The 144,179-nt window shown below is 40.3% G+C and overlaps 3 protein-coding genes across 4 annotated transcripts; 1 reads left to right on the forward strand and 2 right to left on the reverse strand.

Moving 5' to 3' along the window:
* Positions 1-1,008: 1,008 nt before the first annotated feature.
* Positions 1,009-50,049, reverse strand: mtus2a (microtubule associated tumor suppressor candidate 2a). Of its 2 annotated transcripts, none has more exons than XM_088320946.1 (16): positions 49,941-50,049; positions 32,112-34,176; positions 31,805-32,042; positions 30,303-30,488; positions 17,570-17,734; positions 16,045-16,143; positions 13,975-14,120; positions 12,474-12,599; positions 12,253-12,319; positions 10,655-10,869; positions 10,356-10,461; positions 7,944-8,017; positions 7,765-7,863; positions 5,343-5,462; positions 5,161-5,258; positions 1,009-3,812 (listed from the first exon to the last, which is right to left on the reverse strand). In XM_088320946.1, the coding sequence occupies exons 2-16, from the start codon at positions 33,966-33,968 to the stop codon at positions 3,503-3,505; spliced, it is 3,906 nt and encodes a 1,301-aa protein (XP_088177072.1). In that variant the 5' UTR covers positions 33,969-34,176; positions 49,941-50,049; the 3' UTR covers positions 1,009-3,502. The 2 variants fall into 2 exon arrangements, with proteins under 2 accessions (XP_088177072.1, XP_088177071.1); XM_088320945.1 differs by having other exon boundaries at positions 5,161-5,261.
* Positions 50,050-58,129: 8,080 nt separating this feature from the next.
* slc7a1a (solute carrier family 7 member 1a) lies at positions 58,130-76,918 on the reverse strand. The gene is made up of 14 exons (XM_088321052.1): positions 76,791-76,918; positions 69,536-69,730; positions 69,286-69,468; positions 69,062-69,220; positions 68,821-68,998; positions 68,233-68,366; positions 64,957-65,114; positions 63,930-63,994; positions 61,364-61,500; positions 61,109-61,211; positions 60,850-61,043; positions 59,310-59,461; positions 59,118-59,226; positions 58,130-59,041 (listed from the first exon to the last, which is right to left on the reverse strand). Exons 2-14 carry the CDS (start codon positions 69,720-69,722, stop codon positions 58,851-58,853), a joined length of 1,950 nt encoding a protein of 649 aa, XP_088177178.1. The 5' UTR covers positions 69,723-69,730; positions 76,791-76,918; the 3' UTR covers positions 58,130-58,850.
* Positions 76,919-78,384: 1,466 nt separating this feature from the next.
* paxbp1 (PAX3 and PAX7 binding protein 1) lies at positions 78,385-94,106 on the forward strand. Its single transcript, XM_088321153.1, has 18 exons — positions 78,385-78,797; positions 80,264-80,371; positions 80,453-80,650; positions 80,722-80,940; positions 81,010-81,110; positions 84,166-84,374; positions 86,099-86,288; positions 87,538-87,661; positions 88,498-88,600; positions 88,673-88,788; positions 88,856-89,055; positions 89,127-89,274; positions 91,297-91,418; positions 92,155-92,231; positions 92,296-92,362; positions 92,438-92,584; positions 93,498-93,652; positions 93,717-94,106. The coding sequence occupies exons 1-18, from the start codon at positions 78,494-78,496 to the stop codon at positions 93,835-93,837; spliced, it is 2,709 nt and encodes a 902-aa protein (XP_088177279.1). The 5' UTR covers positions 78,385-78,493; the 3' UTR covers positions 93,838-94,106.
* Positions 94,107-144,179: the final 50,073 nt, after the last annotated feature.

Consider the following 144,179-nt stretch of genomic DNA (forward strand, 5'->3'; position numbering starts at 1 on the left):
CTATCGGATTGTGGTCTGGACTCTAGCTTGTTAGTTTGAAACCATTCCAATCATTCCATTGTAGGTTTTGCTTTATGTTGAGTGTCATTGTTTGGTTGGAAGGTGAACGTGCGTCCCATTCTCAGATCTTCTGCAGACGCCAGCATAATTTCTGACCGAATCGCCCTGTATTTGGCTCCATCCTGCCATAAACTCTAATCTACACAGTCCCTGCTGAAGAAAAGCAACCCCGGAGGATGATATTACCACCACCATGTTTGACAGTGAGGATGGTGTTTTTAGGGTGATGCCCAGTGTTACGTAACTCTTTGCATTCAGCCCAAAATGTTTATTTTTGGTCTCATCTGACGAGAACACGTGCTATTTGTGGCTTCTTGCTAACACCAAACTGGCCTTTTTATGGGATTCTTTTCAAAAGGGTATTCTTCTTGCCACTCCTCTATGAAGGGAAGATTTATGTACGACTAATAGTTGTCTATATCCCTGGTCTTCCAATGTGATCATGGACCTCTTGGTTGCTTTTTTGACAAGTTTTCTTTTTGTTTTGGCAGAAGGTTTGGAGGAACGGTCAGGTCTCTGTAGGTTTGCAGTGGTTCTATGCACTCTCCGTTTTGATATTATTGCTCACACAGTAGTCCAGGAGACGTGTAAATTTTGCAAAATCTTCTTATATCATATTACTGCTTTGAACTTTTTGTGTTCTTCGGTCTTCATAATGCTTTCTCTTCTCCAGTGTCTCCTTTCACACACTTCTGAATCCATCACAGAGCAGGTGCATTGAAATTCAGACGTTGGATTTTTCAGAAGTCATGAGGGAACTTGAGAAAGCAGTGTTAATATTTTTGCAACGCCCACTTTTCAGTTTTATTGTTGTAAATATAATATAAAACGTTGAAATAATTTGGTTCTACTTCACAATTAAGTCTCACATGTTGTTGATTCGGAGAAAATATTTGCCGTATTTTCAGCTTTGAGTTTTAAGCCTGAAATGTGGCTATAGGACAATACTTTCGCTAGCTACTGTAAGCTAACAAATCCTCATCATGAATAAAAAGACATTTTCAATCCCTTCTAAAATTCATCCGTAATCTTAAGCAGCAAAATGGAAACCAGTGGAGAACCGTTCATGGACTCATTGACTGCCATTGAGGTGAATAATCGTCAAAGACGTCTATAGCTATCAATGGCAGCCAATTATATTACATTTCTATCAATACTGTCAAAGGCAATATACTGTACATACATGATGAAGGAGTTGATATCTCTTTAAATAATGTTGACATTGTCCTATTTATATATTTCTCACGGTGAATATGATGTATTTTGACTACCCTTCAAAATAAAACTCAAGGAAATATGAATCTGGGGTGGAATTTCCACCATCTACAGCTTATACATTTCAAGACCGTAACTTTCTTTAAAAAAAGTGTAATAACAAACAAAAATAGAAAGACTGGAAGACATTCACAGTGCATGGATGCAAGAAGAAGGAAGTGGGAGTAAGATCCGGATTTCAAAATAAATTGTACACAAAATGTTGAGAAATCCGCTATAAGAACAACCCCACAATACTATTTGAATTCTAAATGTTTTGTTTTTGTAGAAAATCCGACTGAATTCGCAAGAAATTTGTCGGAAAAGGTAGTTTTTGTTTTTATTACTTCGGGGAAAGTAACACGCTTCAAAATTTTGACGATATTTTTTTGAATTTTTATATTATTTCCTTTCATATAAAAGTGTTGCTGTTATCATTATTACAGCTGTTACATGTTAAACTCTGAAGTGTGTATAACCTGAATTATTTATTTTCGGAAATGATTTTTGACTCGTTTCAAAATAAGTTCGCTGGCTAGCTAACTCGTTATCATAGCATGCTAACATTTTGTTCAACGTTTGCGATTTCGGACTAAGTACAATCTTGGTGAGGGGTACTAACATCCCCAAACCAATTTTCTAGAATAAAAAATATTGAAAATAAATGCTGGTTTAGAAAGTAACTTGAAAGCTAGCTCACCAGTTATCCTTAGCATGCTAGCATTTCGTTCAACGTTTGTGATTCCAGACTAAGTACAATCTTGGTGAGGGGTAATAACATCCCCAAACCAATTTTCTAGAATAAAAAATATTGAAAATAAATGCTGGTTTCAAAAGTAACTTGAAAGCTAGCTAACCAGTTACATTAGCATGCTAGCATTTCGTTCAACATTTGCGATTCCAGACTAAGTAAAATCTTGGTGAGGGGTACTAACATCCCCAAACCAATTTTATAGAATAAAAAATATTGAAACTAAATGCTGGTTTCAAAATGAGTTAGCTAATTTCTTAGCGTAGCGTGCTAACATTCTGTTCAACGTTAGCGATCCCACACAAAGTAAAATCTTGGCAAGAGATTAATATTAATAATAATATCCCCAAAAGATTTTCCAGGATAAGAAATCTGGAAAATAAATGCTGGTTTGAAATTAGTTAGCTAGTTAGCTAACTATTTAGCTTAGTATGCTAACATTTTGTTCAACATTTGTGATTCCGCACACAGTATAATATTGAGGAAATAATGCCTCCAAAATCACATTTCCATAATACAAATTGTGAAAAAAAAGTGCTGTTAAAAAATAGTTAGCTAGTTCGCTACCTAGTTAGCTTAGCATGTTAATATTTTGTTTGATGTTGCTGTCACACACAAAGTAGAATCTTGGTGAGGGATAGTAATGCCCCAAAATCCATTTTTCATATCATGAAATCTTGAAAAAAAAATAATGCTGGTTTCAAAATTAGCTAGTTAGTCGACTAACTTGTGAGCAGGCTAACATTTTGTTCAACGTTAGCAATCCCACATAGGTTGTGTTACTATCACAATTAGATGGTAAACTTAGTCGTATTTGTGTGTCTTTAAGTTTCTTTAATTTACGTTTTTCTGAAATAATTTGGGATTGACTTGAATTTCAGTTAGGTTAGCATGTTATCAGTTTGTTCAACGTTTTGGAAAATCCCTGTTAGCTAAGCGTGCTAACATTTTGTTCAACGTTTAGCGAACCCAAACAAAGTAAAATCTCGAGGAGGGATAGTAAGATCCCAAAATTAGAGTTTCCAGAATAAGAAATATTAAAAGTAAACGCTGGTTTCAAAATTAGTTTGCTATCTAGCTAACTAGTTAGTTTAGCACGATTACATTTTGTTCAACGTTTTCAATATCTCGGTTGGCTTTGCATGCTAGCATTTTTTTTCAACATTTCAAAAGAATCCCAGTTAGCTTAGCATGCTAACATTTTTTTCAACGCTTGATCTCTCAGTGATAAAATTTTCCAAACCGATTTCAAAAACTAGAAAAAAAAAGAAAATAAATGCTGGTAAAATGGCGGAAGTAAGGCGCTTTGTTGGGATGATTTTTGTTTGGGGTATTGAAATTGAAACTCTCTTAAATTCTGCCCTACGTAGAAAACAATTGTATCACCATCGTACGGCTATCGAACCGAAAACACATTAAAATTAGAGATGGTTTTGATCACTGCAAAGAGAGGCAAGGTACCGAATTGCGATTGGCGCTCGCCCTGTGAGGGGGCGTGCAACGGCCCGGCGAGTGATTCTGATTGGCGGCTGGCCTGTGGGTGGGCGTGGCCGGGCCGGGGGAGTAGTGGCAGTGGGTGCGGCATCCGGGGGAGGCGGAGCCATGAAGAGGGGAGGAGCAAGGGGACGACAGGGGGCTGCTCTGAAGACGCCATAGGAGCTCCTCGTTGTTTTGACTCAAACGTTTTTTCTCGACCGTTTCCTTCTCCACCGATTCCTGAAGGTTGGCGTTGTCCTCCGATAGTTGCCTGAAAGATACTCCAGAAATTAATTTCTGTTTTTTCGTTAATTCGTCACAGCACGTGTCGTGTTCCTTGCCACAATTATGCAAATACGCAAAATATTCCACACACCAAGGAATTCAAGAAATTTAGCGTCAAAGTTGACCCATCTGGCTTGTTCGTGGTCGAGCTGTGACGTCATTGAAGGAACACAACTCTTTCAAAATGGCCAATCCCATTAACACAACATGTGAGGCCGGCTCCAAAACAGACAATGATTGTAGTGAACAGTGATTGCATACTGCTCATTTCTGCTTGGAGCTAGTGAAGGATTTTATACATTTGACCATAAAGGATTTTATACGGTTGAATACAAGTTACATTTATTGGGTGCAATGAAGATTTTCACCAAGTAGGGTTAAGTTCAATAAGCAGTGAAACTTCAGGGCACCCTGGTCTGGTAGGAAATATTGTTTACAGGAATGGCGGGAACGGGACGTGAGGCTGATAAGATAATTAGCGCATCCAGACGCGGAGGGGCCCTGATGATGGAGGACGGCTGGCAATGTTTTCAGAAACGCTCTGCTGTTTTGAGTTTTCCACACATCGCGGCGAGGGGGTGTAGCTCACGTTGGGCTTCATTGGCACGCCCATGGGAGGAGCCGGGACACCATCTTGCGGAAAGACGTGGGCCGAGAGAAAAAAGGCTGGAGAACTTCAGAGAGGGGTCCCCGCAGACTCCGACGACACTAATTCGACTAATTCGGCCATATTCGATGGAGTTCACTCAGTTAAATTGCTAATGAAATTAAATCTGCCCCTGTGTGAAAATGTCGGCTGTTCTTGTTCATCTTTTCCATCAAGAAACAAACGCGCATTGTTGAGTGAATGTAGGTTGTGTTTGGTTAATGGAGTCAGATAACTAATTCGAACAATTTGGTAAACGATAAATTTTAATATTGAATTCCCAACAGTAGGCAATTGTGAAATTCTGCTTGGGTTTTATGTCATGGTAGGTATAATTTTTCCAGCTCGCTCCTCGTTAGTGTCGGGACTGCCAAGAGCTTTCCTGTTTTGTATGCTCCTGGTTGGCACTCCTGGGTTAGCGCCAGTTAGCATTTACTGACCACTACCAAGTTTTCTATTCATTTCCTTTAGTATTCCTGAATTCCGGGCACTTTTGAAAAACGTCATTAATTTTTCACGCTTTTTTTTCTACGGAATAAATTGTCGGAGTGAGAACTTGTCCAAGACTGATGATTCCATACTTTTTGCTATGGGTTGTAGTGGAGAACATACCATACTACTGTAAATTGATTTTGAAGTCATTTGTAAACCCTCATCCCCAGTCATAAACATCACGGGTCGGCTTTACCGAGACAAGGTGAGGTTTCTTTCGATGCGGTCTTCCAAATCTTCGTTTTGCTGCTGCAGAACTTTGAGCTTCTCCTCCAGGAAGACGTTCTTCTGGGCCTGCTCCAAATTCACAACACAACCTTAAAGAATTTTCTCTTGCATTTTGATACTTTTTTGTTTGGTTTTTGATTTTGGGCCTACCACTTTTTCCAGGTCTGCGATCTTCTGCTCTTGCTGGTGTATTTGCTGGTTTTTCATTTCCAAAACCTCCTTCAAGCTCCTGAGATCTTTCTCAATATGCTGGTATGGAGCTAAGGCCTCCTGAAATCAAATTAAGAAACACATTCTAGAAAATATCATTTTAAAATATTTGATTGTAAAATTTTCAGTATCTTTGGGGATGCACCATATTTTCAGCACCAGATACTTATGTGCTGAAATTGTTATTTCAGGTTTTTCCGAAAAAAAAAAAAAAAAAAAAACCAGAAAAGAACGATGTTTTTTTGACTTCAATTTTAAGGTGAGGCGAACCACGTGAAGCTGGCTTTCACTCGGGGGGAAGTCTATTGACCACACAATAATTTTATTTTTTGATGGAGCCCTTTTTTTCACTGAAAACAAATTTTCTCAAAAGTTTGTGCGCCCCTCTGCTTCCACATTTCGGTTAGCTGCTAGCCAGCTTCTGGCTAAAATTAATATGCAAACACCACAGAGCTAATCATTTACAATTGAAACGTTTTAATTCATAAACAAGGACTTTGTGTATCACATTCAGTTTGTCCCTGAAGTTTTTGTTAGCTGCTAGCCAGACTTCAGCTAATGTTAACATGCTAGCACTCTGAAGCTAACTACCTACAATTGAGCTCTTTTACTTCATAAACACGGACCAAGTGTCTGACATTCAGTCAGTTCATCCCGGTAGTTTACACTAGCCGGTAGACGGACTTTGAGTAATACGAACATGCTAACGCTATAGAGCTAATTGTCTACAGTTGAGCTGTTTTATTTTGTAAACACAGACTTTGTGTGTCATATTTAATCCGTTTATCCTGAGAGTTTTTGGTACCTGCCAGCCAAACTTTGTCTCATGTTTACTTGCTAACATTTATAACAGTCAATTAGAATTTGAACGCAGCATGACTAATTTTTTACTTAAACCAAACAACTAAGTCTGGGAAATAAAATTGAATTATCACCAACTCGTATAGAAAGTACATAAAACCCTGATTTTATTCATTTTTATTTATTTTTTATCAGGCAATTACAATGTAATATGCAAACATACAACAATGAAACAATGAACGCCCCCCCCCCCCACCTTATTAAACTCCTTTTTAACCCAATAATTAAATCACGTTCACTATCTACTAAGGCAGTGTATCTAACCTCGTGGGTCAGGACCCAAATGTGGTTCGCGGACCTAGTAAAATAATGCTAAGAAGAAGAAAAAAGGGAAGGTTAACGGCACAGGAGATGGCAATAATGCCCTGCTTTAAATTTTATTCACTCAATTGGCGCCATCCAAATTGTGTTTGCGAGGGATTACATCTCATTTTATTGTGATTCTGTGAGCTTTATTTCACTTTTCTTCTCATAATAGCGTGTCCCAAGAAAGTTAGCGATAAGAAGAAGTAAAAGTGGAAAACGATCAAGTCGAAGAAGGCGTCACAGACCAGAAACGGACACAGGACCCTATAGCGCTTGTTTTCTCAGAGGGAGAGCAGGGCTGCTTTCACGATCCCATGGCTAACGAACAAAGGGAGCCGAGGAGGATCGGAGATAGGCGGGAATTACAAGTCAATGGACTGGAAAGCAAAGGCGGTGTTGAGTTCGGAAACGAGGTCGGCAACAGGAGGCAAGCAGGTAACGGGGCGAAACAGATCAGGTAACAGGCAGGCAGAACGGGGCAAAGTCAGGTCCGGAAACAGGTTGGCAACGAAGATCAGGCAGAGAAAAGCAGGGCAGGAACAGAGTCGGCCGTAAGGGCTTACTGAGCTTGTGGCAACAGTTCGCATAACGATCTGACGGCTTCCTCCTGGAAGCCGGGGGTTTGAAAAGAGAGCATCAGCCAATCAGCTGTCCAGGCTGTTGGTGCCAATTAAACAGTCGCAGGTGCTCTCAATTGGTAATCATGACAGAAGGATATGATTGAGAAATACAAAAATATTGTACGAGTGTCTACGATTGAAGTACAGTAAATGGTTTTAAAAATATTATATTTCATTTTTTTTTACCATTATATTGATCTTTTCTACACAACTAAGTATTATTGTTGTTTTTGGTACACTTCGGGTACAATCTTCTTCTAGTATGTGGCTAATTAAAAGCAGTTGTAGGCGTATATGTAAAAGTTGTTTAGGTTTAGTGGGTCATTTTGTTTTTTGAAGTAAAAAGGTGAATAATTCATCTCTGTTTTTAACCACACAATCCTTTTATTCAATAAATTTGAGAAGTTCATTTTTTATTCCTGATTTGGGTTGCAGCTTGTCATTAGGGTGAAATGGTGGGTCCTGAAGTCAGACCAGTTAAGAAAAACTGTCCTAGGCTATGTTCAAATGGAGCAAGAGCAGAATATTAATAGAAAATTATGTTTCACATGATTAAATACGCCAGATCGACTCACAAGCATGTGTTGGTCGGTGGTCTTCTTTAAGGCGTCTTCGAAGCGTTTGGCTTTGTCCCTCAAGCTGCTGTTCTGAAAGCTCAGCGTGTCCACTTGATCCTGAATGAAACAAACGGGAACGTTTCAGGAACAAGACCGTTTCATTCCGGCGTGAAAAGGAACGTATGCTCAAGGCAAACCTGAAGAGAAAGCCTGAATTTCTCAAAATCTTCCTCCAGCAGGATCTTCTGCTGCTCGTGAGCTTTCCTTAAGTCTGAAACAGTCGGGCAGAAGGACTTTAAGGGGGGAAATGATTTACAGTAGACCCTCGGGTTATGCTGACCTCGCTTTACGACGTTTTCAATTCGTGGTGTTGAATTATATGTTTTTTGACCCCTCTTTACAGTATTTTCCTGACAATACCACATCAACAACATACAATTTTGTGTTCCCCAAAATGGTTTAAAGGTAATTTGATAAGTAATGTCTCAAAGATGCCTCACTTAAAAAACACTGGTCTGCTAATGGTCATGAAAATTCCGATATGCTATTGGCTGAACTACCTCCCACAATGCATTTCTAGTCAAGTCATGTTTATTTGTATAGCCCTTAATCACAAAGAGTCTCAAAGGGCTGCACAGACCACAGACTATATCAAACTATAGACTATTATGACACCATCCCCTGATCTAAAACCTACATGAGGGCAAGGAAAAACCCCAAAACCTCAACATGAGGAAAAGAAGAAACCTTGAGAAGGGACCGCACATGAGGTAATCCCCCTTCCAGGATGACTGGTCTGCTAATGGTCATGAAGATTCCGATATGCTATTGGCTGAACTACCTCCCACAATGCATTTCTGCCTCTTTGCTCGGTTCAGAATGTTGTGTGCTTCAAAAAGATTTCATAGACCTGTCAGGTTTTATGACCCCACAATTCATGGTGTGGAATTAGATGTTTTTTTTACCCCTCTTTAGGGTACCCCCCTCATACTACATGAACAACAAATTCTCAGAATATAGCTGTACAGCAGACACTGGGTCACAGTGATCCCATTTTACGACATTTTCACTTTATGGTATTAGATGTATTTGACCCCTCTTTACGGCATTTTTCCCCACAATACCACATCAACAACAGATAATTTTGTGTTCCCCAAAATTAATAAAGGTAATTTGACAAGTAATGTCTCAAATATGCCTCACCTAAAAATGCTGGTCTGTTAATTCTCATGAAGATTCCGATATGCTATTGGCTGAACTACCTCCCACAATGCATTTCTGCTTCTTTGCTCGGTTCAGAATGTTGTGTAATCAAAAAGATTTCATAAACCGGTCAGGTTTTATGGCCCCAATGGATTCATTTATGACTTATGATATATGACTCATTATGTAGTTGTGATGTATGCTTGTCATATGCATTATTGGCATGATTATCATTCCTTTATGAATCATGAGTATTTTATGAGCCGTCACATCTATGAAAATGAATTAGAAAATTGTGACGTATGGCGGTCATTATATTCATTCTTTGCATTCCCTAATTAATTAGGAGTTATTTATGACCAGCTCAGAATCACTTGTCATATATCGTTCATAATTCATGAAGGAATGTCACGAATGTGAGGTCGTTAAACAATAAAACTTGACCGGTTTATGCCACTTTTGACAAAAGCTAAGAATGTTGTGAGCAGGGTTGGGTAGGGTTACTTTAACTTGATTACTTTCAATTACTTTTGGATTACTCCAATACCAAATATGCCAATACAAGACAAACGAAACTAAATATGAATAAAATTACTAAATTTTGTGCAGGCTTGGGGAGTAACGGAATACACGGAACAGCAAAAATTATGTTGGCAAGCTGTTTGGATTTATTTTCTCTTTGTTTCTGTCGCATTTTATGTTAGTTTTGCCGGAGATCAAAGAGATCAAAGCCAGGAGAGAAAGCTTACCACGTGTTGTGAGTCATCATTTTATTCATAATTAGTTTCTTTTTTCTTTTATTAGCATATTTGGTATTGGAGTAATCCAAAATTAATTAAAAGTAATCAAGTTAAAGTAACCCTACCCAACCCTGGTTGTGAGTAAGTGTCATGCAATACTGTATTTTTTCCACTGTATTTATTGACAATGGTTCCCAAGGCTTGCCGTGATGCTAAAGGTAAAATCAAAAACACTATAGCCATGGAAACTAAGCTTGTGATGACCAATAAATATAAAGAAGCCACCAAGTTTCCAGTTAAATGGTTGTAACCACTCAACTATCAGGAATATTAAAGCAAGAGCATTACAATCCTCACAAGTGGAAATCAGTTTCATTTATAATCCGCCTCTGCGTTCACCTGCTACTCCATCGTACCAGCTCAAGTAACTTTTCCTATAACACATTGTTTTTATAATGTTGTTAAACCATAAGTAATACTTTAGTATACACTATTTTGCTAATATGTTTCTTTGGAGTATTGGGCGTTGAGAGTTAAGTAGCAACAGTTTGTATTCCTCTCTATACGTCAATCTCACTTTGCAATCCTCACATTTGAATGGATTCATATGTTATCCCAGGGGGGAGGACTGTCTTTAATTTTTTTTCAGGTCAGCTTAAGTCATACCTCGCATGGTTCGGGCATGTTCTTCATGTAGCGTTGCCAAAGTGATGTTATGCATGTCTCTGAGCTCTTGAACAGCTGCCAGGTGCTGAGCACTCATCTCCTCCACCTGCAAGACAAACACCAGGGACCACAGACCACTTTTTGTATATTTTTTTAATTTTTCAGAATGATTTTTAAGAAGCGGAAGCGCTTTACACTTTCAGTATTTGTTTGAAGCTCTTTGTTTCAAGAATTCAAGAGCAAATAGTTGCCCGCCCCTGCTTTAGTCTGTACGTGGTGAAGCTGTGCCACATTCTGACCTGCTCCTGCTGCTGGGTCCTAAGTTCCTCCACCTCGGAGCGATGTTCCTCTTTCAGGTGTTGCGTTTCTTCCGAGTGTTTCCTTTGTAAGTTCTCCTCCACGACGGCCAGTTCCGACTCCTGCTGCCTTCGCAGTTCCCGCATCTCTCGTTCCACCACCGATTCCATCGCCGATTTCTCCAGCTGAATCCGTTCCCGGTCTGCGATGTTTGACGCTGAGATAGAAGGAACAGATTTTGACATAATTGAAATTGCTCTATTTTTTTTTTAATATTGTAAAATATTCTCCAGAGATCTTGGTACCTGATTTACTCCATTTAAGATGTTTGATCAATGTCTGCAGATTCCTTTTGTGTGCACTCACTTCCCTCTACATTCCTAATATTCCATTTTGGATAAAATGCCACTTTTGGAGGAGTTTTTCAGACTTTTTGAACAATTTGATTTTTAACGCTAAATAAACATAACAGCAATGATATCATACTCAATGATCATTTCAGCCTTTCAACTTAAAAGTGCAGAAAAATATTCTTTGTTATTAAAAAGATGATTATTCTTATTGGGTTTCATTCTTTTTTTAGAAAAAATTGATCTCTTTGAAGTACATGTTCATGGTCTCCGTTTTTTTTTTTGCTTGATGAACATAAAGCGATAAGTTTATTCTTTATTTGATATTGGACATGAATGCAAAGGATGTTTTGTAGGATGTGTCACGGTTGCCATGGCGCCCAATTGGCCCCGCCTGTGTGGCGCCAGCTGCGGCTCATTGACAGTTTGGTTTTCCGTCTGTTTAAGCTCAGTGCTCTCATTCTTCCTTTGTCAGTCCGTCAATGAACCTCTGCCTCGCAAGATGTGGGTAAAGACCTGGTCCTTTTTCCTGTTAGTATATCCTGTCTGGTATTGTTCCCGTTTATTTTTGTCTGTTTAATATCGGTTTCCAGTTTCGATCCCGTCTATTTTTGTCCTGTTTATTATTCTCTCCAGTTTTCATTCCCGTCTAGTTTGTACTGTTTATTTTCAATATCCTGTTTCATTATCAATCCTGTTTGTCCCGTCCTGTCCGGTAATGACCCCATCTGTTCGATATCTACTCTGGCAATTGGTATCGATCTTGTCGGCCTCTGGCTTCCTATCATCTCTTGCCCGACTGCTACCTCAAGTGCATGACTCCCCATTTCCCGTAAAATAAAAGGCTTGTGTGAGAGACATCACGCGTTTGGGTCCTGATCCTGTTCCGGTTCTTGACAGGATGCCATTTCCTTTTTTTTTTCACCAAATATTGTGCACAGGTATTTGTCGTTTTAACTATTATATCAATGTCACAATTGGCCATTCTTGTTGCTGGTCTTAGAGTTCCACATCCTCTAGGACTGATTTGTTTTTTGTAACCTTGAAAGTTTAATAAAAAGAGAGGCCTCAGGGGAGAGCTGCAGAACAGGTATGGAATTCTCTTATCTGAAGGCTTTTTTCCCTGTCCTCCTTGCAAGTTCAAAAATCCATTCATGTCTTCTCTCCTTATTTTGAGCGTTTAATTGTTTAGGTTTACCAGTAAGAAGCTGAGAAAATGTAATTTTGTTTTTGGAGACGTAGCAACTCACCTAATTGCCTTTTCATCTTTTGTGCTTCCAGGAATAAGTTGCATTCTTTCTCTTCCGTGCTTTTATTCTGAAGGGAAAAAGTCGCAACTCATTATAAAATCATTTTGATTGAGGAACTTACCGACATCAGCATGGGATTCCTTTTTTTTTATCAAAATGGTCAATGGTCCTGTTTGGATGAGGCTAACAATGCTAATCAACGGGACACTCTATTGCATCACCTTGAGGACGTAATGTCGAGTGGTGACGATGAAGGCTTCCAAACCCAAGGTGGTTTTCTTCAGTTCTTCCTGAAGACTCCTCAGCTGCTTGTCTTGCTTCTGGCAACGTTCTCGAAGCATTTCCAGCTAAATACAGAACACGAGTGTCAGTGTCCCGTATGTTCCGGACTATAAGGCCTGATTTGTTGCCATTTCCTTGCCACTTTCCTCATGTCTTCTGTTACCATGTCAGTTTTTTTTGTTATGGCCACTTTGTTAGCTTTAATAATAATAATAATAATCATGAAGCATTGTACTTGGAAGCCAGGGTTGGGTAGGGTTACTTGAACTTGATTACTTTCAATTACTTTTGGATTACTCCAATACCAAATATGCTAATAAAAGACAAAATAAACTAAATATGTACACAATTATGACTCACAACACGTGGTAAGCTTTCTCTCCTGGCTTTGATCTCTTTGATCTCTGGCAAAACTAACATAAAATGCGACAGAAACAAAATGAAAATAAATCCAAACAGCTTGCCAACATCATTTTTGCCGTTCCATGTGTTCCGTTACTCCCCAAGCCTGCACAAAATGTAGTAATTGTATTCATATTTCGTTTCTTTTGTCTCTTATTAGCATATTTGGTATTGGAGTAATCCAAAAGTAATTGAAAGTAATCAAGTTAAAGTAACCCTACCCAACCCTGTTGGAAGCGCCTTTTAGGACACTCAAGGCCACTGCATATATAGTAGGACACAATAATAAAGCAAGAATAAAACAAGAGTAAAATAATCAAGTAATAAATAGCAAATAAAACACAGTAGAGTGAAAAAGGGGCGGCATGTGAGGTAGATGGTTAACAAAAGGCAAGTCTGAAGAGGTGAGATTTGAGTCCGGATTTGAAGGTGGACAGGGTTGCAGAATTTCGGAGGTCAGACTATAAGACCTGGTTTGTTTTTGTTTGCTCTCGTTTTTTGGTTAATAAATCCAATCCTCTGTTGAGTACCGCTTCCCTGCATTTGGGTCCAACTGCAAAATGCGACACATGGTGCCAGAATGGAGAAAACAAAAAGTCGTCCTGAAAGATGTAAATAAACTCAAAGTCTGATTTATCATCAGATCCATCAAAGAGTTCAACACCTCATTGTGTATTATTGGGATTATTCATATTTTTCAGGAAGAGCCATTGTCTAACATTCGTTTCTGGCACCGTAGTAATAGTGTGATGATGAGATAAAATCAAATGCCTTTTTGTTTTTGTTATGTTTTTGTTTTTGTTCTCACTGGTACTACTGATCAATCCTTGCACTGAAATATACCAAAAGTCTATGAAACGCACATTGGTAAAACACGATAGCTCTTGCTTTAATTATTGTCCAGTGTGCCTTTATATATATAAACAAAATATAACAAAAGGTTATTTTTGGTAAGTACGTCTTTTAATCAATTACGCCTCATAATGCAGAAAATGCATTTTTTGATCCCAGCAAAGACTCGTGGGTCTCGGATTTCACCTCCTGATGTTGTTCCTCCTCCTCTTTCTGTTTTGCTTTTGTTTCTTCTTCTCGCCGCTTCGCTTCTTCTTTCTTTTGTGGAGATTGGACGGAAAAGGGGATCTGACCACCAGCCGGACCTCCCGTGGGTCGATGGTCGGAATGGACTATAGACAAGAGAAACTGGCAATGACATATTTCATTGAACAATTGGCTAGATACATATTTGTCTGGACTTGCTCGATAGCTAGCTAAATAAAAGGTCCACCAGTCTTCATATAGCAGTACTATTTCCACTACAGTACTATAATTCATACCTAAAGAACGTGAATAACCGTCCATGGCAAGGAACAAGTTTGTGTCATTGAAGTGCATAATCGTCAATAGCAGTCAATGTGTTGATCAGAGGTTCTACATAATGTATTAAAAATTTTAATAGTTGTTAAAAGGAATAATAAATAATGGATGAAATGATCAACAAAAAATATTTAATAAATGAATGAGTATACCGGTAAATAGAAATATAATTAAAATAAATAAAAAATGTAGCTGGAAAACAAATGATAAATATTTGAAAAAGCCAAATCAATAAAAATAATATAGAATGATAGACATGTTTTAAAAAGGGAAACCAAGGCTAAAAATAAAATGATACAAATAATAATAGTAAAATACAATGTGAAATACAATGAAAATGATAAAAAAAGATACTTAATGTTGCAGAAAGCATATAAAACATTTTTGGAAATGTAAAGGGGAATAATTTCAAACGAAAACTAAAATAAATGTATAAAATAAAATAAAGTGAGAAATAAAAAAAGGTAAAATAGAAATCAAACATTATCACCATTTAAAATCAACAATAATAATTATGCATAAATTATGTAAATTTATGTATAAAAGTATGGGACAAGAATATAATGAAAACATTAAAAAACAAATATAATGAAAAGAAAAACAAAGATACATTGGCAAATTGAAATTGATAATATTGATTTGAATGAAGGTAAAGTTGGAGGGAAATAAAAAACAAAATGAGAAAAATAATAAAAACCAGAAATTCATTAAAAGATAAAATAATAAATACAAATAAATTAAAATCGATAATTGTAACAATAATATTAATAATAATGATACAGTTAAAGTATGGGGGAAAAAATAAAAGAATGAAGAAAAAACAGAAAACCTGAAGCAAAGAAAGAATATTAAAAAAAAAGGGAATGTGCGGAATGATATTATCCAAATGTCATGTGTGCAATCACATTTCTCAAAAAGTCTTGCGAATAAAAACATGTTTAAAAAAAACCTATTAAAGAGGCTCAGTATTGTCCTTCTGGTCGTTCTGTACACAACCTCAATTAATGAGCTCCCGTTTTGTATTCATTAGCGGACAACGATTGCAAAATACTTGCTGCCACCATTAATTTTCTTGAGCGACAAGCGCTGCATTGGAAGTGTCATGTCCGGATGAGCAAAAATCCCTTTGACACATCTCCTTTCTTTCAAAGACAGATAACCACATCATCATCGTTTCAATTTCAAATTCCGAGTTAATGCAAACAGACTGTCTGCCTCCATCTTATCGTTAGCCGGTGGTTTCCGTGACAACCGGTGCTAGCCTCCTGCATTATGAGGAAAAAATCCCTTTGAGGGCTGTGGGGCGTGAAAAGGGGCTGGACGGGGCACATGGGACCCCATTATTGAAGGCCAGAATAAGGGATGGAGCAAGCCGAAAATGGGACAAAACACATCCTAGGATAGGGGTTGGCAACACAAAATGTTTAAAGAGCCATATTGTACCAAAAAAAAAAAACCTTTGGAGCTGCAATAAATTTAAAGCTTTATATAAGCCTCATGAGGAAAGCAACACATAATTTAAATAAATACTGTATATATATATCAATATTCATTGGAAAACGTAATAACAAAATAATGAGAGAAAGCTTCCTAATCTGACTCCTTCAACTCAATTTTGCCAGGGTTGTGAATTTTCTGCTTTGTCTTAAAAAAATTGGTTACCAGGCAGAAAAAAATGAAAATGGCTTCCCCAAGTTGTAAAAGGGAAACAAAAAGATAACAGAGACAACTGACCTGGCGACTGAGGTTTGGGCGGCACAACTGCCAGCCTCTTCGGGGAGGAAGGGAGGGAACGTGGAACTTCTGAACTCCGTGGGAAATCTTTTCTCACAACTGATGAAAAAAATACACGAATAAACGTTATTGTATGAATGTTGTCGCACTCCTGTTAACATACAATAGTGAAACGAGATTGGAGGGCTTCTTTCAATGCAAAACAAGGCAAACTAAAAAGATACAAGTGTGTAACAAAATAAAAATATTAAAAAAAGACTATTAATATTATCTATGTACAGTAGAACCCCGGAATACTGTGCCCCCCACCTTATAGCATTTTTACTTTTAAGTGTGGAACAGGATTGTCAAAATCAAACGGACGGAAGGCCAAATAAAAAATTTGGCTGCAAGCCGATGTTGGCTGATCGACTGTTGACAGTTTTTCAAAATGGTGCCTAAATAAACCTCCTCAAATCCTTACAACTATGTCCCAATATAAAACGTATCTGTTCCGATGTGTAAAAATGATTTCCACTTAAATCAAATAGCAAGTTGGTCCACCGAGTTGGTGGCAGCCATAACAGAAATCAAACGTTTATGGTAATTGGTCATGAGTCTTTCATAAGGCTGTTAAGGAATTTGGGCCTTTTCTTCTTTGCCAAAATGTTTCGAATCTGCCACATTGGAGGACTGAAAAGAGACACACAAGAACACACAATGTCATCTCACATATACCAAAAAGCATCTTGATTATCCTCGAGTTTTGGAGAAGCATTCTGTGGACAAATCAGTCAAAAATAGAACTTTTTGGAAGGTGTGCAGCCCGTTATATCTGGCGTAAAAATGGCACATCATTTGACAAAAGGAACATGATGCCAACAGTAAAGCATGGTGGAGGCAGTGTGATGGTCTAGGGCTGATTTTCTGTCTCAGGATCAGGACAACTTGCTGTAGTTGACGGAATAATAAATTCTGGTGTTTACCATGAGATCCTGAAGAACATAGGTTTGTGCCCTCAAACTCAAGCACTCTTGAATCATGCAGCAGGACAATGATCTCAGACACACAAGCAAGTCCACCTCTGAATGGGTATTCAAAACCAAAATGAAGGTTCTGGAGTGGCTATGTCAGAGTCCGGAATTAAATTCGGTTAAGATACTGTGGTGTGACCTTAAACGACAGTTCATGCTACAAAACCCTCCAGTACGGCAGATTTGAAATCATTTTGCAAAGAAGAGTGGGCCAAAATTCCTCCACATCATTGTGAAAGACACATTACCAGTTAGCGAAAACATTTTATTTCTGTTATCGCAGCCAAAGGTGGCCTAAGTGGTTATTAGGTTCAAGGGGCAATTACCTTTTCACATCGGACCAGATAAGTTTTGTTTTTTTGTGCCTTAATAAATGGAATCAACATTTCCTTGTATTGACTTTGTGTGATATTAAAATTGGTGATCTCAAACATTTGTGAATGATAAATATGCAAAATACCCAATATTCTCAAAGGGGGCGAATACTTTTTTCACAGCAGTGTTTTACTGACCCCCAGGCGAGCTTCTGGGTTGAGGGGGCAGGAATCTGCGCGGCAGTGCCGGGGTGGACGGCGGCTGAAGGCTGTTGGCCCGACAAGGCGCTCCTCTCTGGTACTCGGTGGACGGAAGAACCCCCGTCACTCTGTGAAACGGGGGATCCTCGCTCACGCTCAGACCTGGAATAGACAAATCAATACATGAGCTTTTCCCTTGGTTTGGGGGTATTTGTATGGCTATTTACTGGTATCATGACAAACCGCTGTTGACGTGATAGGTCTTAGGACTACTGTATTACAAAGGAATGCATTGCAGATTGCAATACTTTTGGTTATTAATTCATTCAGTGATTTAATAACCAACGCTGGCATGTCCAAAGTCTGAGCTGGGGGCCATTCAAGGCCCGTGGTCAAATTTTTATTGGCCCAGAGCCTCCCTTCAAACATTAATAACAAGAGGCCCCCCAGTAATGTTGACCCTAGTATAAAATACATTTTGTGCATTAAAAAATAATAACAATTACCATTTCACCAGAATATGGTAGAAGCCCTTTGGTCACTTTGTGGTTTTCTGTAATTCTGCTATTTACAACATGAAAAAAGGAAAGTTGACTGTGAGGGCCGAATGTATGCACTGAAATCCGAAACAACTGCACAGCAGCACTTTTTGTGAGACCCTGCGACTCAAATGAAAATCCTACAAAGGCAATTAATGAGGTTGCAACGCTGACAATGCAAACCTTTCACAAAAGCAGGTTCTCACACATTTCCAGCTTACCAAATCTGGACCGCTTTCTGGAAAGTTTGGACACCCCTGCCCTAAATAAATAATAATAAACACATTTTTAAAAAACTTTTTCAAAGGTTTGGCGTAGCTCATCAGTAAGTATCAAGCTTCTGGGAATTATTTCAGTATGAGTAATCACCACTTCTTAGTTTTGCTAAATGTAGGCGAGTGAGTAGATGTAGTAAGGCAATGTGGTGAGAAAAGTGATTATATGGATAAGGAGAGACGCTTCAACAGAGCTTTTTAAAAAAAAAAATATGACAGTCCATTGCCATTATCAGTGGAGAGAGGGATGACGACTTGTGTACATCTCTAGGAATGTGATCGCCATGGTGACCAAAATCGTGGGAACGTGTCACCGAAAAGATCGGGCACTGAAAAGCTCTTGCGGAGTTCATGCATCGGTTATGCATACGTTCAGTGTTCTTGCAATAACATGGTGTGTTGCCTGATAAGTGCCATTGTGTTTATGGAAAGCATTCTTCACATATTGGAGGTATCACAAATGCAAAAAAAGTTCTGCTTAAAAAGCTTCCTTCCAGAAAAAGCCGTTTTCCAAGAGGTTTTCTTGGAAATTATTTATATTAAGAACTTTGGCAATAATAATAATAATAATAATTTCCTTGTATTGTCATTCTGTGTAACAATGTACACAGAACGAAATGTCGATTGCACCTGACCCGTTGTAGCGAGCCGATGCAGCCGCAGCAAAATGTTCACTGTTTGGAATTGGCCGGTTCCAAACAGGGCGTGTTGCCCCAAAAAAACTGAATGTGTCACGGGACCGGACCAGATCGGAGGCAGGAGGCAGGAAGGGTGAACGCATTCGCGTTAACGATCAGTTACTTTTATTAAGGAAATAAAAGTCGTCCAACACTCAGGGACAAAATCAAAAACAGGCTTACAGGCAAACAGGAACTCAGACTAGGAAAACTTTACAAAACAGGCTTTTACTCAGAACGGGCAAGTACAGGTTTCCTCAAGTCAAACAGAACAGAATAATGCAAAGTAATGCAATGAACCCGCAACCGGCAACCGGCAATCCCCAAAACCCGCCCTTAAGAAGCACACACGCAAATTAGAAAATCTGCTACAGCTGGTGCCAAGGGGGCGGGGCCAGCCGGTCGCCACGGCGACCATGCTGGACATGACAGAATGCAGTAATGATGGCACCGAGTGTGAGAATTCTGAATTCCTCCTCACGAAGATATTCTCCCTATGGTGTATATACTAGCTTGTAAACCGAATTTACAATGATAATACTAAAATCAATGGGGTCAGCGCATATTTGATTAAACATACACAATAGAAAAATACAAATATTCAATGAAAAGATCTCAAATAATTGACAAGCACCCTTAATAAAAAAAAAATACTGTTCTTGCATTCTGCTAATCAGAAGAAGCCCTTTCATCATTAGATGAAATGTTAGAAGCATGTTGCACGATTAATATGTGAACCACAAGAGGACACTCGAAGACCACTCTATATTTTTCAAAGGCAGTACGATAACCATATGGAGTATCATCTAATTTTACAACGCAGTTCAAATTTCTGGCCGCTTTGGGGTTTGTAGGTGCTCCTTATAGTCCGTAAAATACAGTGTTGTATATCAGTTTTGCGCCCGACGCTGGTCGTGACTGAAATTCCTAGTTGGTGGAGCAACAAGGGGATTGACGGGCCTGAAAACTGGATAGCAATACCACTGTCTAGCACCGTTATCACATCTCTGCTGGAGACGCTGAAAAATGTGTGTTAGATGGGGGTGTTACCGGGTGGGGGAGGCCAAGGTTAAAGCTGCATAAATATATCATAAATAACGACCTGGAAAGATGGATCCGACTGCAAGTTTAAGGAAAAATAAGCACAACTTGCTTTTCTAAAGATGAAAACACGTTTAGGTCTCAGAAGTTGGATTAAAAATACTTACAATTTGATGTTTACCGCCAAGGACGTAGTTTGTCCCATTTTGGACATTTTTTTAAATTGGTTCTTGGGGACAATGCAATATATAGAAATACCAAAATAATGTTGTTTAAAACTTGTTATTTATGTCACGATGACTGATAACCTGTGCGGGCTCCTTTGGCGCCAACTGCTTCGGACTCTGATTGGCTCCCTGTCCCTATTTAAACCCACTCCTTTCTGTCACCTGTTGTCAGTCCGTCTGCGAACCTCAGTTTACTCTAGGCAAGCTTTTCGACCCTGACTCACTCCTGTTTTGCTCCCGTCTGTTTCCCGGCTTCGACCCGTTTTTTGATCTTGACCACGTCTACTCTCCTCTCCTGGCTTTCAACTCGTTGCTGATCCCGACCACGTATTTTTTCTGTTCCTGACACCGCCATCGCTCGCCACGGAAGCGACCTGCTTTCCGTGACCATCAATCACCGGATTGTGTGTGCAATCCTTTCCTTTCTTCCCAATAAAACAGAAACGTAACTCAAGTGGGTCCTGTCTACAATTAAGGACTGTACAAATAAACTTGACGTGACTTGAATAAAAATAATAAAATTCCAGGTCAAAGAAACGCAAAAGAAACTTAAAAATGGGATTAAAAACAGGTAGATGTTGCAGTTTAACAACTAAGTATTTTGGCCCATTTTGGGCCTTTTTTATTTATACATGGCAACAACACAATTCAGCATAATATTGAATTTAAAAATAACCAGGTGAAGTTCAGCTCAATGAAACTTAAAAGATAAATCTTGAGGTATTAACAGTTGGATTAAAACAGGTAGATTTTGTTTATCACCGATGACAAATTTTGTCCCATTTTGGGCCATTTTTATTGATAAAAGGGATGATACAATTTAGCAAAGTACTTAAAAAAAGGCTATTTTCTGTATCTAACTGTAGTTGCTTGGCATTGATGTAAAAGGAGTATAAAAAAGAGACAACAAAACAGTCAAAAGCAAAAAGAACCAATGTAAAATATAACCAAAATATTGGATAAATCTTTCACAAATATCAAAACAAATAAAAAAAAAACAAAGAATTGGATCAAGTGGAAATTAAGAGACATATTTTAGTTTTAATCCACCCGCTTCTTCCTCCTCTGCATTAACCTGCTCCTCCACTGTACCAGCTCAAGTCGCATGCAATGTAAATCCAATTTAATTTTTTCTTGTACATGCATATGATTTACAATGTTATTTAATAATTTCTATTATTTCTAATAATTTATATTGTGCAGAAGTCTTGGGCAATAATTACAAAAGTTCACTACAGCCCCTTTTTATCCTCCAAAAGCGTGCAATTAGAACCATACACAGGGTAGGATATCGAGATCATACTGATATTTTATTTCTGCAGTCCAAATTATTATAATTGGATGATTTAGTAAAATTTTTCATTGCACAACTGCTATTTAAGGTCAACAAAAACATAGTGCCAGAAAACATCCATAAATTATTCATTCGTATATGGGGAAATTATAATTTAAGGGGCTGTGGTAAATTCATAATCCCAAAGGTGAGAACCACCAGGAAAAGTATGTGTGTGTCTGTGTGTGGAGTCAAACTTTGGAACAATTTACAAGACAAGATCAAACAATGTCCAACTATTCACTTGTTCAAATTTAAATACAAAAAACATTAACTGGCGGAATACAGAGATGAAGACAATGGGGTATGAGTGATACGAGAGATTGTGAATAGTGCGTCTAGAACTATGGTTAACTTTGTGTTATTGTTGCTATTGTTATATCATTATTAATAATTTCTCACACATAAATAGTACTGACTATTATAATAAGTTGCTATTGTAATGTTTATTTGGTATTGCGGGGGTGTACAGCTAGTTAGCAACGGTTTGAATCTCCCGCACTTTACATACCCCTCTTCTGAACAGATTTATGTTCTATCCCAGGGGTTTGACTGTGTTTGTTTTTCTCTATTGAATGTAAATCGTGTGAACCCCTAGCTCTATTTCTAGTCAATCGTTGAGTGATTTGACATGCACAGACACACACTTTCCCTGACATAGGATTACGATAATTACTAATCAATTCCTTATCATAACACAGATGATGGACTTTAATTCACACACATAACTTCATTTGTCAACTGTCCTGGATTGCTTTTCCCTGCCTGTGATCTATAATGCATGTTTGCCACTACGCTTTGTAGCGCCCGAGGGGAGAGCGGGGCCTGGTGTTCGACATGTCCGGCAAAACGATTTTCTGACAACTTGAGTGAGCCACGACAATAACGTGAAAAGACATCCGTGGACGCCAGCTCTGTGATTGTTATTCGATCCATTGAGTCATGAAAACTGTAGGAATAATTATCAGAGAGTTATCACATATCTGCTGTTATTAACTTCCATTGAACGTGTACTATGTTACATTAAGGCAGTCGTTCTTAACCTTGTTGATGGTACCGAAGTCCACCAGTTTCAAATGTGCATTCACTGAACCCTACTTTCATCTCATCTCCTCTCATCAGCTGCACCGCTTATCCTCAGTAGGGTCGCGGGAGTGTGGGAGCCCATCCCAGCAATCATCGGGCAGTGAGTAGGGGACACCCTGAACAATCGCAGGACACACAGGGACAGACAACTCGCTCGCTCATTCACACCTAGGGACAATTTGGACCGGCCAATCATCCTGAAATGCATGTCTTTGGAATGTGGGAGGAAACCGGAGTGCCCGGAGGAAACCCACGCAAGCACGGGGAGAACATACATTTTTCAGTCTTCCTCTCCTCCTGCCCCTTTGGACTGTTCCCTGGAGAATCATCTTGATCAGTCCTGCTGATCTTGTGATGTGACCATACCACTGGCGTTTCCGTCTGCGCACAGTTGACAACAGTTCTTCATAGGGTCCAATGTGCCCTCGGATGGTGGTTCGCACTGTTTCGTTCTTCACATGGGCTAAGTAGCTGATGCTTAGAAGTTTCCTGTTGCATGGCTTCTCCAAGGCCCGGCTTTTCTTTTCCAGTTTTTGTCATAATTGCAAATTCAGGACGCCTGTGACTGCCCAATTGGCACCAACAGTCCTGAGAGCTGATTGGCTCAGAGACTCCTTTTAAACCCCCGGCTTTCAAGAGGACGCCGTCAGATCGTTGCGACCCTATGCTCCCAGCTAGGCAAGCTCATTCCGTCCGACATTTTTCCTGCCCTGTTTTCCTCTGCCTGATACCCGTTGCCGATCTGTTTCTGGACTCGATTCTGCCCTGTTCTGCCATCCCGACATCCGACCTGTTTTGCCCCGCTACCTGCCTGACACCTGTTGCCGACCTTGTTTCCGAACTCGATACCGCCCTTGCTCTCCCGTCCCGGCTAGTGACCAGTATGACAGTTTTGCTGTGAGAGTCCATGTCTCGCAAGCGTCGAGTAAGATTGAAGTAGTTTTTAAAATTCAAGACCTATAGTTTTCTTCTACTAGTGCTCAATATGAACTGAACAAATCAACATAGTAAGTTTTACTCATAAATAAATAAATAACCGAACTGCAAATCAGTGTGACTTCTGCTGTTGCCTTCAAGAGAACAGTTGATGTATGATTGGCTTCACCTTGGAATGAACTACTCTGTTATTTTCACAGCAAAGTCTGTTCTTTTTTGTTTTTATGTCCAGCATCTTCAAAGAATTGCTTGCAAAATTATTTAGTCACATATGGTGAAAAAATAACTCGAGGGCTTTCTCAGATATGTTTTCATTTGTTGACACAAAAGCGTTGAGTGTTGCTGGTCTGAAGAGTTTCTTTTGAACCTGGTTCTGCTGAATTTTAATGATTTCTTCAAGGTTTTCATCATTGACTTCTGCTGCCTCAAAATCATACAACCGTCTCACCCATGCTGGATATGGATATTGTGCAGGAAAGTATTTGTCAAAAGGCTTTGGAAGCTTATCTAAGTGTGTGGAAATTGATTGTTTCAGTCTCACTAATTCCAGACACATTGTGGATCTTACTTACACAGTTGTCAAGTTATATCGCACGATTTTACAGCAGAGGCTCCACCGAACCCCTGAGACTGACTAACTGCTCTTCAGGGTGCGATTGAACCCAGGTTAAGAACCACTGTATAAAGGTCAAATAGTAATGTTACATGTTTTGGAAACTGTAATCGTAGATAAGACAAGTTTCACATGTCCCTAAGTTGTTTGTGGTCCCACCCTCTTTTCTAGGAGACACGAGTGTAACCAGGGCCTCCCAAGTAAAATGAACTTGACATTTAATTAGTCCTTTGAGCCGGATTCCAGTACACATTTCCAGAGGCTCAGCTAACTTCCAGGAAAAGACCATGGACATGGAAACTAAGACCCTTTCTGGGACTGGATCTTGACTGGGATCTTCTTGGTGTTGCAAGTTGATAGAAATCCAAAAAGGCGGATGACTTTGGTGAATAGGGGAATTCACATAAAGTACACATTGGTTGAGTAATTTGTTTGTCTCGGCCCTAGACTCTAGGGTGACCGATGTTAAAACCTTGATGAATACTAGTCTCTGGTCAAGTAAAATATTGGGATCTGTCTTTGCGGAAATAGCCAGAGAAGCCTCTAAAACTAAAAGTTAGAACATTTTGCGAATTTTACAGTGGAGTCTATAAAACTGAGGGCAGAAGGTAGGGTGTGTCCCTTTGATAATAGGATGAGTAGGGCCTGTATAAAACGGTGTGTAAGCCCTGTATACGTGTCCTTTAAATGATATAGGGCAAGTTGGTCCTGTAGATTTGTACATGTGTAAAGGATGAGAAGGCTCTTAATACGTATACGTGTGTATGTGTGGGTTATATATAAATATCAAGGAATTCAAACTAGCAAACAACAATTTTTGAGGAAGAATTTCATGGCAAATGTTTCTGGGGCAGATTACAGCAATGTTGACGGCGAGGAGCGTAAACTCAGGGGATTTTTCCTCTAACCTACTTTAGGATGCTTGACAAGCCTCGCCGCTATATTCCTTAAAGTGACAGTGTGTAATGATTTACCCACTTAGGCAGTGGTTCTCAACTGGAGGGCTAGGACCCAAAAGTGGGTTATTTTCAATGGGTCGCAGGTCTTTGCAAAATTTTGCTCGGAAAAAAAAAACAAGAGTCCATGCCACTCCTTAACAGTAGATGGTGATAATGTCCTGGAAATGCAGTTGATAGACACTTTTTCACACCATAAAAATACTGTTTACGATTGATTACGCATGTTGAGTAAAACACAGATACAGTAGAGAAGGTATAAGCTACTAGCTATGATTTTTTTGAATGAAGTGAAGGGTTTAAATTTAATGAAAAATGTATCTGTGTGTTACTGTGTTTGACCAATATATGTTGCTATACTGCATGGTGCCACAGAAAACGAGTGTTAAAAGGCCCAATCAAGAATACAAACTACCGAGAATCAAAAGTGACCAAAAAGCTTCGTCTTTCTTCTCATTTTTGCTTAGCCTTTCGCAGTGAAAGGAAAGGAAAAGAAAAAGGAAAAGAAAAAATAAGAGTAGAAGAAGAAAAAAAAGTTAAAAAAAAAACACATACTCAAACCCGTGGCAGTGAGAGCGCTGATACTCAGGGATCAGATAACATGAGACGGCATTAGATTTGATCTTATTATAACACTTTTTTCATGGTGCCAGAAACACTGATTTGCATAGTTCATTCTGATATGTCAAACACTCTCTCCATTGTTTCCCCTGTGTGTCAATAATGTTGAAGTTTAAATATGTATATGTAAATAAAAGCGCTTGTACAGTAGTTTGTTGAAATACCTATCGTTTTTTTTCCTCCAATCTCAAATATTAATTTGTGGTACTGAGGTAAAATAGTGTAATAATAAGCTTGAATTCCTTTTCATATGTCATCTGCACCACTGATTGTCTATTGTTAAATTGCGGCACTGTCATTGCTACAATCTGGATTTAAATCCCATTGCATACAATGTTTTGCAACTTTGGTCAGTAGTATTTATGGACTGATCAATTGTTGCACAAATACAATAGTATACCGTCAAACCTCGTGTAGTAACTCTCACCTATGGATACTTTACGCATTTCCTATCCTAGCCACTGTATACTATGGTATATAAGACGCACCAGTTTATAAGGCATACTTTCGGATTTCTAACCAATTTGCTAAATAATTCATGATATATAACGGTTCAGACAAGTAAACCTCTTTTAACAGTTTCAACATTAAGGAAACCTTTTTCCCTCTATCCTTCCCTACATAAGCACAAATCTCCCTCTCATCATCGACCAATCGGATGACAGATGAGATTGCGTAACATTGAAGGTGACGTACGCCGGATTGCACGTCAGCTGTAACCGGGAGAGGAATCTCCGACTATCTAGGTCACATTCCACATGGAACTAACAAACCACGCTCTAATCTAAAACATGAGTAGGCAGATATCGTTGCTCACGATGTCATGACCACCAATGTTCCCTGTAATTTTCCACGGGTCTGAGCGTTCACACAAAGTCTGTGAGCAACGCTTGAAACAACAGTGAGCAACCATAATCCCAAGTGTGGCAAGATAATTCATTATCAAACATGTCCAAAACTTGACATCAAGTTACATTTTGCTGAGTTTCCGGCAATGCAAAATGATTTTTCTCTTTTGAATGAATTGACTCATGTACTATTGCAAAGGTTGTACGGCCTACAAACGTCGTTTGTTCTTACAATTCTTTCACAAGATATCCATTTCTTTTCATTTCCTGATATATTTTGTCGCATAATATTAACATTTTTGGGGGCTTATTTAGTCGGTTTAAGATACAGAACTGTACTTAATCACATTTTTTAGTGGAAGTACAATGTTGGCAACAAGATTTACTTGATATAATTGAAAATTATTTGACTGCAACACAAACTTTTTATTTTTTCCGTGGTTTTTTTCTACTTTTTTAAAAATTCCTGTGTTTATTTTTTCCGAGCTGTTACTTTTTTCTTTTTGTTCACTATTTACTTTTTTTCCTTCTTTTTTCAAAATGTTTCCTTCTTTTTTCCTCTTCCTATTGTTTCCTTTTTTCCCAGCTTTTTACTACTTTTTCATTTTGGTATTTTTTTCTTTTTTGTTCTATTCCCCCATTCTTTTAAGTCATTTTGTGCATAATTTTACACAATATTTGGTCATGTTGGGATTAAAGAAGCAAAAACAACCTGAAGAGCCGTTTAGGACCCGGAAGAGACGGTTCCTTTTAGTGAGCCGAGCCGAAGAAGCCGGTTCTCGACAAACTCTACTAACTTTACTCAACTTCGTTCTACTTCGACTCGACTTCAAAATACCGTATTTAGGACACAACGTCAGGGGAACCCATGTAGTTTTACCTTCATGCACTATGACTTTGACTTAAGTCGCTTCTTAATTAGTAATTTTGAGCCCTCATTTTGGTGCACTGGCTAGGATTTCTGAGAATGTGCGAGCAGTGTGCAATTGCGCACGCGCGCAGCTTAGAGGGTACACTGATGACCACCATAAAAAAAAAAGAAATCGGCACTCAGTCTGAATTGCTAAATCTGCTCGTTTTTGGCACACTTGGAGTCCTTAAATGGTTTCGAGTGTTTGGCCAAAGACTATGGAAGACGGATCCTGCCGTATGTATAAATAAGTAAATAGCTACAAATATGGTTGGTTGGTTGGTTGGTTGGATCCCTTAACCACTAGAGTCATAGGGGCACAATTTCCTGTGGTGTGTTTTGGGCAAGTACAGTCTGGTGGCGCCCATCCCTCTCCAGACAAAGCTCCGAATTTATACAATGGAAATAAATGAACACGTAAATAAATCCCTTACTACGAATATGACAAAAATGCAACTTATTTATTATATTTATGCATTTTGTTATTTATTTCGGTATTAATTTTGTTGCGTGCGTTGTCTTGTGTTTTGTCGTGTGTGTTGTCTTTTAATTTTCATGTGTTTTGTCTTTTATTTGAGCACAACAACATTTTATTCAAATGCGGGGGCGGGTCAAACTGGCTGAGCTTTACACCTATTGGTTGATCGACGAGCGCACTGATCTTTAGCCACTGATAAATCATTTGGTAAAAATCTGAGCTAGTTGGACCTGCCCCCTCATTTGAATAACCGTTTGTTGTGACAAAATACACAATAAAACACTCGAGAAAATACAAGAAATAATAAACACAGTAAAAAACAAATGCACAAGAAAATGAGTATATTGCATATATGTCATCTATTTAGATCAGGAGTGTCCAAACTTTTCATAAAGCTGGCCAGATTTGGTAAACTGAAAATGTAAGGGCAGATTATTCAGCCTAGCATTCTTTGAACAGTCTTTGATAGTGAAAGGTTTGCAGTGCATGGGAATCAGCATCGCGACCTCGTAACTTACTTTTGTATCTCGCCTTTGTAGCAGTTTCTTTTGACTTGCAGGGTCTCGTAAAAAGAGCATTGCTGTGCCAATTAAACAGCTTCTAGCAGCTTCACAGCATTTGTTTCCGGTTAGCTTTTTGTAGTCAACAGTCTGGCAGTTCCTTTTGATATTATATTATTTAAAAAAACAGCCAAGGTCTCTTGGTAAATAAGGAAAACACAGTTGTTTTTGTTTTCTGTCAAACTCAATATTCCACTTGTCCTGGACGCAGCGGCCCTCACAGTCAACTTTCCTTTTTTCATTTACAGTCACCATGTCGAAAATGGGATGAAATAAAAATCTCACCGAAAGCCAAGGGCAAGGTGGCCAAAGTGTGCTACTGCCATGATCTGGTGAAATGGTGAATATTTTTGGGGTGACAAATGTATTTTTTACTGCAGTCAACATTACTGGCGGGCCACATATTATAAGTTTTATTACAGAGGCTGTAGGACAGTAAAAATTCATCACGGGCTGTAACTTGCCCCCAGGCTGGACTTTGAGCATGACCGATTTAGGTACAGTATGATTTACTTACGGGCAGCACGGTGGCGCAGTGGTTAGCGCGTGTGCGCCACAGTTCTGAGGTCATGAGATCGAACTCCCTGTGTGGAGTTTGCATGTTCTCCCTGTGCTTGCGTGGGTTTCTTCCGGGCACTCCGGTTTCCTCCCACATTCCAAAAAACATGCATGTCAGGTTAATTGGCCGGTCCAAATTGTCCCTAGGTGTGAATGAGCAAGCGAATTGTCTGTCCCTGTGTGCCCTGCGACTGGCTGGCAACCAGTTCAGGGTGTCCCCTGCCCAATGCCCGAGGATAGCTGGGATGGGCTCCAGCACCCCCGCGACCCTACTGAGGATAAGCGATACAGATAATGGATGAATGGATGGATGATTTACTTACATGTTCATTTATATAGCGTATATTGGTAGCTATTTATTTATCTCTCCATATTGCAGGATCAATCTTCCATGGTTATTTACTGCTCACCTTGCACAATCTTTTTTTGCACTATGATGACTACTTTTGCACCAAATGCGTTTGTTGACCATTTTTTGCACTATGATGACTATTTTTGCACCAAATGCATATTGCACAAACCCTTACGATACCAAACTGTATATAACATCCTATATGCCGACATTTCTTGGGTGAATTTTGTGTAAATTATAACTATAACCTTATCCTCCTCGTTTTATAACCTTATCTTCTCTGCTCCTTTATCTTCTTGGGTTTTTTACCTCACTGTGAATGTGTGAAACTGGAGTGTCACGCCCAATTTCGTTGTCACAATATGTTAACCCATTTTGTAACAATGACAATAAAGGTATATTCTATTCTATTCTATTCTATTATTATTGCTAACGATGTCTAATATATGACAACCATAAAAAAAATAATCTTCACTAAGACACAATTGCTGAATGTGCTTGTTTCTTGCACACCCGGAGTGCCTGAAATTTGTCACGTTGTAGACCGAAGACCCCAAGCTCTCCAAAGAACGTGGCTTTGGTCGTAAACATCGCCTAATGAATGCGGACGGGGAGTCTTTATGCAAATGAGGCTTAAAAGCCCTCATAAAAACAAGACGATGGTGATAAAGACACTTGTGTAGCCATTAAGCTCACACGCCTGCCTTTTTCGTGACTTACGGTGCGCTGTCCTGCTAGATTCGTTCTGGGCGGAGGACGCGCTGCAACTCCTGACAAAGCCAAATCCCGCCAAGCGGCCTGACGGGGGGCGAGCGGAGCTAAAGCCGGGGGGGCGCAGGCCCGATGGGGTCGCTTTGGGAAGCGGGGTGCTGCAGGTCGTCGGGGGGACAAAAACCTCGTCGTCACCTGCAAAAACATGACATTTTATAGCTCTCAAACTCTTGTAATTACGAAATATTTTGTATAGTCATGATTATTTTAGGAGTTGTTTTACAGCTTTTCTATTATTTTCATTGTAATTTATTTTGTAGCCAGAAGTGGCTTTGGGTGTCATCACAGCAGTACTTGTTCTAACCAGGGTTGGGTAGGGTTACTTTAACTTGATTACTTTCAATTACTTTTGGATTACTCCAACCCCAAATATGCTAATAAAAGACAAAAGAAACTAAATATGAATAAAATTACTACATTTTGTGCAGGCTTGGGGAGTAACGGAATACATGGAACGGCAAAAATGATGTTGGCAATCTGTTTGGATTTATTTTCATTTTGTTTCTGTCGCATTTTATGTTAGTTTTGCCGGAGATCAAAGAGATCAAAGCCAGGAGAGAAAGCTTACCACGTGTTGTGAGTCATCATTTTATTCATATTTAGTTTCTTCTGTCTTTTATTAGCATATTTGGGGTTGGAGTAATCCAAAAGTAATTGAAAGTAATCCAGTTAAAGTAACCCTACCCAACCCTGGTTCTAACCAGTTTAGAACAAGAGTCGCTGTTCAGGTTCCCATCCCTGGTCCTTAAGTTTTATTTAGGTTATGTTTCAGCTTATGGACAACCCTTTTAGTAATCCATTATGTATTCGTACTTTGAACTGTCATCAGCCATTCTCTGTAAGTCATTTGTGCCCAGAATATTCTGCAAATAAAGATTAGAAGGAACTGATCATCGCTTTGGTTTTCTTGTCAACCAGCCCTGGAATTCTTGAACTTGACTATCCGTGAGTTGTCTATGGACTGTAGTTTTACTTGTATTTAGGGACCATACCATGCCAGCTGTGAGTTTTTGCTGGACTGTTTTTCGTTTTAGGTCCCCCTGTTAAGGAAGGACTTTCACTGTCACCGTTCGCCCACATAAAATCTTGTCATAAAAGTTGTGTCTGCGCTTGGGTCCGGATCAACCAAACGTATCAGCACAAGCTTAACAGAACCAGGTAGAACTGTTATTTGAACTCAAGAAGGAAAAGTAAATGGATGTATATTTATGAATTTCATTTTGTAGATACAACCTTGGAGCAGGGCGTTCCCCCTAGAAGCAGGGATCGTCTTAAAATCCTCCAAATTGATCAACCCAAATTTGAGTCGATGCATTTTAATGAGCTACTTTAATCTCAGGCAAAATCTGTCCAACATGTTCTCACTACTGCAGAGGAGTAAACAGAAAACAGCTTTTTGGTGACAGATTTCTGACAAATCAGTTAAAATTGGACTGTGTTTTTAAATTTACCTGTGGTGTTCTGGCTGGGTGCCGGGCTTCCTTGTTGGACCGGTTGACTGATAATTGACCTCTGATTCGGACCTTTAACCTTGAGTGAGCCGGAAGCCATCCTGGTCACAGCTCCCAGGCCCAATCGGAGACCTCGGCCCGAGCGCGACAGACTTGAGCTCCCTCCGGACTGAGCAGCTGTACGAAGCTGCGATGAATTCTCTGCAGAACTCTCTTTGAAACTGGCTGATCTCCCGACCTAAAAATCAAGTAATACGTTTTTCAATTGTACAATAGAAGTATCTTATTCTAAATCAGTATAAAGTACCTCGTTGAGGACTTCAGTTTTAGTGGCCTGCTTTAAGGGTGCATTTGTCGGAAGGACCATATTCGTATGTCCAGGACCTCGCGTACTCCTGCTCAACAATCCCGGCGTGACGATGTTGCTCGGTGTGTCGTTGTGGTATTTGTCATAAAGCAAGTTGGAGGCACTGAGTACGGGTGCTCCTCGGTTTTCTTTTTCAGTCTTGACGGAGCCTTTAGGGGTTTCTTTGATGGAACTGTGTGTGTATGTGGACAATCGTGCCGGTAAAGAAGATACCTGATAAGGTCCGTCCGCAGCCTGAAGCTTGAGTGTAGCATTTTTCGGAATGTAGGTGATGATTTTTGGGCGGACACCTTTTGGTTTTAGTTTTGGTGAAGGAATGTTGGCGGTATGGCTTGGGTTTGTGGTGCTTTGCTGGTTGTAGGCAGGTGCTCTTGGGATTCCGCTGGGATAGATGTTAGTTTTAACATGCGATCTCGCGCTATCAGGGCCCGGAGCTGACGTTTTCCTATCAGGGCTGCCTCCTGGTGGGGTGTGTTGAAGGTTTCCACGGGCATCCTTACATATGAGGTACACTGAGGCTTGCCTTCCAGGTGATCCCTGAGGTGTCTTGAGAGGGGACTGGGGGGGCGTGAAAGACCTTTTGGGACTGGAACAATTGCGTCTGTAGGTGAAGTGGGTCTGGGGTTGCTTTTCCAAGGTGGAAGAGTTTAGAGTAGACTTTGCAATTGATCCCAGCTGTTTTTCCTTTGAAATAAATTCTTTTTTGGCTGCCTGGCTGGATGGTCTGGATTGGAAGACTCCATATGTGCTGTAAAGGTGTGACAAATCTGACGGTTCACGTAATGATGATTTTGTAAGCTTTTTGTTGGAACCGTTGTGTGTGTGACTTGAGGAAAGTGTTGTAGTATTGCTGGAAGGGAGTTTCTCATCTGCAACCCCCTGACCACCAAGCTCTCTTGAGGTTTGACTTGTTTCTGACTGACAAAGGGGTCTAACAAGCTGCTGTCGCCTCAATGGTGCTTTCTCTTCTTCAAATCCAGGTCCTTTTCTTTGACCCAGTCCACTGTGGAATGAGGATCCATTTCTGTAGTGTTTTTTCTCATCCTGACTGCGACATTGATCACGCAGTTGGTTGTTATTGTCTTGGGATGTCCTTTGTACCGCTTGAGCTGAGGTAGTGTTGTTGGCATAAGAAATTTTTGTGTTAGAGCTGGGCAGATGGACAAAAGTGTCCCGACCAGAATCTACAGTGCTAGAAAGACTTCCACTAAGTTTCATCGTGGAGAGATTGGAGACAAAGACATTTGTTTCCGACTTGGACTGCTTGAGTCGTCCTTGTTCTGTTCTTGTGTTCTCCCCTTTGGTTCCGCCTTGCTCTGTACTCCAACTACAGTTTTTTCTCCATTGGTCTTTATCTCTCTGAGTCTTCTTCTGCACTTTGTTGTCGTCGTCGTTGTCATTTTTCCTCAGCTCGGTTGAAGCCGAGCTGGCGATGGAACTGGAGGATATCGACATTGGGCACTCATCTTTACCTATGCTCGCCCCATCTTCCTCATCTTCATTCGGGTTTCTCAAGAACGTATCCATAATCTCGATCTCTCTGAGCCCAGATTCGCAACATTCCTGCTCAGAGGCCCAGATGATCATCTTGTCTTGGGCTTCCTTTTGTGATACCAAAGGCGGGAGCATGGTCGTGTTGCCTCCAGTGTCCTCCAGCGATCCTATTTGATGGAGTGAAGAATCAAATTGATTGGCGTTGTCATCGCTGGAGTGATTGAATTGGATTGAAGCTCTGTTTGAGATCTTTTCGACTCTTTGGACTACCCGGTGCCCGTTGAAACTAGTCGGGAGGCTCATTTTGGATTGTTTAGTCAAAGATGGAAGGCGGATACCTGATTCATCGAGGAGCTTGAGGTCATTTGATAACTTCAGAACCACCGTTTTACTCAATTGTTTTGCTCAGTTTTGTTGTAATGCTCTGATACGGTGTTCCAAAAAAAAAAGTAAGAATTCCTTAGACATCAGTTCACCATCCATTGTGCATTCCCTTCATGGACTCTTCAATCTATGAGTAAAAAAAAGAGCAAAGTAAGACAAGAATCTTTCTTTTCCTAAATAACTTCAAGTGCAAGTTAGCAAAACTAGACTTGGGAAAGCTGAAAAAAGTGTTTCAACGTTTGTTAACGTACACCCATGCTGTGGATTCATAAATACCTTATGTTAAATCAGTAATAAGGGTATTAAAATAATTTGAAAGGTGAAAAAAATCAACATTGTACAGCTTTGATACATCAAATAAATGTAAACTTATAGGAAAGGTTGTTTTCAGACCTTAAAGAGAGCTGGCTAGCTGGCTTCTGGCTTTCTGTCGAGCCCTTTTTTTCCTTCTGTTTTGTCGATTATTCATCGAGGCTGTTGATTTTAAACTCATAACCTCGTATTTGATGATTGGTGGGGCAAAACGTAAAACAAAAAATACGCTATCGAATGCAATGAAATAGCTCTTAAATATAACTGAGATAGCTGTTTAGCTTGCTCATATGTTCTGATCAGGAAATGCAAGCAAGAAAGCTATCTAGCCTGCTGGATGTTCTTTTGAAGCCCTGGAAAGGGCTTTGGGTGCAAGTTTCCCTTTTATTTGATGTTTAAGAGCAATTTATGTTGATTTTGGTCCTTTTTAAAATGATTTTGATTTTCCTAATAAATTAACATTCCAATGCTAGTTGCTGGGTGTTGGCTAACATGTTAATCCTAATGTAGCTAAAAATGGACCTTGCATGTTTTCTGCTGCTAACAGTTGATTGGTTAAGCTCATCACACAGAAATATCCTATGAAAATAAAGGCAGTCAACAATGAGAAAAAAATAAATCAAAAATGCACTGACAGGTGCGCTACTTTTAGCAGACGCGTAAATGTCAACAAGTTGAAGCTAATGTGCTCTGAAGCAACGTTGACATTTCCCGATCCGACCAAAGCAAAATAAATCGCATTACTGCTGCGGGGTTCTTTTCTGACGCGTCTTGAGCATGCAGCTGACGTGGACATAAATCATCTGTTATTGCAGATAATGCAATTTCCGCTTTCTCCTCATTTATCAAGGTGCAAACACCCACTCTGACCACCAAATCCTGTTAGATAAGAAATGAATTCCCCTTGGGTGCAAAAGAAGCATCTCAATGCACGATGGTTCTTCATTGATGGATGAAAATGGGATTGATGATGTCAGCTTTTCTCATTAATTCTGAATTAGCTTACAGAGCGATAGAACCGAGGAAATATTTTATCTGCTTTTACTCACTGTTGGTTGGACCTTCACATGTACTCTTCCCACAAGCATTTTAAGTCATTTTTGACAAAATGTTTTGAAAAAAATGTTTTTATATAAGAAAAATGACAAGAAGTCACTTCTCAAGCGTTTGATGGAGCTCCTGTGAAAGTAGCTCACTAATTTAATGTAAATAAAATTGTTTAAATTGGCATTGATAATAACATAGTGAGCATTGTTTACAACAATGATTAGTTGCAGCACTCTAGGATAAGCATGTCATAAAAGAAAAAGAAAAAATAAGAGGAAAAAATAATATTAGGGGGTGGCTAGGCGGCTGGCTGGTTAGCGCGCAGCCCCACGGTTCAGAGGTTCAGGGTTCAAGTCCAGCTATTGCAGCCCAAAAACATGCAAGTCAGGTTAATTGGCCAGTCCAAATTGTCCCTAAGTGTGAATAAGCGAATGAGTGTCTCTGTGTGCCCTGCGACTGGCTGGCAACCAGTTCAGGGTGTCCCCTGCCCACTGCCCGAAGATGGCTGGTCCAGCACTCCTGCGACCCTACTGAGGATAAGTGGTGCAGATAATGGATGAAGACTATTAGGATGGATAGGCAAATATTTACAAGGTAGGGCTTGTACAAAAGAGTTTTAAGTGCTTTAGAACATAGTGCAACATCATTACCAACAATTACCACAGGGTAATGTTAGGACGTCTTGACGTCACAGCTTTAAAGTATGTGGTTGACAAAAAGTGTTAAGATAAGAAATGACTACTGTGAATAAACTACAGTGAGCACAGAGCCGGTTTCCAAGTGCCTTATTGAACATAACATTGGCGACAAGGAGCGACAACAGCAGGACCCTCTGTCCACGGCACGGTGGTAGAGACGCAACGTCGGATGCAGCCCTGCTACGCCAGGGCGCATCAGATGAAAGGACACACACTTAAAGGGTCGGAGTGGGTCTGTATCCATCGGCCCCATCAGCCAAACAAGCTGCTATCCTTCTGGTCCTCGACCCAACATCGAACAGCACAGTAGGGCCAAGCTATGTTACGCCTGGCCGACGGCTTCCGTTGGGATGCCGGGTGCCTAAGGTGCGTCAAGCAGCCATCAGCACAAGAACTGGCCGCCACGTCTGATCCATGCCACATAGCTGGGGACTAGGATTTCTCTCCAGTAGCTCCAGGAAACCCTCGCCGTATTCTGGCTCACCGGGAGCCCCTGTACCTCAGAGATCAAGTTCTCTATGTCGGTTCAGGTGAGTGGCAATCGACCCTCTTACCACGTTAGGTTGATCAAGTTCTGGCCTTAAAGTTGTGTTCTATATTAAATCGTTTGAATATGTTTAGAAATTAAAAGGAGGGGGGTCTATATGGCATGTAATCACAACCACAGGCTAAATAAATAACAATGACCACCGACCTGGTTTCTAAGTGCGCTATTGAACATAACATCTACATTTCTCTCTATTCATAGGCAAGATATCTGTATGTTTTTGTTTGCTTAGGGTCTTGGTGGTCCTGTGGAAAAATCTGTCTCTGAGCTTGTCAGTCTTTGTTTAAAGGGATCCATAGCATCTAACAGAGGGTTAAAAGTCATACATTTCGTCAAAGCGGAGTCCATTATATAGTCCTTTTACAATGTACTACAGACTGAGCAAAGAGCATCCACTGATTTTCTGGGCTGTGTTGATGAAAACTCCATATTGCGGTCTCATTTTTGGGCATTTGAGTCTTCATCTTCTTTTTACATTGTCTTTCACACGTTCTAATTGATATGAAATACCATCGTTGAGCCACTTTTGAGGTTACATTGTGCTTAGTTTACATCTCCAAAATGTACAATTTTGGCATTTTGTTTAACAGAACTGAAGAAGACTGAGGGAGAACAGTGGCAAAATGACGCCGGACTTATTCCTGAATAGACGGTCATGCAAAATTTGATCATCCTGCTGGATAGTAGGAACAATAATGTGTACGAGGTGGGGATTTGTATTTTTGATGACACGACAAGGGTGCTTTTTTGAAATCTATTGTCCAGTGCGCCATTAATAAGATGATCATTGTATGTTTATTGTACATTTGTCAGAATCGGTGCTACACTTTTTGCTGGCCATTAAATGTCTGTTCATTGAATGCAATGAAAAAGTGCTTTGCATTCCAAATAGTACATGAAATGCCAGCTTAGTTTTCCTTGCACCTGCAATGAAGACCACTTGTAATGCCAGTGTTGTTCTATTTGTAGTCACTGATTCATCATTATCACTGTTTATGTCATTGTGATTGGTCTCCTCCCATGATCCTGCAGGGAGTCTAATCATGTTGTCGTGCCTCAATTTTGACAACACGTTCTCCTTGCAAGCTAAATATTCATCACTGGTGTCTTATCTCCTTATTATGAGTGTCTAAACTTAACAGCAATCACAACAGCCTAAATGTAAGTAAAGATAAAGAGGGTGTCATTATGTATTATTTCAAGAATGCAAAAGTAGTCGTAAGAGCAATGGCAGAGGGATAACTGCTACACTGCACTTGAATGCAAGCACTCAGTTTACATTATCTTTTGCATCCTTCTGGCTCTGCCGGAATTCACGCCTCGAGAGTGTGACAAGAGCGCCAATGCCGAGCGGGGAATTTTGCCCCTCAGGGACTGAGCGCCGTCTGCTCTCTGGCAATAAAGAGAAGTGCCAAAGACAAATGGCTTCCATAATAGTCACATGTGTAGCAGCAGACCACAACAAAAGCAGTGATAGGAGGCGATAGTCCGTTAATGTGTTGAGAACAAAAGGTTTTTTTGATCATGTGCACCTTCGGTCAAACTTTCATCCTCAGATGTTTAATTTGCATTCACACATTGGGGTTTTGAGTTAGAGTTAACTCTTCTTTAGGTTTTGGGCTTGGGTTAGGGTTTAGGGTTAAGATTTCTTTAGGGTTAGGGTTTAGGATTAAGGGATTGGGGTTAGGGTAAATTATTTAGGGTAAGGGTTTAGGGTTAGGGTAAACTATTATTTAGGGTTAGGGCTTAGAGTTAACAATTAAGGGGTAAGGGTAAGTATTCAGGAAAATTACTATGTATTTTTCTCCCATATATGTATATATATAATATATATATATATATTATTTATAGCCTTTGAATACTTGAGAGGCACGCAACCAACTTTTTTTCTGTGCTTTTAAATGTGAGGAAAAACTTACTGGAACATGTTCACTGAAATAATTCTAATTTTTATATCACAATTAGCTAGCCTTTTATTGCTTCGAATAAACATTCTTTGCTCTCTGCCATAATTCCTTTTGTACTCCTATTTCTGCAGGATTTCTACCCCTTCATGTGGCATTTTAGACAGAGCATACAGACAAAAAAACGTTTTTTTCATGAAATAGATGCAGCGTACAAAGAATGAATTGAAATACATAGGAGCTGCATTCAGCTTTCTCCTTGCCTTGCCCATATTCCCACCTCCAATACACCATCTGCAAAAATCATCCCCTCCCCCTACCACCATTAAAGCCATACCTTAACAGCAACCTGAAAAAAGACACTCTAAGGCTAAGCGGTTAAGGGAGGGGAAGCACTGTAGATATTAAAATAGAACAGCTCCTTTAGTCCAGGCCGAGACAGAAATGGATAAAACAAAAGCTAAATAAACAGTTGTGTTTTCCTGATGTTGACACTGGAACCAATTCGTTAAATTTACCGGAAATCACAATAACTTGTACAATATTACATTAAAGAACGCTGTGCTCATTAGAAAATCAAACTAAACCACACCTTTATTCTTTCACGCTGCATTTGTGATAGCTTCACAGCTCTTACTATAGAGGAAATATGAATATCCATTACAAGCTGTGGCCATCAAATACTCTCTTCTATTTCTGGATTTACAGTACAGTCCTGGGATACCACATAAATCTGTTCGAAAGGTTGGAGTCGCAAGGCCAAATTGTCGTATAATGGGGGACAGAAACCTATGCTAATAAACTAATACGTTCTGAACCTGCTCTACCCCAGATAAAAGCACTAAAATGACAAATAGTATGTAGTAAGCACTACCTATTTTTACAATACATTTATAGCAGTAAGGAAAAATGAAATCTGATATTCGTTTGGTGTGACTAGAGCTGGTTGAATGGAGTTAGCAGGTGTATGCAAAGAGGTGGGGAGATGAAAAAAAAACTGATTTTGAATCTTCCACTTGCAAGGATTGTCATGCTTCTAGAAGTTTTTTTGCTTAAACTCACTCTTTGTTTTTTAAAGATAATCCCAATTGTTCATTGGTTACAGGTAGCCAGGGTAGTTGTTTGAGTGAATGGGATTGAGTGGATCGGTTTTCTTGATCATTGCTAGCTAAATTTCTGCGGTTATGATATTTACTCTTCTCCTTTTAGCTTCACTGCAAGCCTTGGCTCATGAATTTGGGTGGTGGGTGGATCCCTTAACCACCAGGGCCGTAGGGGCACTATTTCCTGTGCTGTGTCTTGGGCAAATACAGCCTGGTGGTGCCCATCCCTCTACAGGACAACAAATAGTAGGATAAATTCAGTACTCTATCGCATAGTATTTTAGAAGAATAGGAGATTCTGAACTGAATGAAGAAAGATGAATGCATTGTGGGAAATAGTTCAGCTAAAGTTTGGATGTCGCGTTAGTTGATGGTCGTGGTGTAACAGGGATTTCTAATGGCTACTCAGATTGTTCTGGTCAAAGGCCGGGGTCTTGAGGTACGCCCAATCCCTCTAAAGATCATCAAAGGTTTCAGAACCGGTGGCTTCACTTCTTTCAGTAAGTCTATAAAGTTTTTACAAGCCCATTCTGTGGATTTTGTGTCAGGCTTAAGGTTTTACCTTTACTAGGAATGAATTTGGGACCTTAACATCGCTCTTCTGCATGGCTTCTACATCAATTTTTACATTTTAGTTTTGGTGATCTCTGAGCTCCTATGATCACCCCTGGCAAACTGGCCAAATCAGCATTTTCACAATGCTGTGACACAAACACATAGAAGAGCAGCATCTTACATGAAGTGAACCAATAGCACAGAGACATCGCATCACAAACACTGCAAAGTTTGAATTGTTGACGTTTTTTGGGCACGTGAAATAGCTGATGTGGTACAGTGAGGAAAATGCTGTAAAGAGGGGTCAAAACACTGTATCCCGGTCCACTTTCTTTTATATCATTTGCTTTCGAATAAGCTTTTGGTTGAGGATTTCGTTGTACTCGTGATGTGGTTACAGACTGATGATAGGAACGTGACTACTCCCAGAAGGTCAACAATCTCTTTTTATTTTACAAGCTGGGCCTTCACTCTCTTGTTATTGAAAAGCAATGAGAGGTACGATTGATGCACAACAGCAAGTACAGTTCGCTTCAGAGGCATCGCGCACCTTCACAAGACACCCTCTCTTTCAGCCGCTGACCTTTCTCGCCTGCTAAAGATCAAGAGGGGGATTCTGTGAGTATCGCCATGACAACAGAAGCAGGGATGCTCATTTTTGTATTCTTTGCTTTTGTGTCAAACCTTTATATTGGAGGAGTTCAGCAAAGGAATTGTCTGCTTCATTGTTCATCTCATCATTGTTTTGTATATGCTTTCTTTCCGAGATAAGCTGAGTAACTGTAACATTCATCTATGTCAGTAGGTGGCAAAATTGTATTATTATTTTTCTATAAATTAAAAGTCTGCACAGGAAAATACTCTATATTTTATAAATTACATGGTTTAATGAAGCTAGTAAAGATTGCACTGAAAACTTTACAAAATTCATCTAATAAAGTAATAATCGTGTACATACTTTGCTGTAAAATTCATCCATGTCAATAGATGGCAGCATAATACCATTCTTTTTATTTTATAAGATTCTTATGTAAGGGAAAATACTGTATAGTTAATTACTTATTTAGTTTGATGAATCTGATATAGATTGCACTGCAAACATAGTAGAATACAGCAAATAAAGTAAAAACGATGTACTTATTTTTGCTGTAGCATTTATCGGTGTCAGTAGGTGGCAGCAGATTACCATTGTTTTTTAAACTAAAAGTCTGCTCATGAGGGTAAACCACGAAAATTCTGCATATTCAATAACTTCCTCTGTTGGCTGCGGCTGCATCGGCTCGCTACAACGGGTCAGGTGTATCGACATTTCGTTCTGTGTACATTGTTACAAAGAATGACAATACAAAGGAAATTATTATTATTATTGTTATTTTGATGAGGAAGCTGCAAAATATTGCATTGTAAACATAATAAACTACATCCAATAGAGTAAAAATTGTGTACATAATTCTGTTGTAACATTAATCCATGGCAGTAGGTGGCAGCAGACCACCATTGTTTTTTTTTCCCCAGACAACTAAATTTCTGCTCTAGAGGTAGTACAGAAAAAATACTATATATTTAATAAAAAAATATGAAGCTGATAAAGATTAGTATCTGACCAGAGTCATTTCTGCTCCAGGAGTCAAAAATCTGAAATGGAAAAAAAAACCTGAACACAACTGTGGCCAATTGACATGAGCCGCCATCTTGGCTACTCCAACCCTTTGGAATGTTTAATCTTGATCATCTTCACATTTAAATAACTATTGTTGTTTAGTTACGCTTTATATCATTGAGTAATAATGGTTGTTTAGGTTCAGGTTCTATTCATATTTTGGTTATTGTGCAGGGCATTGGAACACCTAAACAATATATTTTGACTTTGGTACTCGAGAATTCGCCAATCCCGAACCATTTATGCCGAGTACTTAGGTTTCACTGTATCTTATTTGGATACAAATAATATATAAAGGAAGAGCATAAATAGATGGACATCTTTGTATTACGTTTCCCTCTGCTGTGTGTTTACGCACAAAATGAAGGTAAAAACAACTACCGGTACTTGGATCTCATTTGCTGATTAACAGCATCCAATTGTGTTTCTCTGCATTTTTCTGAAGTTCCGTTGTTGAACACGAGAGACTCAAGTAGATTCTGCCATATGCGCACTCGACAAGAGTGTTAACACACCTGTCGACCAACACTATGGATTTATATCCACTGAGCCCGTGCTTGTTTCCCTTCCTCAATGCCTGACTAATTTTTTTCACTTATATGATTCAGAAACTGTTTCACAACATATCAGGTGTAGTGAATTTAGAGGTGAATAAATAATTTGAATTAATAATTCATTCTTTAATTAATTTGATAATATAAGTTTAATGATTTTGTTAAGAGCTTCTCACATTTCACAGAGCGTTTTATCAGTCATTAATCCGCGTTTTGGCTACCTGACAATTGACTTTGTTTAGTTATACGGTCATTTCTGGCTGCAATTCCTGTAGATTTATAACTTAGCCTAATTTTGAAGTGATGTCACCAAAAAGCATATATCTTAATTTAAAGGAGATATTACTCAAGTCATTAATATACAATAAAAACAATAAAGGTCCTAACACAGACCCCTGAGGGACTCCACAGCTCATAAGATTTGAATTGCTGCCACCAATAACACTACTGTACAGTAGTTAAGCACGGACCATCCATGTTTTCTTTTGCCAAAAGTTAATTGGTTTGTAGTGTTCACGCGACACATTTTTTTCAGAAAGTGCTAGCAACACAGCTTTCCAGCCAGTTTTCTGCTCTGTTAAAGCCCCGAAAACCACTTTGGTTCTAAATTTACATATCTATTTGATGTTTAAGAGCTGTGCAATATTATTTTTTACATCTTTTGAATGTTTTATTTCCTTAAAAATAACAAACTTTTAACAGTTGGATATTTGTGTTAGCTAACATGTTGATGCTAATTTAGCTAGAAAAAATCCAGACCATCCTGTTTTTCTATGTCAATCGTTGAGTGGTTTGGTATGGTCACGTTTAATTAGGAAGTGCTTTCAAGAAAGCTGGTTAGCCACTTTATTACGCTGTTAAAGCCGTAAAACGACTTTGGTTGTAAATGTAAATTTGTATCTGATGTTAAGCTGATGTACAATATAGATTTTATCATATTTTGAATTATTTTGTCTTCACTCCCCAACATTCACTAGTTAGTTGTTTTGTGTTAGCTAACATGTGGTTGCAAATGTATCTAAGGAAAACGAACAGTCCATGTATTAAGTTAACATTTTTATTTGATATTTAAGAGATGTACAATGTTGATTTTTTATCATATTTTGAATGAATTTTAATATCCTATAAAACTAACTTTTAACAGAGAGTAGTTTGATGTTAGCTTACGTATTTATGCTAGTGTAGCTAAAAAAAACAGACCCTCCTTTTTCCAGTTGCTTATAAAGGTACAATAATACTTTTGTCATATTTTAAAGGATTTAATTTCCTTAAAAGATAAACCTTGAAAATATTCTGGTAGCTAACGTGTTTATGGTAATGTATCTAAAAATCACTGACCTTATATTCACTTATTTATCAGTTTTACAAAGTTTTCTAGTTCACAGTTTAATTTGATGGCCAAGAAATGTAATATGTTGATTTTGTTTTTTTCCAACATTTTTTTTCCTCATAAAGAAGCAAAGTTTTTATTCAAATTATCTTTATTGTCATTAATAGTTTACAGGGTTAGGCATGGCACTTCATGATAAACCCATATTAATAGACCTTTTAAGTTCTAAGGTAGTTGCATTTTGTTAGCTAAAGTTTTGATGCTTCTGTAGCTAACAACCTACTTTATTTCCTTTTCTTTCCAGCTTTACAAAGACCACAATGATTGAAAGGGTGTGCGGAAGACACAAACTGTAGACTCTACTCTGCGGTTATAAAAGGATATTAGATAGCTGATGAAATCACGCTGCTACGTGTGGGGAGAAGAGAATAGCAATCAACACCTCCAATACGGTAAAGTAATGATGCAGACATTGATGGAATGATTGATTGAGAATTTTATTTTTTTCCTCTGTTTCTCAAATACAAGGTTAAAATAAGTTTCAAAATCAACACTTTTGTTAGACAATTGAAAAAACAGAGGGCAGCACGGCGGGGCAGTGGTTCGCGCATGTGCGGCACAGTTCATGTCTTGGGAACCTTCTGCGTGGGTTCAAATCCAGCTCCAGACTTCCTGAGTTTGTGTGTTCTCCTTGTGCTTGCGTGGGATTCCCCCGGGCACTCCGGTTTCCTCCCACATTCCAAAAACATGCATTTCAGGTGAATTGGCCGGTCTAAATTGTCCCTAGGTGTGAATGGGCTAGTGAGTTGTCTGTCCCCGTGTGCCCTGCGATTGGCTGGCAAACAGTTCAGGGTGTCCCCTGCCCACTGCCCGATGATTGCTGGGATCGGCTCCAGCACCCCGCGACCCTACTGAGGATAAGCGGTGTGGCTAATGAGATGAGATGAAAAAACAGAAGGGAAAACAAGGGAAGACAGGAAAAAGCTGGAGTTTATCTTGGTCCAGTCCCATTAACAGTCCAAACATTTTCACACTATTCATATCCTGTAACCAGTTATTATACCAATGTATTATATGTCAAATGAATCACATCCTATCATCAATTAAATAAAAGAAAATAATAATCAGCAAATGAAGCCAGATAATAAATGTGTGATTATAATTTATCATCACACCATTTCATTGAACGCAATCACACAAAAAAATACCAAAACATGTTTGCTAAATGGATATGTGTTTATTTTATTTTTCCATTTTATTATTTTGTCTCAATTCATTGTTAAATTTGAACATGTATATGAAGGGTCAAAATGACTTGCCATTTCTAGTACAATTCATGAATGCCACCTCTAATTTGCTATGTATTCTCTTTTGAAGGTGGGAAGGCTAATTGTGTTTCAATTGTATTCAAATTCTGCACACAGAATTCTATGAAATGTTGTTTGCGTGTCTGTGTAGCATCTCTGCAACAACAGGCAAATGTATTTAACACAATATGTGAGCTTCTGCCGGCTTTGTTATTTATGGATTTATTGAACACGAGGCAAACGCCTGACCGAGGTAATTGTGGAAGAATTTGTCAGTTCCTGCGCCCTTTCTCCGCATTGTCATTAGTTAGGCCCCCTCCACCCAGAGAAAGAAACATTAAGTCGCAGACAAAGACAAAGAAAAGATTGCTGGAAATTGTGGTTGGCTGAAAGCAGCAGACACAAAGCAGGAAATGTGCAGACAGTGTGGACGGAGGCGGCCCAACGGATGTTTCCCAGTTTGAGTCACGGCTGATTTAAAAAAAAAAAACTCTGAGAATTTTATCTCTGGCTTTGTCATGTGCAGCGTGGCAATGACGTGGGGGAGGGAAGGAAGGAAAAGTGCCAGCAAATGCTTCGCCAGAGATTTTGATGTAATGCTAATCAAAAAAAGATTCTAATAGTTAGGACCACTAAACAAAAGATGGATGGGAATATATGAAGCCAGATAGTCTCCTGACTCTTTCTAGGCATTATATTATTATCCTTTATTGATACAAAGGAGAACAGCTGATACCAGAATCGATAGGTGTCGCCAGTATCAATGCCTTTGGGTACTTGATCATCTCTACTTATAATACTTTGGGTCGCAAACCCATTGTCAGATGAAAGAAAGCGACTGTGGTATTTTTCTGATACAGATAAAAGTGTTACTTCTCTCTGTTCTATCACAATATTTTTGAATCAATGCCCAAGAGACAAACCAATTCAGTATTGTTAGCTGCTACATTGTATGTGAGGCAGAAAGTCAAAAAAGGCAAATCTGAAGAGGTGAGTTTTGAGTCCGAATTTGAAGATGGACAGGGTGGCAGAATTCCGGAGGTCAGGCGGCAATGAGTTCCAGAGCTGGGGGGCAGAGCGGCTGAAAGCTCTGCTCCCCATGGAGCTGAGACGGGCAGAGGGTATAGTGAGAAGGAAGGAGGAGGATGACATGGCAATGTGAAGGAGGTCGGAGAGGTAGGAAGGGGCAATGTAGGTGTAGAGGTGCATGCTTACCTCCACGTATAATATTTTGGGTCGTAAACCTAATGTCATAATAAAGATATTAGATGACACTGAAAACTATATTCTTTCCGTTCCTTCACAAATTTTTCCACCAACCAATAACAGTATCGATAGCTCCCACTTGTAATTATGCCCATAAATATGGTTCAACATATCATTACCTGCTCACCTTTATTTATAATACTTGGTTTCGTAAACCCAATGCCGTATCAAAGAAAAAGCTACTGTGATATTGGCCCCAAACTGATAACAGTATCACTTCTCTGTTGCATCACAATATTTTGTCATCGATACTCAAGAGACCAACCAATTTCGGTATTGTTGACTGGTAAAATGCATAAGGACCTGCTCACCTCTACTAAGAATACTTTGTGTTGTAAACCCAATATCATATCAAAGAAGGAGATACCATGATATGGGCCCGATACCGAAAACTATATCACTTCTTGCCCATTCTTTGATAATACTGTTGGTTCCAAAATGTCTGACCCTGTTTAGTAGGCCGATCATTTTGACACTTTTGTTAGAATTACCTCCAATTTTCACAGCTTGTGGAAAAATGTTTCGAGTTTTTATGTTTAGCGTTTGGCAAATTCTAATATTTCCAGTTAAGAAATATTGTTCATTTCAAAAGAAAGGGTATTTTGCCTGTTAGCTTCAGTCACCGTAGACCTGGGGTGTCAAACTCATTTTAACTCTGGGGCCACAGGATAGAACAAACATTCTGTCGGGGGCCGGACTAGTAGATTAAAGAGAAAGAAGGCGGGACAAAGAAAGAGAGAGAGGAGGGAGCATGAGAAACAAAAGAGATAAAAAGAGAAGTTGTGAGAGAGGGGGAAAGAAAGGGAGAGGAAGAAAGAAATCCAAAGAGAAATAGAAAGACAGAAGGAGAGAGAAAAGAGAAAAGAAAGCGCGAAGGGTAGGAAGAGAGAAAGAGAAGAGAGAGAAAAGGAAAAAATGAAGTTGGAGCAAAAGAAGTTAAAAAGACGCAGAGACAGAAAAAGACAAGGAGCAACAAAGGAAGAGAAAAAGAGAGACACAGAGAGTGAAAGAGACAGACAGAGAGCGGGAGAAAAGGTGTGGAGGTGAAAGAGAGAGAGAGAGAGAGAGAGAGAGAGAGAGAGAGAGAGAGAGAAAGAGAGAGAGAGACAGAGAGACAGAGAGAGAGAAATACATATAAGTACAGTGTCTTTGTGAGAGGCAACTGGCTTTGGCAACATCAAATGGACTTATTTCAACCTGCAGCTTGTTTTTTCTCTTGTGCTTCTCTGAGTGTTGTCTCGCGGGCCAGATTCAATCCCTTAGCGGGCCTGATCCGGCCCACGGGCCGCCTGTTTGACACCTCTGCCGTAGACAGTGCAACATTTGCCTTGTTCACAAATTTAAATCCAAACGTAAATCCAGCTTTACTGGAAACAGTGACCAAAGACCTTCTACAACAAGTTTGGCTTGAGTTCGAACACCGACTCGACGTGTACATAGTCACAGGAGGAGCTTATTTTGAACATTTATGAAAATCTGTTATAGAACCAACAAATATTGCTACTTTTCTCTGTAAATTTAACCCAAAAACGTATGGCCTACAACATGACATGCATTTAGTTTCGTTAGCATCTATCAAGAAGTTTTTGAGATATGTGCATTTAGAATGGGGTCAACCATTTTGGAATTTGTATTCATTTTCAAACTTTATATGGGCCGTGTGTCATCATTTCATAAAATATTGGTGCCTTATCCTCGTTCCTCTTCACCTCAACATATTAAGCCAGTATTTTTCTCCTCCATCCTATTCGCATCCTACAAAATGACCTTGAAGGTCACCCTAGGGTGACAGCATGTCACACCTGCAGAGATGCAAGATGGTCAACAAAGATGGCGTACTCAAAAGGCGGCAATTTACAAGCAGTGCTACCTGGTGCACTGGCAGCGCTTATCTGCTTTAATTAAATGGCTTTTTTTGTGTCTTTTTTGTCCCACAAATATATAACACAGAAATAAATGAAGACATTAAAAAAATCCTGCAATGCCTTAATATACAGCGGAACCCCGGTTTTCGAACGCCTCTCAGTTCGAACAAATCGGTTCTCGACCAAAAATTTCGAGAAATTCTTGCTTCGCTTTTCGTTCAAAAAATCGGAGTTTGAACGCCGGTACGCTAGGGTGCGATGCTAAGCGGCGTACGGGTGTAGATCGTGTAGATTGCCCCCACCCCTTGTGACCAACTGTTATCACCTGCGCACTTGCTTCTTTTCGCTTTCGCTTTTAATATCGGTGAACGGAGTGTTTTAGCCCCTTATTATGCATCCGAAGAAGGTCGGTGCAAGCAGCAAAGTTGCTACAGGTGAAAAAAGAAGAGTAGTGCGTACAACTATTGCATTTAAGAAAGAAATAATAGCAAAATATGAAGAAGGTGTGCGAGTTTCCCTTCTTTCGAGGGAATAGAGCATGGCTTCTGCAGACCACCACAAAGGTAAGAAATCCTATTCATAATTCTTTTCTTTATCCTTTACCCGCTCACCACTTTTTGTGGAGACCCGGGTGCTAAATGAAATGTAAACGACCTGATTTTTTATTTTTACACGTTCATGTTTGCCTAATTTTTCGTACGGAAGATTACGCTAACGCGAACGTACGATTAGCCTGGGTTAGCTTCATGTTTACGCTCATGGTAAACATTCAGGGTGTTGGAACGGATTAAAACGATTTTACATTACTTTTAATGGGAAAAACGATTTCCGTGATTTAACAAATCGGTTTTCGAACAGGGTTCTGGAACGGATTATGGTCGAGAACCGAGGTTTCACTGTATAGCCAAAATGCAATTTTTTCTTTAATTTAAGCCTTTTGCCATTCCTGTATTTTGTTTTGTATTTTATCATTATTTTTTTTATGTATTTTGTTGAGTATTTTGTCATTTATTGGTTCCTATTTTTGATTCTTTCCTCAGGCAACTGGACAACCTTCTCATTTAAATAACATGTTTTGGGGACAAAATACAAAATGTGTGAATAATTAACTAAATTATTACAATTATGTGATATATTTGGGTATTGTGTGATATTTTTTTTAGTTCATTTATTTATTTGGCATATATTTGTAAGTATTCATGTCTACATGTGGCAGGATCACTCCTCCATAACCTCGTGCCTTCCTTTGTGCACACTCAAGGACGCGGGTCTCAATTGTGCTTACCTTTCATTGACCTGGCCCCCTCCCCTTTTTCTCCACAGGCGTGCACTATCTGCAGTATCAACCCCCTAAAACGAGTAACACTCGTGCACCAAAAATAGAGAGGTGTTCCCAATAGACGGCTGAATTATTCACTTCCCACTCGACTTCATCTGGAAGTCAGTACCGCAACATTTTGGATTTTCTCCATTCGTGTCTCCCTCCTCAAGGATAACCGATCCCGTGGAGGTGCATCGGATCAAGCGATCATTAGCGACTTGACCCGCTGCCTCCCTCCATCTTTGCCGTCTGACCTGCCGTCGCTCTACTTTACAATCCCGCCCCCGCACCCGTCAAGTTTCACACATCAACACAGAGAACCCCCCAGAAATAACTGGAATACCACCTAGTGTGTGTTTATCAATTCAAATGAGTCTGATGCAAAGCTTGAAATCATAATTGCATGAATAATCACAGCTTACCGTCATATGTGGCGCCGCCAGAAATACTCTTGCCCTCTCTGGAGGAAATGCTGTGAAGAGAGAGGGAAAGCGAGAACGATGCTGCGGACAGGAGGAGGATGCTGATGATGAGGAGGAGGCGGAGCGGATGGTGCTGATGCTGCGACCAGCAGCTCTTGTCAGTGAGTCAGCCTGACAATTTTTTTTTCTCTGTGCGTTAGCGCCCTCTGCTGGATTCTGTCCTGGACACACGTCCAAAGCGTAAGATCTAAATTTGTTTCCTCAGCCTTACTCGTGATAGTGATGTAATTCGCGGTTATCCACTACAGCAAATTTGAAAAAATAAAATAAAATAAATAAATAGAACTCATACCTGTCAAGCTCCAGGGCTCCATGCCCTTACAAACTGTCGTATTTTCCCTTACAAAATACAAAATAATCTTACACCATATTTTTTTCCCAAACGTGTTTATTTATGTAGTTTAACATGTTATATTGTACATGTGTTTCGTTATATCATATATATATATATATATATATATATATATATATATATATATATATATTGATATAACGTGCATTTCAGGTGAATTGGCCGGTCCAAATTGTCCCTAGATGTGAATGAGCGAGTGAGTTGTCTGTCCCCGTGTGCCCTGCGATTGGCTGGCAAACAGTTCAGGGTGTCCCCTGCCCACTGCCCGATGATTGCTGGAATGGGCTCCAGCACCCCCGCGACCCTACTGAGGATAGGCGTTGCAGCTAATGAGATGAGATGAGATAATGCATCAAAGCAAGTGAGCCGTTTGAGAGCCGGCTCTCTTTAATGAGTTGAGCCGAAAAAGTCGGTTCTCTAAAAAGAGACGGACTTCCTTTCACTACACAACTACCACATGAAATCTGAAGTTTTTTAAGACCACATGTATTTCAAATTTACTCAATCAACCCCGCCTGTTGTTTTCTGATCAGAATGAATTACGGCGTTTGAATTCAGGTTCGGCACTTGCGACTCGATGATTGTATCCACAGAAAATTCAAAACTATGTTGTGATGTAGGCCTACTGCTCTGTTTTCGCTTTGTTCACGTGTGATCGGAATGATGCATGATGGGAAATCCCCGGGCGGCAGACGCATGCGCACTGTAGCATCAAACCGCTCGCTTCGTTTGCAACGAAAAAAAAACGATACCGAGATAGAGGCTACCGGTGAACTCGTTTGAACTGATTGATTTGCCGTTTCGTGATAGTCGGTGTACAACGGATGGTACCCATAATTGACAAATTTGTGTTTTTCCGTACAGATTTTCTTGTACATCGTACATGTCTTAAATGCATAATAAACGTACTTCGTACGGCAAAAACGTACAAGTTGACAGGTATAAGAACTACAGTACTTTTTGGACTGTGAGGCCAACTTAAAAACCCGAATCGGCCAAAAATTTGAAAGTGCGCCTTATATACCGCAAGATAAGGTGGATCTGATCCATGGAAATGCATACAGTGATTATAGGTGTGCGTTACTACTCAAGGTTTTAAGATATATTACCGTGTTTGTGCAATTTTTACCATAATCGCAAAACATTGCATGCAACAGGATTCAAACCTGGGTAGTGGCAGTGAAAGCACTTACCCTTTACCACCAGACAACCCTGGGTTTAAATAACATACAAAACGGCATTAGAGTTTATCTCGTTATCACTAAACCTAATCCAAACCCATTATCACGATTTTTACTCACGGTGCCAGAAACTCTGATTTGAATAGTTTTTGTTCTGCATTAAAACATTTTTTCCACTTCTTCACCAACAAATGTTAGGGATTGGAGAAAACAGAAAGTCTTTCAACAAGTCAAGTCAAGTCAAGTCAAGTCAAGTCAAATTTATTTATATAGCCCTTAATCACAAAAATGTCTCAAAGGACTGCACAGGATTACAGTTACAAAATTACACAATTACCTCATCTTAAACCAGCAAACCAGCATGCGGGCAAGGAAAAACTCAAAAACCTCAGTGTGAGGAGAAAACAAAATACTATACTAGCTCTTTCACGTATGTTAACATATTAAATACATACATACATATTAGGAGAGTAAGAGAACCTCAAGGACTGGACTTTGCAACAACCTAAACGCAGGCCAGGAACTGTCAACAGTGGAGAGAGGTGTCCAGAGTTGCGTCCTCAGTGGTGACCTGACGACCCAAAAGCTACCGTAATGCCTTTTCATATGTCATCTGTATTACTCGTGGTCTAGTCATCAAGCGTCAGTGCTCGTGCCACTGCGACCTGAGTTTGGTTCCCACCAATCATTGCACAAATATAAACCGGTAGCTGTACACAAATAACGACAGCATAGTCTCAAGTTCATGTGCCTTATAGTCTGGTGCGCCTTATGTGTGAATCATATTGGACAAAACTCTTGTTTTTTGGGGGGAGTGACTGATAATCTCGGGCAGGGACGTTACCAGGGATGGGTGGCAGGTCCGATCAACGGACACGCTCATCCCACCCAGAAAAAAGCGGATGAAGTACTGGCGGCAGTTTGGCCAGCGCGTTTGCTCTCCCATTTATATAATATTGTGTTTGGCAATGGACAGTAGTCTCCACTCTACAGTGTGTGCGTCAGTCCTCACAGAAGAGGCTACCCCGTTAATCCCTCATAGTCCAGGTTGCAAATGACACGCGCATGTGCCAAAACGCAACATGCAGCCACCGTCGGTAGTTCAGGCAGGACTTGACACGTTCGTCCTGCTCAGTGGCAGATATCGGGGGCAGGGGGGCGCATATCCAATGCACGTTGAGCACAACTATTATTACCCCCAACTTTTTTTACACAGCACTAATGCACGTTAAACATAACCAACAACACATCCAACAACAGCTTTCAACAGGTTTTAATATTTTAAACAAGAGACAGCCAGCTCACTTCTATACACGTTTCCCCCCTATTGATTGGTCAATATGCATTCCGTCCATGGATTCTGTGTTGTTGACTTTAAGTTTGTTTTTTAAATTCATCTCATCTCATTAGCTACACCGCTTATCCTCAGTAGGGTCACGGGGGTGCTGGAGCCTATCCCAGCAATCATTGGGCAGTGGGCAGGGGACACCCTGAACTGGTTGCCAGCCAATCGCAGGGCACACGGGGACAGACACCTGTTTTTTAAATTATCTTTAAATATTTTTCTTTGCTCATAGTGTTTAAGGGATGTGTTCTACGATTAGCTTTTTAAAAAACGGTTTCATTCATTCTTGTATTTTGTGGTTTAATTGTTGCTCCACTTAAAAGTCAATACGTATTTCAAATGGACATTTTGTTGTTTCAAGCAGGGCTTCCAGTAGTTTGACTTTAAAGTTGCTTAATACAAAAGCCTTGAAGTTTAAATGAGTCAAAACTTCCGTGCCATTATAGAATACTTGTTATTTTTTAATTAAAAAAGAAAAATCTGGAATTCATTTTGTGAATAATATTACATTATAATTGGTAATATACTGATCAAGGGACCCCACAAAATCGTGTCTTTTTTCTTTGTTCTACATTTTCCCTTTTCTTTTTCTCACATCCACTTTTCTCTGAGTGGGCAGAGCATATCTGTGGGTGGGCACTGCCCACCCCTGCCCACCTCAGTTGACGCTCCTGGTCCTACCACCGTCTCCCATCTTTGCCTCTCAAACTGGACTGGTATCATTCATTTCACTCATCTTTCTCTTTTTTCCTGTCATTGGTGTGTCCCCGTATGTATGTTTGCACAATTTAGCAGCTGGTTAGCTCCTCTCGATCATCTAAGCTCGTTGTGATGGGAATTTTTGTCTCTTCTCTGGGAGAGGCTTTTTTGGCTCGGCTCCAAAATGGTTCTTCAGATTGTCCTTGTTGCTTTAATCTATTTAATTTTCACCAATTATTATATAACATTATGCACAAAATGACTTTTGGGGGACAAATAACGCTTAAAAAAAGGCAATGGAAAAAAAACAACAGAAGAAAAAAATTTAAAAAAGGCAAAAAGAGAGCAAAAATAAGAACAATAATAGCGAGGGGTTAAGTATAAGGCTAGAAAAAAAGAAACAAATAAAAAGGAAAAATAGAAAAATGAAGCAAAATGAGGAATAATTAGGAAACAAAAGAAGAAAATATAAGAAAAAAAGAAATGAAAAAAAAAAAACAGGCAAAGGAAATGGTACTTTCAGTATCAGTCCCTTCAGAACAGTATATTACCAATAATAACGTAAAATTTTGCACAAAAATAATTCATATTTTTTTCAAATATGTATTATACTATCCATCCATCATCTGCACCGCTTATCTTCAGTAGGGTTGCAGGGGTGCTGGGGCCCATCCCAGCTATCTTCGGGCAGGGGACACCCACAACTGGTCGCTAGCCAGTCACAGGGCAGACCTAGGGACAATTTGGACCGGTCAATTAACCTAATATGCATGTTTTTGGAATGTGGGAAGAAACCGGAGTGCCCGGGGAAACCCACGCAAGCACTGGGAGAACATGCAAACTCCACAAAGGAGGTTCGATCTCATGACCTCAGAACTGTGCCACACACGCGCTAACCACTGCGCCGCCGTGTATTATACTAACTAATTATAATATCATTTTTTTTTTAATTCTCCAGGGAACCTCTAACTCATTTAAACATTGAACCTTTTACTGCTAAGCAACTTTAAAGGCAAGCAACTGGAATCCCTGCATAACGCAACAAAATGTCAATTTAAAGTAGTGCATTTTCAGTGCAAAAAAAAAAAGAAATATAAGAACAAACTAATCCTATCCCTGAAGAACACTGAAAAATATAGAATATATACAAATCTAAAAAAATACAAAACAATTATATAACAGTTATATACCAGACAAATTTAAAGTCAACAACACTAAATTGTCATGTCCTGCACGGTTGTCATGGCGCCCAGCTGGCACCGCCCCTTGACACCGGCTGACCTGCATTTCCTGATTACTCCTATGGGTACTTAAAAGCGCCTTTTGGAACTGCCCTTTGCCAGATCGGTTTTTACCCTTGTTGAAAACCTGTTCATGCATTTTTGATACCTGTTTATTCTTGTTGTGATTGTTGGACTTTGTTGCACTTCGGTGTAACATGAGAGATCCCTGCAAGTTCTGTTTGATCCCGTTAAATGCCTAGTCTAGTTTTGCCTGCATTTGAGCCTGCTTTGTTTTGTTTTTGGTCCGTTTGTGTGTTGGACAATTTTTCTTTCTCAATTAAAGTGACAGATCGTCTACGCAGATGAGTTCCAACTTCCTGCTTCCCGACCCGTTTCGTGACATAAATCCATGGGGAAAAAACTCTTATTAACCAATCACAAGGGAAATAAAGTGTCTGGAAGGGAGCCGACTGTCCATTTTGTTTTAAATAAAGCCGGCAAGCTGTTGCTGGATGTGCTGTTGGCTATGTTAACCATGCATCAGTGCTGTGCGAAAATGTTTGTGGGGTAATAATGGTTGTGCCCACCCATTTATTGATGCACGCCTCGAGACTCCTGTCTGGTGACGCATCTGAACCTTATACCATGGAAAATATGGTACTTAGACGTGAAACATTTGTATAAATGAGATACAAACAGAGCCCAAGGTTTTATTTACACACATCTTTTCCATTCCTGTGATCAATGAATTCAAAGATTTTGAATAATCCAGATGACGTGAGCTCCGGTAAATACTATTAAGAATTCTTGTAACTGTACAATTCCAAGAGATGTACACAACATACAAAAGCACCAAAAACACCAACATTTACAAATAACTTATTTGAATATCAACATTAAAGTATATACACATGTATTTGAATTATATTTGTTGGAGGTAAATAACAGGTCTCCAAAAAAGACCTAGAAATCGTAGTAGCTTTTGTAAATAGGCATTCCTTCTGTATACAGTTCATTTGTATTCAAAATCTGGATTGAAAGACTGGATAAGGGAGGTCAAGATCAATATTTTCTGTACAATATGCCCTATTTTTCTTTTATCCCTCTAAGGTGGCGGCCATTTTGACACTTGCTGTCTGTAAACATCTTGGGAGATTTTATTGCATGAATTTTTTGGTAGAGAATAAAAACAAAAACAATTGAAAGTAACAACTGGTGTACTGTGAAAATGTTCAAATAATCTAACTCAAATGTATGTATTTAAAGAAAAACTACTTGTTCCTTTTTTTCTGGAAACCTGACTGGCGACCAAACAGGTGGGAGCATATTTCCTGCCGCTGACAGACGGAAATAAAACATTGGACATGCGCTATTTGCGTCCGAGTGTCCTGCCAGTACATTTCACTTACATAACTTTTGGCAATTCTAGAATCAACTGCTGCATGGCAGGAACATCATTCCCATGACCATGGCGACGTTCATGCGTGTCATAACGGTCATAAACGTCCGGTGTGATGAGCTGTTTACCGGTCATTTCACGTTGTCTTTTTTCATCGCAAAGTTTAAATCCATCAAGAAATTGGTCGGCTTTTCAGTCGTCACCCGTGCTATCTTCAGAAAACATGTTTGGCAAGTTGATGGTAATTTTACTGAGCGCTACCAAATGCTAGGACTCTTCCATAGTTTACTGCGTTGGTTTATAGCAAATGACGAAATACACCTTTTATGTTAAAACTATGAAAAACAAATTAAGCAATGCTTATAACTGTATTGACAATGTTGTTTGTTCTTTAGTTATTTATGGTGCATTAGTCCCACCTATAGGAAATTTGCAGTAACTTCAGGTTTGGTGTCGTTTATTTTTGTCCAAGATGCACTTTCAACTTAAAGGGTCATTGTGTATTAATTATAGCTCGTAGTGGTGAAAAAACAAAGTTTGATTTGAATAAACAAAAAAAAAAATCTCCAACTAGCATGCTGTATAAACATGCATTGTTTGAAATACTCATAGGCAATGTTCCCTCTAGGCTGCGCAATTGCCCACACCCCAGATCTTCTCAAAACCAAGTTCCTACCAAATTTGGCCAAAACTTCAATGCATGCAGGTTAAAACAACACAGGTTCCCTCTGTGTGTTTTAGAAGTGGTATTTTGAAGTCAATATCAACTCTAGATTGAGTAAACGAAAGTAAGAGGGCATGTGTGCTGAAGCTGGAGAGAGGAGGGTGGGGGTAATAGAGATCGGTGGTTGCACCTTGTATGTAACTTTTAGTAAGTTTCTGCCTTTGCAAAGTGTGTTAAACTTGTTACTTTCAGCTTGACCATGGTTTAAAACAACTTGACTTGACTGTTTCTCTTGTGTTGTGAAACATCACAGGAGTCTAAATGTTCACATCTAAATGAAAAATATTATCTTGGGTTGCTAATAAATCTGGTGTTACATTCAAATAATTTGCTATTATATCAAGTCAATGTTTTTGCCAACAGTATTTTCACTAAAAAGTGTGATTAAATCCAAGTCTGTAATTTAAATACAGTTCTGTATTGCGCAATCAACTAAATAGTTCCACAAAAAACCCAACTTTTTAATGTAAAGGCGGTTTAAAAAAATTTGAATTTTTTTTTACTCTTGCCAGAAACTCAGCAAAATGTAACTTGTTTTGATCTCTGGTCTTGGAGATGTTTGATAATGATTTGGTTCCCACATGCAGGATTGCGCATTGCTGTTCCATGCAATGCTCACAGACTTTGTGTGCACGCCCAGAGCCGTGGAAGATTAGAGGGAACGTTCATCGTAGGTTAACAATTTTGGATTTTTTGGGACAAAACATAAGGTTCACCAAGAGGGAGTTGACATTATTGTCAGGCATCTTGCTGCTAAGGGTACCCCAAAGAGGGGGCAAAAATAGTGAGAAGAAAAATGGTCCCTTTGAGTCTTTGTATTTTGTATTCTTCCTTGTGCTTTGTAGCACTCGTTTTTGGTTGCAATGCGTAATACCACGACATCTAATGGTCAAAATAACACAGTGTCCATTATAAATGGTGGTCTTAAATGCTACTATGAAATGCTTTTTAATATTTGAAAATTCCCTTTATCTGTCCTGAAATATTATTTTCGACGTTTGGCAGTTTTCCTTATTTTCTTTCAGGCTCTTATAGTGAAACAGAGAAGAGAAATGGAAAATGTGTTGTAAAAGAATCAATAGAAAATAGTAAAAACAGGTCAATTTTTCCGAGGATTAAATTCTCAGTGATAGGATAAGAATTGATCCGGAAAATCAAGCCAGCGCTCACTGAGTAAGTGAACACCACACGAAAAACTGCTGACAACTGTTGTGTTGTTTTCAATCCGAACAAAATGCAAAATGGCTGCCCCTGATTGTATTTGGCTGCTCACTTCAAAATGCACAACCACAATTTTGAATTCGAGTGGTGGTCTTATATTTCAGTTTCTTAAGATTAACTCCTATTTCAAATCCTTCTTGAGCTGTCTCATCCAACATCGTCAACTGTTGACAGACATCATCAGGAACAAGTTTCATGTGGACCAAAAGCTCCACAAATCAGCGGAATCAGTTGTTCACAAGAATTGCGTTCCAATGGTGCACGATGCATGCATTTTGAGCCATTGTACCGGCATCCAGACCTGGTGTACGCCATCATCGAGAACCTGCTGCATTGGTTCAGATTTTGGGGCAGGAAGCTGTCAACGTGACATTCTGTTATTACCTATATTCAATGTTGATGATATCTGTGTATTGTCTTTCGATATCCGTGCTATCTATTGCAGGCCTGTCATCCTGGAAGGGGTATTACCTCATGTTTGACCGTTTCAAGGTTTCTTCCGTTTTTGAGTTCTTCCTTGCCCTCACGTAGCTTTCAGATCAGGGGATGGTGCAATGGCGGTCTGTGCAACCCTTTGAATTTTCTTGTTATTGGGGTTTTCAAATAAAAATGACTTAGCCTGACTCGAAAATGCGACAGTTCCAATGTTGGCCAATTACAATGGCCGGGAAAAGTACAAGGCAATGTCCTGGCACAGATGAGCTCCTCACAAGTCTCCGTCGTCGTCCTCTCTGACCTGTAAGCCGTTGTTCAGGAAGGCCTCCTTTTCAGGAGTGGTGGAGGATGAACGGCTATCTTGCTTAAAGCCTTCCATCTCCGTGTCGGGAGAGGAACGGATCGCTGTTGCTGCTGCCTCGGCACTGTGATGGATGCCGTAGCAAAAGTAGATGATCAAACCTGCAGGGAGACAGAAGCAGAAGCTCAACGGAAACCGGAACTTACAGATGATTTTCAGACAGGGGCTCCAGTTTACCTAAAGCCATCCAAATCGAAAAGCGTATCCAAGTTCCTCTGTCCAGCTGCATCATCAAGTAGACGTTGACAAACATGCTGACGATCGGAAGGAAAGGCAGCAGAGGAACCTAAAAAGGATTTTTTTTTAAATGTATAGGAAGAGCAAGTGGGCTTGCCTTTACAGAATGCTGGATTTTGGCATGACACCAACCTTGAAAGAAAGCTTAGTTTTGCTTTGAGGCTGTCTCCAGACGATAAAAGTTAGGAGGAGGCAAACCACAAAGATGAAACTGAGGAAGGCCACGTTCCACCTGGCTGAGCCTCCCTGTACTGCCAGTGCGCTGAAGACCAAGATCAGCAGGCCTGCACACCGCCAAAACAGACAGATCTCCTTACTTCAAATCTTTCGTGTTATGAAACATATTCCTAGATCCTGAAATTTGCTCCTTATTTCGTAGCGGTTTATATTCAATACTATCTAAGACTTCTTGACCCCTGTCCCCACATTGGACCCTTGACACTGATTAAACCACACTTCAGACTGTGCTGAGCCACCTTGAGTATCGATGGAGCTACCTCAGGATGCTCTTCCTGGATTTGACATTCAATACCTTGATCCTGGTGGAAACACTCCCACCTAGGACTCTCCTCTGCCAACTGCCACTACGGACTTTCTTTCTAAAGCCCAGTGCACACTTGATGCCAACCGCCTGGGGAATAATGCATCATCGGTTTTGGCTGCAGAATGCCAATGGCGGTGTGCTCCCGCACTCCTGAAGCCATTATCTGCCCCCCAGTGTGTTGTTTTTCTGCTCTGCTCAAAGTTGCTTCGGTCACGTGTTTTTGGCGCATGCGACCATTCAAAATAGTGACTATCAAAGAGTCATGTTGCTATCACGAAGAGCACATATTCACTAACAAGCCGAAAAAGGACGCGAATAAGTGCCCAATGTTTGAAAGCCCTTGTGATGTTGTCATTGGTGGGTGCCACAGTAATGGACCAAATTGCATTCGCTTGTCATCGTTCCGCAAGGATTAAAGGAGACTCGTCAAGGACATCACTGTGGTGTTTTGTATTGAGAGTTCATGCGTTGTGGAAATCGGCAGCTCACTGTTTTCTTAAGAAGAATTTTGTGACTGAGCGCCAAATTTATCAAACATGTTTGATAAGCGACGCCATTGGCCCCGCACCATTTTCCTCCAAACAGTGCCTTCCATTACCCCCACCCTCCTCTCTCCAGCTTCAGCACACATGCCAGAAGAATAATGCCAATTGCCAGTGGTTGTGCCAGCTGTTGGCGAGTCTCAACCGCCCACATTCCTGTTTACCCCAAAGGATGCATGCGGAACCCTCTTATATTCTCGTTCTACACCACCGACTGTTCACTGACCTGGAGTGCCACGTCTAATCTCACAGTAAATAATTTTTACCATGCTGTTATCAATGATAATGATTGGAGTTCATCATGTCTTCTCATGTTTCTCAGGATTTTTTTTTCGTAAGAATGAAATTGAATATGTTGGAAAATTTAGTTAACAAAACCCTGTAGTTTTGTACACAACCTCACCTATCATCAGTGGAAGTAGCACATGATAGTACCAGTGGTTAAATAATATCTGGATGGTCAACGTTTTTGGCATTGTTTCAAGATAGTTGAAGTGTCAGTACGCTATAGCCGCGGTTACTTCCTCATTTAGTGGATATGTTTGAAGATGAGTAGAATGTGAGTGGACCAAATGCTTTGGCGTACCCAAAACCGAGGCGCAGACGTTGACGGTGAATCCAGAAATGGAGGTGGGATCATGGTGGTCCGGCAAGACCACAGTCCGGAAGCTGAACCTCTCCTCTACGCCGGGCAAGATGCCCATACTGCCGTCGCTCTGCTCCATCTCCTCCTGCAAGTTGGCCATCTGGTACATGCCACCGGCCTGCTCGGGTTGGTACCTGCCCGTCAGAACGTTGGGCTTGAAAATGTCTGCTGGGACCAGTACCAGGACCGCTTGACTGACCTGAGGACTAGGACGCAGGCGGCTACCAATGTATAGGCCAGGAGTGTTCCTATGGACATCAGATCCACGAGGTCCTTCAGGTCGAACAGGAATGCCATGATCGCTTGAAAGGGAGAACAAGAACACAAATATTTTACATGGGATCAGTTTAAAATACAAAAACAGAATGAACCCAACCTATTACTATAGCTCATTGTTTTTAAACATTAGAAAACTCTGTTACCACATTTTTGCACCCACAGACATTAATCTTACCGGACAGAACACCAGCAGTCATTGTAGACGTTATGGGGGATTTCCTCTCGCTGACGTGGGCCAGAAAGGAGAATAGGAGGCCATCCCTAGCCATGGCGAAGATGATGCGAGGTAGAGGGAACATGGAACCCAAAAGACTGTGGGCGAGTTGAACACAACAATTTGGGGGAAGTCAGAACGGTTCATAGTGGGAGAAGGGAAATAATACAACTACAGTGTCCCCTCTACATACAAGCTACTCTAGTCAGGAAAATCTTAGACACGAGAATGTTTTTGGCAATAATCTTGCCCAACATATGAGGAAATAAAATCCAATTTACGAGAATTTCCAGGCGCTACCACTAGAGGGTTGAGTGCTCATGACTGCTCACCGTTAGCATTGATCACTCTGATCCTTGTCTCGTTTTTATAATCGCATTATCGTCTCTTGTGTTCCCGCACTCCTCCCCCATGTATGTATTTTAACGTTAAATTACTATGTAAATGTGTTTTTAGTGATCAGGAATACGTGTTTTATATCTATTTAGGGTAACTTGGATGATTTTGAGAGGCCGGGAACCAATTAATTTGTTTTCAGTTATTTCTTATGGGGAAACTTTGTTCGAGATATGATGATCTGCATTTATAAAGCGCTTTTCAAGTCAATGACTTCCCAAAGCAGTGTGCTTCACATTTCCCAAACCTAACCTGCTTATTGGGGGTATTAGGGGTTCAGTGTCTTACCCAAGGACACTTCGACATGTAACACGGACAAGCCGGGATTCGAACTGGGATCCCTTGATCCCAAGACGAGCGCTCTACCTCCTGAGCTACTGCCGCCCCTAATGACTAATTCTGGGCACTAACTGGCTCATACCTCACTGTGAATGTGTAAAACTGGAGTGTCATGCCCAATTTCGTTGTCACAATATGTTAACCCATTTTGTAACAATGACAATAAAGGTATATTTTATTCTATTTTAACTCTAGCAGGTAAACAATTGATCTTGTACAGCATGTAGAGGGGCCATTGTACTTCAAACACCAAGTTTGAAATCATGTATAAATCCTCTGTGTAGATTCAAGTCAACATTAGAAAGGATTAGTAAGATCCCTTTGCATGCTTTGGTACTTGTGAACCCATATTTCAGCCCAGCAGCATTAAAAGGAAAAGTCATGCGGGTTAGTATCTCACCTGCTGCCATGCTTGCGGTAAGCGAACTGGAAAAGTATCCCCGTCATCAGCCGTTGCCGGGGTGACGCGAGGCGTCAGAAACAATGGGTGGGGCCACCACCAAACATAGCAGTAGACGTGAGAAGCTATTCAAAGATACAGGTCATAAATTACTCCTTTCTTTTATTTTTTAGAAAAGATGCAGCAACATTTGAGGAGGTCCTATCCCGGGGCGGGCAAATATTTTGAGTGGCAGGTCACATTGGTTTCAAAATTTGTCAGTGGACCAGGAGAAAAAAAAAAGTCATTCTTGGATTTATTTGCATCTGGTTCCTCAGCGATACACGAGAAAAAAAAACGTTGTATAGATATTGTCTGTGCAATATTTCTTATGTTGTATATTTCAAATAGATGTATCTCTATTTTTGAAGGATTTTTCTTCCTGCTTTTTCAGAGTATACATTACTTTCTCTGAATTTTTTTAAATAGCAAAATAGAATAGCAGTGATAATATGCATACAGTATATGAATAAATATAAGTTCAGATATTTAGATGTGCATCTTATTTGCTTTTTTATTCATCTAGAAACCGAATGAGTTTTAAAATACTCCAAATTAAAGAGATTCAATATCAAATTTGATCATGTGCATTGAAAATTAACTGCCTCTTTTGCATGTAATTTAAAAAAAAATCTTGATAAAATAATAGCAAGTACAGAAAAATGTAGCCAACTACTTGAATATCCTTTGAATGTTATTGCAAGATTTTTACGGAGAGGGGATTGGGCAAAAAGGAGACAAGAGTGTCAGCCAAAAATATTTTATTTGCAATTAAATTAGACATGGCACTGCAGGATAAACATGTAATAAAGATATAAAAGAGAACATTGAGGAAAAAAAGAATGTCAGGATAAATTGGCAATAATATTTACCAGGCAGTGCGTGGAGAGTAGCTTAAGTTGTAACAATAATGCAATAAAAAATAATGCATTGTAAAAATAGTGCAATGAAAAGTGCAATAACAGTAGGCAGTTACAAAACAATGTCAAATACGTGTTCAATAAGATTTAATATCAACTTTTTAAGATATAAAATGTAGCCAACTATTTGACTATAATTACAGCGTACACATTAATTCTTCTAGAACATGAATACTGCATTTTTTTATGGGTGGTAAGATACACGAAAGGGACATTGGGGACAAGACCAACATAAAAAAGTAGTACTTTTTAAAAATGTTTATATGTACGATTATATTTTTAACATTTTCGTCTGGTAGGCTGGATCAAATTGCTTTTTCCCACCCCTGTCCTAACCTCTCATGCAGTAGGACGGCATCGAATTGTTAGCAAGCCAAGATTTTAAAAATACAAAGACACAAATAGACTTCTGGTGTTTGGGGGGCGTGCTTACCTTGTGGAGAGGGCGCAAAGGGAGCCGACGGCCACGGCGTACTTGGCTCCGTCCCAGCCCACGTACTTGAAAGGTATTACCAAACATAATTTTATTTTTTCAACTGGGCACAGTACGGTTAGTGTTCCTACCCACAGTTATGCGAACATGTTGCAAAATATTCCACCCGCTGCGCGGGCTCAACAAATTGAATAGAGATGTGATATCATTGAAGGAACACAACACTTTCAAAATGGTGAATCCCATTAACACAATATGTAAGGCCAGCTCCCAAAAAGAGAGTAATTGTTGTAAACCGTGATTGTATAGCGCTGATTTCTGCTTGATGGTAGGCCATTGTGTCTTTTCGATTTTGTTTTTCGCCCTATGTTGCTCTCATTTTGTCTGCCTAGCACCCGGTCAAGGGCTTCTCTGTTTCGTTTGCTCTAGTTGACGCTTGTAGGCTTCCCACCGTGTGTGGTTTAGACGGCTAACCTAGCACTAGGATCAGTTTTTGCCCTGTCCCTCTTTGGTTCATTCCCAGACGGTTTCGCATTCATCTCCATAGCTGTTGCTGCTATTCGTTGATGGGCTCTGGTCAGCCTGGCTGTTCACTACATGTTTTTTGGTCGGCCAGTTTCGCATTTTTACTGTTGAAAAGCCCTAGTTAGCCCCCCGTTGACGGTTCTACATGTATCATTTTTACCAGTCAGCCCCTTTTTGGCTACTCGCTCTTTGTTGTACCATTACTGCGTTCACCTGTGAAGCAACGCCAAGGCATTCTCCACAAAAAACACCAAACCTTGGCTCAAAACACTCATGACCTATTTGCCTAGTTAAAACCTAAAACAATATGGCGACTGCCTTGCTCGGGTGCCGGTGTTCCTCCGATGACAACACAGCTCAGGATGACGAAAAAAGACATGCTGTACTCAAAATGCATTATCTCAGAAAATAATTGGAATATAATGATGAAAGAGAAATAGATTTTCAGCAAAAAGTCTGTACTAATTCATCACATCTTGCATGTTTAAGAATTTGGGATTACCTTGAAGGCCACCGGCAGCGGGCTGTTGCTGTCCAGCAGGTAGTATGGCATCATTAGCGTTAGTGCGCCCGACACGCAGAAGTAGGCCACGAAGCAGATGAGCAGCGACGACACAATCCCGATGGGGATGGCCCGCTGGGGGTTCTTGGCCTCCTCGCCTGCCCCCAACATGGACAAAAATGTTTACAAACTTAGGTAAAAATATGTGTTCAACTAAAGCAGTGTTTCTAAACTTATTTTTTCCTAATTATAAAAAAATCCCTAAGCAAGCCTTTTGCTAAGGAAAAGAGAAAAAAGAGAAGAGGAACAAAAAGAGAAGATAAAGATGGAGAAAAAAGAGAATAAAATAACATTCTGAAGGACAGAAACAGGAAATATAGTATTCTGACAAAATACTATACCAGCTTTTTTACGTACGTATACATATTAAAACAAAATGTCAGTGACGCACAGTTGAAATGGAAATACTGAATGCACTTGGCAAATCAGTGTTTCTGGCACCCTTGTTAAAAATCGTTTGATAATAAGATAAGCTCTAATGCCTTTTCCCAAGTTATCTGTATCACTATATGCCAAGTGGTGAAAGGTTCAGCACACCCACTGCTGCAGTCCTGGTTCGAATCCTGTTCCAAACACTGTTTTTCGATTTTAATCAGCAATACTTATCGGCCAATTAAACATAATTTAGTTAACAGGGTTCCTACAGCTGAGGACAAGTAAATTAAAGACTTACCGTATTTTCCGCACTATAAGGCGCACCTAAAAGCCTTTATTTTTTTCAAAAACTGACCACGCGCGTTATAATACAGTGCGCCTTATATATGGATCAATATTAAGTCGCAAGGTCTCGCAACAAAGGCAAGCAGCCGCCGACTAGATTTTTCCTCGTAGGCGATGGTGGTCCGCGGTGTATGCTGGGATACATATGCCGGCGTTTCATTTCCCAGCCAATGTGTCAATCATCATTTGAATCGATCACTATTGGCTAAAGTTATTCGGAGGTAAAGGGGGCGGATCCTTTTTATCATCTACAGGCTCGCATAGGCTAAAGGGGCAAAACAAAGCCTGCAATTGGCCGAAAAAGATGAATGTGAATAGAAAGTTTGGTTGTCTACGGCATAGAGGAAACATGTTTTACCATTCTGTATTTGTAAATATTTTACTCTCCTGGATTTACTACACTCACGGATAAAAGAGGACCATGGTTGCACATTATTATTGAACGCAACGACTTCGGTGAGCTACTCCGGCTATATATTTTCCCAGTATCTTGTTTCAGAGTGATCTAGATGTTTCTGTGATGGGTCTTTTTTTAAATCAAACTCAATTCCAAGTGTTTATTGTCATATGCACAGTAAAGTTGCAAGCGAAAAAGAAAAAGAAACTAAGGAATGGTTGGCATTTCTTGAATCCCAAGACTTTAACCTTCTGAATGATATTTGGAACGATGCATTTGAGTCACATCGTACGGACACCGCATCCGCACGTGTCTACAACACGTATTTGCTTCTTTGCAAGCTTTCGGAATGTTAAGGGGGTAATAAGATTGACTGAACTATCTGACTGTTTTGTCGACGTTCCCATTGTAGCGCCTTATAATCCGGTGCGCCTTATGTATGGAAGATATAGGACCAAAAACTATTTTTTGGGGGTGCGCCCGATAACCTGGTGCGCCCTATAGTGCGGAAAATACGGTAAATATGTTCTAATGCCTTTGGAAATCAAATCTAAGACCAAGTCAACAAAAAAAACACAGTTAAAGCAAAAAAAAAAACCACAAATATTTCTTGCACAAAATAGATCGTGCCTCATACACATTAGCTGGCACAGCTTTAAGCCATTGCGAAAACATTCGCCGGACAACTACTGGTCATCGAACAGAGTCTTCCCCCAAAAGTAAAATGGTGAATTACTAAAAAAGAAAATTAATCTAAATCTTTTTATTTCAAACCAAAATTATATAACTGTGTTCACATATTTAAACATTCCCTTTAAGACATTTTAAATCATGAATTTAATGCCTTTTAAGACTTTTCAAGGATCTGCGGGAACCCTGGTTAAATTTACACTTAAGTAGACACAAAAAAGAGCAGAAGACATCAATGGAATTTGAACTTGCAAGGAGGGTTGAATATATTAGATAAAAGAATTCTATCCCATACGAAGCCCTCCTCCGAGCCCACTCGTTTTAATAAATCTTCAAGTTTACAACAAACGATAAAAGGGTGTAGAAATCAAAGGAAAGTATCATGATTGGACGATAGCGACAAAGATGTAATCGTCAAAACAACAGACTGGCATCCTATTAAATCACCTTTGCAATTGTTCAATATTATAAACAAAATAAAACTTATCATACTAGCTTTATTATATGCCGTGTGTAAAAAGCCCTACGGTTATACACGTGTGAGCAGCCCTTACTGTAGTCTCAATTTCAGGCGCCTCATATTCCAGTGCGCTTTCCAGTGTATGCATGAAATAAAAGACTATTTTTGGGGGGTTGCACCTTATAATCCAGTGGACCTTATAGTACGGAAAATATAGTACATGTGGAATAATGGATGCCCCTGAAATGCATTAAAGAAATATGTGTTTTGCTCATTACTTGTTTTCAGAAGCTCACATAACACAACTTTTTTTTCCCTTAGCCCACATGTGATTACTTGCTAGTAATTTGAATTACTTGCTGGATGTGCACAGAGTTCCAGTAAACATGTCAGAGGGACGGACGGCGATAACTGATTGACTCCATAATATTTCCTGCTGGAGTTTGCATCAGAATACAACAAGGAGCTTTTTCTCTACCAGCAACTGAAACAGCCCACCATTCAGCCACAGGTTATTGCGCAACCGCTTTCCTCTGACCAACACTCGGGACTTGTTGTGCTCTTCGGAAAAATTCACATTGCGAGCGTCTGGATCCTTTTGGACTCAACCCGCAGTCAATCGGAATACAGAAAACAGAAAGAAGGAATGGCAAGGACCTTTAACGTGGCTCCAGTAAAGTAGACCCCCGGGATATGGCGTCCCTAGTTCATAACGTTTTCACGTTACGACAGGGGTCTCCCCCTCTTCAGAACCATTTCACGCCGTATCCTGAGGGTCCACTGTACAGTTTTATTGTTTTTATCTACTGGCGAGCACTCCCAAACATTTGAAACATAATGGTGACGAATGTTTGGACAAGCTTAACGACACGGTCCCTGCATTAGATCCAGTTACATCCTCCCAAAAGTATTTCCATGGGGAAACCTGAGGAACAATGTTGACACTGACCTGTGGTTGCTATGCAGTCAAAGCCAACAAAGGCGTAGAAACAGGTCGCGGCTCCGGACAGGACGCCCGTAAAACCGAATGGCATGAAACCGCCGGCGCCCAGTTCATCTTTGGTCGGTCGAAACTCTGTAAAACTAGAAGAGAAAAAGATTGAGAACAATCACTTGGGGCAAAAATGACACTAAACAGGGTCGAAAATGGACCGGTCCATTACCCAGATCATTTTAATCCACCTTTCTGGGCTGTTTTGTATGATACAACCCAATCTTCTAACCTTTCCTTGACGATATAAACAAGATGTGCGGTTGCTTTTTTTACTACATGACCCATTTTCAAAACATTTTAAAAATAAAATATATTTTTTCCCGTTTTTTTTAAATAACCCAAAAAACGATAAGACATTAACAAATTGACCCATTTTCTATTAAATAAATAAAAAAAATAACAACCCAGGACTTTGAATCAAACGGACCCAAGTTAATGGATCAATCCGCGCTTAACCCAAATATTTTTGACCTAAGAGGGGTTTCCAGGTGGAAAACCACAAAAAATGCTCTATTATTAAAGGAGAGATAGAAGATGAAGTACTTAAAGCTGGAGTTGCTGCCGTTGGTGGCATTGAGGATTTCTTCCGGGTCAATAAACCAGTTCTTCAAAGAACCTTTGACCAAGCCGGAGATCACCATGAAACACAGGACCAGCATGTTGATACAAGTGAAAACTTTGTTGACCATGGCGGACTCCTTGACTCCAAACGCCAGCAAACCTTCGATTAAAAATCAGAAATGATCATGGGTCACAGAAATAAAAACTGGATTTGGATTTTTACCTGTGAGTGTGATGATAATGACCACGGCAAAAAGGTCCGGATATTCCGCCAGCACTCCCGGTGCTTTCATTTGCATATAACTCCGGCAGAATTCTTCGATCCGCTTTCCTATCAACTCATCGAAGGTGGCGCTCCATGCTCTGGCCACGCTAGCAGTCCCTGAATTTAAGTCATGTTAAAACTGACTTCGCTAGTTAGTCATTGCCAGGAAAATGCTTGCTTACCGATGATATAGGCGAGTATGAGGTTCCATCCGGTGATGAAGGCCCAGAGTTCGCCAACGGTCACATAAGAGTAAAGATAAGCCGAGCCTGTCTTGGGAACACGAGCCCCGAACTCAGCGTAGCATAATCCGGCAAGGACCGAAGCTAAGGCGGCTATCAGGAACGAGAGCACGATGGCAGGGCCTGGCAAGGAACATGGCTCTCAAAGGAAAGACTTTGGAACAGGACTCTCTGACTGACCGTGACTTACCTGAATTTTCCCGAGCGACAGCTCCTGCCAGCACATAAACCCCGGCCCCCAGGGTACTACCCACACCCAGCGCCACCAGGTCCATAGTGTCCAGGCATCGCGATAGGCGGGAATCCTCCGTGTTGCAGTCCACCACTTTCACCCTCAGCAACTGCTTCCCGAATCGGACCAGTTTGCCCAGCCCCATCGCTCCCACTGCAGGAAAAGGAAGGCCCGGTTCAAACGGAGGTTTGCCAGACCACACAACGGAACCTTCTTTCAGTTTCAGGGGTTAGATCACCCATGGTGGTCAACAGAAGACGCGTAATCTTGTTCGAACATCACCTCTACAATACCAACAAAGTCCAACAGTTTCCCGTGTTGTATAATCCACAATTATTGAGCCGTGTCCAAAAAGTGAAATGTCCACAGGGACAATCCATCTTACCACTGGATGTTTTGTTGACATGTTATGTAATGGAATTCGTGGAATCAAATCCCCCTGAACAACTGCCGGACTTCAACATTCACAACTCATGACATCATTCCTGCCACACTTTGAGCGGCTACATCTCACAGGCGGGCCCGAAGGAAGTGGTTACATTAAGCTGTGAAGTGGAAGCTAAAAATCGGAAACTATTAAGAGCGATCAAGTTAAAAGTGAGACTGGAGCAGGTCACGGAGACCCATCAACTCTTCCAGAGTTACTCTGACCCGTGTGAGATCAAATAACGCCACACTTAATGGAATTCGAGTCGTTGTAGGGCCAAGCCAAAAACGTAGATTTGATAGATAACATTAGCTGCAAATGCTAGCGGTTAACCCACGTCAACTCAAATCAGAAATCAAGTTGACAAGTAGGAGTGATTTTGTAGGACGAAGGCAAAAAATACATTTGATAGAAACTGGAAATCCATTATATCGTTTCCAATCTGATTATTACCTGCATACAAATGTAGTCACTGACACAGATTGTGTTCAACTTGTGTCTATTTACACACCACAGCTGTCAGTGGAAAATACTCCCCAGATGATAAAAAAGCACTTTAACATCTCTTCTGCATTCCTTGCTTCGCTTTAAGTTCATGTCAAGTGAGTATCTCCAAGAATAAGAACAAGAAAGTTATTTACAATGCTCTCATTTATTCTGGGTCGGATTTTATTATTGTGATCATGCAAGAGACGATGACGCTCTTCCATAACTTACCAACACCGAATATAACAAGCTTTATAATTGGACCTTTCAGATGAAAACAGTAAAATATTACGGTTACAAAAGTACTATTAACATTGATACGTATGTGTGACTGGAACTGCAGTGAGCTTATCACGCATGCTCAGACTCATTCGTGTAGCTGGAACAAATAGTTTACCATTCTGTTTTTACAGTCTTTTTTACTCTGTTTGTAAAAGGTATTTAAGGCCTTTGGTAAAAATGAGCAGACCAAAGAAAATAAAAACGAACAGTGCATTGACAGACGATCATGACAGAAATTAGCATCTGTGATGCTCCTAACTTTAAAATAGGGTTATGTTTGTGTTTTTTTATTATATACAAGCTTGGTCAATATTGATATTATTCATCAAGGTCATAATTCAGTTGTGCTTACTAGTTGATGAAAGACAACTATGACTTATTTTTAGCTGACACCATGGGGCTCCTCTTGTCCCCTGTTTACAACTTGATTAATTGTTCTGCTTCTTCCTGTTTCAAAACAGGCCTGGCCCCTCTGTCAAGTTTCAGAACCCAGCATGGCCGGCTAGCCAAAATGTTTGCAAGATTAAAAAATCATGTGGGCGGTTGGGGTCCTCTTAAGGCTGACTTAAGATTGCGCTTTTCATTGGCTTTTGAACCGAGATCTTCAAACATTACAAACAATAAATCATCATAGCACCGATTTGAAAACGTGCAATTTTTTGTCGGTTTGGATATTACACTCCAGATAGCTCAGCTTCAGCAAAGTTTAAGGACTGGAGTTATTAAAGTCAAACTTGGACTTGCTTTGGTCTCACCACAAAAACTCACTGAGCCTCTGAAACTTCTTGGCTAACATGTATGTAGACTGTTTTTAGGGTTAGCTGCTAATGCTAGCTGTTGACACGTGTCGAAACATATGATGAAACCCTTGAGAGAAATCCAGTTGAAATCCTGAAAGAATCTTTCTAGGTGGACGTGAAATGCAGACTAAAAAGATACAGCTTCTGGATTTATTCCAAGAAAAACATTTTAACTTCAACTTACAGAATTTTTCTGATAGGAATCATATCCTAAAAAAAACGGAAAAAAACTGTAGTCTCTATAATGGCGTCAAATGATCGTTGCTAGAGATCTTTATAAACATCTGCAGGTCATGTCCATTCAAAAATGTGTCTTTAAAAATAGTATGATGGGTAGACTGCTTGCAAAACCAAGGAACGTAAATCAAATACGACTTAATGACCTCTTGGAGGCTAAGTTTAGCTAGCTTAGTGACAAGTTAAAAGCGGACGGTCGTTACAATTATCCATCCATTTTTTGCAACGCTTAGCCTCAGTAGGGTCACGAGGGTGCTGGAATCCTTCCCAGCTATCTCCGGGCAAAGGGCAACTAGATGGCTTGCTAAAAAGCTAGCTTGATAGTTGGGTAGAAAGGTAAACAGGTCAAAAAATTAAAGGGGAGCTAGATGGCTAGCTAAAAGAGCAAAACGCCATCTAAATAGCCAGATAGAAAGCAGGAAAAAAAGATAGCCAGCAAGAGAGACAAAATTTAGCTTGATAACTAGCAAAAAAGGAAAATGTGAGCTTGTTAGCATGCAAAAAATGTAAAAATCTAGCTAGATAGCTTACTAGATAGCCCACATTTTAGGAGAATAGCCATCTACAAAGCTAATAAGGTAGCCATATAGCTAGCTAAAATAACAGCACATTTTTTTGCTCATTCACTTTAAAAAACCCATAAATTAGAATTTCGTTTATTGCATTTCCTTTAAAATAAATCAATACAAAGATGAATAAATACATTTGTTTAATACACAAATTAATTCTCATACTACTCTCTTAATTAGTTCTTAAAAAATGATTATCAATACTTGAAAAGATTTTTATTTGTTCATGAAGCCCATGATTTTTTTAATTAGAATTTCTAAAATAACAACTTATCATGTTTTTCCAGCAGCACGGCTGCGCACCGGTTAGCGCGTGTGTGGCACAGTTCTGAGGTCATGGGATCAAACTTTCCTGTGTGGAGTTTGCATGTTCTCCCCGTGTTTCCGTGGATTTCTTCCGGGCACTCTGGTTTCCTCCCACATTCCAAAAACATGCACGTCAAGGTTAATTGGGCGATCCAAATTGTCCCTAGGTGTGAATGAGCGAGTGAGTTGTCAGTCTCTGTTTGCCCTGCGACTGGCTGGCGACGAGTTCAGGGTGTCCCCTGCCCACTGCCCGAAGATAGGTGGGATGGGCTCCAGACTACCATGTTGGTTACCGGGTTAATTATTAGAAATAGTGTTAGACTCTGTCAACCAATAAAAAAACAACAGATTGCTAGAAAATCGGAATGACCCAGGACTGGTGAGTTATTTTCAGAATAGGTCCACTGGCACCTTAACTGTCTTTGGAGACGCCTGGTCTAAGAAGTCTTCAGACTTAAGTTTAAAATAAAAATTTTAAAAAAGACTTATGGGGGCTCACTTTGAAAACGTAAATAGAACAAGGACATTTTTTTGGACTTAATTAAATACATTTGAGATGAGCCAAACGCAACCACACTGTAGATGTCAATTTTCGGCCTAGATCAGGTCTAAAACAGGCTAGAGTACATTTAGCTCAAGATTCAACGTCCAAAAGAAGCCAAGTGCAGTGTGGAGTGATTGCAATCAAGTTCCACTTTTTAGCCTTGTTTCTCAACAGCCCCATTTTTTTAATCTTATTGCCCTCAGCAGTACCTGCTAATGCAAGCTGTAGACCAGTGTCAAAAGACCAAATGACGTGACATTGAACAGAAATTCAGTCAGTGATCACATAAAACCGAACATTGTATTAAATATTGTTAGCTACACCGGTCAAAAAGATGCAGTAAAAACGTCGGAAAGACGCAAATTTTCTGCCAAAAGGCGTTTTTTTTTTCATTCAAACGTGAACGTTTTTTAAATAAACAACTTCTCGACGGAAAAAGAATGACAACTATTTTTGGACTCAATTTGGCCCGTGTTAAGATGAGCTAAAGGCAACCTTATTCTTGAAGTCTATTATTGGTCCAAACATAGTCTAAAACGGACTCGAGCAGAATTAGCACAAAATCTAACTTCCAAAAGAAGTCCTGTGCAGGTTGACTTGGTTGCACTTAATTATTGGCCAAAAGTCATTAAAAAAAAAACCTTTCAATCCAAAAAAGACATCTTTTGGACGCCCTGTTTTGCACACTTCTCAAAGTTTCTTCATTTTCCTCAAGTTGACGTTTTTGAGTTTTTCCTTGCCCTCGTGTAGGTTTTAGATCAGGAGGTGGTGTGATAATAGTCTGTGGTTTGCAATAATCTGTGGTCCGTGTAGCCTTTTGAGACTATTTGTGATTAAGGGGTAAACAAACATGACTCGATCCCCCCGTCTCTCAACGCTATCTGCTAATGCTAGTAGTTGAACCATGTCAAACGAGACAGAAATCTAGTCTTTTATCAAGGACAAACATAACCGTATATTGGATAGATCATGTTAGCAGCTAATGCTAGACTGGTTAAATATGTGACGTAAAGATGTTAAAAACATGCGAAGTTTTGTCCAAAAGAGGTATTTTTTCTAAATGACTTTTGCCCAATAACTTTGGACGACGTAAACACAACGCCGACTATTTTTGGACTCAATCTGGTCAACCTCAGTTAGACTAACTACAACCTTATTTTAGACGTCAATCTATAGTCTTAATCTGGTCTAAATTGGACTACAGCAGATTTTGCCAAAATGTAATGTTCAAAAGACATCCGGAGCAGGGTGAGTCGGTTTTAATGAAGTTCTGCTTTTAACCCTTTTTTTTTAGCTATCCCCATTTTTAACCTTTCGCCCCTCAAGGTTAGCTGCTAATGTTATCTTTTGAGCCCTGTCAAACGTCCAAATGGAGGAACATATCAGTATAATTGATAGACTGGTTAAAAACATGCCAAGTTTTGTATAAAAGACATATTTTTTTTTATTTAGAAGTACAAAATAAACAAACTTTTTGGCGGCTAAAGGATTTAAACACGAGGACAACTATTTTTGAACTTGGATTTGATCCACATTAGATAGGCTGAACAAAACTATATTGTTTTTTTGGGTCTAAATAACGTCTAAAACATTGGTCTCCAAAATGCTACCCGGGCGCACCAGTGTGCCCCTTAAGAACTGCTGAGGTGCCCGTGGATCTGTTCTGAAAATAGCTTACCAGGGCTCGATCATTGTGATTTTCTAGTTAAATGAGTTTTTAGTTGTTGAATGGGTCTATTTAACCCTACTTCCAATAATTAACCTGGTAATAGCAGAGTAACAACATTGAAATAACATAATATGTTGGGATTTTTTTTTTCTCCAAAAAGAAATACCTAAATGGGTTCTTTTTGCGCTAATTAGTAACAAAAAATAGCAAATGTAGGAGACCCCTGGTCTAAAACCAACCAAAATAGATTTAATCCAAAATCCTAATGTCCAACAGGCCTCCAGGGTGGCTTGATTGCACTTAAGTTTTGTCTTTCCATCTTGCCTCTTTTTAACCTTCTGCCCCTTAGCTCGAGCTGCTAATGCTAGCTGTCAAAAGCGTCTTGCAGGAAATTCACATAGCTGAGCAGACATTAGAACTGGGCCTGGCGCTGACCCACTTTTCTCTCTAAATTTAGATGTGCTGCAAATAAATAACTGGGGTACGGTTGGAGGGTCGCTCCATCGAGATGTACAATAGCAACCTCAAGAAGGGACAGTAAATAAAAATAATTACTTATAATGAAACTAATAAGTGGATCTTACAATCAGCATAACTGTGTGTGTGTGTGTGTGTGTGGGGGGGGGGGGGGGGTGATATCATTGTTGTTAGGGAAAAGGAAAGAAAAATACCCTACCCCTTTATGGTATTTCCCTCACTATATAACAAATTATTTTAAGTGCCCCAACAAAAGAATCACTTCTTTAAGATGCCCATCTGGTATTGATCGACGTTATTTCAAATGATGGGCTTCTATTATTATGCTATTGGCTGAACTACCTCCCTCAATGCCCTTCTCGCTCTTCAGCAATGTTCAAAATTTTGTTGACGTAGTCAAGACTTTACGGGTTAGCGATACAATACAGTATTTTGTTGTTGTGTGATTGTTCACTGTGGGTCCCAAAGCTTGCAGTGATGCTACGAGAAGCAAGAAGATGATAACCATGGAAAAGAAGCTTGCGATGATAGAGGAATATGAGGAGAGCACATGCATCGATACCCACACGAGTCAATAGATGATAGGGACAATTATAAATAGTAAAGAGGTGACTAAAGCAACGAATCAACACTAATCCGCAATGATGCGTTTTCATAAGCGCCGTCTAAAGCACCACACCCCTGCATCCACCCACTTACTCCACTCTACCAGCTTAAGTCACGTCACACCAAAAGGTAAATAAAATATATTTTTTCCTTTATATGCATGTTTATTTGTAATTTTATTTCGTCATATACAGGTATATTAAACCTAAGTAGCACTTTCTATATACTTTTTTTATTTCTTTTTTAAAATCTGGGATACCGGGGGTTCTATCCCTCTGTATGGCAATTTCACTTTGCAATCCCCACCTGAGAATGGAATCATGTCGTGTCCTGGGGGGGTCTACTGAACTTTTTGGGTGGTGTCCTTTTCATTTTAAAGTTATTTTATAATAACCCATATTAATCAATTTTGAACAAACACAGATTGTTACAAATAGTTTGGCATTTATGAAATTATATCAGTTTGACGACAATAGACATGATAAAAACAACCTCGCGTTTGTTCCCTTGATGTTTTTTGCACTTTTCAAACGATAAAACGAGCTGCAAAATAATAAAAAGAAAAAGTGTAAAGAAGTGCAAACCAATGCTGCGTTCATCGACTTTCGCAGAACAACTTCGCCCAGTTTGAGGTGGAAACAAGCTATAAACTTGTCTTGATCGTCCTGATGTGCAACGACAACGTAATAACAACGTAACAACGTAATCTGTAGTGCAACATACATGTAAAAAATGTAAAATTTCGTGCAGGGAAAAAAACACGCATGCACATGGAGCACACATAAAGCAAGGCGGAGTTTTTTTGTTTACCTTTTACTAGTTGAACGAAAGCATCAGATGAAACCAAAGTTGCCTTTCCTCTCTCGCACACTAATAATAAACATATAAAGTCCGAATTTTCTTGATCCGGTATAGGAGATTTGCAGAAATAAAGTATTTTTTTTCGGGGCCACTTTTAAAACGTGGTGGGATGTAGCCACGCCCACCTCAATTACGTAACAGGAGATGAGGGGCGCCCAGGTCAAATCTCGTTTAAAGAAAACCTCGCGGGAATTTTCGTATTGTTTTAAAATGAATACTCAATATCTTACCTTATTTTCAGAAGTATTCGTTTTTAAGCTTGGGAAATAAAATCTTTATCCCTTTTACTTTTTACTTTTTGTGTTTGTTTTTTTCTATTAAAGGATTAATTCATGAACGTACTTGTATTTAAACAAATAATAAATAAATACTTACAAATAAAATGATTGTATATGTTTTATTTAATGAAATAATAACAAAATAATAAATAATTTAAAATAAAATACATTTTAAATTTAATTATATAATAGTTGCGACCTTGAAAACATAATAAATAAATAAAAAGATTTGCGTTTTTTAAAAAGTTCAATGATATCATATTTGCAACCTAAATAAATGATAAATAGAATTAAAACGAGGTTGTATGCCCTGCTATTGGCTGGCAACCAGTTCAGGGTGTTCCCTGCCCACTGCCCGAAGATAGATGGCCATGTTTAATTTGTCCATATTTTGCTTAACAGAATTCTGTTCCTCCTCCTTTCTGTTATATTTTACACGTCATTTTGTTGTATTTGTTGTGCTCTGTACAGCCCTTTGAGACTTTTTGTGATAAAGGGCTATACAAATAAATATAACTTGACTTGACTTAGAAATATACAATCATTTTATATGATTTTAATTTAATGATATAATAGATGCAATCTAAAATTAAAAAATAACAAATACATAAATATAAGGATGGTATCTTGTTTTAACTTGATGAAATAAAAGTTGCAAATTTAAATACATTCTAATCCAACAAATGAATAAAAAGTATGTCATATTATTTTAATTAAATTAAATAATATTTGCGACTTTAAAAAAAAATATGTCAAAGTAAAATTGCATATTGTTTATTCCAATGATGTTATGATTGCAACCTAAAAGAAATTACAAATAAAAGTATGGCGTATTTAATCAGTTAATGATATCATAGTTGCGATCTAAAGTTATATAAATAAAAGGAAATTATGTATTTTTTTGAATCAGATAATAGCTACGACCTTAAATACATATTAAATAGATAAAGAAATTAGGGCATTTTGTAAACTTAACCATATGATGGCTACGACATAAAAAAAACAAATATTGACCAGCAAATTTGAAAATTTTGTGATGCAACAGTTCGTTGAAACCTAAAATTAAAATAAATACAAAGAAAAGATGTATTGGTTTCAACCTAAAATGGAAACAATCACAAATGAATACAAATAAAATGATGGCATGTTTTTTAATCTAATACAGTAGTTGCAACGTAAATCGCTTCCTGATATATCTCCCAGGCGCAGTTACAGATCAAAACCGTTAGAGGGGGCTATATACAACATTGCCACTAAAACAGACTGGCTCATGCTGCAAACGAAGAAAAGGAGCACTTCGGTATTCGCTAGCAAAAAAAGCTCGCTAGCTCTATCTTAGCCTAGCATGCGAAATCTTCGCTGAGGACCGAAAACATGTTTAAAAGGGTCAAACGCGCAAATTTGCGTCGACGAAACGAATCAGACGACGAAGAGCGCGAGGAAAACCCGCAGCCGATGCTGGCTCCGACGCTGTTTGGGCCTGTTTTGGAGCCAGTGCCGTTCCTGGAGACCACCACATCCTGGGGCAACGACAACGCCGGATTGAGCGCTGCAAGCAACGGCGTCTCGGCCGCTTTCAAAAGCATCAGGAGGGATAAAAAGGCCAAAGAGAGTGTGGTACCAATCGGAGCTAGTAAGGCTAGCTTGCTAAGTTTTGACGATGACGAAGAAGAAGAAGGTAAAAACACGAGCTTACTGGGACGCCATTTTCCTCACTTAGCCTTAATTAATATTGAATGTTCCGTACATCGCAGAAGAACTAATCTTCTACAAAAAAAGACTGTAGAGGGCTCGTGCATGCTATCTAATTTCACATTCACTTGTACATCAGCTTTCGAAATGAATCTGATTCAGGTTTTGATGTCAATGATTTTGATCGAGTTCTGAATAGATTTTTCACATTCAGAAATATTGGTATACTCATTACTGCGTTCTCTCACATATTAGTCCCTTTTTTATGTATTCGTGTTTATTGTTTAATAAAACGTGAATTTAACCTACAATTTAGTCCCAATGACTGAGATGTGTCTCGATCTATCTACCCTGGTCATATCCCTCGAGAGGGGTGTCCGACAGCAAGACAAACACATACAAAAAAAAAAAAAGTAGCAAAAACCAGACACCATGGCCAATCCAAATGCCCAAACACCTGAACAAGTTAAGCACCTCGGCACCCAAGTTGGTCATGCTTTCGTCTCCCAGATGAAAGGGAACACAACAAAACGGCCATGTCACTGTGGTCAGGGAGACACAAGACACACTCCTGTTCAACAGCAGGGCCCCACAGCTTTCACTGGTTTACCCCTGCCACATCATACGGGTGCCCAGCCCATCCTATAGAACGCGTCCAAACATCCCACTATCCTTTCACACCTCTCCACTCATTCCTATCACCAACAAGAGCTCTAGCTTCCATTATATTTAGACCTCTTTCCTGCAGGGCTCTCATAACACTATCCATCCACGTCAATCCCGGCCTTCCTCTTGGTCTCCTTCCACTTACTTCTACTCTGTAGATCACATGTGTCAAACTCCCGGCCCGCGGGCCACGTCCGGCCCGCCGTGTAATCGTATCCGGCCCGCAAGACCATTTTACATTATTGTTAATAATGGCCCGTCAATATGAACAACGCCATCTCATCCCTGGACATCATATTCTGACGTTTTAGTCACTGTACCTATTCCTTTATATACGACGTATACTATATACCAGGGGTCGGGAACCTATGGCTCGCAAGCCAGATATGGCTTTCTATGAGTACCTATGCCTCAGAGACAAATTTATTTGCATGCAAATTTTTCCATGTCGTTCAAAACTTGAGCCATTGATCCTGTTCAGAAACACGCAAAGCCAAACCAAGGCTGAAATACAAAGCAGTACTTTTCAGAATATATAGGGCACGTTTTCACAACAATTTACAGTCAAGGTGTCACACAAAAACAAACTCGTTTTGGCTGTACAACGCTAAAGAATCCTTTATATAAAAGCTCACTATATAATCTGTGTTCAGTGTTCGGATACTTTTTGTAAACGGCGCATTATTGTCAACACAACAAACAATGCTCACGTCCGATAATAAAACACAACTACATTCTTTATTGTTAGCTAGCGGAATAAACTTATCATTTTGGTGTCTCTAAAAGGACCAGAAGTCTTCCGAGTCAAGAAACCCAATCACAGCAAGAAAATAGTCAAGCAGCTCAAGAAAGAATACAAAGAGGACTTGGAGAAAGGGGGTGTAGTCAAATCAGGTAAACATTATTCAGCTAAGAAAGCAATGCATCGTTTTAACAAATAAATTGTTTATCTGTTGACTCTTTATTTCTTTGTAGAATCCAGCCATCAACCTGTCGTTGCAGTCAAAGAAGAAGCGGTCAGCAATGTGATCAGTGAGCATGGCGAGGGAGAAATGGAGGTGGACAGTGGTGACGAGCAGAAGGAAGATGGGAAAGTTACTCAAGTCCAGGGGGGCAACAACCACACGGGGGCAACATTCAACACACTCTCCTCCTTGAATATTTTGAGACCTGGTAACACATCCACCCCTGTTTCATGTAGTCTTACACTTTCAGGACCTAAAAACTTTTATCCGCTCTTCTAGGGGAGATCCCAGATGCAGCTTTCATCCATGCTGCCAGAAAGCGTCGGCAGCTGGCCAGAGAGCTCGGGGGCGACGCTCCTTTGGTCGAGACGGAAGGCCCCAAGAAACGCATGACACAGGAAGACCAAGACGGCACAGACGACGAAGAGGACGAGAAGAGGATCCGCTTCAGTGGCGTTCGCAACAAATCACAGAGGCAGAAGATCGCAGAGGAGATTGGTATGTTAGCTCGCTAGGAAGCGTCTGACGTTTGCCGCAATGGCCTGATTTTTGCCCGTTTGTGTTAAGGCATCGAGTGCAGCGACGACGAGGCGCTAGATACAGGGCACGATGAAGAATTGAGCCGATGGGAGCAGGAGCAGATCCGGAAAGGGATCAGCATACCCCAGGTCAGAATAAAGTTTTTTGGGGGTTGCAAACAAAGGTGGAGTAAATCTTCTTTCATATCAAATGTATTGTGGTTGTTATTTATTGTTATTATTTAATTCATTGTACAAAACTTCTATTTAAATGTTTTCTTTTTTTTTATTCTCAGTCGCTTGGGTGTATGTTTGCACTAAAACTGTTTTTTTCAGTCACCTCCAAACATAATAGCTGTGCTCCCACACTAAATGTCACACATTTCTAAGGGAAGCTAAGAAAAAGATATCCCTTATTCTTATCAAGTTCTTTTATCTTAACTGTGCACATTAAGAGCGAGAACATTTCAAAATAAATATACAAATGCTGATGCAGAGAGGGGGAAATAGTACCATTTGACCAATAATGGCTGGGGAGGTTGCATGTGGAGCAAACTTATGGCAACAGTAATCTACTGAAGCACGAACAGTTCCAATATGTAAGCTACGTTTTGAGGGTGTGGGGTACAGAAATGTTACACCGGGTTTCAGTCATGGTGGGCCGTCAATCTTTTTCAACAAGATGTCAATCTAAATGTATGAGTACACAAAAACGAGAAAAAAAAAGCAGAGAAGCCCGTCCAATCACAACATTCTAAGCCATGCGATCGATTATGACTCAGCTCTACAGTTTTCACATAAAGAAAAGGTAGTAGATGTGACCAAGTTTTGCAATTACTTCTATTGAAAATCTAAATTTATTTTAATGAGGAGGATAAATGCTTTGAATCTATCCAACATGTCATACGGTGGATTGAATATCATCGCTTGACCAATGGTCCCTCTAAGGTGCGTGCGTGTGTTTCTGCGCACTGGCTAGACCCTTTCAGAGCACAATAAATTCTATCATGCACACAAATCAGGACTCGTCATTTCGAAATCAAATCACAAGCAAATTCGTCCAGAATTACAGTGCATACAGGCAAAAACAACGCAGGTTCCCTCTGCGGTGTTTTAGGCGCGGTACCTTTAGGTCAATGTCAGCGCAAGATTGAGTAAATGAAAGAACCGAATTTTCACGCCCATAGGGCGCACCTTGTTAAAAGGCGCACTCTTCGTAGCTGGTTCTTTTTCTGTATTTATCACACATACGGCGCACCGACTCACTGGCCGCAAGTGATGCGCGACCACCTTACTCCACAGACGAGCCTACAGTTGTGCATATTAAAAAACAAAGCAGCGGGAGCAAAACTGAGTTTGGTTTTGGTTTATTTGAGTATCGATTGGAAAGTTAAACTCACAGATAAAAACTTGTCAGCGTTTGTTTTTTATCTTTCCCAACTTGCAAACCTTCGATTCATTGGCTGCTCTGTTTACATGTTCTTCATTGTAGCGTAGAAATCAACACACCACTGCAGACGAAAACACAAAAAGCATTCAATGGAGGGAAAGTGAGGTTTTGGATTTCATTCGTATTTAGGAGGACAACTGTTCCCCCTCCAGTAGCACAATGACTTTCAAATTGCTAGATATTCTACAGCGTTGCATCGATGAGCATTTGTGTGTGAAGTCTCAAACAAGAGACGCTTAAAAATCACAGGGCATTCATAGAAGTCGCATTTAGTTGGAAATGTAAACTATCCCTCAAAATCATGGGATTTCACCCAAAAATGTTGAAATGTTTAAAGTCGGTAGAGTAGTTTGCTTTAAAAAATATTATTGTATTTTTATCCCTAAGACATGAAAATCTAAAGATACAAGTGTAATTTCCCATATCACCGTTCGACTAGGTAGCTACGGGACCTTTATTGCCTACATCATTGTTGACGTGCAAGGTTCCGTCTCTATAAGGAAGTTCCTCTTACGACTCTGCTCACTCTTTCGGCTCCCAAAATGCTCTTCAGATTGTTTTTCTTGCTGTCACCCATGTAACATTAGTCACATAATGACATAAAAAGGCAAAAAAAGACATGGATTAAAAAGACACAAAAGAAAAAAGCTAAGAAAAAATGACACACGAGGGGGAAAAGGAAAAGGAAGAAGAGAAACTAGGGGGGAAAGGAAAAAGCAAGAAAAGAAGTAAAAAGCAAAAAGGAAGTAATAAATATAATAAAAAAGGAATCTAGAAAACGAAGAAAAAAGGGCAAAACAAATAATTAAAAATGTAAGAAGGAAGAAAAAAATAAAATAAGGTCAATTGGTTAAAACAAAAGAGAGAAAACAGGGAAATGGCCTGTTTTTTTGGGGTCTCTTTGATTGCTCCTGTGTAATAATGAAATAATTTGCAAATATCAAGTCAAAGTACAATATCAATACCGTACTTCCTCTAAAGTGTGACTAAATACAGTTCTGTATTGTGCAACTAATTAAATCCACAAAATGCTAGTATTAGGTACCAATAGATACTTTTTTAAAAACAGAAGTCTTGTATAAGACTGACGTGTGTGGACTGTGCGACCTTTCTGATATTACATTTGCCAATTTATTAAAATTTGAAAAACTAGTGTTGCCAGAAACTCTGCAAAATGTAACTTTATTTCCGGTTTAGGAAATCTTTGATAATAATAATAATAATAATTTCCTTTGTATTGTCATTCTTTGTAACAATGTACACAGAACGAAATGTCGATACACCTGACCCGTTGTAGCGAGCCGATGCAGCCGCAGCCAACAGAGGGCGCCGCCATATTACCAATTAGGTATGACTCGGCCGAGGCGCGAACCAGCGACCTCCCAGTCTCAAAGCGGGCACACTACCATCTAGGCTACTGAGCTGGTAATGATCTGGTTGCCACATTTGGGATTGCTTATGCTCACCGTTGTTCCAAGGGACACTCACAGACCGTGTGATTGCTCAGACCCTTGGAAGCTTAGAGGAAATATTTAGCTTGACATCAAGTGGCTCATTGTCTGCTCTTATTTTCCCTATGAAAACAATAACTTGTGTCATATTTTGCCGTCATCGACCAGATAACATGGTCCGATAATTTTTGTGCAGACTTTATATGTGATCATGTGTCACTTTTCTTTTCTGTCATTCAATCTTCACCACACTACCACAAATCTTATTCCAAAGCGGCCATGTTATTTCGTGTCTCCCAAACAGGTTCAAAGCAGTCAACAGGAGGAAAACACAGCCTACTACCAGAATTGCTATGAGAGCCAAGCTTATGGCTACAGCATGCCCTTCGTCTATGGCATGCAGGCCGAAAAGCACCAAAACCCGGCAGACGGCGCTTTGCCTCACTTTGGGTTCTCTTTGGGCAACTTGGTCCCCATTTCACTCGATCTGGTAAAGAAACGCCTCCAAGAAAGGTAGGTCACGTCCCTGGCTCTCGTTTTGTAGACGCCATAAAGCGATGTACAGAGACCAGATAGATCTTACCGTATATTGTAAGGCCCACCCCCTAAAAATAGTCTTTTGTGATATTTTTTTCATATTAAAGGTGCACCAGACCATAGGGCGCATGGAACTAAAATTACTGTAAGGGCCACAGCTGCACAATAAAAAAAAAGTGCTGTATTTTTGCATTAACCCCTTAACATCGGCGGGCCATCAGACTGTTGATGAACAAATACGTGTCCGAACAATTTCACTAGTCATATAAGTATGTCACGCCATATATAATTGGTAAGCTTAAACTTTCGGGATTCAAGATATGACGACCATTTCAAAATACTCATCACAGAAACAACACGGTCAGTCTAAAACAGATACTCGAAAACTACAAAGCCGTGATATCTCACCTTAAAGTCCCCAAGGAAGTTAGCTGATGAGTTGATATTCTGCAAAAATTGAGTCATTCGATCCAGGACGTTAATTGGTCGTCCCCAAATGGTAACTTTTGTTTACGCCTACCATTAGCAAAAATGTGAAAAATACAATGTTTAGTATTTCAGATTGTCATCAAATTTCACAAGGTACCAGGTAAGGCTTTAAGCTATTGTCTCACCTGTTCTTTGGCTAAGATGCCCATCGTACACTCATCTGCAGGTATTTAATTGCAAAAAAATTCAAGCGAGGATAAAAACCTTGTATTTCTTTGTGTTTTAACTCTAATTACTCAATGTTTATACCACTCGCATGGATTATTTCAAATTGGGACACTTACCTTTTGGAAGACACCAAACTGGTCCATATTCTTCAAACGGTTCAAGTGCTGCATTCAATTTATTTTGGGTACCTCTTGGATTGGGATTTTAGGCAAATTTTACAGCAACATTAAGGGGTAAGTCAGATTTTATCACAGATCAAAATCGCATACTATTGCTTAACATTGGATGCAATCGGAACCAGACCCAGATTGCAGGGTGGAGTGCTCTGGATCACATCTACTAGACCACTAGGGATACAGACACCACATGAAAATGCATTGGGTCTTCTCATCTTCACCCTATTTTTAGACACTTTACCAAGTTGTTGATGTTTTTATTGGCGTAAGAATATTTTCAGATATTAAAGCCGTCGGTTGTACAAAGCGCACGAGCTTCTGAACTGAAGGACGAAAAAGGCATCAGGGGAAGAAATTCTGACGTCCTGAAAGATAAAAATAAAGGCATGGGAGCACGTATGCAAAATGTTTGTCTTTTACACTGCGTACGTAGTTTGAGCAGAGAGAAAGTGAAACAGCATTCTCCCTAATCTTAACCTCCGTATCTCCCCGCTGCAATCCGGGTGTTCCATTCCCGCTGCATTCAATGTTATGCTTCTGTGAATAACCATCAATGTCTGTAGTGGTTTTAGTGTTTAGGATCTGGTGCTCAGCTGGTTAGGATTCGCTGCTCTTACCATTCCTATCTGGTTTGTCCTCCTGCCACCAATGTTATGCAATTGTTGTCAGCGAAAAAAATTGATCTATTGATCAATAATTACACACACACACACATTTTTTTCCCCATATAAGGCAATCTAGCTTATAAGGTGCATTTTAACATTTCTAGCCAATTTGCGGTTTTTGGGTGCACCTTACAGTAAGAAAATACAGTAAATATCAAGGCAATTGTTGGCTGCCTTCTTTTACTGTGTCGTTTGTCTTCAGGCTTGGCCAGATGAACGAGAGCCACAACACCAACACGAGTCGCTACACGCATATCCAAGAAGAGATGGCAGCCTCTGCGAGCGCTATCCTACAGCTGGACGGCTCCACCAATGACCATGCTGACCAATATCAATTCTTGCAAGAGATGCGAGGGTATGTTGGAGACTTGCTTGAGTGTTTCAGTGAAAAGGTAAGGGAGATTTCTCTCAGCGGATTTTTATTTCTGTCTTTGTGATCTTTTGACAAATAATATATTGAGAGGTGATGACATTTTTGGGCACTAACATTGCCCCATTGACACAAACATTTTGACATAATTTCAGAGATATGAATTGGATGCTTGATGTTCTCATCAGAAATAAATGTCAAAAGTCTGTGCCAAACTTGAATGGTCTGTCCTGACATGGTTTTGATCCTCCTGTATTGTAATGATAACTTCAATTTTGGAGGTGGATGATGATTTAGTACTGGTATTAAACCCGATTCCAGAGCACTTGCTCTGACTTCTGTCTAAAAAGTCATATCCAACATCTTCCATTTACAATTTCTCATTGCAATAAGTAGTTTGCGGGTGTGCATTGATGTTAACCAAGATAATATTGTCAACAGGATCATGTTTATTGAATCGAAAATTTTGTGGGTTTTCTTGTGTATTGGGTCACAGCGGAAAAACAGTAATAAATAATGAAAACAAACAAGATATTGGCACTCAATCTGTAAAAACCTGCTTTTTAATGCTCCCTCTACGACTATCCTGCAGCCAAGATTCATTCACAAGCAAAACAAGAAAAAACAATACAAAATATAATGTCGGCCTGCAATGACAGCTTACACTTTCTATAACATCCAACACCAAAGCAACTCTTGATATAATCTTTTCTTGAATTAATATAAATTAAGGTCATTTTTCAGATAGTCAACTAAATCATTCCACATTCATTATGAATACCTCTTAGAGTGGCTCTTCAGTGTTGTACCACCATATTAGACTTTAAAATGAGGAATTCCCCTTAGATGAGTGTCTGCTGTCATCATTAATTGGAATTTTGATATTACAGCACCAACATGGAGCAACCTGCTTCCCCTAAACTCAGATTTTTATTTTGTTTCTAGGCGATTACTTGGAGGAATGTACAGGCACCGTTGTTAAATGATTGAATGATGATGATTGACCGCGGAACAGCCCACAATGCTTTGCTTCTCTTTATAAGTTCTCTCCACACTCAACTTTTTGATGTGATTTGCAGTTTCAACCTCTGGGGAGTTTTTCCCCCCTTGACACCGGCCACCCTGGTGACTCACCAGATAGTCATTTTTTTTTCTTTTCTTTTTATCGTCCGTCTCAATCCTCCTCCTCCCCACAGCGGCGAGACGTTCCCGGTAGTGGGAGCCAGTCTTTTGTTGCGCTCAGAGGTGACAGAAGGCGCCGTATGTTTCAGGTGCCCGTCGTGGAGGAGCTGGAGACAGCCATGCAGCAGTTACTAAGGCAACGGGCCTCGCGGCTGGTCCAGAGACGACAGGATGATATAAAAGATGAATCGGCGGAGTTTGCAAGCCTTTCAAGTCAGTCCATCTCGAAGGTTTTTATGATTCTTTCGAACGGCCTTGTTAATTCCGTGCGAGTGGGCGAGCTTGATGACAGTGCGCTTGCCATATTTTACCCCCCACTTCACCCTTTTTTAAGAAAAGTCTCATCCGGCTTGTTTGAGTGTGAGCGAGCATGAGAAAATTTCATGTATAGTTTTGCATGGCCGAGTCTCGCTGTAAGAGAGTAAAGTTAACTTGTGACTTTTAAAAGAAAGATATTGTTGCAGAAAGGTAAGTGAAGTGGAAAACTAGAAAGGATGTCAACACCACATTTTTTTATAAGAATACACTGGACATATTAGTTTCAGCATGGCCTTCTGATTCATATTGCTTCAGTGAATTTGATTTGTCTATTGTCATTGACAACAACATCGTGAAGATTGTTTACAACGAGATCAGACACGGCACCTCAGGATAAACATGTAATAAATAATATATTTTTAAAAAATATTAGGATAGGCAACATTTACAAGTTTGTGCTTGTAGACTTGTTCAAATTGTAAATCCGCCAGAAAATAGTGCTATCTCATGTAGCTGCTACTTTGTGAAAATAAAAATCATGAAATAAGTTATGAATGTGCATTTCTCAACACATTCCTAAATATATCTTGAAGCAGAATAATGTGCACTTTTCATAAGTTGCTAATTTCCCCTCCCCACCCCCCTCAAAATGATCAGCACCTATCAATTATCAGCTTTAATATGAGGTTTATCTCGCTGCAAGACAAAACTCTATTATCAACTGTTTAGCGAAGTTTAGAGTGACGACATAATAAGACGAGCGTCCCTCACATGGTCCCCGTGTCTTTCAGATAAAGCTGTCAAAGGCTCCAATCTTGACGCGTTCGGCCGCGACCGCACGCTGGCTCTGGAGAGCAGTCGCCAGAGAAGAATAGCAGAAAGAGAGGCACGGAGGTACAAATTGGGAAAAATAACTTAATCTTTAAATTTGAATTCATCATCTGATCCGAATCTTGGTCTCCTTAGAGCTCGGCGCCGCCAAGCCCGAGAGCAGAAGGGAAACTGGACCGAGCACAAAGAAGGCTTGTCGTCAGACGACGAAGAAACGTCCACGGACTGCACCAGCTTCAGCATGGAGCACGGTACTCAACGTCGCACCCCACCAGAGTGGAGGAATCTCCCATCTGACGTTATCTCGCCATGTCACAGATCGCATCCTCCGAGAATGCAAGAAAGTTTTCGAGGACGTGGTGGAGGACTTTCATTCCATGGACGCCATCAAGTCCCAATTCGAAGTGTGGAGGCGAATATACTATCAGTCCTACAAAGACGCCTACATTGGCCTCTGCTTGCCAAAACTTTTCTGCCCCCTCGTCCGTCTGCAGCTGGTCACGTGGAACCCTCTCGAGGTAAGGGCCCGTCGCCGACTTTGCCTTTGAGAGTTTGCTTCCGGCTTGCTGAGTACCACTTTCTGACGCAGGTTCAATGCCCAAACTTCGAGTACATGCTATGGTTCGAGACCCTGCTCTTTTACGGCTTTGAGGAGAACATCGCCTTGCAGAAAGAAGACTGCGACATCGGCCTGCTGCCAGCCATCGTTGAGAAGGTCATCCTGCCCAAGCTGACAGGTAGACCACTAAATCTCACCTGCTTTGAGGAAGGGGATGGGGAGACGTGATGATTGCATAAAAGAAAATATTGACTATTTAACCCCTTTGGGCGCAATACTACTAATCTTCCACTATTGGCAGGAGCACTGTAGTGTGATCTATGTACCGTATTTTCTGCACTATAAGGCGCACCTAAAAGCCTTTATTTTTTTCAAAAGCTGACCATGCACCTTATAATACAGTGCGCCTTATTTAAGGATCAACATTAAGTCACAAAGTCTTCCAACTAACTTGCAGCCGCCGACTAGATTTTATCCCGAACGCCAAGTAGTACACGGTGTATGCTGGGATTTATTTACCGGCGTTTCATTGGCTAACCAATGTGTCAATCATCATTTGAATCGATCACTATTGGCTAAAGTTATTCGGAGGTCAAGGGGCGGATCCTTTTTATCATTTACAGGCTGGCATTGGCTTCGACGGCAAAAACTATTTTTTCGGGGTGCGCCCTATAACCCGGTGCGCCTTATAGTGCGGAAAATACGGTATATGTGGAGCGAGAACTTGTCTGGTTTGCAAGTAAATCGTTCAATTTTTTCATCATCAGTCAAGAGTTCATTATTGCAGATCTGCTCGAAGGACCGAATGATAAGTATGAAGTTTAGTAGACGCTCTAAATAAAAGATTGCAACTTGCAAGGAGAACAGGTAAAGAAGCTAAACTTAAGAGATTCCAATTTGTTACAAAGGCCTCCCTTTAGCTCGTTCTTTATTTTTAACACTTATGTCGTGTTAGGATCTACAGTGACCTGTTCCAAGATTGTAATGGGTAATAACGTGTCTCAGGGGCCATAAAATAGAATTCCAATGGGAAAATATTGTTTTGGATGTATAAAGTGTTTAAGATGTTAAATGTATTGCACGATACTCGTTTCTTGTAGTGATCAGGACGGAGTTAGACCGGGTCAAAATCGACCACTAGCAATGGTGATGCTGATTCCCAACACAAGATGAGTGTTAAATCTCCTTGGTTACAAAAGCAAATCTACCATATAGGGTGCGGAAAATCAACGAACAGCAACACGATTAGCCGGTAGTCACTTATGTAAACATTTTATGATGGACTACAAACAATGCGCAATAAAAGTCACAACAAACTGGCATCGAATGCATTCTCCTTTGCAGGTGTCTAATACTAAAAACGGGAAAAAAAATGATCAATTGCCTAACAAAACGCTGTTGTTATCTATCGGCTGACTATGTAATACTTTTCCTGATCCAATTGATGGCAGCAAACTGTTGCATTTCAATAATCTGAGTAGGGGCTGGTGGGCATGAAAAAAGTTGAACTTTGGAGATGTCTAGCCTTTTAAACTGTCCTCATTTTATGTACTGTTTCTTCTGTAATATTCGCTCCGGCTTTCAAGCAGCATGATAAGGACAAAAAACATTGGTCGCACGTTTCAGAGGAAGTTTGTTTGGTAAAATCCAACTTCTCGGTTTTATTTAACCGCCAGTGGTGAAACGATCAAAACTGGCTTAGAGTATAGTGACGATTAAAAAGCACAAAAGCAGACTGGAGCCGAAAATGGCTTTTTGTTTAAAGGGGTAGTGTGTAATATTTACTGCCTCTTAGTGATATAAAAACAAATAACATTCATTCAGGGAAAACAAACTGATTGGAATACTAGGCAAAAAAAACTTTATTCTTACCAATGTGAATTTGTATAAAAAAAAATATAGGTCAAGAAATGTTTCCTTTTTAAGGTCGTCGCCATGTCTGTCTGGCAACTTGCTGCTACGCTGTGCTCCGTGGCATAGGTTTTCGTTTGCCAGACAATACATAGCCAATAGTTGTCAAATATTTCACACTGGGTCTTTAAACATCTACTGGCGGTGTGCCTTGAGATGTATTTTTCATGCAAAGGTATGCCTCGGATCACTTGAGGTTGACAAAAAACTGCAAATATTTTGCTTTCTTGGCTCTGAGTCAAAAAAGTGAAATAGGATTTTGACTCACAATTTTCTGGGGTTGGCACAGCGCTGTCGGAGCAAGTGTGGGACCCGTTGTCGCACAGCCAGACATCGCGGCTAGTTGCGTTCGTCCGTCGGCTGATGAAAGGCTACCCCACGGTTCTGCACGGTGACAACCAATACACGCGGGTGAGTGAGGCTTTTCCTGCCAAATAGCTACAATCTCAAGCTTCTTATTGGTTTCGTACGAGTGCTTGAAATCCTTGAAAAATTATTTCATTTTGGATGGAATGCCTGCAAATACTTGAAATTGTTGCCATGTTTCTCGTGAATAAATCTTGAAATGAGGCAGACACTGCTCTCTAGTGGCTCTGCTCTGCCATTGCACCATGAAATGTGTATTAGTGCGAAGATTACGAATCAGTAATGGACATTTATTATGGGCTATGTAAGAATTAGTATTTCCTAGTGGTAAATTGTAATTGGAAGAACTTCCCACATCTATAAATGTAAGCTACATATTACTGTCAATTTTGCCCGACACCTTTATGTGGAGACATTTGTCTCAAAAAATTTTACACAAGTATTGTTCAGATACTCAAAAATATTTGTGATTTACTCAACATTTAAAAATCATTTGTCTTGATAAATGGACACGCAAGATTAAAAATTGCATATGTAAGTCGCAAATATATATGTTGACCTTTTTGAGGACTTGGGGAAACACGTGCGGCTATATTTGTGGACCTGAAAAATTCATGAGTCAGAGACCTGGTTTCTTCTTTAAATGGTACTGAAGACATTTAAAAGTTGGCCTTGTAAGTTCCTAAAAGGTGCTTGAATTTGGCCATGAAAAAAAGTGCACGAACGCTGTTCTTAACTTAAGAAGCTTTAGATTCTAAAAGCACGCCGTCTTGTTGGGCAGGAACTGTTGAAAACGGCAGTGATGCGGATTCGCCGGACACTGGACGAAGACGTCTTCCAACCACTCTACCCCAAAAAGTAGGATGTCAATTTGCCTAAATTATTTTTGACATTTTCTCACACTTTTGTTGCATTCTTTTAGTTTGCTGGAAAACAAAAACGGTGGGCCCTACTTGTTCTACCAGAGGCAGTTTTGGACGTGTGTGAAGGTTTGTAGACACAGACTTGCCTGTGGTTTTTTTTTTCGTGCATTTGCTTATGAGATGTAATAACCGTTTTGCTAGTTGTTGGGGAACATCTTGCAATGGGAAGGGATCGTCTCCACGTCCTGTCTGAAGGACCTGGCTTTGGACAGCACTTTAAACCGCTACATCCTGTCGGCCCTGCAGACCACTGACCCCAGCGAGGACAACGTTCGCAAGACCCAGAAGGTAGACCAAATCCAGGCAGAAGATGTTGATTCTCCTTTGCTTAAAGATTTTGAAGTCTTCATTTTAATTGATAACAACATAGTAGAAGAGCATTCCCCCATTTATTTTAAAAATAAGGCCCCTATTGGCATTTAAATGTCTTCAATCCAATTTTAGAAAGTCTTAAAAAGGTGAATACATTGATAAGAATGATATATTTTTAAAAATATTTAGTACATTTAACAAAAGTCGATTTACTTTTGTGTCAGCATCGCGTGACCACAACTATCAAAATGGTGATGTGGTTTCAGTCGAGACTTTTGGAGCAGACGCATGTCTTAGGTCTAGCCACAATACTCATAGCAACTTCAGACAGAGACGTTTACTTTGGACCGTGGGAAAGTGTCGATTTAATATGAAGTGGCTGTCTGCTGAATACTTTTCGTCATGTGCCAGGTAATGCGTGCGAGGCACGATGTATTGTGTGCGAGAAGTTTTTTTTTGTTTTTGTTTCAAGCCTGTTTTTTTTTGAGAGTTGAATTTGATTTCAAAAGTCTTAAAAAGTAAAAGAATTTGGATCAAGATAACCTTATGCATAAAAAGACGGTCTCGAAACGTCCTCTGCTGGACCAAAGTGCTACTACAAGTTCGTCACTGGATCAAAAGGAAATTCCATGCACTCATATATTAGCATTGAACTCCACAACAAATCAATGATGAAATTTGTTGTCAACGCTTTTAATAATTGTATCGATTCGTTGTTGTAGCCCTAAATGCAGCATCAAAGATGCATTTAGAGCTGTCCCCCTCCCCCATCTGAATCGTTCGATTACCTCTTTCTATGACCCCCAAATAAACAACCCTCTGGAGGAAAAGACAAACGGTAACTTGTTTGAAAATCAAGACCTCGTGGTGTAAAAGCTTTCTCTTTTAGGTGGTGGAGTGTTTGCCGGCGCAGTGGTTCAGCGGACTGGGGGGCCAGCAGACTCTGCCCCAGCTGGAGCCACTCTGTCGCTACCTGGTCCACTTGGCCAACTCGTTGCATCGCGCCAGTTTGGGGGCCTCCGATATCGAACGCCGTGCCACAAAGTAGGAACCGCTTGCTCTCCTCCGCTAGCTTCAACGTGATTTACGACCCGACTTCTTCTTCCAGGGATCAAGTGAAAGAGATTGTGAAGATGCTGGTGCACATGAAGGCAGTGGACCACCTCATCGCCTTGACTGCTGAGCAAGGCATCAAGGACATCAAGTCTCTCTTGGAAAGCAAGTCGTAGAGGCACAGCTCTGTAAATATTGTCATTTGTGTATATTGTGACACTGTATAATGATCTAAAAAAAACAACTACTGACTTAGTAGGAAAAAAAGCCGTGACTAGTGGCAAGTTAAACAAAAACTCACGTTTTCTGTGCTAAAAGTGAGCCTCGTTTCCACCACTGAAAGAAAACGAAGGTTGCTGCTCCTCTCACAAAACATCACAGTACTTCTGTAGTATTTTTTTATGTTTGTTTGCTTGTGAATAAAAGTTGGAAAGTTCAAACTTTATTTGAGTCTAGAGCAGGGGTCAACAATCTTTACAAAGCTGAGGGCTACCGATTATCTTGAAAGGATACCAGTTTCATGCGCAGTCCTGAAATAATCTGTTTAGACTTTGTTGTCACTATCTTATGGCTGAAGCCCATCCCAGCCATCTCCGGGCAGTGGGCAGGGGACACCCTGAACTGGTTGCCAGCCAATCGCAGGGCACACGGGTACAGACAACTCATTCGCTCATTCACACCTAGGGCCAATTCACCTGAAATGCATGTTTTTTGGAACGTGGGAGGAAACCGGAGTGCCCGGAAGAAACCCACGCAAGCACAGGGAGAACATACAAACTCCGCACAGGAAGTCTGGAGCTGGATTTGAACCCATGACAGGTTCCCATGACATGAACTGTGCCGCACAAGCGCTAACCACTGCGCTGCCGTGCTGCCCTAGGTTTAACATATATTTCAGGAAAATGGGTTGTCAAGACACTGCTCCGAAGGACGGCGTTCTATGATTAAAAAGTCAATTGGAGAGGGGAGAACCTATAAAGAGGAGCAAAGAATTGTGGGCTGTTCGGCTAAAATGATCTCCAATGCCTTTAAATTGGTAGAAAAAAAACAGTGACACATGGAAGAAAACTGAAGACAACTCAAAATGGACTGGAGGATAACCAGGCCATCTGCTTTTATGTTACTTTCATTATCTGTGTTCCAGCCACGAAGCGTATTACCCTAAAGGGAAAGAAACTGGGGTTTGGGGTGGACAGAGCGATGTCACACGCGTGCTTTTTCAAATTTTTTATTCCAGCATGAAAGTGGGTAAAGTAAGAAGAGGGCTCTTTCAAATACAGTCCAAAAGTCTCCAAATTCCAACCCAAACCCCCTCAAAAAGATGGAGGACGTTAATTACTGGTGAGTTACTTTCAGAACCTGTCTGAGAGCCACTCAGGTGTACTTGGGGGGGCTACCTGGTGCCCGTGAGCACCATGTTGGAGACCTGCAGTCGCCCAATTGGGAGTGTTTTTGGAATTTTCAGGAAGTTCTTTGCAAGTTATTGGAATTCAACTTTCTGGGCTGGAAAAAAAGGGGAAAGATGGGGTGCATCATTTGAGGTGCCCTTAAAGGTGGTTTATAGAACTTCATGGCATCTACTGGCTGAAATCACCATTGCAGCTAAACATTTTAAGGACACTGAACGACGCACTCTACCTTTAAAACGTTGAAAGGTATATACTGTAATTTCTTTTTAGATATGAGTTAACAATGCCCAACTGAGTTCAAAGAGCCCTTATGATTCTTCTTATTCTGCTTTTATCTTACTTAAAGCATAGCTGTTTGGGGTCAAAACATTGGGTAGGAAGAAGAGGGTGTGGGAGGAGTGCTGGAGAGAAATGTCATCACCGTTTTCTTTTAATCTGTTTCTGTTAAGGTAGCATGAAAAGGGTGAAGGTACGAAAAACCCCGTTTCAAATACCAAAATCCCCAAAAAGATGAGAAACGAAAGGTTTATTGGAGCGCATCTAAGAAATGCACGTACTGGCATGCACATCATGAATCAGCTGACGGAAGCTGCATTGATGACTTAAAACGACTATAAAAGACACATTTTTTCCCCCAATTAGGTCCAGAACGTTGAGTGTTCCTCCCCACAATCATGCAGATAAAACACACGGCTGATTGTAGTAATCAGCGAATGTGTAGCGCTCATCTCATCTCATTAGCTGCACCGCTTATCCTCAGTAGGGTCGCGGGGGTGCTGGAGCCCATCCCAGCAATCAGTGGGCAGGGGACACCCTGAACTGGTTGCCAGCCAATCGCAGGTCACACAGGGATAGACAACTCGCTCGCCCATTCACACCTAGGGACAATTTGGACCGGCCAATCCACCTGACATGTATGTTTTTGGAATGTGGGAGGAAAGCGGAGTGCCCGGAGGAACAGCTTGGAGTAATTAGAAGTTTGCTTACCGTGTTGCTGGGGTTCTTCTGACTGTTTAATCTGAGTGGATCATTAAAGGGTAAGTTTACCTGCTGTTGTGTACAGCATGCGTTCCTTTTTTGCCTTCGCCTCGTTTAAGGTATGTGATTGTGACTTTTCCTCCTGTGTTATTTACCGCTTGTCTTGAAAGTAGTATAATATTGTCTAGTTAACTCCCCGCTACCGTGCGGGCTCCCAAAGGCTTCCGGTTTTGTATGGTCTGGGTCTTTCCTTTATCTCTTTATTTTTTAGTGTTTTTCCCTCCGTCTGTTTTCCTGCCTCTCTTTCTGTCCCTCTCTTTCCGTCTTTTTCCCTTTTTCTTTGTCTCTTTTCCCCACTTATTGTCTTTGTCTCTTTTTCTTTCCTGTATTGCTTCCTATCTTATACTATTTCTCCCTCTTTCTCTTACTGCCTTTCTCTCTCTTTCTCTTTCTTTCTCTAGCCGACTGCTAACGGTGGTAACCCAGACCATACAAAGCTAGCCAGCCGTGCTTATTGTATTTTCTTCCGGCTGGGTTTGTGTTTGTTGCTGCTGTGGCTTGCAGTTATATTGGCTGCTTACTGCATGTTTTCGGTGAGCCAGCATCCAGTTTTAACGCTGATTGGTCCCGTTGAGCCGGCTAACCTGCGTGGTCCTGACTGGTATAGCCGATGTTAACTGTTATTTTTGCCCGTTTTCAACTTTTTGGCTGCTGTGTTATTTTCTACAAAAACAACCGAAATTAATCAAAAACCTTTTCAACTAGTTAACATGTGAACGGGTGACTGGCTTGCTTGGGTGCTGCTGTGCTTCACATGATGTCATAGTTTGTGTCATCTGACTTCCTGAGCTGTCTTCAAAATGCATTATCTCTGAAAATGGAGAGAGAATATATGTATGTTTTAGGATTTGAGAATCCCTTTAAGCCAGGAAGAGGTGGCTGCAAGTGAAAGTGTTCCAAATTTCAACAAGCGCCTTTAAAAAAAAAAAAAAAAAAAAGACAGAACTTTGGGCTATTGTACCAATTAATTTTTTTCATTCTGCAAATTAGTGGACCAAAACTGCCAATATAGACAAATCACATCAATGTACAAAAAAATAAATATTAATTCTGAAATTAAAAAAAAAAATTAAAACTAAAAAAAATATGCAGGAATGGTCATGTTGACAATATTCTCTAAATATGTGTAAATAAAGTAAACTAAAATAAAATAATAAACAGGATGACAGCTTTTAAGCACTTTTTGGGTTGTCACCAGTTGCAAATAATAGGCAGCATGGGGGGGAGGGGGCGTGGCTTATACACAAAACTGCAGTTAAGAACAGAATTTACTGTAAACCTGGGCCGAATATTGATCCTTTTTTTCATAAAATCTTTTTTTTAAAACATGCCTGGAGAAAAACGTCTTGGATATTACCTAGGAATGGAGATGGTGATTTTGGTGTGGTTTGAAGCCTAGAAACAAAATGGATATGGAGTGTCTCGGAAAAGTTTTTAGATTGCAAAATCCAAGAAATACGAAGCCTTCACTGTTTTCACATGTATCTGTACACATTTTAATCTATCGTATAATGGCATTATTACTTTATTGATAATAACGGAACATTCAGTGCTTCAAGCACTGCTCCTGGCAGTCTGGAGGGAGGAAATGGAATAACACGTTATGCGATTGCATTGATTGTTTTTTTTTCATTGAGGTGCAAAACTGACAACATTTCTAAAAAATAAATATATAACCGAAATCTATAAGCTTTTTTAAACAACAATTGGAAGAAGTCATAAAAAGCACAAAATATCGGATAAAAAGTGATAAGATAAAGTTACAAATGATTGATAATTATATTAGATAAAAAGAGTCAATAGTGACACATATTTGACTATTGTACAGATAATTGGGTAATGCATGTCATTTTGAATCCGGGCTGAGAGAAGTGCAAGAGAGAAACAAGCTGCACTTTTAAATATGTCCACTTGATGTCATTAAAGACAGGCGCCACTCACAGCGCAACTGGAAGTGAATTTTTTTCTTGTCTTCTCCCTCTCTCTGTTTTTACTCTTTCTCTTGCTTTTGCTCTTTCCTTCCCTCTCTTTTCTGTCCCTTTTTCTTGCTCCCTTGCTCGCCCCCACTATCTTTCTCTCTAAATATGTTTCTTTGGTTCGCTCTTTGTCTTTTGCTATAGTTCCGTCTCTCTCTCTCATCCTGCGTTCTCTTTCTCTCTCTCTCTCTCTCTCTCTCTGTCTTTCTTTCTGTTGTGTTTTTCCTTTTCTTTATCTCTCCCCACTTTCTGTCTTTCTCTCTTTGTCTCGTTCTCTTTCCTTTATCTCTTTATCTTTTAGTGTTGTTTCCTCTGTCTGTTCTCCTGCCTCTTTCTATGCCTCTCTTTCTCTGTCTTTTTCTCTTTTTCTTCATCTCTTTTCCCCACTAATTGTCTTTCTTTGTCTCTTTCTCTTTATTGCTTCCTCTTTATCTTTTGCTATTTCTCCCCCTTTTTCTCTCTTACTGCCTTTCTCTCTCTCTTTCTCTTTCTTTCTCTGTCTTTTTCTCTTTATCTCTTTCCCCACTTTCTGTCTTTCTCTCTTTCTCTCCTTGTCTCTTTCTCTTTCCTTTATCTCCCCTATTCGTCTTTCTTTTTTTCTATGTCTTTCTTTCTCTGTCTACCTCTCCTCCCTTCTTTCTTTTCTCTTTTTCCCTCTCTTTCTGTCTTTTTCTCTTTCCATCATTCTTTCCCAACTCTCTCGCATTCTCTCTCTCTCTCCCTTATCCCTCTCTGTTTTCCTTTCTTTTTTCTCTCCCTTTTTTGTCTTTCTTTCTCGCTCCACATCTTTTTCTCTCCTATTTCTTTCGTTTCTCTTTCTTTTTCTAGCTCTCTCTTTCCACTCTCTTTATCTTTCGTCTGCCTCCCTATTCATCTTTCTCTCTTCACCTTTTTCTCCTTCTCTTGCATCCCCTCCTTTTATTCTCTCCCTCTTTTTTAATTGTTTTAATCTACCGGTACTTGTCCGTCCATCAGAATATTTTTACGTCTGAATGTGATTTGCGAGCTCAAATGAGTTGCACACCGCTGATCCCCCGCCACTTGGGGGCACTGTTGCTCCTTCCACCAATACACGTTCCCTGTCTCCTTTTTGAGGAAAGATAATAAAATTCACAGAAGACGTTTTCTCAACCTGCATCAATAGTTTTCACTTGCTCAGAGGGAAACTGCAAATGTTTGGATCCAAATAAATACACAGCAGTATCGATTAATACCGATCCTATACCAATACTTCCAGCTTGTAAATGATGAGCGTTAAATAATGGAACCCGTCCCCCTTGTGTTAGTTCATTTTCCGATAAACATAGCGCAAATATTTTAGGCACAAAAATTTCATTTTTATTCAATGACCACAATGCAAACTTTAACATTATAAAATGATAGAAATCTTTTTATTACAACTATTTCAGAACAAAAGCTAAGAGTTAAACCAAAAAAAGCAACAATGTATTGAAAATATAAGCACTGAATAACAAGGTCTATTAGAGAACTTCAATTGCAAAATATTTTCAAAATAAAACCAACAATACAACTAAAGTATTAATTGTGTCCCTTTGGCTGTGATGCCATAGCGACAATTGATTTACGGGTTTCGATATAGGAACATAACACGTTTTTGGTTACAGCTGGTTATTCACTGCAAGGTGAGCTTTTTTATGCGTTCATAACAATTTGTGGTGTTGCCACAGTAGCAGACCAATCTACCACAAAAATCACACCTGGCATTGTCCTTTAGTCGTTGTTTAAAGGAAGTCCACACCTGTTATTTTTAGCTTATGGTAAGGGGGTGAGCACATAATTTAGGCCCTGTCTTCTGCCTGGCAGGCAGGATGCAGCACCGGGCCTGGTAGGGGGAATTGCTAAAAGTTTGCCTGTCAGTCTTTTGTCAAAACTGCCAACATGGTGAATTTCCCTACGAGGATGAATAAAGTATCTATCTATCTATATATCTACATCTCTATCTCTATCTCTATATATCTATGTATCTGTCTATCTATATCTCTATCTATCTATATCTCTATCTATATATCTCTATCAATCTATTTATCTAGACAAATGACTGTGTATTAAAAAAAAGTATAATAAATATTAGTTCTAAGAAAATATTGTATGACAAAATTAATATAGATATAGCTATGTTGAAAATATATGTACTTCTATTAAATATAATAAAACATAACTAAGAGTGGGTGAGGGTGCAACGTGAGAGAGAGAGAGAGAAGTGGAGTTCTGTGGAAAATGAGAAAATGAGAATCAACCCCTGTTGCTAGTTTTTGTATAAGGGAGCGTCGTCTATATGACATAGTCTCTTTCCATGCTAGGCAAGACGACTTTGATGAAGTCAAGAATAGGAGGAAGATGAGGACGGTTTACCGTGATTTCTACAAGTACCGTATATTTTTTTAACAGACCCATTTTCTGTGTTGCGAGCGTGTTCCTAGTAGCGTTTTGCTACCCTTCACAGGCATGGTTTGGGATGAAAGTTATAATATTATTATTAAAGCTTTGAAAACTCTCTCGGTGTACCGTCTTTCTTTGTAAATATGTGTAACCATGTATAATATGTATTTGCAACTGTATATTTTTGTAATGTATTTATTTTAGAGACTTATTCTGATATGTTTTCCACGGGCAAATCAAAAACGGGGGCTGATGGGAAGTGGAGTAAAGGTGAGACGTGTTTGTGGACGCAGCGGACATTAGTGGATATATATTTTTCCCACCCTTACCTTTGGAAATATACATTTTTTTTCCTTGGATTATTTTCGACGGGACCCGGACTCTGCAGGTCTGCATCAAACCTTAAGTACGGGTATCATTTTCCGTTCATTTTATCGGCTGTGGTTTTTGGACTGTGTACTTTATATGCGATTCACGGTGTATTCGCACTGATCGCTGCCCGGCCCTGTGGCTAGGACCTTGACCCAGCCTTTTGGCTGGGAGCAATTGTCTGGGCCTCTTGGCTTTGTAGTGTATTATGATTTGACCGATAATGGATAATTAATAAAGAATATAGAACAATAAACCTCTATAAAATCCCCCCCTAACCCTAACCCTAACCCTAACCCTGACTCAAAATCGGGTTTGGGTTAGTTTTGTGATTGTATTACATGTTTTAATGTCGGCGCATGCGGCTTATGTACAAGTGCGGCTTGTGGTGGGTGCGGCTTATAATCAGGTGCGTTCTATAAGCCGGAATTTACTGTACTCGGTGAGCGATATCGATTATATCGATATTTGTATCGATCCGCATGTGATGTTCTCTCATTTTGTGTGCCGGATAAACATCAAGCTTGGCTAGACGGCTTTATTAAATACAGAGTGCGTGTAATGAAGATGGAGTTTTTTTTCTTTATTTTGGTAATTGAAGGGCAAATGGAGTCACACCTTTCACCTTTGACTAAATGCTTTCATTAACGCTGGAAATTAAAACGTCAAAATTAATGAATTAGTCGGTTATTGTCACCGGCGGTATTAGAGAAGACGTGTTTTCATAGGCAAGGTTTTATTGATTTATTTATTTTTTCCTCGTAAAAGCAGAAAGATCCTGCCCAGTTGATCTCCTGGGATTCCAATGCCGACTTGTTTTTCCCTGCAGAAATCGCGTTTCTGAATGTTTTTGTTTCTGCCAGTTAAGACACTGACTGGATCTTGGGTGGGCAAACTACGGCCCGGGAACCGCATATGCTTCCTCAGGTTTTTTTTTTAAATCTGGCCCGCCAAACAAAATTGAATATAATTGTATAGTAAAGTAGTACTACTAATAAACAACAACAAATAATTTTTTGGTGCGACTCTTGTCCCCCAGTACTGTACTTTATGAATGTGTTTTCTTTTTTTTTTCTTTTCTTTTTTTTACAAATAAATTCTGTAGTGTCAAATTCTAATTTTAAACAAGATCTTGCTGTTTTATGGCACTACTGTATAGATTAAGGCCTGATCCTTTTTGATTTACATGATCATTTGCCGCCATCTTGTGAACATTGCTAAAAATTGCGCTTACCTTCCTGTTCTGTCCTACATCAAACGTTATTGATAAAGCGCCAGTGAGCTACTAGAGATCGCTGAAGACCCGCATGAGGCTCATGAGCAGGTTGAGTGGGTGGAGAGGTCCATGTTTGTTGGTGATAGAAAGCATCTTCCTTGGTTTAGGTAATCAGAATGCAGAATACAATGCGCGATTAAAATCCGCAAACTAGCGAAACTGTAGCAAGTAAACTGCGATACAGCAAAAGATTACTGCAGGGGTATCAAACATGTAACCTGCAGACTGGATCAGGACCGCCAAGGGATTGAATCCGGCCATTGAGACAATGCTGAGAAGTGCAAGAGAAAAACACTTAAATATGTCCACTTGATGTCACAGAATATAGGTGCTACTTGCAAAGCAACTGGAGCTGAATTAATTTCTGTTTCTGTCTGTCTGTCTGTCTTTCTCTTTACATTTCTCTCTCCCCCTCCTTCTCTATTTCTCTTTTTTTCCTCCCTTTGTCTATTTCTTTTTGCCCTCTCTTTTTCTATTTCGCTCTCTCGTTCTCTCTCATTTCTCTCTTTTTCCCATCATTTTCCATCACTATTTCGTCCCACTATCAGTCTCTCTTTCTCTCTTGCGCTCTCTTTTCCCTCTTTATTTCTCTTTTTCTCTCTAGCTCTTCTCTTTTGCTCTTTCTATCTCTTTTGTTTTTCTCCTTGTTTTTTTCTTTCTTTCTTTCGCCCTTTCTCTTTCTTTCTTTCTCTCTCGTTTCTTCTCGCTCTTTGGCTCTATGTCTTGACATTTCTTTCTATCTTTTTCTCATTGTCTCTTTGGTCACACTAGCTCTCTTTCTGACTCTCTATTTCCTCATCTCTTTCTCTCTTCCATTCTTTCTTTCTGTCTCATTTGATTTATCTTTCTTTGTCTGACTCTATTTTCTTCATCTCCCTATTTCTTGCTTTCTATCTCTGTATTCCGCCTTCCTTCATGCTTTCTTTCTCTCACTCTTTCTGTCTGTCTTTCTTTCACTCATTCTCTCTTGGTCTTTTGCTCTCTCTTTCCATCCGTTTTTAATCTCTCTTTCTGTCACTCTTTTTATTTCTCTATTTTGTTTTCTCTCTCTATCTTTCTTTTTCCTGGTCTCTCTTTCTCTCTATCCCTCCTTTCTTTCTTTTGCTCATTCTCTCCCCCCTCTCTTTTTTTAATTCTTTCTTTTTAGTCTACTAGCCCGGCCATGACTGTTACTTTTCGCTACCATGTGGCCCCCAAGCTAAAATGAGTTGAACAGCCCAAGATTACTGCATTTGAAAAAAGAAGAGGAAATCAAAAATGTTTAAAAAAAAAATCTGTTTCATTGATTAATCGAAAAAAAAAAAATCGACAGATTTATCGATCATTGACTCATTGGTCTATGCGACAGCCAATCAGCTCACAAGCCCGAATCCCTTTTCCCGATTTGAGCGCGGAACACAAAGTGTAAGAAAGTTCCCCCGACTAAAGTACGGCGTCAGCGACAGTTCCCTCGCCTTTTGGCTCTGGAGCATCAGTCAAGGTAACATCAAAGTATCGCTCGTCTTACGGAATGAAAAAAAAAAAACCCATCCCGCAAGGACGCCCACGGTTCAAGAAAAACATCGCAACCTTCTCCGTGTGGAGTCCTCAGAAAAAAAAGGCGAAGATCTGCAACCGTCGGCAGCGGGACCCGAAGGAGAAGTCTGACTTGCCCACACACTAAAAATCTGACTTAAAGCGAGCAAGTGAGGTTACCTTCAGGTAGAAAAATCGTCATGCTGCTGCGTGGAATGTATTTGCACACGACGCAGCAAACCACGGAAATTGCTTGAAAAGTGATTCGCTTTTAAGGGAGTAACCTATAAGTGGGGTACTCAAAATTTTTCAGCATGTGAGCTACTTACATATTGATGGGTCAAAATCTACTTTTTCAACATGCGAGCTAATTAATTAAGTTATTCAGTTTTACGAGAGAAACTTACAACTTGGGTGCTCATACTGTCTCAGCAGGTGAGTTACTTACTCATCGACCGAGTCAAATTAAACTACACCGGGGATGCTAACACTTTTTTCAGCATGTGAGCCCCATGACCAAGCCTCTGGCTGATTGGTCCGCGCCGTCGTCGATGCAAATTTCCCAACCATGATTGAAGAGTGGGAGAAAGGTGATAGGTCATCGCCCTCTGGACAGAATGGGGCACAACATACACATTCTAACCCCCCCAGGTGAGGTGATAAGTAAACCAAAGAAAACATTCCAAAGCACAGGCTGTTTACGACATCCTTCTAAAAAGTTGACTCAAGGCTGAGGTCAAACTTAGGACAAGTATTTTTGAGTATAAGTGGAATAAAACAGCGTATAAAATAGTATAAAACTGCCACTGCCAATATATAAAACTATTCCGGAGACGCTGGTTTGATTAGCACTCAATTGTTGAAGTGACTAAATCCCGGGTACTCCAACGTTTCAGCATGCTCGTACTTTCAGCATGTCACTTATATATTGACTAGGTCAAAATCCACCCCAAGGGTGCCTATGCTTTTTCAACATGGAAGCTAATTATTCAAGTTATTCAGTTTTACAGGATCAACTAATAACTCGGATGCTCGTACTGTCTCAGCATGTGAGCTACTTACAATTAGCCGAGTCGAATAAACCTGCACTAGGGATGCTTGCAGCTTTTTCAGCATGCGAGCTACCCACAAAATATCCGAGTCAAGATAATTTAGCTACTGCCAAAATATAAACTGTTTTGAAGACGGTGGCTTGATTGGCACTCAATAGTTCCATTGACTAATCAGGGGTGCTCACACGTTTCAGCATGCGCAGGCCCTCTCATCATGTGAGTTACTTAAAAAATGACAGGGTCTAAAATATTTAGCCTCCACCAATGCCATTCAGTTTTTGACCTATAACTGTGATGTGCGTACACTTTTCTAGTATAAGAACTTACAAAATAAGCAAATTGAAATGTCCTACGATGGGGATACTCACATATTTTCATGGTGCGAGCTTCTTTTTAACAAGTTTTTGCAGAATATACCTTTATTGTCATTGTTACAACATGGGTTGAATATATTGTGACAACGAAATTGGAAGCGACACTCCAGGTCCACATTTTACAACAAGGATAAAGAAAACAAAGGAGATAAAGGAACAAAGAAGATGTTTGTACTGTCCTTGTTGCATAGGCTTTGTTTTCCTCCGGAGGGGGGTGCATGAGGGGGCGAGGGACAGACAGAGATGGCCGGATCCAACTCGATGTTTGATCTTAATGTACACACGGTCCAGTGTTTTTTCCCTAATTGCTCAGTCCACGTATTGAATGAATTTGGGAAGTACATTCCTTAAGCATGCCTGATTAAAGTCGCCGGCGACGATAAAAGCTCCGTCGGGGTGTGCAAGCTGCTGTTTATTGATAGCAGCGGGCAAGAGATTTAGCGCTATGCTAACGTTAGCATACGGTGGAACGTTAGCATCCGGTGGAACGTAAACAGCAACCACAATGACTACAGTTAGCTCTCTCCGTAGATAGAAGGGTCTACACCAGGGGTCGGGAACCTTTTTGACTCAGAGAGCCATAAAAGCACAATTTTTGGAAATGTGTTTCAGTGAGAGCCATATAATATATTTTAAGACTGAATTCAATTAAATGTGAGCATAACAAGCGTCTTAATTTATTATTTTAAATAATGATGTTATAATACTCACCATTAATGCGTCTTCTGGTGCTGCATGGATTTGCTGATGGTTTTGTAGTCTGGTTGGTACTTGGTGAGTTAAAGCTTCATGCAGGCATTGACACCTTCATCCGTTAAATGTGATCGTAGGTTGGACTTGATGTTTTTGAGATGTGAAAATGACTGCTCACATGAATACGTCGATCCAAACATTGTCAATACACCAATACTCACACGCCTCAGTGTGTGGTATGTGACTGGAAGCGCGTTCCAAGCTTTGAGAATCAGCTCGTCTTTGGATTGAAGTTTGTCCAGTTCTGTCCTCATGTGCTTGCTCGCCAACTCCGCTTTCTGTCGTGCAATTCTTCCCAATTCTTCATTCAGTGATTTGAACTTGCTCATCCTCATCTCTGAGGCCTTCAGGTCAGCCAATTCTGCTTCAAAATCTACCAGGGAGACATCAGGAATGCAACTCAGGTCAGCTGTGTTCAGTGAACACTCGTTTGGATGGGTGGTGAACTTAATAAGACCACAGTGCTCACGAAATTCTCCAAAGTGCGCTTTGAACGACTGGAGGAGACCGGATGTGAAGCCAGCTAGCTGGTGGAGATGTTTTGAGCGGGCTCACTTGTTGTGTATGCCTCTGTAAACTCTGTTTTTCGAAACGTAGTAAGCGACCTGTTTCAAAATCCTTGATCAAGAGCTCCAGCTTGTTTTCAAAAGCAAACACAACGTGTTGAAGGAATAACACTGTATTTCCAACGCCTTGCACTTTAACGTTGAGCTGGTTTAGATGTTCGGTAATATCGACGAGATAATAAAACTTGAGGAGCCACTCAGTTTTCGCTACCTCAGGATGCTCGTTGCCTTTCGTTTCAAGAAAAATCCGCATTTCGTTGAGGCAAGCCGTAAAACGGCTGAGCACCTTTCCTCTTGACAACCAGCGCACATTGCTCTGCAAAAGCAGACCGTGCAAAGGGGGCATGGCGTGTGTCGAAGTGCCGCTTAACATTCGACTGTTTCATCGATGCAATTTTGTCATAGCAAATTAGGCATACCTCTTCACAAAGGCAAATTCTTCGGGCTGTTCGTCCTGAAATGTACGATATTCATTATCTTTTTTTCGTTTCGCCATCTTCTCCGTCGAAGAGTTAGCTTTGAGCTAATGACCAACGGCCAAGTGCCAATGGACGCAAAAGGGGGCGTGTACCTGTGCCCCCCAGTAACGGCCAACATCGGGTATTATCATCCAATTAAAATAGACAATCGCTCGTGCAACTGCAACTCTGCACAAGACATGATCAATAGAAAATCGATGGATGCATTTAAGCAAACGATAATTTTTTTAAACCCAAATCTGCGAGCCAGATTTGCGAGCCATATGTTATCATCAAAAGAGCCATATCTGGCTCGCGAGCCATAGGTTCCCGACCCCTGGTCTACACGATACTGCTAGAAACTCTATATCGAGTGAGCAGTGTGTGTCAATGATTCGGCTGTTATTGCAGCGCATAGTCCCCCACCCCTGTTTTTACCGGAGTCTCCGTCTCGTTCGTGCCGGTGAAGCGTGCGTCCTGCTAGTCGGACTGCGGCGTCGGGGAGGCCAAGACTCTGTGATGACAAAAATACTCCAATTTCGGACTAAGCTGTTAGTGGTGATCCGCAGCTCAAATTCACTCATTTTGTGGACGATGGATCTGGTGTTGGTCAGGAGCATGCTTGGAAGCGCTGGTTTGTGTGGTCAACTTCTTAGCCCAGGCCCGACCGGCAGCTTTTTACTTTTGCTCCGTCGTTGTCGGCAGGCAGATCACCCAGGGAGATCCGGTGGTCTCTGTATATTCCTCGGGATGTTGTGGATGTTATTGTAGTTGTGAAAGGAGTCAAAGGGAAAATACGAGAGGATAAAAGAACACCGAAAAACAAAAGATGAACGGGAGCCCCTGAAGCCGCTGCACTCGCACGCGCCGCCATCTTGGAACTTATAGTGTCCTTATTAGCCTGGTGTCCTTATTAACTACATGAGCTAACTACTTACAAAAAGAGCATGCTGGAATGAGCTATGCTAATAATTCTTGCATATGTTCAGGGTGAGCGCGACTTACGTTATTACCTATAATTGGAGTGCTCAACTTTTTCCAGTATGCGAACTACCTGCAAAATGACATCGAAATAATCTTCGACACGGTGTACTTACTCTTTTTCAGCATGCGTGCTGATTATTAGCTCATTGAGTTTTACAGGATCACTATGGGTGATTGAGCTTTTTCAGTATGTGAGCTGCCTACAAAATCAGCAAATCGACATGTTCTACAACAGGGTTGACTACACTTTTTCAGAAGTGACTTATTAGAAAAGTCCTTCATTTAACAAGGTTAACCTATGATCAGGATGTGAATATTTTTCCAGCATGTGAGCAGCTTACAAAATGAACAGATGAAAATGATCGACACAAGGGATTTTTCCATATTTTTAGAGTGCGAGCTACTTATTAAAATTATTCAGTTTCACAGGATGGACCAATACCTGGGGGGGCTCACACTTTTTCAGCATGTGAGCTATTTGCAAATAGTAAGAATTGAAATAATCTACGCCCAATGCGCTCATGCTTTTTCTGCATGCAAGTTGATTATTAAAAAGGCATTCCGTTTTACAGGATGAACCTATAACTTGGATCCTCAAGTTGTTTCTGTCACGGTTGCCATGGCGCCCAATTGCCTCCCGCAGTGTGGCGCCAGCTTCTGTCACGGTTGCCATGCCGCTCAATTGGCCCCGCCCATGGACACCAGAAGAGACCTGTTGACGGATTGCTCCCTGTCACTACTTAAATGCTGTTCTGTGAGTCGCCTTTTGTCAGAGCGTCTGCGAAACTCTGCTTTGACACGTTTGTTTGTCTGTGTTTTTGGTCTTGTTTTCATTCCGGCCATCGTTTTTCCCCCGCTCTCGACTCGGCCTTCGCTCGCCCAAAAAAAGGCCATTTCCGCGTTCTGAGCAATCTACTCCCCCGCGACCAACGACCTCCGGATCGAGTGTGCGCTCCTTTCTCTTCTCCCCAATAAACTGTGAGTAACGTTACGCGAGTGGTTCCTGTTTTCTGTTCTGGTATCTGACCGTTTCTGCATGGGAGCTACATAAGAAAATGACCAAATCGAAATAATATAAGCCACGGATGCTTACACCTTTTTAGCACGTGAGTTACTTACAAAATAACAGAGTCTAAAATATTTAACCTCTACCGATATCATTCAATTTTGACTTATGAGTAAGATTTGCCTACTTTTTCCAGCATGCGAGCTACTTACAAAATGAGCAAATTCTCACATCATTTCAGGGTGCGAGCTGGTGTGGTTACGATAGTTTGCTACCAGGTTAACCTCTGTGGCTAACCTCAGGTTAAGTCACCATTTCCATTCTTCCCATTCCATCAGCATTTATTTGTTGATTTTCCATATTTGAGAAATCCTAGCAGTAGTTTTGCATCCATTCAAGAGCTTGTGAGGAATTAACCTGGCAACCTGCTGAGTTACCGCGGGAAATGAACGTACCGCTAGCGCTGCTAGCGCCGTGGTGCACCTGCTCGCAGCTAATGATGTTTCAAGAAGATCCCTTCAAAAAAGAGGAGCGCGTTTAAAGCCCACTTTGAAGTCTGGCGAAGGAACGGCTAAATAAATGATGCGCTCAAGAAGCCGCAGACGCTGCAGCGCCCTCCACCTGACGCTCGACGCTTAAATATTCATTTCCGGTCTTCGGTACGCTCTCCGACCTCTCTTTAGCGTCCCGCTAGTTTGTGTTTGTTTGCTTGAGTTTACAAAAAAACTGTACAAATAATTGACAATACCTTGGAGAATAAATATGTTCATTTTAACTTGCTTATTTTTTTAAGTAGCTCGCCTGCTGAAAAACTGTTGGCACCCCAAATTAAGCCGCATGAGTTAATGCTCAAGCCATCTATATTGAACGACTTCTACAAGGCTTTCAACATTGGCGGTGGCCAGATTTTTATGACTCGGATAGTAGCTCGCCTGCTGAAAAAGTCTATCCCTGATTTAAGGAATGTACAAAGAATCCTTAAAACATTCAAACATTAGGAGATGCTTTGTAGTTCTTTGTGGTGGGTATATCATTTTGACTTTTTCATTTAGTAAGTAACTCGCATGCTGAAAAGGTTTTAACACCCCTGATTAAGTCACTGGAATTATTACCGTAAACTCCGGACTATAAGCCGCTACTTTTTTCCCAAACCTTCAACCCTGCGGCTTATTCAGTGATGCGGCCAATTTATGTAATTTTTCTAACAGCCGCCAGCGGCACTCGAGTTCAAGGCACATGACGCAGCTTACAAGCTAAACGCAATCGAACAGTCCGATAAAGAAGGAAACAGAGCTACTACACTCACTTTACCTTGCGAGCGTGTTGCTAGCGTGTTTTTGAATAAGGGAGCGTGGGACGACGTCTATAAGACAAAGTCTCTTTCTCATACCAAAGGAGGACAACTTTGATGACGACAGTTATAGGGAGGAAGATGAGAACGGTTTACCGTGATTTTTACATGTACGGTATGTTTTTTTAATAGACCCGTTAATTGCATCGCGAGCGTGTTGTTAGTAGCGTTTTGCTACCCTTCACAGAAATGGTTTGGGATGATAGTTATAATATTATTATTAAAGCTTTGAAAACTCTCTCGGTGTACGGTCTTTCTTTGTAAATATGTGTAATATGTATTTGCAACTGTATATTTTTGTAATGTATTTATTTGTATTTATTTTGGAGACTTATTCTGATAAGTCTTGCACTGACCAATTAAAAAGAAGGGGCGTAACAGACGCGCGGGATGACGGGAAGTGGGGACCGGTAAAGGTGAGTGTTTGTGGACACGGCAGACAAAAGTGGATATATATTTTTCCCACCCTTACCTTTGGAAATACACACTTTTTTTCCTTGGATTACTTTTAACAGGACCTGGACTCTGCAGGTCTGCATCATATATTAAGTACCGGTATCATTTTCCGTTCATTTTTCCGGCTGTGGTTGTTGAATTGGATACTTTATGCTCAATTAAAATCGCGGGACTCAAAGTAGGGTTTGAGTTAATTTTGTGATTGTGTTACAATTTTAACGTGGGCGCACTCGGCTTATATACAGGTGCAGCTTGTGTAAGTACAAAAGCGATTATCCTCTTAAAATGTGGTGGGTGCGGCTTATAATCAGGTGCGCTCTATAGTCCGGAATTCACGGTACTCGTGTTCTGTATTTTTAAGGACTTTAAGTAGTTTTGGAAATTTGTGGTGGTTAGATCCTTTGACTGGGACATTTTGTAAATAGCTCACATCCTGGAAAGGCTTGACACTTTAATATTATTTTCCTGCTGTCACCGCATGCTTCGACCTCTCTTTAAATTCCCACTAGTTTGTGTTTGTTTTCTAAAGGTTACAAAACAAACTATACAAATGATTGTCAATAACTTTGAGAATAAGTATGTTGAGATTAATTTGTTTGGGTTGGTCGTTTTAACTAGCTCATTTTGTAAGTAGCTCGCCTGCTGAAATAGAGTTATTACTCTTGATTTAAGGAATGTACAAAGAATCCTCAAAACATTTAACATTGAGATGTTTAGAATTCTTTGTGGTTGTTATATCATTTTGGATTTTTATATTGTAAGTAACTCGCATGCTGTAAAAAGTGTGAACACCCCTGATTTAGTCACTGGAATATTTACTCGAGTGCTAATCAATCCACAGTGTTCCCCATATAAACAAACTTAAAAATATTTTCCCATTTCCATTTTTAGTTGGCTCGCTTTGACTGTCATGATTACTCATTACACTCACCTGTGCCTGCTTGTTTGGCGCCAGCTGCTGCTGGTTACCCGATTGGTTCCCCGTCCCATTTAAGCTAAGTCCTTTCACTCGCCTGTTGTCAGTTCGTCAGCAAACCTCTGTTTTCACAAGCATTTTTGACTCCGTCTGTCCTGTTTTGTCACCCGTTTTCCACTCATTCGTTCGTGATTTCCCCGTTTTGATCTTCTGTCCCGGCTAACGACCCGTTTCCTGACCCCGACTACGTTCTGATCTCCCGTCCCGGCTAACGACCTGTTTTTCTGTCTAACTATGCTACGATCTCCCGCTCTGGAAGATCCACTTCCGCATTCAGAACATGCTGCGATCCCGTGAGCGGCTTGCTTCCCGTGTCCAGCGGCGCTGCCTTTCCTCAATATTTCAATAAACTTTTGAGTAACGTTACTCATCTGGGTCCTTCTTCTGTTCTGGTCGTGACATTGACCTGAACATTTGGCAAGTAGCCCGCATCCTGAAAATGTATACATACCATTGATTTAATTGCTGGAATTATTACTCGGGTAGATTAATTAAAGTAAATTATAGCATTAAGTATTCTCTGGCCTCTCTTTATATTTACCCTTGTATGTTTTTGTTTGCTAATGGCTACAAAACAAACCATACAAATCGTTTTCAATAACTTGGAGAATGAATAAGTTTAGATGTTTCTCTTGGGATTGATCGTTTTATCTAGCTTATTTGGTAAGTAGTTCGCCTGCTGAAATATAGCTATTACCTTTGATTTAGGGATTGTACAAAGAATCTTTAAAACATTTAAACATAATGTGATTCTTTTGCCTTTTTTATTGTGGTAGGTAGATCATTTTGACCATTACATTTTTGTAAGTAGCTCGCATGCTGAAAAATTGTGAGAACTCTATCTTCAAGGACTTAGATTGTTTGATTGTTGTGACTTAGAAATTTTGTAAGTTGCCCGCCTCCCGAAAAGCTGCCATTTGACACTTAGATATTCATTTCCTGCACTCTCTGTCCTCTCTTTGGCTCCCACTAGCTTAAATATTTCAAAGCAAACCAGTGTTGTCTTAGCTAGCATAGCGTACATCGACGGGGAAAATCATTTATTTGATCCTTAATGACAGCCACAAACGCTCTCTAAACTCCTTCATCAGCAGACAGCGCCTCAAAAGAAAAAAAAATGTTCTTTTGATCCACTTACGCTCTTTTCATGCTCATAATGTCCTCCAGATTAGCGCTCGGCCAGCTCGCTTTCATTTTGGCAGTTGTGGGAGAGAATGACGCCGGGAGAAACGCGCAAAAGGGAATTTTTAATATAGCCAATGTGAGGAGGATGGGAACTCATTTGAGCCAGAGTTACTGCTAATTAGGCTAACATTGCGTGCTTTGCTAAAACGGGGTCGTAAACACATCACTTAAGCTATTATGTACTCAGTATTAAAGGACTTCTTAATAGTTTTCTACATTGGGGGTGGCTACATCATTTTAACTTGGTCATTTTGTCCGAGCTCGCATGCTAAAAACATGTGAGCACCTTGTGAGCAATGTTCCCTCTAATTTTCCACGGGTCAGACCGTTCACACAAAGTCGGTGAGCAACGCTTGAAACAGCAGTGAGCAAACATAATCCCAAGCGTGGCAAGATAATTAATTAATAAACATGTCCACAACTTGACATCAAGTTACATTTTGCTGAGTTTCCGGCAATGCAAAATTATTTTTCTCTTTTGAATGAATTGACTCATGTACTATTGCAAAGGTTGTACGGCCTACAAACGTCGTTTGTTCTTACAATTCTTTCACAAGATATCCATTTATTTTTATTTCCTGATATATTTTGTCGCATAATATTAACATTTTTGGGGGCTTATTTAGTCGGTTGTAAGATACAGAACTGTACACATTTTTTAGTGGAAGTACAATGTTTGCAACAAGATTCACTTGATATAATTGGAAATTATTTGACTCTTGTTTTTTTTCTACTTTTTTTAAATTCTTTTAAAAAAAATCTCATTGTGTTTATTTTTCCCAAGCTGTTACTTTTTTCTTTTTGTTCTCTATTTACTTTTTACCTACATTTCTTTATTTTCTTTTATTTTCTGGCTTTTTTCTAAATTTTTCCTTCTTTTTTCTCTCCCTTTTGTTTCTTTTTTTTTCTCAGCTTTTCACTACTTTTTCATTTTGGTATTTTTCTCTTTTTTGTTCTACTCCCCCCTTCATTTAACTCATTTTGTGCACAATTTTACATAATATTTGGTCATGTTGGGATTAAAGAAGAACACAACCTGAAAAGCCGTTTAGGACCCGAAAGAGCCGGTTCCTTTTAGTGAGCCGAGCCGAAGAAGCCGGTTCTCGACAAACTCTACTAACTTTACTCAACTTCGTTCTACTTCGACTCGACTTCAAAATACCGCATTTAGGACACAACGTCAGGGGAACCCGTGTATTTTTATCTTCATGCACTGTAACTTTGACTTAAGTCGCTTCTTAATAAGTAATTTTGAGCCCTCATTTTTGTGCGCTGGCTAGATTTTCTTGTGCGCTGAGAATGTACGAGCAGTGCGCTATTGCGCTCGCGCCCAGCTTAGAGGGAACACTGCTTGTGAGTCACTGGATTTGTCACTCAAGTGCCAATCAGCCCATTGTTTTCTCCATATTAAAATACTTCGAAACGGTTTTCAACATTGGTGGTGAATAGATTAACTTGACATGGGCATTTTGTAAGTAGCTCGCATGCTGAAAAACGGTGAGCGTCCCTGATATAGTTATTATAATTATTGCTTAAGTTTCGGTCAAGCCATTGTCTTCTATTTTAAATACAGTACATGCTAACACTGGTGGTGGTTAGATAATTTTGAGTAACTCACATGCTGAAAAATCATGAGGTCTCCCGATTTAGTCGGTGGGAATATTACTTGAGTGCCAATCAAGTGATTATCTTCAAAAAAGTTTTTGATCTTGGTGGCTAGATTATCAGGTGTTTTGTAAGTAGCTCGCATGCTACAAATGTGCATCCCTGATTTAGTCATTATAATTATTACTTGTTGATAGGTTGGTCGTTTTGGTTGTAACTTTTCTCAGAATTCACTGTGTGAATATAACTTGTTTTTATATTCCTAAATATAAAAACAATCTTTCACACACACACACACACACACACACACACACACACACACACACACACACACACACACACACACACACACACACACACACACACACACACACACACACACACACACACACACACACACACATGAAGTAACGTTTCAATAATCAGTCGAATTGCATCTCTTGTACGTTTATCAGTTTTGTACTCTTTTATTTTGAAGTTGCATTTCCGGTGTATTTTTCTGTTTCCTGTGTGAATAATGTTAACAACACACACGGGAGGGGCCAGTGCTGCCGAGGTCGTGGCCCGGATGGGCCACCGGACAGTGCTCTTCCGCTTGAGAAATTTATTTACCTTAATGCTTGTTTTTATTTGAGTCATTCTGACAACATAGAGTTTATATAAGTTTTAACTTTAACATTTGTACTCCAAGTTTTGATCAAACCATGATCTCCTAAATACATTTTAAAATTTGGTGGAGGCAAAATATTGTTGACTGTCATTTTGTTTCTAGCTCACATGCTACAAATGAGTGAGCATTTCGGATTCAGTCACTGTAATTATTACTGGAGGTTTAATCAATAAATTTTGATCTCTTCTAAGTCAATGTTGACATTGGTGGAAGACAAATTATCTCTAGTAGGACATTTTGCAAGTAGCTCGCATGCTGAAAACGTGTGAGCATCCCTGATTCCCATTTTCTGTCGTTTCTCATATTTAGCAGGATTCAGGATGAAGCAGTACTGAGTAAAAATGTTCCCTTTTGAATCTCTATCTGTGAAGTCACGTCACATTTTATACGAGAAAAACCGCAAATGTTCTTTTGCAAAAACGGGACTCAATGGGTTTTATTTTTGTCAGTTTTCACCGTATTTCGAAACGGCCTTTGACTTCTTGACGTCTCGTGAGAACAAATTGCACAAGACGAGCTTTGACTCGTTTTTTCTCCTCTCGTAATTCATCATCGGATCTGACTGCTCATTAGTCGTTCGCGTGGGAAAAAAAGACTCGACCTTGCTTTCGCTCTCTCCCATCCTCTCATTTTGCGGCTCGTATATAAAACGTTTTTTTTTTCAACGGTCCTCGGGGAGTTTGGCCTCTCCGGTTGCGTCTTGATGAGTCGGACGGGGAAAAGGCGATTTTTCGGACAAAAATGCGACTTTTCGGTGTCCCGGATGATACTCGAGGCCGAGCAATCAGCGGTGGAGGGTTTCGGTCCGGCACAAGAGAAATTTTCTTTGATTGGAGAAAATTAGGAAGGAAAACCTCCCGGGAAATTTTAAGCTTGACGTCAAGGCGCTATTGTAGGATATTGTATCTTTAACGCCTAAAGAGGTGAGGAGAGCATTAGCTTGACCAAAAATGGCAAAGATTATCTTCAGAAAGCTAATTATTACAAGTTATGTGACGTCGGCGAACATAAAGGCTCTATAAAATGAATAAACGGAGCTGGTTCCCCACCTATCAAGACCTAGCTCCCTTTGAGATTTTAATGTTTGGTTTACGAACGTACTGGTTCTGTGAGCCAACACTTTGGGGTGAAAGACGAGAGTCGGCTCCCTTTGCGATAGTGATGTTTTGTCCGCATACGTATGAGCCGTCTCTTCGAAATGAATGACAGGAACCTGCTCCCCACCAATCAGGAGCCAGCTCCCTTTAGACAGTGATGTTTCCTTTGTGAAGGTGAAGGCCCTATGAAGTAAATGACGTGATCCGGCTCCCCACCAATCAAAAGCCGGCTCCCTTTGCAAAAGTGGTGTCATTGGCGACCTAAATGGCTCTAAGAGTCGGTTCTTTGAAATGAACGACAGGAACCTGTTCTCCACCAATCAAGAGCCAGCTCCTTTTGAGACAGTGATGTTTTGTTTGTGAACGCAAAGCCACTATGTAGTAAATTACGTGATCCGGCTCCTCACCAATCAAAAGCCAGCTCCCTTTGCAAAAGTGGTGTCATTGGCGACCTAAATGGCTATAAGAGCCGGTTCTTTGAAATGAACGACAGGAACCTGTTCCCCACCAATCAAGAGCCAGCTCCCTTTGAGACAGTGATGTTTTGTTTGTGAACGTATAGCCACTATGAAGTAAATGACGTGATCCGGCTCCCCACCAATCAAAAGCCGTCTCCCTTCGCAAAAGTGATGTCATTGGCGACTTTAACGGCTCTATTTTTTTAAAATGACTGACAGGAGCCAACTCCCCACCAATCAAAAGCCAGCTCCTTTTAGATAGTGATGTTTTGTAGGTGAAAATAACATCTCCATGAAATGAAAAACAGGAATCAGCTCCCCACCAATCAAGAGCCAACTCCTTTTGCATAGTGATGTTTTGTCTGCAAACATAACGGCTCTGTGAGCCAGCTCTTTGAAGCAGAAGACGAGAGCCCGCTCCCTTTCTGATAGTGATGTTTTGTCTGCATACGTAAGAACCGGTTCTTTGAAATGAACGACAGGAACCTGCTCCCCACCAATCAAGAGCCAGCTCCCTTTGAGAAAGTGATGTTTTCTTTGTGAACGTATAGGCACTATGAAGTAAATGACGTGATCCGGCTCCCAACCAATCAAATGCCGTCTCCCTTCGCTAAAGTGGTGTCATTGGCGACCTTTTTTTTTCGAATGAATGACAGGAGCTGACTCCCCACCAATCAATTGCCAGTTCCTTTTGAGATAGTGATGTTTTGTTTGTGAATATATTCCATCGACCTGTTTTCCCGCTGCCTACGACTACCCTCGCTCGACATGGAAGTGCCACTTCGGCGTTCCTGCCATCAGCTACCCGTGTCCGACCATCATCGGATTGTGGAAGCAAGCACTGCTCTCTTTTTTAATAAAACTGAGTAAAACGAACTCTATTGGGTCCAGCCTACGTTTCTGGCTTGTGACAGACCTGGGTCCACAACATCAAGGAATGAACTGGTACCAAGCCAACAGTTAAAAAGCCGAAAGTTGCATCCTAAGTGAAGGCCTGATGAGCCAGACAGTTAGGGGTTCAAGAACTGTGGAAACCCTATATTGCTGTCCAAAGGTAAAGGAATCATTTTGGGGGGAAAATATCACATCTTGGATCTAAAATAACGGCGGTTGGTCTGGTACAATACAGTGACCAGGAAAGATAAAGTACAGTGGAACCTCGAATGCCTCTCAGTCCGAAAAAATCGGAGTCCGACCAAAAATTTCGGGAAATTCTTGCTTCGCAGTTCGGTCAAAAAATCGGAGTTCGAACGCCGGTAATGTGTGAGTGCGTACGCTAGGGTGCGATGCTGAGCGGCGTACGGGTGTAGATCGCTCTTTTCGTGACCAACTGTTATCGCGTGCGGACGTGCTTCGTTTTGCTTTCGCTTTTAATATAGGTGTACGAAGTCTTTTAGCCCCTAATTATGCCTCCGAAGAAAGTCAGTGCAAGCAGCAAAGTTGATACAGGTGAAAAAAGAAAAGTAGCGCGTACAACTATTGCATCTAAGAAAGAAATAATAGCAAAATATGAAGGTGGTGTGCGAGTGTCTGATCTTGCTAGGGAATACCTCACCGTCCACCTGCGTCTTCTGCTGACCACCACAAAAGTAAGAAATCCTATGCATAATTCTTTTCTTTATCCTTTTTATTTATTTTTACACGTTCATGTTAGCGTAATCTTTCGTACTGAAGATTACGATAACGCAAACGTACGATTAGCCTGGGTTAGCTTTATGTTTACGTTAAACATTCAAGGTAAACATTCAGGGTGTTGGAACGGAGCCCAATATTCAGGGTGTTGGGACGCAGCCCCCTTTCCAATGAACCGCTTACCACTTGTATTGGAGACCCGGGTGCTAAATGACTTGTAAACGACCTGATTTTTTTTTTTATTTTTACACGTTCATGTTAGCGTAATCTTTCGTACTGAAGATTGCGATAACGCGAACGTACGATTAGCCTGGGTTAGCTTCATGTTTACGTTAAACATTCTAGGTAAACATTCAGGGTGTTGGAACGGATTAAAACGATTTACATTACTTTTAATGGGAAAAATGATTTCGGTGATCGAACAAATCGCTTTTCGAACAGGGTTCTGGAGCGGATTATGGTCGAGAACCGAGGTTCCACTGTATATCAGAAAGACAATATTTAGGATCTTGTCAACAACACAAAATTTTGAATTGTCCAATTCTTTCAGTCCTGACAATACAGAACTAAACATTTCTTTGGTACGTAAACCACAACTCAAAATATGACCTGGAGAGGGATGGGCGCTGTCAGGCTGGACTTGCCCATGATACATCACAGGAAGTGGTGGCCCTATAACGGTTAAGGGATCCCTGAACCGATTGTCAAACACAGCAGCAACTTCAATTGGTGATGAAACCGCGTCTCGCTTTGTCCTCGCCTCAAGTATCCGTCTCGTAACGGATGATAATAACGCCGCACGGAGATAAATCAAAAGTTTGATTTTCTGCATGGGGATGGCGGCAACACGATTACTTAGCATGCAGCGCTCGCCGATACTCGCTTAGCAGTCCGCTCGCTCGCCAGATTTCTTGGAGTGATTTATTTGTCCTGCATAAGGAGAAAAGGTGCCCCGGAGGGGGGGCAGCATGTATGAAAATAGATGACATTTAGCGAAGAGAAGCAGGCGTGCGTGAGGAGAGGCCTCACAAGCGTCCTGTTGGGGTTGCTCCCTGTGGGCGTCGCCCGCAGAGGCCAGTCCCGCCTCCTTTGAAGATGAGAGGAAAGGAAAAGGATGAATCTCGGCTTGTTCTCTTTCAACCGCTAATCGCCGTCTTTAAAGCTGACCTGGCTTCCGTCTCGTTCCGCTCGGAAAAAGATCCGGAGGGGAATTCCACGTCTTCTCGCCCGTCAAATTTCACCGCTAAACGCCGTTATCGGACCAGACGAGAAACCTTTTCTACACTCTGGCGCGTGAAAGGCAAATTGCCTAGATAGCCGGATCGGATTTACGGAGAAAAATGTGAGGACGAAGAGGATGGAGAAGCGATCCTGTTGCGTGTAGAGATAAATGAAGAAATAAATAGCTACTTATAGCTAATTAATTAGGTCATACTTAAATAGAAGATTTTAACTTTAATTTATTCATTCATTTATGCATTTTGTCATTTTATTGTCATTTACTTTTTCATATGTTTTGTCCTGTATTTTGATGTGAATTATGTTGTCTTTTTGTCATGTACTTTTCATTTGTATTGCCATTTATTTTGTCACTTCCATCCATCCATCCATTATCTGCACCGCTTATCCTCAGTAGGGTCGCGGGGGTGCTGGAGCCCATCCCAGCTATCTTCGGGTAGTGGGCAGGGGACACCCTGAAATGGTTGCCAGTCAGTCGCAGGGCATTATTTTGTCACTTATTTGGCGCATATTTTGACGTGTATTTGTCATTTAATTCGTTGTGTATTTTGTCATGCAATTTGTTGTTTGTTTTGACTTTTTTTGTCATGTATTTCTTTTGATTTGTTGTCTTGTTGAGTTTTTGTATTTGTCATGTTTTTTTGTGTTTTTTTTTTGTCATTTAGGTAGTTGTGTATTTTGTCGTGTATTTGTTGGAACTTTTGTCGCGTTTTTTTGTTTTGTATTTGTCATTTATTTTGTCATGTATTTTCTCATTTATTTTGTTTATTTCAAATTTTTATTGTCTTTTATTTCTTATGATATTTTTTCTTGTATTTCTCATGGTTTTTTTGTCATTGTTTTTGTCATTGATTTTTTTCTTGTGTATTTTTTGGAGTATTTTTTTTTTTCATGTATTCGTCATTCAATTTGTTGTGTATTTTATCATGAATTTTGTGGTGTATTTGTCTAGAACTTTTGTAGTGGTTTTTATCGTGTATTTGTCATTTCTATCGTCATGTATTTTGTCATTTATTTTGTCATTTATTTTGTTGTTTGTTTTGACTTTTTTTGTCATGTATTTCTTTTGATATTTTGTCTTGTGTTTAGTTTTTGTATTTGTCATGTTTTTTTTGTTGTGTTTTTTTCTTTTGTTGTGTATTTTGTCATGTATTTGTTGGAAGTTTTCTAGCGTTTTTTGTTTCGTGTATTTGTCATTCATTTTGTCAATTATTTTGGTGTTTATTTGGACTTTTTTGTTATTTATTTCTTTTGATATTTTGTCTTGTATTTGGCATGTTTTTTGTTGTGTTTTTGTCATTAAATTTGTTGTGTATTTTGTCGTGTATTTGTTGGAACTTTTGCAAGTGTTTTTTGTCGTGTATTTTGTTGTGTACTTGTCATTGTTTTTGTCATGTTTTTTTGTGTATTTTGTTGAGTATTTTGTTGCGTTTTGCCTCGTATTCGTCATTCAATTTGTTGTGTATTTTGTCAAGAATTTTGTTTTGTATTTTGTTGTGTATTTGTTTAGGACTTTTGTGGTGTTTTTTGTTATGAATTTGTCATGTGTTTTGTCATTTACTTTGTCATTTAGACTTTTTTGTCATGTACTTCTTTTGATATTTAGTCTTGTATTTACTTTTTGTATTTGTCATGTTTTTTGTTGTGTTTTGTCATGTTTTTGTTATTTAATTCGTTGAGTATTTTGTTGTGTATTTGTTGGGACTTTTGTAGCGTTTTTTTGTCGTGTAATTGTCATTTTTTTTGTCATGTATTTTGACATTTATTTTGAAATGTATTTATTTTACTATTTTCTTTTGTATTTTGTTTAGTATTTGACATTTATTTTGCCATGTATTTTTTTGTGTATTTTGAAACAATTAGAACAAAATAATTTTTTTTTCAAAATTATTTTAAATGGACACGCAAACAAGCTAGTTTGGATGAGCACAGGACACTTAACCCTAACCCTTTAGTACCTGAGCCCTAACTGTAGTCCTAACTAACTAACTGTTTATTTTTTGCTAATGTGTTTTTGTCTTGAGCAAAAATGGGTACGATATGGAACCTTTCGATCCACTTACTGCATCCAAAAACGGTTTCCTACGACAGCTCAAGAATTCATTTATTGACATACTCCTGGTCACTAGTTTTTAATGTGCCACTCCAGTTTTTAAAGTTACACAAAATAGAGAAGCTTTCGATTTTTTTTATCTTAATAAAGTCATCTCTCAATGCCAAGTAGACAAGTGTAACCTCCAGAGATGTTTACATTGGGGACCCGGGACGCCCTTCAGCTCAAGCAATCATCAGCTGTCAATCATCCTTCACTCGGCCCGTCAGCGTATGATTTAGATGATTGATGACCGACTTGATAACGAGAAAGGAGAGAATGAGAAGTTGCGCGAACGACGGGGAAACCTCCAAAGTCCGACAAATGGAAAACGTGATATGCAACCAGTGTAGTTGCTCAAACAAATAGGAAAAGTTGGTTGGATGCCCTCTGGAAGGAAATTGTACACGCTGGCTGTAGATGGAAGAAGTCTCTGTTGACTCAGCTCAAGTGGTTAGGGAAGAGATTTGATTTCTAATCAAAATCATGTCAGATCCAACGGACAAACATCTCTCAGAAAAGTGACTGGGCTGGTCCAAAGTTCCTTTTGGATGTATTAGACAATGCTCGAAAGCGATGGGGACAACCAACCTGAATTCTCACAATTGTCCGTCAATTGCTTAATGTCATCCGTCAAATGGTTAACATTGAATCACTGGTCAACTACAAGGACCACCAACCAAATTATCTCAATTATTTGTAAATTGCTCGACTTGACCCTTAAGTAAAAGTTCCTGAAGTTCAATATTTTGTGTGGCCACCATGATTTTGCAGAACCACTTTAATCATCCAGGTCATGGATTTCACCAGAGCCTCAAAATTGCCACTGGAATGCTCTTCCACTCCTCCATGACAACATCACTGAGCTGGGGGATATTCAAGATCTTGTGCTTCTCCACCTTCCGCTTGTATATGTCCCAAAGATATTTAATTGGATTTAGATCTTGAGACATGCTTAGCCAGTCCATCAACTTTACCCTTTTGCCCCCATAGAAAACCCTTAGAATCTTAGATGTGTATTTGGGGTCATTGTCAGGCTGGGAACATTGCCCTGGGACCCAGGTCATTCTCTGCTTAAGTTTTTATCAGTATGTACTTGAGTTTGTGTTTCCCTTATTCAAATACAACTCCCCAACTCCAGTTGCAGTAATGTGGCCCCAAACCATGACATTCCCAACACCATGCTTGACTTTAGGCATGGTACAAGCATGTTTGTACTCCTCACCTGGTTGCCTCCACACATACTTCTCACAGAAACATCTGAGCCAAATACATAAAACGTTTCCAGTAATCCATGGCCCTTGTTTACATACTTCTTTTCATTTTCTTCAGTGATGTAGTATTAAACGTTATAATGAAATCTCCAGAAATCGGAGGAGTGTACATACTGTAACCGTCGCGATAGTCCATGAATTGTTTGATGTCTTCCGCTAGCAAAAGGTTTCAAAGTCAAAGAGTTCTAGAGCAACGAGGAGAACCAAATGAATTGACTCAATTGTCTGCCAATTTTACAACTCATCTCTTTCTAAAATGATCAATGTCAAAGTGCTGTTGAGCAACGAGGACAACCAACCAAATTGTCACGATTTTCCACGATTTATTTTGTCTGTCCCAATGTTTCCATCGTCAGAGTTCCAGAGCAACAAGGACAACCAACCAAATCGTCTCGATTGTCAGCCACCTGCTTTATTCATTATATTTCAGTGTTCAACGTCGAAGCGCAACGAAGGCGACTGACCAGTGTCCCGTTTACCTGTATGTTGTGCTATGTCTTCTGCTTCCAAAAGGTTTCAACGTCAAAGAGATCCAGAGCAACGAGAACAACCAATCAAATCGTCCCAATTGATTGTCAACAACTCTAATCATCTGCTATCATACATTTTAATGTTGAAGTGCTGACGAGCAGCCAGGACAACCAACCAAAAATGTATCGATTATCTGCTAACCGCTCCATTCATCTGCTTACATAAATTTCAATTTTGAAGTTTTGACGAGCACGCAGGGCAACCAACCAAATTGTCTCGATAATCTGCTACATGTTCTATTAATTTGCTTTCAAAAGGTTCGACGTCAAAATGCTAACGATCAATGATGACAACCAAGCAAATTGTGCGATTGTGCACGAATGGTTCAATGTCTTTAGCTTCAAGTCAAGTCAAGTCACATTTATTTATATAGCCCTTAATCACAAAAATGTCTCAAAAGACTGCACAGAATTACAATGACACCATTACCTGATCTTAAACCAACATGCGGGCAAGGAAAAACTCAAAACCTCAGCGTGAGGAAAAAAGAAACCTTTATAAGGGGCCTCAAAAGTGGTAATCCCCCTTCCAGGATGACCAGGATGGAATAGATTTAGCATTGAGTTACAGTACACAAACAATAGTAAACATCAATAAAAGAGAACACTAGGTAACATGTTGAAATTTGTCCGGAAAGTGTGTGACAGCAACAACGCACCCAGCCTGTAAACTAGTCCAGAAAGTCCATGACGGCAATGACGCAGCTTCCCATCTCTGCCAGCTGGTCAATGCAGGCGTTGCATGCTTCAGGTCAGACGCTGGTCCGCTGACTCATCTCAAATCGTCCTTCTTCCTCGTAGCACCACCAGCCAGGCAGTCGGAAAAAGACAGGACAATACAAAATATGAGGTGGGCATCAATCATACGCTTTTGAATAGAAGTGTGTCTTAAGTCTAGATTTAAAAACTTCCATTGAGGTTGCAGATCTTATCTCCGGAGGCAGGGCATTCCATAGCACCGGGGCCCAAATGGAGAACGCTCTCCAGCCTGCAGACTTCTTGGCTCTCGGAGTCACAAGTATACCGGCATTTTCCAAGTGGAGGCTCCGAGCAGGAAAATCAAATCCGAGGGACAAGAGCGTGCAAGTCCATGCAAACAATTGTATGTTAATAATAGAACCTTAAAGTCACATCTTAAGTGGACTGGGAGCCAGTGCAAGTTGGCCAACACAGGAGTAATATGCTCAAACTTTTTTGTCTTAGTCAAAAGTCTAGCTGCCGCATTCTGAACCAGTAATCAAGCCGAGAAGTAACAGACGCATGAATTAAAACCTCTGCATCTGATTGGAAGAGCATCGAACGAATCTTCGCAATATTACGGAGGTGGTAGAAAGCTATTCTAATAATATTTTTCACCTGTGACTGAAACGACAGATTAGGATCAAATATAACACCTAGATTTTTGACCGAGTCACAATGGGTGATATTACATTTGTCTAGTTTCAGGGCAGTGTTTGAAAACAACTCACAACAATGAGCTGGACCAATAATCAACATTTCAGTAAAATTAACTGACATCCATCTTTGAATCTCAGTAAGGTAAGCCTCCAGATTTCTACAACTTAACTCTCCAGTTGTCTCCAGTGGCACATACAGTTGAGTGTCACTGCTTCCAAAAAGTTCAACGTCCAAGAGTTCCAAAGCGACGAGGACTACCAACCCAACTAGACGTGGTAATTCCCCAAAGGATTGTAAAAAAACCTGGCAGTGACTTGAGTGTGCTTGGACTTTCCTCTTCAACCTCATCGACATCAATTGACACAGGTGTGTCCGAGGAGGGCGACACGCGGCTCCGGGAGTCGGGCAAGGCACGCTTCATTATCGACCCGTCGCGCGAGAACCTCGGCGGAACAGCACGCTCGATATTAGCGGCCCCGAATGGTCATCGATCGAGCCCGGTCCGGCCGGTTTACCTTTCCTCGGCTCTCGTCGATCTTCGGGATCGTTCCAGATTGGATCGAGGTTCTGACGAGATGGATTAGCTTGCGAGGGTTTGGTTTTTTGGATTGTTTTTGTCGCACTAGAATAAACAGTTCCTTTTGGAGTTACTTTTCTTGATAATGAGTACTGTAATGCGCAGGGTTGGGTAGGGTTACTTTAGCTGGATTACTTTCAATTACTTTTGGATTACTCCAATACCAAATATGCTAATAAAAGACAAAATAAACTAAATATGAATAAAATTATGACTCACAACACGTGGTAAGCTTTCTCTCCTGTCTTTGATCTCTTTGATCTCCGGCAAAACGAACATAAAATGCGACAGAAACAAAATAAAAATAAATCCAAACAGCTTGCCAACATCATTTTTGTCGTTCCATGTATTCCGTTACTCCCCAAGCCTGCACAAAATTTAGTAATTTTATTCACATTTAGTTTCTTTTGTCTTTTATTAGCATATTTGGTATTGGAGTAATCCAAAAGTAATTGAAAGTAATCAAGTTAAAGTAACCCTACCCAACCCTGGTAATGCGTTATTGATACAACATAGGGCGTTACCCTGCTATTTTTTAAAAACAGACAGTGGATTACACTTAGTTCCTAGTAGGTTTCTCTTTCAACACAATACCAGAACTCAACAAGAACAAAAGGCTGGGATGTTTATATATAGATAGAAAATACAACTGAATACGCGGCCTTGTAATCTGTGTTGGATAAATGTAATTTCTCCCTACTAATATTTTGATATTCCTCCTACTGTATATACTCAGACCTAAGTTGTAATGACATCTATGAAATAAAATACTGAAATCAAGAGGTCAGTTTATATGTACATATTTGGTTGTGAGTCACCAGTAGCGAATGGTAGGCAACGTATGGAGAAGGGTGTGACTTCTACAGGAACAACAAAATCAATAAGGCAAACGTGAGCGCAGAATTTATGGTAAAGGAGTGCTGAATTTTGGTGTTTTTATTCAGTCATTCATTATCTGCACTGCTTATCCTCAGTAGGGTCGCGGGGGTGCTGGAGCCCATCCCAGCTATCTTCGGGTAGTGGGCAGGGGACACGCTGAACTGGTTGCCAGCCAGTCGCAGGGCACACAGGGACAGACAATTCGCTAGCTCCTTCACATCTAGCAGCAATTTGGACCAGCCGATTAACCTGACATACATGTTTTTGGAATGTGGGAGGAACCCGGAGTGCCCGGAGGAAACCCACGGAAGCAAGGGGAGAACATGCAAATTCCACACAGGAGGTTCGATTTCATGACCTCAGAACTTTGCTGCACACGTGCTAACCATTGCGCCGCACATTAGTAAGTGCCCTTGGTCTTCTCAGTTGTGTGGGAAACTTTCAAGGAGTAGCAGTTGCAGGTCAGTCTCAAGTACTTGTAAAACCCCGACCATAATACTTTATTTGATACTTGAACTGTTTTTCCACAACTTCAAGAAATGAACCATTCTTTTTTGAAGGGACCTTTTTGTGTGACTAAAAAACAATTAAACTGGTGACTTTGAATTGTTAGTATTAGCATGAGCCCTAATGCTAACCCATGCTATTGCTCACATGCTCTTCTGTAATACTGTTTTTATTTAAAGATACTAATATATATTCCATTATGCTAATGTGCTAAAAATAAGCATGCTAACATTTGGTTGAAATGTCAATTAATGCATTGCAATGACTAATCTGGGATTTTTCCAAAGTGATATTTGCTATGCTAATATTAGCATCTTGTTAGCTGTAGCTTAGAATTTTTCGAAAAAGGATTGTCTGGTCCATGTAGACCAGGTGCCCAATCCCATGGATTACGAACTGAGAATTAAGGCCGTGAGTCTAAGAACATCTCTTTTCCCTGTTAACCTCCTAAGTACGTAGTTTGGTAGGTGGCGCTAGTGCCTATCTCTCCTTCTCTTACCTACTCTTGTGTTGCTGCAGACCAAGTTTTCTCTTAACAAATGCGCTATGGACATTACTCATCCAAACCTAAATCAAAGGACACTGGAGCTTGGTTGTTCATCACCCATGAACTCAAACTGGGAGCACAGCCATTTTGGGTTTGGTTGGCAAATGAATTGTGCACACTGATTTCTGGGTCTGTAATTCCAGTCTGTAAATGTCTGTGTTCTGTTTTTTTTTATCTCCGGACACTTTCTATTAATTTCTAAATTAATTTTACACATAGTTGGTGTGGGTCTTTATTTACTGTTCTTGCACTCCAGTAGTCGGACCTATACTTCTGATACCAGCCCATCATTACAAGTTTTACATTTTTCGTAAAAACATCATAATTATAGTGTTGACTAAATACTTACAACATTAACCTTAGCATCTATATGTTACCTTATAAACTTTTGATCGGAGAGGAATTTACTTTATCATCATTTTGATCAGAAATCTCTCATTTATAAATAATAAATCTGATCTGCAATCTTTCTGTTTGATATTGTTTTCCCCTTCATTGGTTATACTTAACAGAAATATCATTTTTAAAAGAGTGGATGTCACTCAATTTTTTGCGTCTTAACTCTGAAAAGACCGAAATGTTAGTTATTGGTCCATCTACTGTAAATGCCGTGACTTATTCTCAAAAACTGCTGTGAACATTGACAAATGTCACATCACACAAAGGGACTCTGTTAAGAATTTAGGTGTCATATTTGACCCTGATCTGTCCTTTCAAACACATGTGAAGAAAATTACAACATTGCTAAAATTCGTCCTATGCTGTCTCAGTCGGATGCGGAGATTATAATTCACGCGTTTGTTACCTCCCATCTCGATTACTGTAATGCACTACTCTCCGGTCTCCCGAAGTCCAGAATCAAGAGTCTTCAGCTGGTACAAAATGCTGCAGCGAGGCTTTTAAACAGGACAAAAAAGTCCGATCACATCACTCCGATTTTGGCTAACATGCATTGGCTCCCTGTTAGCCTAAGATGTGATTTCAAGGTTCTCTTAGTATTATACAAAATCATACATGGACTTGCTCCCTCATATCTTTCAGATCTGATTTCCCCCTATGTTCCGGTCCGAAGCCTTCGTTCTGAGAGCGCCGGTCTTCTGGTGATCCCAAGAGCCAAGAAGTGTTCCGCTGGTTCGAGAGCGTTCTCCATCCGGGTGCTGTGGAATGCTCTTCCCCCTGAGATTCGATCTGCAACCTCAGTGGAAATGTTTAAATCTAAGCTTAAAACACACTTCTGCTCTACAGCATATGAATAACCTATACTTTCTGTGGACAATATCTCTGGGTTATATGTAATTGCAACATCCTTTGCCTGGTAATCCTGAAAGGGAGATACCACATGTGCGGCCCCTTCTCAAGGTTTCTTCATTTTCCTCATGTTGAGGTTTTGGAGTTTTTCCTTGCCCTCACCCAGGGGGTGGTGTAATAGTCTGAAATAATAGTCTGTGCAATAACCTGTGAAGCCCTTTGAGAATCTTTGTGATTAAGGGCTATACAAATAAAAATGACTTGACTTGACTTGACAGCTATCAATCCAAACAGGAGCTTTGAAATAAATAGAAAAACATGTGACATAGCCGCTAGGGAGCAGAGCTTCCCTCCCTCAAAGTCCACTGCAAACTGGACTATTGGAATTTTTTCTCAGACAATCGTCTGTTGGCTCTGGCTCCATTTTGCCTCGAGAAGAAAACTCCTTCCAACCCACTTGAGCTAAGTCAACGAAGCCTTCTTTCATCTCCAGCTAGTGTGTCCAAAATCCTTCTGGAGGGCATCTGACTCACCTTTGCCTTGATCATACTACACTAGAGTGGGTGTTTCCCATGAACACCCGAGTAGCCCACGAACAGGTTCTAGAAATAACTCACTAGTGAAGGGTCAATGTGATTTTCTAGGAAATTTGATTTCTAACTGGCATGTTTTGGTGGTTGACAAAGCCTATTTTAACTCGATTTCGGAATAGGAAAACCTTGTTTTAACATAGTAAAAAGATTGCACTAATTAATAACCCAAAGTAGCCCTCGGCTTTTAAAAGGTTGGTGACCCCATGTCCAGAGTATTCTTCTTGACTTGGCGCAAATAACGTTCATTTTATTTACTGTCTATGATCGGACGGCGGAGGTCGAATTTTTTTGTAATGATCACTTAACGTGACGGTTGGCCTATAAATGCACACTGGATAAGAATTTGGTTTAGTCCTATATAGGATTGCCCCTAAAAATGCTGCTCAAGCATCAGCCATCTCCTCTGATTAGAGCTTTGCATGTCAGGAGCGCCAGAAGCAACCCACGCTCGCTCGCTAGCTTCCTCGCCAACCCACACCATTCCTTGCACCTCACAAAAACACGACTCAACTTATCTCAAACATACGTAATCAAAAGTGACACTCACCCCCTCCCCACAACACACCCCGTCCCCGGATAGCATCCGACTCTCCCGGTGCGCCCCGGGCCAATTAGAGAGCTACCGCCGCATTGTTATACGCCCGCCGCCGCAAACTTTTCCAAGATGGCCCCCATGCAGGGTTGTCCGAGACGTGACAGGCAGGGGGCCGTTTTCTCCATGAAAGGAACGGTGACTTGACTTGAAAATGACTTCGGTATTGATCGTTGTGAGGAACATTATTGGATTGGGCTTCTTTTTGCTGCAAGGAAAACATGCACTGCTTGACAATTGGATGCTGCTTATCCAATCGCTGTGGTTCTGCATCCAAATTCCAATGTTCTTTCCTTTGGTAGAATTAGCACTTTCAAAATTGTTTTTTTTTTTAGTTCTGTGTTTTTGGTTGATGCGTTTATTAAGGTTTTTGTTTACTTGTGTCGGGATCTGGCACACCGTTTCCTGTGCCAACCTGGGGCGGTGGCTGGGGAGTGCTTACCTGCATCTTACGATTCTCCTCAACCCTACATATTTATATTTCCTGTACTGAACAGCAGAAGCAGAAAAAAGGATGGTACAGGTACATTGTAACAAAGATAAACAAAAGTGGTCTCAAAGCAACTACCCCACAGAAACCTAGTACAGAAGCAACCAAGTGTCCTTTGCTGCTTAAACCAGGGACGAAAATGGCTGAGGGTCTTTTTCCGATAAAACTGGGCACACAAATGGTTGACATCTACCAAGGGTGCTTTTCTTCTGAAACTGGGGACGGAAGTGTCTGAGGGTCGGAAACAGTTGAAGATTCTTTGCTGCTGAAACTTGGGACGGAAGGTGCTGAGGGTCAGAAGTGGCCCATGGTCCTTTGCAGCTTTCGAGGGTTGGTTGCGCTCGAGTGTCCTTTGCCATTGAAACCAGTATGGAAGTGGCCCAGTTTCCTTTGCCACTGAAACCAGGGACAGAAGCGGCTTAGGGTCACAAGGGTCCTTTTGCCGCTGAAAGTGGGCATGGTATCCCTTCAGGGTTGAAATTAGTTGAGGGTCCTTGGCCACTGCAAATCAGTGACGGAAGCATATTAGGGTTGGAAGTGGTTCAGGGTCCTTCACTGCTGAAACTGGGACTGGAAGTGCTCAAGGGTAGGAAGCGGTTGAGGTTCCTTCACCACTGAAACTGGTTACGAAGTGGCTTAATGTCGGAAAGGGCCTAGGGTCCTTTGTCACTGAAACCAGGGACAGAAGTGGCTGAGGGTCGGAAAACGCTCAGGGTCCTTAGGCGCTGAAAGTGGGGATGGAAATGCTTCAGGGTCAAAATCAGTCGAGGGTCTTTCACCACTGAAACCTGGGCTGATGGTCTGAAGCGGGCCAGGGTTTTTTGCTGCCAGAACATTGTCCTGGAGGCTTCCCACTATATTCTTTGATGGTCAGGTCATTCCGTTACGGTTTATGAGTAAAACCTTATGGAGGAAGGAAAAAAAAACAAGGCAGGTGTGCTCAAAAAAGAATGATGTTCATCAAAAAAATAATCTTGGTACAAAATAACAAACAAAAAAACAAAAAAGTGGTGTCAAAACCACTGACAAAATGACCAAGCCGGAAACGGGAATAAAAATGTGGCATGACAAATACAACGACCTGAATACCTTTACTGAACCAGTCAATATAAAGAGCTCTAATCATGAAGTGTAGGGGTGAACACTGACTAGGCGACACTCTCGTCAAATTAGCGCCCTCTGGTGTGCCAGTATTTTATGTAGTAGACATCCCAAATGCTTTTCTTTTTCTGGAAAATGAGGGCTAATATCGAAGAGTTTAGGTTGTGTTTCACACGGCCCCAAGTTGACAACCGAGCAGTTCTTCAACTGGAGAATAAAAACAGCAATTTCCCTGCGCTTGCAATCTTGCAAGAAAGTCAGAAATGATACAGCGAAGCTCCCCCACACTCAAAACAAATCATAACTTGTGTTGTCGGGAATCACATTCTCCTCCCAGCTGGGGGGTTTGTCTTTCAGGTAATCAGACATCTGAAAACAGTCATTGGGATTCCAAAAGCTGCCGATCTCCAGTGGCTTCCGCCTCCCAATGTCAACAAAGAGACTGAAAGATCAAACCAGAAATCTTCCTGACTTCAGCAAAGCACTTTACTTGTGCGTCCTGTTTCCTGGTGACGCCTCCCCCATTGCCCCCTCCACGGTTATTACAACCATTAGCTGGTTTGTGCTGATGTTGAGCGCTCCGTTGAACAGCAAATGCAAAATGTCTGTTCAGCACTGTTGACTAAACTCTTTCCACAACCCAGGGGAACCAATAGTAGAATATGAGTGAAGAAGGCCGTCCAGCATCAAAGAAGACATCAACGTGGACTGGTGGCGGCACCTCGACGACTGTAAAGGCCTTACCTGAGCTCTAGTCACAGTCATCCGCCTTCTGTCGCATTTAGATCTGACGTTAGGGCTGCCAAGATGGTGGGCGTACTGTGGAAAGACCGCATCTTCGTGGTGAACACACCAAAGAGATCCCCTTGGAAAAAACCCTATATCTAATTCCAGCCATGCTTAAACACCCTAATTTGAAACGGTTTGAATACTTCAAAAAACCTTCTTTGAAACCTGACAAATGCGTTAAAACCTTACTTTGAAACATTTAATTAACTTGAAAACCTGATTTAAAACTATAGCCTTGCTTTTAAACTCTACTCTGAAATCCTAGGAATGCTTTAAAACTCTACTTTGGAACCCTAGTTTTTCTTCAAAACCCTACTTTGAAACCTTAGTTTTGTTTTAAAACTCCATTTAAAACCCTAGCCTCGCTTTAAAACACTACTTTAAAACTATAACCTTGCTTTTAAACTCTACTTTAAAACCCACACCCTTACTTTTAAACTCATTGAAAGCTTATGAATGCCTTTAAACCCGACTTTGGAATACGAGCATTGTTTTGAAATCCTATTTGAAACCCTAGTTTCACTTTCAAAGCCGACCTTAAAACCATAGCCTTGTTTTTAAAGGGTTTCAAAGTATTCAAACCCAGTGCTGCCATTGCTTGCATCCTAATAACATTACTGTTGCCGGTATACCGATAACATGGCCTTGGCCGGCATCTGGAGAACATTGCTGTTGCTGGCATCTCTAGAATGTTGCTATTACCTGGAAAACATGGCCGTTGCTAAGATCTCAAATGTGGACAGTGCTAGCCTCTGGAGAACATGGCTGTTACTTGAAACTATAACGTGGTCTTTACCGGCATCTCGACAACGTTGCCCTTACTGGCATTTGGAGAACATTTCAATTGCTGGCCTTTGGGGAACGTTAAAACGTAACATTATGGTTGTTGCTGGTATGTTAATGACATGGGCATCTGGAGGACATTGTCGTAGCTGGCATCTCTAGAACGTTGCTGACATTTTACAGAATATGTCTGTCGTTGGAAAGTGTAGAACGTGGCAGTTGAGAGCATTCCAAGAACGTGGCCTTTGCCTGCAACTTGAGTACATAACTTGCAGTTGTCGGTATCTGGAGAACGCGGCCTTTGCTGGCATCTGGAGAAGAACTACACAATGTGATCGTTGCTGGCATCTGAAGAACGTGACCAGATGGCATCTGGAGAGCATTGCTGTTGCTGGCATCAATAGAATGTGGCCATTGCTGGCATTTCAAGAACATTGTTGGCATCTACAGAATGTTGCTATTACTGGCATTTAGAGAACATTGCCATCGCTTGCATCGTAGTAGCATGGTTGTTTTCGGTTTATTGATAAATTGATCATTGCTGAGATCTGGAGAACATGCCCATTGCTGGCTCTGGAGAATGTGGCTGTTGCCTGGATCTTAAGAACTTGGCCAATGCTGGCATCTGGACAATGTGGCCATTGTCTGTATGGAGTGAACGTGGACATGGTTAGCATCTGGAAAAAAGGGCTGTTGTTGGCATCTAGAGAATGTGACCGGGTGGCATCTGGAGAAGATTGCGGTTCCTGGCAACACTAGAATGGTAAAATCTTGAGACCGTTGCTAGCGTCTGGAGAACCTCTGGAGTACATCTCTGTAGGCGTGACATATTCTGGTTTGTTGACCGTCAGCTGTCATAAAAATGTCCAAGAAGCAGTTTTTGGGATCAAAAGAAAATCGTAACTGCCCTTAAGGCACCTTGGCCTCCTCTAGCATCTCTTGTCATCTTTGTCCTCTATGCACTTTCCACATTTTTTTTATTTTGCGGTCAAATTCCCGAGCGGCCGTGTTTGCGCGACTGCCTTTTTTCCCCCACCAGCGATTTTGCGACACACAGGTGATTGCAGAGGCGGACTGCTTTTCTCGTCCTTAAATGGTCGCTCAAAAAGCTTTCATTGGGAATGCGTCGTCCACGCTTGAACGAAATTCAAGCGGGCATCTTCCCTCACAAAAAGTCGAGAACTTTTTTCCTTTTTCTCTCACAGGCAAAAGAGAGCATGAATAGTGAGTGGTAAGGCTCATTACGTTGGTAAATGGCTGAATGCTGCACGGTGTGAACATGCTCCCTCCCCTATTCCTGCTGGAGCAAATTGGTCTCGGGGGATCGGTAACTCGGCGAGTGTGCGAGGGAGAGAGCAAGAGGCAAATGTGAGTTACGGAAATAACAATTGACAAAGACAGAAAGATTTGCAGATGAAAACGTATGTTTGCTGTTTTATTTTGAAGACTTTTTGTAGGGTGTCATGTTTCAAAGTAAGTTTTATATCCCTAAGGTTTGAAAAAAAGGTCAAGTTAAAAGAAAACAACATTGTTTGTGGGGCTCAAGTTCATGAGAAATGCTTTCATACCCTACTTTGAAACCCTACCCTCACTTTGAAACCATATCTGGAGCTTTGCGAATTATTTAAAATAAAGTTGAGTTTAACTTACTTTTGGAAGATGAGCTTCAAGAGTTAGGCGACTTCTCCTCCGTGATAGAAAGTGGGCGAAAAAAAGTGATCCAACCAATTTCTCAACCGCATCAAGCTTTCTTATTCCACTTTCATTTCAAATGAAGCGGCCTGACACTTCTTTACACTTTACACCAACCATATTGAATCGATGCACAAGATCTTAAACAATAAAAATGTCAAAGTTCTCAGCGTGCTGGAGATACAAGTATAGAATGTTTACTCACAAACTAGGAAAAGGATGCAGACTTCTTCTTCGTGGTACATGCTGGGTGACCTCTCACAGCGCCCCGCGGTGGAAAGAAGCACTACAGTACTGTCCTCTACTCGGAAAAAGGTTCACACAATACAAAATCTAACTTACAGGAATGTCCGGATATTTTTCGACATCCTGAAAAAAATGTTAGCATCTACAATTTTTCGTCAGTCGAATGGTTGTAAGTAGGGGAGTGTTTGTACTTAAAAACCTTGATCTTGTTTAAAAAAGGCTTAAAAAAAACATATATGAGGCCAAAACCCTAGTTTGGACCCCAAGAAACTTCAAAACCCTCTTTGAAGATGAAACACTAGTTTGAAACCCTAGCCTAGGCGGAAACTTTAAAAACCTATAAAACTCTAGTTTAAATCCCTTGCTCGAAACTCTATCTGAAACCTTTATAATTCTTGAAAATCCCAACAATGCGTTTAAAACCTACCTTTTAACCGTAAGAATGCTTTAAAAACCTACTTTGAATTTTTAGGAACACTTTCAAACCTGACTTTGAAACCCATAACTAGCTTTTTAACCCTATTTTGTATTACTAAAAAACACTTTAAAAACCTTATATGGACCCAAAACCCCAGTTGGAAACCCTAGAAATGCTGTAAAACCCTATTTGCGGGTGAAACCCTACTTTGATAAATCCTAGGTATGCTCGGAAACCATACGTTTTAAATCCTACCATGTAACTCTAAAATTTTATTGAAACTTCAGTTCAAATCAGTTTAAAGCCAACATTAACCTAACCCTAGCCTCTTTAAAACCCTACTTCGAAACCCTAGTTTTGCTTTAAAAGCTTAATTTGTAACCCTATGTTGCTTTTAAACCCTATCTTGCACTTCTTGACCCCAGAGATTATCGTGTGTTGACTTAAGAATCATTTTGTTCAGTAAATAAAATCTCCTTCCAAGCCACTTGAGCTGAGTCAACGACACCTTCTTTCATCACCTAACAACTTTTGCCATTTATTTTTCAAAACAATATTTTCACCGGGAATGACTGATTATTTCTTGCTAATCTGCCTCAAGATGGGAAAGATGTCCTCCGGTTGGTGCCTCTCGTGTCATTCGTTCGGCTTCCGTGACGCACACAAGTAAGACAAGCGGCAAAAAAATCCTTTGAAAAAGCATATTTTTCCCCAATGAATCAGCCGTCGCTGAAGCGTATATTGGGTTTAAAAGCGTCTCAGAAGAGATTGAGACAAAAGACAAGAGAGGACACACGAGTCCATAATGGAAGCTTTGAAAGTTTGATTGGCGCTCTCAAGGTTTTTCTCACAATGAGACACTTTTCTCTTTTGTCATACTTGTCTTTGTAAGTCGGATGATCGGAATTAAGGTAAAAGCAACAAACTTCAAGTTTAATTTGTACATTCTGGAGCCTGCGGACCGAAAACTGTTTTAAGTCGTCGGTGCTTGAGGCTGGTAAACAGTGTTGGGAGTAACCAGCGCTGGGCACGTTAATTTAAAAAAGTCCTTTGTTACAGTTACTCGCTACTTTATAGTAAAAGTAACTTATTACCAGGGAAAGTAACTATTTCCGTTCTTGAGCAGTATTGGGGTCAATTGAATATAGAAGAAAAGACAGTTAGTTGTGGTATATGTCACGGAACGGACCAGGAGGCAGGAAGTGTGAACTCATTTGCATGTACGATTTGTTACTTTAATTTAAAAGTTGTCCAACACGCAGGGACCAAAGACAAAACAAAACAGGCTTAAAGGCAATCAAAAAGTCAAACTAGGTAATACTCACAAAACAGGCATAAAGGCAATCAAAATCACAAACTAGGCATTTACTCAGAACAAACGGACATGAACAGGATTTTCCTCAAGTTAAGCAATGGTCTGGCAATGGGCAGTCCCAAAAGGAACGCTTAAGTATCCCACACGCAATCAAGTCAATCCGTCTCAGCCGGTGTTAAGGGGCGGGACCAGCTGGGTGCCATGACGACCGTGCAGGACATGACATTATAGAGCCTTGTAATAAAGATAGACCCTTACCAGCAACAGATTCATCCTACACTTGAAGTGTAACAAAAATAAACAGTATAATAAAATGTAATAAAAAAACAATATGCAGTAAACAATATGAAGTGAGCTTGATTAAGTAAATCTAACTTGAATGGTCCATTGTAAAGATGGGAATTCCAACTCCAAACCAAAGGTGGAAACCATTAGAACTTTTTAACCCCTAATTCAAAGTCAAAACCCAATTTTAAACCCTAGGCTTGCTTTAAAACCCCACTTTAAAACCGTAGCCTCGGCTTTTAACTCTAATTTGAAACCATAGTAATGCTTTAAAAACTCACTTTCAACCCCAAACGTTGCTCTAAAACCTAAATGGGCGCTCTTTTAGTGTTACCGTCAGTCCAAAGGTGTTTTCTTCCCTCCGTCTTCCTTTCTCGGAAACGACAAATCTCGGACGATCGCTATCTGCGGAGCAGAGCAATTATCGCTAATGCAAATTTGTAGCTAAGAATAACAACAACGTTACAAACTTAATGAGACCAAATCAAAGCTGCCAGCTCCTCTAAAATTGTCGTTCATTTATGGTTGTTTGGAGCTGCAGCTGAAGCAGAATAGCGTACAAAGCTTGATTTATGCTCGTGAAGTAGGGGTAATAGATTATTCGATTTATAGTCGTCGAGGCTGGCGATTGGTTGATGCTGATGGATGGAAACGCTCGCTGGAAATTGTGTTGGGAGAGGAGGAGAGGGGATCGTGATCTGTGGTGCCGCTTTGTTTTCGATTCAGTTTTTATTTCTCAGCTTGTATTGTGACATCAGACCGAGCTATTCCGCTCTTTTTCTTTTGGACAACGGGCGGGGTTAGAAGACGGCATGATCCTTCATGGTCGTCTGTGCATTTTTATTCAAGATTCTAAGTACTTCGGTTAGAGAAGGAATCTCTTATTCTCTGGCGACGTCAGACCAAGCTTTTCAAAGAAATCATAGCAGGTATCTTCGGACCGAAATCATCATCCGTGATCTGACATGATAGTTAGCGCAAATCCATTTTCAATTACAAAGCTTAGTCAATGACATCTTCTTTCATCTCCGGCATGTGCGTTCTTTTTCTTTCTGGATGAAATCTTACCAACTATTGACCTGACTGACTCTACTTTTACAACAATAGGCAGGATAATAGAAAACGGCTTAGGGAATTAAGGTTGATAATGAAGACGTACGAAAAGCAACCAGACGAAGAAACATCTTAGCATATGTTGTGCCTAGAAAGCAAAAAAACATGTAAATGAGATGGAGTCTTCTCCGGAACGTCCATCGACACACTCACGCCTTTTATTTGCCTGTCAGAAAAGCTCGCAACAGCAAGCAATCAATATTTTAAACTCTAGTTCGAAACCCTAGTTGAACACCCAAAAATAAAACCTTAAAACCCTAGTTTGAGTCTGAAACCCTAGTTCAAAACTCTTAATGGAAACCCAATAAACGTTGTAAATCTGGGGAGCAAAGCAATTAGCGCTAATGCAAATTTGTAGCTATCAATAACAATGACGTTTCAAACGAAACAAAGTGCCCGATCCTCCAAGATTTAAGTTCATGTGTGGTTGTTTGGAGCTCCAGCTGAAGCAGGATCGCATACAAAGCTCTTCAATAAAAGTTTTCTCTGGCACGTACAGTGCGCCAATGTCTGATCATGACGTTTTTTTTCTAGCAAACACAATGTCAAACACACACACGTTAGAAACCCCGAAATCACTTTAAAACACAACTTTATGCTAAAACCCTATTTTGAAACCCTAGAATGCATCAAAACCCTTGTTTGGGGCTGAAATCCTAGCCAGAAACCCTACAATCGCTTTAAAACATTCGTTTTAAGCGAAAACCTACTTCGAAACCAGACTTTAACGATAACAAATGGAAGCTGCCAGTTCCTTTGGAAGATCCGTTCATTTATGGTTTATTGGAGCTCCAGCTGAAGCGAGGTCAAATACAAAGCTCTTAAATGAGATTGAGTCTTTTCCGACACCTATGCTATGTACTTTTGTTTTTTTTGGCAAACACTCTCTCAAACACAGCGAATAATCAACATTTTAAACTCTAGTTGCAAACCCTGACAATGCTTTAAAACCTTACTTAGGAGCAGAAACCTTAGTTTGAAACCCTGAAATCCCCTTAGAATGCTAGTTTGAAAGGCCAGAAATGATTTGAAACCCTAATTTGGGTCTCGAACAGTAGTTTAAAAATCTCGCAAGAAACCCTGTAATTGCTTTGAAACACTAACTTTAAGCCAAAACCCTACTTAGAAATTTTAGCCTAACGGTACCAAATGGAAGCTGCCAGTTTCTTTAGAATTTGCCTTCAATTATGGTTGTTTGGAGCGCCAGGTGAAGCGGGGATTGAATTCAAAGCTCGTAAATGAAATCAGGTCTTCTCAGACATGTATGCATGTCGTTTTCTTCTAGCAAACAAGCACACAATCGTAACAGCTAACAATAAATATTTAAACCCTAGTTTGAAACACTTGTTAGAAACCTAGCAAACAAGCACACACTCATAACAGCTAACAATAAATATTTAAACCCTTGTTTGAAACGCTTGTTAGAAACCTAAAATATGCTCTAACACCCTACTTTGAAGTTAAAACCCTAGCTCGAAACCCTATAATCGTTTTAAAATCTTACTTTGAACTCTAGTTTGAAAAAATGAAATTGCTTTAACCCTGATGAACCCAAGAACCATTTTCTCTGGTGGGAAATGATGACCAGTGGGTTCTCCACGGTTGAAAAACTTACTTTGAAGCCAAAAAGCAGTAGCTCAGGAGGTAGAGCGCTCGTCTTGGGATCAAGGGATCCCAGTTTGAATCCCGGCTCGTCCGTGTTACATGTCGAAGTGTCCTTGGGTAAGACACTAAACCCCTAATACCCCCAATAAGCAGGTTAGCGTCTTACATGGCTGCATACAAGGCCGCTATTGGGAAATGTGGAGCACATTGTAAAGCGCTTTGGGAAGTCATTGACTTGAAAAGCGCTATATAATGCAGATCATTTCATTTCATTTCTACCTTTTGTTTCTTTTTTCTCAGCTTTTCATTACATTTTCATTTTGGTATTTTTTACCTTTTTTGTTCTATTTCCCCCCCTTCCTTTAAGTCATTTTGTGCACAATTTTACATAATATTTGGTCGTGTAGGGATTAAAGAAGCAAAAACAACCTGAAGAGCCGTCTGGGACCCGAAAGAGCCGGTTCTCTTTAGTGAGCCGAGCCGAAGAAGCCGGTTCTCGAAAAACTCTTCTGACTTTACTTTTCAACTTCGTTCGACATTGACTTCAAAATACCGCATTTAGAAAACAGCGTCAGGGGAACCCGTGTATTTTTACCTTCATGCACTGTAACTGACTTAATTCGCTTCTTAATTAGCAATTTCGAGCCCTGATTTTTGTGCGCTGGCTAGATTTTCTTGTGCGCTGAGAATGTGTGAGCGGTGCGCAATTGCGCACGTGCGCAGCTTAGAGGGAACATTGCTGGAAACCCTATGATTGCTGTGAAGCGCTAGTTTTAGGTCAAAACCTTACTTCAAACCCTGAGCCTAGCAATACCAACTGGCAGTTGCCAGCTCCTTTGGAATTTGCCTTCATTTATGGTTGTTTGGAGCTCCAGCTGAAGCGCGATAGCATACAAAGCTCCTAAATGAGACTTCTCCGACACGTAGGCCATGTTGTTTTCTTTCTAGCAAACACGCTGTCAAACACACACTGGCAACAGCTAGCAATCAATATTTTAAGCGGACATCTGAAGCCTGGGTTCGGCCCCCCCAGGGAAGATGGCCACTAATTGGTCCCACCAAAGGAGGGCTCCGTAAACAAGACCGACGCCCACAAACGCAATGAATCAAATCCACGTTCCGTCGTGCAGCGGGCGCCAATTATTAGCGTCCGGCGCTTTGGCGGACGATTCCATTTACATATCTAAATGAGAAGGCCCGGCCGGTTGCGAATATCTTTTGTAGCTTGTTTACTGGAAATCCGGCGCAAACGAGCACGACTTTCATAACAAGCTGCGGGTTAAACGCCAAAGCGGGTTGAGCATTTCTCAAGCATGCCGCCCATTCTCCCGAGAGCTTGTTATTCATAGCAAAGTGTCAAAGGTGGACGTTTTATTCACCTTGTGTGTGTTTATCCGACGCGCTGCATCAAGAGTCGGAAGAACGATTTGAGGAGGGGAGGGCGGTCTTATTAATGGTTGTATTCCGCGAGCGGTTTGGTTCATTGTCCCTCGGGGTTGAAAAACTCTGACATGGTCCTATAGCTACAAAACATCCTAATTACGAAACCTGTCGTCCTTATGCCAAGGAAATGTACTTAACGAGCCAAATGGCCTGGTGTTGCTGATAAAAGATTGTCTTCGGCTGCTTGGAGTGCTCAGAGGTCAGGAGATGCAGTCCCCAATTTGGCCGCAAGAGGGTGTTGGATGCCCAAAAAAGCTGCCCACACTAAAGCAGTTTTCTTTTTACAGATTTTTTGGGGTGTTTATTGGGGGTGCGTGGGCACAAAACCTAGCTAAAGACACTCATGGAGGGCTAATGTACAAATGCTACAACTTTCATAAAAAATGAATCAGCCGTTTTGAGTCTATAAGGTAAATATACACACAGACACAGACACAAAAATCAGGATTTTTAAAGTAGTTTAGAAAAAAAGATGGATTTAGGTTAGATAGATAGATAGATAGATAGATAGATAGATAGATAGATAGATAGATAGATAGATAGATAGATAGATAGATAGATAGATAGATAGATAGATAGATAGATAGATAGATAGATAGATAGATAGATAGATAGATAGATAGATAAAAGCTGAAATCAATTTTCACTTTTCACAATTCAAACACTTCGATTTTTATTGCAAAAATTATGACCACTAGAGGGCCGGAGGTCACTATGCCCATGTGCACCTCCCTAAGGGGCCCGCTTTATAAATGCGCACAGAAATTTGATGTGATTGACGGAAAAAAAATCCACAGTTTGGTTGCCAATGGTAAGCTCTGTGCTGGGTACTACTGTCGGTAAATTTCTCAAACAAAGCATCTTATGATCAGGAATCATCTACCATCGGCCTATCATGACATGAGAGCACAGCCATAGATTTTTATTACAAGAGAAACCCTTGTCAGTCGGCTCCGGTAATTGAATCATCAGATAGAACTAAAGAGTTGTCTTGTGGGGGTAGGATGTGGCATTTGAGTCATTAGACAGAATGCAAAAGGTGGAACCGTTTCTGTTGGAGGCAGAAAAAGAGGGTATTTTCTGTAGCCCACCAGAGAATATCACTACACATTGTTGGGAAATCATTATCACAATGTACCGTTTACCAAATTGTTCGAATCAGTCATCTGACATTAACCAAACACAACCTATATTCCTCCAACAATCATGCGCCCTCGTTTCTTGGGAGAAAAAAATAACCAGGAAGGCCTTTCACACGGGATTTGATGTTTATTTTTCCTAACAGAAGAACTAAGTGTACTCCATCGGAGACGGCTGAGTAGTGACGTTGGAGTGTGTGCGGGAAGCCTTCTTCTGAAGTCCTTTAGCTTTCTCTTATTAGCTCTCGTGTCCCCGCAAAATGGCGTCTCGGCCCCTTCCATGGGCGTGCCAAGCAGTTGTTTTGTGCCCAACGTTCTCACAACACAGCGCCTTGATGTCTGGCTTCCCAAAACAACGCCTGTCGTTCAGTGTCAGCAAATCCACGAGTCCCGTTTATCAAAATCTCCTAGACAAAATATTATGCTTTTCGAACAGCCTGCCCTGACATTGAACTGCAGCCCAGTCAGTGAATATCTTTATTGCATTAAACTGAGTCAATCGTCTAAAATCCTTTAGAGTCAAACGTATAAAATCCTTTAGCATGCAATACAACAATAACTAATGATAATCATTAGACTTCTAATAATCATAAAGATATGCTATATAACGATTGACAACAATTAGACTAACTATTAGTTATCGTCATTATAATACTACTAGTAGTAATAATACTATGCAATACTCCGACAATTGATTATAATGATCACTGCTACTAATTATGATACTATTAATAACAATCACACATTTACCATGCTATATGATGATTGACAACAATTACTACGACTAATATTTGTTACAATACTATTACTACTAGTAATAATAATAATACCATGCACTACGTCAACAATTGCTAAAAATAATAACAAAAAAACGATCAACCGAAAATCTCCTCCCGGTCAACGAAAGTATTTTCCCGCGCACATCCAAAGACACTCGACCTTTTCTGATTCCCTTTCCGATTCAATTTGCAAAGAAGGTTAATCACAGAAGCCGGACGACGCTGAGCCTCGCCGTTACCCCGACAAATATCGGCTTTCTAAAGCCGCTCATTACGCCGTTGATATTTGCACGGCCGTCCACTCGAGCTGGGGCTAAACGCGGGCGATGCACTCCAAAGGATTTAAAAGCACTCATCCTTTGTAACCTTTCCCGTCTCGGCCCGACGACCGTCTCCGAGGAAAAGAGCGGCCGCTTGAGCGCCGGAAAATGGCTCACAGAAATGAATCTAGGCACATTATTTACTGCTTAGCCCGCCGCCGCCAAGAATGGTAAGTGGCTTTTTCCCTGTCGGATTTAATCGTTAGCCTCTCCTGGGTTGACGTCAGGCGTCAGGTTCACCTCCCAACGTCCTCGCCGAGACGCTTGAAGAACTCTTCTGGAACGCTAACTGCCTACTCAAAAGGGAGACGCTGCATGTTAGCATTCTGTTAGCAGTCTCCTCCTGAGATCTTACTAAACGTGATGGATCCAGTTTGGTTTCTTGGGTGAAATTACCCAGCAGGCAATAAACATTCAATGATAGTTTCGGTTTTCAAGTGGTTTTCCCAATCCTTGACATTTGATGGTGTCAGATGTTCGATGAGCCCGATTCATTGAAAGGGATCGTCCTTAAGACCTGCTAAGGACTGATAATAGTTGTTATCGATAGAAAAAAGGTGTAATGGAGGATAGGAACTTAAATAGACCTGCAGGTAGCGGATTGGAAAATCTAAAACCTGCAGGACTGGCCCTTGATTCATAACCAGATCATCAGCTAGACCTGCTGAGGACTGTAACAGTCGTGAACTCCAGAACCAGGTTTGATGGAGGACGTGAAAATCTCAAACCTAAAGGATTAGCTCTCGAGTCATATAACCCCATTGTCCGCAAGATCAACTTAGCAGTGATGATATTTTGAACCATGTGTGATGTGGGACAGCAAAAACTAAAACCTGAACGGCTTGCCTTCGATTCAAATAGCCAGATCGTCAGCATGACCAACTGAGAACTATAACAGTCATCATATTTAGAAACAGG

The sequence above is a fragment of the Urocampus carinirostris genome, chromosome 17 (assembly GCF_059441175.1).
Source record: "Urocampus carinirostris isolate Australia breed hairy pipefish chromosome 17, RoL_Ucar_1.0, whole genome shotgun sequence".
NCBI lineage: Eukaryota > Metazoa > Chordata > Actinopteri > Syngnathiformes > Syngnathidae > Urocampus > Urocampus carinirostris.

Coding starts and splice junctions, on each gene's coding strand:
- mtus2a (XM_088320945.1), bottom strand. CDS start 33,968: ATGAGCCTCCCGACTAGTTTCAACGGGCACCGGGTAGTCCAAAGAGTC. Junction 12,320..12,473: donor CTCGACATTACGTCCTCAAG/GTGATGCAATAG, acceptor TTTTCCCTTCAG/AATAAAAGCACGGAAGAGAA. Junction 5,262..5,342: donor TCGCAGACCTGGAAAAAGTG/GTAGGCCCAAAA, acceptor GTGAATTTGGAG/CAGGCCCAGAAGAACGTCTT.
- slc7a1a (XM_088321052.1), bottom strand. CDS start 69,722: ATGGGGCTGGGCAAACTGGTCCGATTCGGGAAGCAGTTGCTGAGGGTG. Junction 69,221..69,285: donor CATACTCGCCTATATCATCG/GTAAGCAAGCAT, acceptor ACTTAAATTCAG/GGACTGCTAGCGTGGCCAGA. Junction 59,462..60,849: donor CGTCTGCGCCTCGGTTTTGG/GTACGCCAAAGC, acceptor GGCGGTGTGCAG/GCCTGCTGATCTTGGTCTTC.
- paxbp1 (XM_088321153.1), top strand. CDS start 78,494: ATGTTTAAAAGGGTCAAACGCGCAAATTTGCGTCGACGAAACGAATCA. Junction 80,372..80,452: donor AGGGGGTGTAGTCAAATCAG/GTAAACATTATT, acceptor ATTTCTTTGTAG/AATCCAGCCATCAACCTGTC. Junction 93,653..93,716: donor ATCGAACGCCGTGCCACAAA/GTAGGAACCGCT, acceptor TTCTTCTTCCAG/GGATCAAGTGAAAGAGATTG.